The sequence below is a fragment of the Equus przewalskii genome, chromosome 26, assembly GCF_037783145.1.
Source record: "Equus przewalskii isolate Varuska chromosome 26, EquPr2, whole genome shotgun sequence".
NCBI classification, from domain to species: Eukaryota; Metazoa; Chordata; class Mammalia; order Perissodactyla; family Equidae; genus Equus; species Equus przewalskii.
The window spans coordinates 35,632,995-35,745,097 of record NC_091856.1 but is presented as its reverse complement, the minus strand read 5'-3'; the positions used below and the strand labels follow the sequence as shown (position 1 = coordinate 35,745,097).

The window sequence follows — 112,103 nt, the reverse complement described above, 5'->3', positions numbered from 1 at the left end:
GGCGGACCAACTTCAAACCAAGAATAAAAGACGATCCCCAAATAGTCCTGTGTTTAGACACTCTCTCCTCAGCCTGCTGTTCCCACTTTTGTCTCCTCTATTTCCCCACAGGCTCCAGCTGGTGCCACGGCTGCTCCAGAAGGAGTGGGTGCTCTGCGGGGGGCAGGGCCGATGACACTGGGTGCTCTGCTGGGGGGGCAGGCTGCAGGGGGCGTTTCTGGGGGCCTGGACTTCGGGGGGCGTTTCTGGGGAGCAGACTCTGCGATGCCTTGCTCCAGGCAGACCGCAGGGCACACTGCTGGGGGACAGACCTCGCGGAAAGTGGTGTGAGCGACAGGCCTGCTTTTCTGTCTCCAAACCTAACAACGTCCTCCAGGCTAGAGCAGACCTAGCCTGCATCTGCACACTCCCATGGCAGCCGGCCTGTTGCACAGTTTCTCCACACCTGCCACGAGGCCTTTGCACAGACCCGTTGGGATTCACAGCCCTGAGAGCCTCGTGCATCAGTCTCACTGCACCCCGGCTCACTGCCGTCCTTCTCTGTGCAGAGTGGACTCAACTCGTGGTCCCACCTCCAGGAAGTTCTCCCTGATTGCTCTCTCCACTCTGAGTTTGGCCCCCTACCCCTCAGGCACCTGACTTCCTTCCTTCCTACCTTCTTCCTCCTCCCATTCCTGCTTTCTTTGGAGAAACCAACAACCCAACCATAGGAGCACACTGGTGTCCCTAGCTGGAGCCTGACTTCAAGTCCTTGAGGATCTGTATAGGCCAGCCCTGAGCAGGCCACGCTGGGCTCTGGTTTTTCTCTGAGCATCATTCCTTAGGAAGGAATGACCGTCTCTGCATGAAGATCAAGTTTGCAGAAAGTTCCAGGCCTCCCCAGGCCCGCGAGGGAGGTTCTCTCTGCCTCACTGCGGCCATGCCCTCCCGCAAAGCTAGACTGGGCAGCAGAAAGAAAGATGCAACAGAAGGCCAGGGGACCCTCCTCCTCGGCTGCACGCAGAGCGGAGCCCTCACCCCGACCCGCAGGCCCAGGTGGGCGAGAGCCCAGTGCAGAAACCACTGGGTTATGAGCGTGCCACTCTGCTGGAACTGACACCAAAGTTGCTGTTCTCCGCAGGGCGTGGCTGTCTGCCCCGTCCCACACTGGGTCCCCTTTCCCAGACGGGCGGTACAGAGCGGGGGCGAGATAAAGGGGTGAATGAACTAATGAACGAGGGGGTGACGCCACAGGCACCCTCCTGGGCCTAAGGAAAGTTGATGGGCCGCAGAAGCAGGCCCTGTGGGGCCAGGAGGTCACAGCCACCAAGACCGGGGAGACGTGGGAGCCCAGGGAGGTCCTGCGGCCCACACCTCCCGGAGCACAGGGGGCACTTAGGGGGAAGCTGAGAGGACCGTGTTCCTGTGGTTCGGGGCACCAGGATGTCAGGCTTCAGCATCCATCCCAAGGCCCCTTAGGCAAGCCTGCCTTGCAGGATGACAGTGAGCACAGGCCAGGGACCATGTGAGACCAGGTTCTGAAGACCCCACCCCAGGGGGCACCGTCCACATCCTCCAAATTCTTTCCCACGCCCCTCATTTGTGCCACGTTAGCCGGCATCTGGCATTCGAGACCATGACATACCATGGACATTCACCCCCAGGGTCAGGGAGGGGCCACAGCGAGGGGCGAGATGGCTCCTTAGGCGGGCACCCGTTTTCCCCGTGTGTACGATGAGAAAAGTTAGCAGATTCAAAGTGGGGGTGATGGGCTCCAGGGCACGTCCAGCTCTGGGCAAGCCCCCAGGCATCCAGGCAGCTCCGCTGGGAGAGGGGAAGAACGAGCAGTGGGTGCCCCTCTGGGCAGGGGAGACCCCAAGGCCCTCATCGGGCACAGCCCAGGGTCAGAGTCTGTGTTTGAACCTGCCCCGCCCCTGCTGAGCCTGGCTGGGCATCCTTGTAGAAGCACTTTGCCCCCAGACCCCCGCCCCATCTGGAGAGTGACGAGTTGGGTGACAACAGGAATTTATCCCTCTGGCTCCCTTCAATCCAGCAGTTCTGGGGAGTGAGAGGAGGTGAGGCCTGGGAGCCAGGGCCCAGGATCGGGGTCCGGAGCCCCAGGACAGAGCGTCAGCCCTGACCGTGGGGTCAGGCGGCTCAGGGCACCTCCCGCCTCCGTTCCTCTCTGGATGCGGTAGGATGCGCAGTCTCTGGGAGTGCCCGGGGGGAAGGCCTGCACGGCTCTTCGTAAACAGCAGAGTGCACATACACGTGTTTATTTTTAACAGGCTTCAAAAGGCATCCTCTTTCTCCAGCTCAGAACTGGGCTGGAACGCCGGCCTTCCTATCACGTTTGACGAAACTGATTTGGCTGATTTCAGAAACACTAATTACCGAGAACTAGTAATTAAACGAAATAGGAAGTATGTTCACACCCTGCCCTTCACCTGCTTTGTTTCGTCACCCCCGCCAGCCTTGGGGGGGCAGGTCTGGGACCATCCTCAGTCTCAGAGAGGCAGTTAGGCAGTGCGCTGGAGGTGCTGGAGGTCAAGGCCCCTAAAGTGGGCTCTTAGCCGGGGTTGGGGGGGCGCCTGTGCTTGGAGGGAGCCAAGGTCAGGGAAATTCCACTGGAGTCAGGAGGAAGGGCCGGATGCTCCGATGAGAAATGCAACCAGGGAGAAAAGCTGGGGAGGCTCCGGCCGGGGGTGGGAGGGAGCCGGTCCAATCAGACGGCCTCAGCCGCGATGTGCCGCTCCTTGCATTAATGGATTTTTAAAAACAGGCAATCTGAGCCTGTGGTGAGGAAGCGGTGCTCGCTGTCCCTGCCCTGGCCGGGTCGGGGGAGACACCTGGCTGCTCCGGTGCCTTCTGGACACCACGGGTGCTGGGTTGGCCAGCCCTGGGAGGGGGAGGGGGGCGCTCGGCCCCTCTGCTCCACCCCCTGTCACCTGGTTCTGATCTGATGTTTCCAGTGCCATTTGCCCTCCCAAGATGGGAGGGGGCTGAGGGTGGCACCCGGATGTCCCTGCCACCCTGTCAGGAAATAACCACTGCTGGCTGCTCAGCGCCTGGCTCTCTTCCAAGGCGCTTCGACGGCTGACCTCATTTGGAACCAATTTCGGCGTTTTAATAAGCCCTTTGCTGTTCTGCATCTCTCTGACACTGTCATCCGTGCTCGCCGTAATCCCCCATCGCCTCTGCCGCGTGAGGCCGGCTCCGGCTGGCTCCCCAACGCCCGCAATGGAGCAAGTGGGGGCACTGAAGCTGGATTGGGGACCTGAGCCAGACAGGCCAGGCTGCTACCCGGGGAACACGGGGCGGCTGCAGCCAGTGCCCTTCGGCCTAGGGAGATGCTCGAGGCAGGAAAAATCTGGCAATCTGGCTGGTGGGATCACGGAAACCAGGCTGAGGAGGGCTGACTAAGGGCTGCTGGGAGACGGAGAGTCACCCCAGGGTGACGTATCTCCCTGGGGAGCTCGGGGCAGCTCCTTCCCGTCCCTCTGTCGTCCTGAGCAGGGTCGGCTGTAATGTGAGGTTTAAGAAGCACGCCCTCACCAGTAACCCCCTCACAGCGGGTCTCCCCTGAGGATGAGGCCTCGCCCACTCTCCCGTGTCTGCTCATAAACACAAGTGGTCCCGAGACTAGGGACACACACTCAAGGCTTGAGATGCCTGGGGCCCAGGAGCCAAGTGGGGCAGCCACAGCATGAGGGCCAGGGGCACACAGCCACCCAGAATACCCCAGGGCCATCTCAGCTCCTCCCCCTGCTGACTCCCTTCCTGGTGCTGGGTACCTGGCAGCCTGATCCTTCGGACTTGCCCCCTCCTCCGTAAGCCTCAGCCAAGGAAAGGTGGCTCGGGCCCCAAGGTCATAGTGGCCCCCGGCCCACCCCTACCCACTATGCCCACTTTGGGGCTGGGCAGATCTGGAGATCAGATCAGAGAGACACTGCAGGCCATGCCTGGCAGGCTCTGCGCAGCCCCCACCGGCCTCAGCACCAACGGCATCTGAAGCCTCGACTGGGGCGCAGGCTGTGCAGAGGGTACGGGCAGCACGGCCGGGGGAGCCTGTCCCTTGACGTTTAGATCATCGTCACTGTCAGGGACGTGGTTCCTGCCCCTGTGGGGGTGACAGAGGTGGAAAGAGGCAGGGGCCCACCCCCTCACCTCTCGGTGCCTGGTTTCCTCATCTTGCGGGGGGAGAGCGGGCGGGCTGGGCCACGGGCACAGCACCTGTGCTCAGTTGGGGCTCAGTCAGTGCCGCTCTGTTCTTATTATCACAGTGCAAACAGGAGCGAAATATGTGACACAGAGAGCGTAAGGCCTGGAATCTCGTGCTCAAAAAGTGACCACTACGAACAACTCGGTGCATAATCTTTAGGATTTCTTTTTACCATTTAGAAAATTTTTCTAAATTTTGTTCACTACTTAACATTTATTTGTCTATTACATAACACAAAATTGAGCATCTTAACCATTTTCCAGGGCACAGTTCAGCGGCGTGAAGCACATTTTCATTGTGGTGCAGCCGCCCCACCATCCGCTCCAGGACTTTCTCATCTTCCCAGACTGAAGCTCTGTCCCCATGAAACCCTGACCCCTGGCCCCTCCCCCAGCCCTGGCACCGCCATCCTATTTCCTATCTCTCTGGATCTGACTCCTCTAGGGCCTTCGCATGAGTGGGGTCACTTTGTCCTTCTGTCTGGCTTATTTCACTCATGTCCTCCAGCTTCATCTGTGTGGTTGTGTGCGTCAGGATTTCCTTCCTTTTTAAGGCTGAATAATATTCCACTGTGTGGATGGACCACATCTTGTTTACCCATCACCCACTGACGGACATTTGGCTCTTGTGAATATGCTACTATGAACGTCGACGTACAAATGTCTGTTCAAGTCTCTGTTTTCAGCTCTTTTCGGTCTACACCCAGGAGAGGAATCGCTGGCTCATAGGGCAATCGTGTTTAATTTCTTGAGGAGCCATCACTATTTTCTTAAATGGCCTACTCTCGGCTATTTTCCCACCAGCCTGTCCACTTCCATTTTGGACACGTCGACTGCCAGCACACCCAGGGCTGCCATGTTCCTTTGGATGACCCTCAGTTTTCCGTTGTATGACTTGTTCTAATTTACTTAACCAGCTCTCTGTTGGTAAATACTTGGGTTGTTGGCTTTTTAATTTAAACTAGTAGTAGCGGTGGGGCAACTAATGCTCATGGATGTACATACATGTCCACGCGTGTACACACCCTCGCACACCCGTGCCTGTGGTCCCTTAGGATAGATCCCTAGGAGTGGAGCCTTGGGGCCGAAGGCAGTCAGGCTTCCTGATTGAAGTCAGTGCCTGGGTTCACAGGCTTTCTTCAGGGAGAACGTTCAGCCACTGGCCACTCTGCCGCCCGCCGGAGGCCAGACCACCTCCGCGGAACAAACAGCTTCTTACAGGTAAGTGGGTTTCGACCTTGTTGACGGGCCAAATTCGCTATTGGATGAGGCAGCCGCCCTCCAGCTACAATCAAATGCATCACAAACATAAACGCAAATCCAATAAAGCCCAAGGCTCGCCATCTGCTTTCCAAAGATGAGACTTTGGAAACGAGCAGGTCTCCGTGCCCGGGGGCCTGTGACATTCACGTGGTAAGAAGGGGGACAGCGATCTGGACACCCTGATCCAATTGTCCCACCACTGATCGAGTTACAGAGAGACTTGCCCAACGACACGCTGGGGAAAAGGCGGATTAAGACGACCCGGACAGAGATGAGCTGCCGCACGTAGGAGGCGAGGAGGTGGCGTGAGCTGGAGCAGGTATGCATGGGGACATCTTTCTCCGCGGCACTTGGTCAACATCTAGAGGGACAGGATGTCTTGGTAGGGGTGGCTGTGGGATGAGTGTCACTGCCAAAGGGCCATTTTGTCCCTGGACAGCAGGTCCGCATTTGAAGTCCCCTAGCATGGCGGGACCACTGAGGTCATTGTGTGGTCCTCCCAGGGGACCGTCAAGGAGCACATCTCGTGAGTCCCTGGTGCTAACCTCCTGTCTAGTCTGCTCGGTTATCTCCCCGAGCCCGCCTCCTCTGTTGCCATTGGCACTGCTCCAGCACGGAGGGAGCCTTTTGAATCAAAACTTCAACCGCCTTCACCGCATTTGGACAAAGAGAAGCTTTGGGCAGCTTGGGGGGCAAAGGGGAACCCCAGGTAAACCGGCATCTCCGTCGGGGAGTAGATGTCACCGTCTCTGGCTCAGAGAAACGCCCCAAAAGTCACCAACGACTTTCGTCTGTAATTTTTATTATTTTGGTTGTGTGGTCTCAGGATGTAACAGATCCCAATTTTAGTCTCAGTCCAAGAGCATCATCCAGAACGAAAGGATGCTGCGGCCTCTCGGCAGCTGGTACTCAATGCACAGGACGTGCTGACGTGGCGCCTGCCCTGGACAGAGGGCTATTGGGCGTCCGGGGCAAACTGCCCGTCGGGGTGCGCTTAACAACATCCTGGGGCTTCAGTCAAATGGGAAACTAAGCATCTTCCCCCCAGAAAACCTACCAAGTGCCAGAAAGATGTTTTTAAAAGAAAAAAATTTGTCACAGAATTGGTTTAAAACAATGAAAAAGAGTCTTTTCAGGGGATCAGAATTCTGTAGGAATCACAGAAAGATGCAAAGAAACAAAATCAGGGGAAACCCACATCCCAAAAGCTGCTCCGAGAGGACGGGTACAGATGCAGCTCGAGGCCCCCACATCCAGAGCCATGAAGATAAGGGACAGGACAATGGTCAGCGCGGTTCCTTGAGATTAAGGCTGAGAGTGGCCACCACAGCAGGACAGTGACCAGGGAACCACTGACCCTCGGTGAAAGCTAGGGACCCCAATCCAAGGGAGCAACTCCCCGCCCACCTCGCCGGGACACACGGACCTCCCCGTCTTCCGTCAGAGGCTTGGAAGCAGACAGAGCAGCCGCAGACAGATGAATAGGGATTCTAAGCAGAAACAGGCCCGCTGCCCTCAGGACGGAGCATGGGAGGAAGAGAGGCCCCGGGAAAGAGAGCCGGCATCTCAGGAACAGAAACGCCAACATCCAGGGAAGCAGCATTGACTGAGTCAACAGAGGGAGACTTCAAGAGAAGTATAATGACTATCTTTAGAGAGATAAGAGGGGCTATCGTGTTCATGAAGCAAGAATGGGCTTTTGTATTAAAGAACTAATTAGAGATCTTAGAAATTTAAAATAGACAGGCTAAAAGCAGGAGGGAGACATCTGAGGAGCAAATCAGTGGGCTGGAAGATCAGGCCAGGCCCTGCCGGAGGAACTCATCTTAAAGGGCAAAGTGATGGGAGATACAGGCGAAGTGGGGGAGCTCGGGATGGCTCAGAGGCCCATGGCATCTAACGGATACTCTCAAAGCGGAGTAGGCAAGACCAAGGGAGGAAACGGCCAAATGGCGCAGAGCCACAGAAGGACATCCTCTTAGTCTCAAAGAACTCACCAGGGGCCGAGCAGAGCAAGTGACCACAGCCCATCCTAGACACATGGTGGGACGTTTCCAGATCTCCAGAAACAGTGAAGATCCTGACGCTCCCAGAGAGAGAGCAAGAGAGAATGAGAGAGCAAAAGCGAGAACAGAGTGGGGTGGGGGGGGGGCGGGGGATGACCTGCGGAGGAGTATGATCCACGTCAGTCATCTTCTTAATAACAACACAAAGTGAGAGGAGACACGGCTCTCTCCTTCAAAGTTCTGAGAGATGTTATGAAATCTTTCCTTCCAAACCCAGCATTCTGGTTTGTGAGCGAAATAGAAACATTCAAACATGAGAGAAGTTTTACCGCTACCCCTCTTTCTGAAAGAATCACCCAAGGGTATAGTCTAACAAAACAAAGATCTTAACCCAAGAGAGAGGAAGACAAAGGGGAGAAGAAGTGATGGGGAGATAAAATCTAGTAGGCTATAGGGTGAGGTCTGGGTGATTTTGTTGCTCTCAGGAACGGGATCTATTGTCCTATTGTGTCATGAAATAGTTCAAACATAAGAAAAATACAGAGAAAGAGTGACACTACAAATATTCGTGTGCTCACCACCCAGATCTTCTCTATGTTTATTGTGTCATATTTGCTTTAGTTTTAAAACATAAATAGATATCACAGGTTCAGTTAAGCCCCTTTGTACCTCTCCTCAAATTAAATTGATTTCTCATCATATATCTAATTGGGTTACGGTAATGAGGACAAAAACATTGATTTTTTAAAGTGTTTATTTTGTATCTGGCCAACTTGCTGAACTCGTAATTGTCCTAATAAATCTTCATTGGGTTCGCCTGAATCTGCAGAGCGGAATTTTCCGAGTGTCAGTGAGCAGCCCCGGTTCAGCCCTCTGCTTCAGGATCCGCGTCTCTGACGGCCGTTTCTGTCCTGCACACTCGCCAGGCCTCCCAGGCGGCGGGGGACGCGGGGCTGGGGGGCTGCACAGCTCGGCTCGTCCCTGAGCGCTGCCTGTGTCCCCGCCCGCAGGCCGCCTGCTGTAGACTGTCTCAGCACACTTTGATGGGCCAGCCAGGGTCTCTCCGTGTCTTTGCGGTCAGCAGTAGGTGTGGACTGACCAGCGGCCGCTGCAGCCCCCTCAGGACGCCCCTCAGCTCTCCCTGCCGTTCTGATCTACAGAGCCGTGGTTCCCACATTTTTTGGCTTGAGACCCCTTTAATCTCCTAAAAATTATTGAAGACCCTAAAGAGCTTATGTAAAGAACACTATAAAGTTTTCCTGAAGATAAATAAAGAAAACCTAAAGAAATACAGATAAAAACCAGGCTCCTTGATGGGAAGAAATCATAATGTTGTAAAGACTGTACTCTCTCCTATCGATTCTAATAAACGTACCTTTTGCGTTTGAACGTCTCTGAAACGAGATATACTTTACAATCAAGGGCATATCACAGCTTAACTGGCAGCATTTTTTTTCCTTTCTAGTAGTAAATGCAATCATGATTTTTCTTAAAAGAGATTTAATTTGTGCTTTACGTATCTCAGCTCCTTTATTTTTTACACCAACCCTATGAGTGGTATTGGTGTTAGTATTGCCCCATTTACAGGTGAAGAAGCAGAGGCACAGAGAAGTCACGCAACTTGTCCAAGGGCACACAGCTGAGGGAGTGACAGAGCTGGGATTTGAACCCAGGCCTCCTGGTCCTGAAGTCTCTGCCATGCGGCTCTACCTCTCCAAGTGTCAAGCTTCTTCAAATTACTCTATAATTCAATCCAGTCTTGATCGAAGCCCCCAAAGGATCCCCAACCTCACAAGTTCATTATACGGATCATTCAGAAGAGAAATGAGAACGTTTTGACGGCAAGATAAAAGAACGTTGAGAGGCGCCCTGCACGTCTGGGTGACAGTGGTTCCACGGAGCCGTGAAATTTGTATCTGCTAGATGCTGGTGAAGGAACAGGCGACAGATCAACAGACCAGCCAAAGGCCCAGACGGACCCCTGCATCTGTGGAACATGATTTGTATCTGTTACATGCTGGTGAAGGGATAGGCAACAGATCAACAGACCAGCCAAAGGCCCAGACGGACCTCTGCATCTATGGAACATGATTTGTGGCCGAATGTGATTTGCAGTTTAATAGGGAACAGGTGACAATTGGCCATTCAAGTGTCAAAACAAAATAAAAACAAAAATGGGTAAACTTCTAATTCATAGCCACAAAAAACCTAGATGGGTTAAAAACTACACATAGAAATCAAAATTGCACAAACAGTAAGGAAAATATCGTGGACCTTTATCAGCCTCGCAGAAGTCCCAAAGGAAAAGCCCAACAGCTGTACCCCCCATGAAAACCGTCAGCGTCAGCACGATGACAGAACCTGAACCAAGGTGAAGACAGACACCAGCCTGGAAGGAAATATTTGCAACCCATAAAACAGATGAAGAATTCATATCCTGAATATATAAAGAGCATCTACAGATCAATATGAAGCCACAAAGACTCAGGAATGGAAAACATGGGCAAATGCTGTGAGCAGATGTGTGAAAGGATTCTTAATCTCATCAGCAGGCAGGAAAAGTCAAGGTCAGCCTGCAAGGTATAGTTTTCTACCAACAAATCAGAAGAAATTGTACAGATTAATGACATCCAGTATTGGTGAGGATGCAGGGAGCTGGTCCTTGTCCAGTGTGGCTGGGAGGAGGGCACATCGGACTGGGTCCCAGAGGGAAAACGCCAGGTCACTGAGATTAGAACGCTCTAGGAGGGTTTAATAAAGGGGCTTTTCTGAAGAAGTGGGCAAGGTGAAGTGTGGTAACCAGGTGTGGTTCCCACTCGAAGGCCTGAAGGGATGGGGCCCAAGGAGAGAGCTCGGTCAGAGGAGGGGGACGTGACATGGAGAGATACAACCCCACTGACACAGCCCTGCAGAGAGGAGGCCAGGGGTCTACGCCCGACCTGACCTCTCTCCCCTTCGGCCTCCACTCACCTCCTGTGGGAGCCCCCATTGGCCAAGCCAGGACGGCACAGGAGACTGTCGCTGACGTCCATGCGGGAAGCAGCCACTGTTCGCTTTCTCGTCCACTCTCATGGGCTGCACGCCACCACATGTAAAGGGGGCCCTGGGTGGGGGGATCTCAGTGCCAGGTTTCAGGGGAGGGGACTGACATTCAGCCCAAGCACGGCCCGCCCTGGCCAGAGCCCCGACACCTGGCCCATGCTCTCAGGGGAGCCCCCTGAGAGCGTCCCCAATGGAGGCACAGGCTTGGGGGCTGCAGAATGCCGGTCCTGGCTCCTCCAAGGGAGAATTGGGCATCTTGCAAATGCCACAGGGTCTCAGAGCACGCGAAGGCCCCGTGTGAAACACAAGCCACTATTCTGTTTGTCTTGTGGCCACATAACTCCCCCAAACTCTCACCAAAACAGAACAGAGCAAAGCAAACGAGGTGGGTGCAGTGGAGAGGCTGGCAGGTGTCGGCAGCCTACGGTGCTGCGTGTGATTATAGTACCATGACGAGGACAGTGGCCAGGGAGTCGCTTCCCCTACGCGGGAGCCACCATACACCCTAGGCTTTGAGAAGGGGGGCGTGGAGGGTGTGGTGGGGCAGGAACCACCAACAGGGAGAGCTCTCTCCCCCTGACAAGGTCATCCCCCTCTATAACATGTGCCCCTCATTTCAGGGTGATGATGCATCAGTGAACGAGACCCAGGATGGTGGTGGAAGGCACAGGAGGGCAGGCTCCATGGCTGGCCCTTCCCCCATCACGTTTGCTGATGCTGCTGAGAGCAGATCGATAGCATGGAGACCGGCCTGGGCTGGGAGCTGCACACTGATTGGCCCTGGTTTGGAGGCGCAGGCAGGGCCGCCCCGTTTCTGCACCGCATGCTAACGAGCCTCCAGATGTTCTCCCCAGAGCCTCGGGCGCCACTGCTCCCCGCCCCCAGCCTCTGGAGCCAGAGCGTTGCCAAGGGGAAGACGGAGAATGCAAAGGCCTTTCCATAGCCCAGAGAAGGAGGGAGGGCCTGCGGGCAGGGCTGTGGAGGGGTGCACCCAAGGCTACAGGGTGGCCAGTGGGCAAGGCCATGGGCAGGGGGCCAAGGGGGAAATGCCAGCCCCCCTCCAGGCTCCATCAGAGGCAGAGAGGCCCTCTAGTCAAAGCCCCCCTATCCGCCCCCTCAGGATGCGTGAAGCCAGCAGGACTGGGCCCCCAGAGACCGGCACCCAGCCCCCAGGCCAGTCTCCCGGGAGGAAGAGGTGGGAGTTGGCGCGAGCACAGCCCTTGCTGCCAGGACGGCCCCAGCCTTGTCTTCCAGCTGTGTTCACGGAGCATCAGTGCTGGGTCGGCCTAACCTGGGGGAGCCAAGGATCACCTCACCCTTACCCGACGAGGTCAGCAGAATTGTGTAGCTCAGAACTGCACATGGGGAAACTGAGGCTTGGAGAGGCTGAGCAAAGGGCCTGTGTTCACCCACATAGTAAGCAGGGGCCAGGATCGAGCCCCGTTCTGTCCCCCTCCAAGCCCGTGTCTGCCCACCATGCTTCCCAGGGCACTGGGGGCTTTGCAGTGTGGCCACCACCAGATCTATATCCCCAGGTCCAAATTCTGGACCAGTGCAGCCCGCAGGCCGGACTCTGTCATAGGCACAGAGGAGGGGACAGCAAATCCATTCGATGGTCAATTCTGAGAGGGCAGGCTGGGCATGTCCTGTTTACCCCTGTATCCCAGCACACATCACTGGGCCTGCACACAGTAGGTGTTCAATGAATAAGTCAGTCTGACTCAGCCTCTGTACTTATGCTCAAATAGAGTTAAACAATTGCAGAAAAGACGATGTTAGAATTTTGATCAAAGTGTTAAGTGAGCACAGAAAGGATGAGGACCTTGACCCTCCTGGTGTCTTGGAGGCTGCAACATTCGAACTGGGCCTTGTAGGGTGCATAGGAGTTCGTCAGATGGGGTTGGGTAGAAGGAACATCTCTGGCAGAGGGACCTGCAAAGGCAGTGAGATGTGAAAGTAAACCATACACTGGGGAGGGCCAGTCCTGGGGTGTGGCTGACCTAAGGCCTGGAGAGGGGCAGGGGTCCAGCCTGCATTGACAGGTGAGGTTGCCCTCCATCCAGGAGGTGAAGTGGGGCAGCCAGCGGGGTTCGTGCCAGGGAGGGGCTCTCTGGCGTCTGTGGCTGTGAGAGAGCTCAGGACACGTGTGGGATGGACTAGGGAGAGAGCAGCTCCCCTTAGGGGTCTTGCAGGGGCCGAGCGTCCCCAGGACAGGGGGCTGAGACCGGCTCTGCCCTTCCTCTCTGGGGAGCCCGGTGAGGGGATAGGGGCTCTGGGCCAGGAGTCACCCCTGAGCTCATTGACCCGATACCCTGCCAGTCACGTGCCCCTTGCTGCCACATTTCCTCATCACCCCGCAGGAAGAATCACGATCCCAGCGTCTCAGAGTGGGCATCTGGGGCAGAGGGAAGCTCTGCCACCCCCGGGCCTGGGTGCTGAAAATCTAGGACCAGCGCAGAGCCTCAAGCAAATGCTTTCTCATGTGGAAGGTCTTTCCTTCATTCAACCAACAGCTGCTGTGGCTGGCAGGGGGAGGTGGTGAACCAGAGAGACATAGCTCTGCCCTCGTCTATCTCCCATCCCAGTGCAGGGGTCAGAGGGCAAACGAGTCAACAGTGAGATGGTGCCGGGAAGCAGGGCCATGAAGAAAATGCACGGGTGCTGGACAGAGAGGGACCGGGCGGGGAGGCTGAGGATGAAATTTGTCCTCCAGGCTTCTTTGGGGGACTACAAGGGGGTCATGCATCACTCCCCACTTTGCCATGCAGAGACTGACTCCGGGCAGTGGGAATATTCGCTGGAGCCCAGACCACAGCTGCTCTCTTTGGGCCCACCCAGGCCACCCGGAGGAGGGGTTCAGGCAGCGGTAAGGCCAGGGCAGGAGGGAGACTCGGCACCCACGCCTCACCCCTGTACCCCCCACCCCAGAACACTGGCCTCGGCCTTGGTCTGCCGTGCTCATCTCTGCTTGCCGGCTGTTCCGCCCCTTTCTCTCCTCCCACGCCCTCCCTCCTGCTCACCCCCGATCCAAATCTGCCATCGTCAGCCAGGGCACCGGGGGCTGGTGGCAGTGATGGATTCTGACAGGAGAGCAAGGCCGAGTCCATGTGTTCAGTCTTTGTGCCCAGAGAAGGTCGTAAGCTGTAGGGCCTTGGGCGGCAGAAGGGCACACGGCATCTTCTCAAAGACTGTCCCGAGGGGAGGAAGCGCTCTCTCTCTGCTGCAGTGAAAGGGCTCCAGCCTCACACGACATCTTGATGTTGGGTCATGATGTTTGCAAGTGTCAGTCACAGCGGGTATTCCATCTTCATCGTCTTATTGAGATGAGCAGTAGACAGCAACCTGCGCCAGTCTGTGCTAATAGAAGCAGACGGGTTATGGGGAGATCGTTTTAATTTTAGCTTTGCGTAGTCCAAACAGGCACTGCTTTACTTTTATCTCCTATTTTTTAGCAGGCCAGACGGAGGGGAGCAGAGGCCGTGCTCAGTGCGGACTCCGGAGTCAGACGGGTCCTGGCCACGGCGCAGCGTCGGCAGGCCATTCCCCTTCCGCACATCTCAGGTTCTCTACTGTAAAATGGGTAAAATAGAAGAATCGTTCTTGCCCCACAGGGCTGTCAGGAGAGCTAAAAGATAAACCCTCCGTAAATCGTGGTGACCACAGGACAGAGCTGGGTCTGGCTCCACCTGACTCGGGGGACCCTGTCTCGTCAACCACCGGCAACCTCTCCCGCCTCTGAGCTCCCAGATTACAGGGCCTTTCACCTTTGTCTCTGCAACCACAGTGGGTGGCACGTGAATGAGTGAATGAATGAATGAATGATTGAACAAATGCACTACCTGGATTCGCTCCAGCTGGGGGAAGCGGTTTGCCTGGAAAAGTAAAGATCAGATCATGAGAGCTCCAGTTGATGCCTCTCCAAAGGAGCAAACCCCTGAAATGGAGGAAACCACGCGTCACCCTCCCCCACCTTGTCAGGACTTGTCAGGACGAACTGTGATCCACGTAAGGAGCCCCGAGGGACCCTTGACTGATTCCGAGCACCTCACGCAGCACCGTCTCCTCCTCATCCATCATCCTTGAAGATTCTTAAAGAATGCACATATCAAGCTTGCTGTCACAACGTTTTAAAATGTTGCAGTAATTAAAAACCACCAGTAATTTCTGTTCAAACAGACGAGACTGTCTTTCCAAACCAGGGCAACGGGAACACCCACATGCCACGTGTGTGCCCGAACCCTCACATGCACACCCACACGCCCGCCCACTCTCGTCCCCCGGCACGCCTGGCTGTCTAACCCCGTCGTTCTCCCTCTCTCTTGCACACTTTGATGCCTCGTTATTCTCCTGGTCACGTCCAAAAGATGCCCAATCGCAGGCCCTTGATCTAGGACATGAGCACACTCTGCCTAGCCAACGTCACGCAGTAATCGCCGTGTCGGGGCTTTGCCCATCTCTCAAGATTGAAAAAAAATTCATCCATTCTCGAAATGGGCTTGACCTGGACAGACGATTTGGAATTGAGTAGACACAGGTTCATGGACATAAAAGGACCCACCACGGGGCCCCTTCAATCAGCGGCAACACCCCTCAGGAGTCCAGACTGGGAAAAGAAAATTCAGTGACCAAACAGAGGTTAATTTAGCAGTCGCCCCCAGGCACGGGCAGTTTCCATAAGTACACACTGGTGGAAACAGCAGCCCCTTCAGGCCTTTGGCCCAGTGCCTGTTGGGGAGAGGAAAACTTAGAAGACTCAACATGGGGCTCCTTTCGGCGCCCTGAGACCCACTGGGCAGCTGAACCAGAGGCCGGGGAATCGGGGTGCCCACTCTGAGTGGCCATCAGTAACTCCTTCTGAATTCTCATGGACATCCCAGGCTGGAAGGGACCCCCGGGGCCAGCTCAGCAAGCTCGTCTCTGACGTGAGTGGCTGGCCAGCCACTGCTTGGACTCGTCTGAGGATGGTGAACTCACCCCCTCCTGAAGGTTCCCAGAAAGAGAATTGGAAAGGCTGTCTGCTGTTACTCTCCAGATCCTGGCAGAAACTTTACTCTTCGAGTCCTTGGCTCATCCTTCTCCCAGCAGATGAGGCTCGGGGCAGAAACAGCAGCTGGGTGCATACCCTTCAGTCCCAAGAGCTTAATTCACTGCATCTGAATTTATGTGTGGCTGTGGTTAGAAGGTTGCGATCACTCATCACTACTATTGTTCTTCCCTCTAGGTCAGGTCGTCAAGCACGTGCATTTGCAGAGCCCTAGGGAGAAAAGATGCTGGTCGAGCCCCGGCCCCTCTCCTAGGGACTGCCCACATCTGTCCCCAAGACACGTATGGACGTGAAGATACAGCACCGGGCCCATCTTACAAAAGCCCCATTGGTGCTCAGTGGAAAACGAACCCCTATCAACTGCCACGCATGTTCCGGCATGTTGGGGTTTTTCAACCAACTTGGCCATCTGTTGGATTTGAGTTATGTCCATGAGGCTCCATATTGTGGAAAGATGCCGGTGATGGGGACATCGTAGCCACCGTACCCTGAAGTTGCCACGCAACTGAAAGCATATTGTAGTGGAAGGAACAGCAGTAGGGTGGCGTGAAACGGTTCCTCCCGCCCCCGGGCCTGTTTTGCCAACCTGAGAGAACTGTGTGTGGCTCCAGCCCTTTTTTGCATGCATCGGGAGAACGTGCTATTTAAGGAAACCTGGTGGTGAATTGTTTCTATAAAGTCAGACCAGTGACTCCTCATTTTCCCCTCTATTTTTTTATTTTTGGAAATGGGTTTTGCTTAAAATCAGGTCATGTTTTGGTCACACAAAGAACGAGTCTGGTGGTGACCATCGGGGCATCGTTATTCAAATGAAATCTGTTCAGTGCAGCCACCACTTTGCTGGCTGTGTGACTGTGGGTAAGCACTTCACCCCTCTGTTACCATCCGTAAAGTGAGGCTAAGAGAAGCACCCACCCTACATTGTGGGGAATATTCAGTCCTGGTTTAAATAAAATGGGCTCGGGCTACATCATCACAAGCACCAAGAGCCCAGCTCTCTGCACAGCACAGGAAAGAAACTAGCGCTTCACAAGGTCAGGAGCTCTGGAGCCTGAGCTGGCTCCGGAGGTCTGCAGCTGCCTGGACCCACAGGGACGACATCCTGCAGAGTGTGAATGAAAAGTAGAGGGGAGAAGTGGAGGGCCACGGAGCTGGACGGTGAAGAGAGCATTTGGCAGTGATGTGCCTCTTAAAATTCTTGGCACACATTTGCCAGGATCCAAGCAATCTTGAAATAAAAAAAACCTAGTTGCTCAGTTGTCATAATGGGGATTTTGACTGAAAATGTTGATTTAAAGGATTTTTGTCCCAACTCCTAGGGCGTGGATTGGCTGGCTGGTTTGTGTCTCTCTCCTGGCTTTCCCTCTCTCTCTCTCTCTCTCTCTGTCTCCTTATATGGAATTCCTATTAATGTTTCCATCATTTTTCCCAGGTTGGGGAGAACGTGGAAAATCTGGAAGGAGGGTATTGGGAGCACGTGTTGGGGAGTCAGTCCAACTCAACTCCAGTCTGCCGCTCTGAGGCCTAAACTCTTCGCCTGCAAACTTGGGGTGACAGCAGTGTCTGCCTCAGGGGCTGTGGAGAGAACCGAGACAATGCCGCCAAGGTGTTTAGCCTTGCGTCTGGAGACTATTAAGCACATAACGAGCGATGTTTATCATGCCTGGTGGAAGCAGGGACTGCCCACAGTTAATTAATGAATCAAGCACAGCCACCGGTCCCTTAGGAAATGAGGCAGGTGACGTTTAATTATCCTGCTTGGAAGGGACAGAGGTCCTCGGCAGGCACCGGCTCTTTCCATTAGTTAAGAAGAACGAGCTACTTGTCTGGTTTGTTATAAGGAAACTCTCCACCGTCAAAATGGCTGAATAGCTCTGGGCAACTGGGCAGTGAGCTTTGCTAGGAGACCCAGTGGGGGGTTGGAGGGGTGCAGGCTGGACGTTTGGATTCTGTCTGTTTGGTTTGTAGCACTCGCCCTCTTGGCTCTAAGCAAGTTCATACCCTTCTGTCCTCAGCTCGTCTGTAAGGTGAGATTGGACTCCGAGCAGGTCACTTTATCCCCCTCTGTCCGTCCTCAGCCTTCTCATCTCTAGAGTGGGGGTGAAGTAACAGGGTCTAGCTTCTCAAAGAGAACTTAAGTGTCAATAAAACAAACATTCACATAGCACTTTCAACGTGCCAGGCACGGTTCTTACGTTTTACGTATTCTAACTCAAAGCCTTTTAATTCCAGACCTCTCTTGGTCCCAGGTCCCTGTGGCTGCAGCCTGCTCTCGAGTATCTGCAGTAACAGAGGTCACTCACGGCCCCTTAGAGCATCTCTTCAGGTGGAGGGACATTTTGACGGAGAGTTCTCCCTGGTATCCAGCCCAGATCCGCCTCGCTTTCACACCTGGCCATTGGGCCTAACTGGGTGCTTTGGGGTCCCAAGGAAGAGGTGTGCTCCTTTCCACTATTGATGCCCCGAGAGATTCAAAGGCAGCTACTGAGCCCCAAACACCCCTAGCCCGGAGCAGAGCGAGCTCTGCCCTCCTCTCACTCGCTCTGTGGTTGCTAACCAAGGGAATGGAAACAGATCGTGATAAAGGGGAGCATTTATTAAGCGCTCATGGTGTGCCAGGCCCCCAGCCGTCGTTGAATGCCATTCTCAGACCAACCTCACAGGCGCTGCTGGGGCCCATTTTGAAGGTGAGGACCTGAGTCGCCCAGAGGAAGGGACTTGTCCCAAGGTCGCACTGTTGACAAGCAGCAGCAGCTTCGGCCTGACTCCAAATCCCAACGCTGTGGAAACGAGGAGCGCCAGGAAAGCAGGGGAAGAGCAACCGGAGCCTCGCAGGGCGCGGGGCAGGGGGTTGGGGGAGACGCTCCTCCCCCCCCCTCCCCGGCCGGGGAAGGAGGTCGCGCAGCCTCGGCCGGAGCGGACGAGCCGTCAGCACCAGGGACAGCTCCCGGGCCGCTCCCCGCCGCCCCCGACGACGGCGCGCGCGCTCCCCGCCGGCTCGGGTGCGCGCCCTCCCCGCCAGCGCGCGCCCCGCGCCCGGGACTGGGCTGGAGCCGCGCGCGTGCCGCTCGCACGGAGCCAGCCTGGTCGTCCGGAGCCGTGGCCGCAGCGGGAGCTGGCAGGGGGCTCCCGCCTGGGCACGCAGTCGCCTCCCGCGGACCTCCGGGGCCTCTCCAGCGCCCGCCTCGCCCGCCCGGCCCCAGCAGCGCCGCAGCCGTGGCCTGGGCATGAGCGGCCGCTACTAGCTGCGCCCTGCCCGGGACGGACGCCGGACCGCCCCGTCACGTGCGCCCAAGTCCTCGGCCGGCCGGGGCAGCGCCGTTCCCATGGTTCAAGGTAAGGGCCGAGCGGGCGCGCGGGTCACGAGGCTTGAGGGCAGAGGACGCAGGCGGGGAAGCCCCGGCTCAGTGCCCACCTAGTCTTGAGCGCCCGCTGCAGCCTGCCCCCGCCGCCTTGCGCCGGGTCCCTGCCCCACGCAGCTGCGGGGCCGGCGTCCCCCGTCCCGTCTCCGGCCGCCCTCAAAGAGCGCCTCTGTGGACGGAGACCGAAGTGGGCGGCGAGGGACGGAGGGAGAGGCCAGGGACCCACTGTGCCAAAGGAAGCCTCGTCTCTCTCCCAGCCCGGGCTTGAGGGAAATTGGGGAGGAAAGTTTCCCAGGGGAGGTGGCCCCCATTCTTTCTGCGGCCAGGAGCTGAGACTTTTCATTTACAGAGATTTGCCTTCTGTCAGACACTTTGCCCAGTGCTTGACCTTTGCATAATCATCCATTCCATGTGCCCAACACCCATGAGAAAGGGGGCATTGGCCCTATTGGACAGATGAGGAAACAGGCTCAGGGAATTTTGGTCACTTGTCCAAGCTCACATAGCCAATAAGTGGTAGAGCTGGCCTCAGCCATGCCAGCCTCTGTCACTGCCACCTGCCACCCACCCTTGTTTGAAATCTCGGCTTAAAGGGGGGAGGGGGAGCACCAGACTGGCATGTGGGTCTTCCAGCTGGGACTCTCCAAACATGAGAAATCCAGGAGAGACTTCCTGTCCACCTCCTGGCTCTGCCCTCTCGCCCCACTCAGTGTCCTGTGCTCCCAAGGTGGGGACTTCCTGGGCCCAATGGTCCTGCCAGTGTGTGTCTCCTGGCTGCTGCTCTGAGACAAGACTCTCGAGATGCAAGTTCACTGACCATTCTCGGGGATAAGGGGGTGTCCAGGAGCCTTTGCCCCTGCTTTCCCCCCTTGCAAGTTCCCCAGGAAGCTGGAGCTGAGGAGAGCCAGAGAGGCACCCTGCCAGCCTTCCCCAGTGTTCCTTTCTTCCCAGGCCGGGCCAGGCTCTTGGGGGTTCCAGGTACAGTGACAACTTCCCACCCCCAAAAGTTCGGGCTTGCTAGGGAAGCATGCGTGCATATTCCCACTCTCCCCCTCTTCCAGTGGCATTGAGGGTGGAGCCTGGGTGACCAGGGGCCTTCCTACCTACCTAGGTGGGTGCGAGCCCCTCCTGGACTGCGGGAGGGGTTGGCCTGAATCCTTTGTGCACTGACTACATGCTTTCTAAAGGGCTCCGGTGCTGGGAACTTGGGAAGCATCTGTCCCGCTCCTGAGGCTGGGGCTCGGGCCCTGTGGGGCTTTGTTTATTCCTTCTTTCCTTCACTTGGCAGTGGTTTGTTGAGCACCGCACGATGGGATAAAAAAGACGGAGAGGGCGATCACTGTGCCCCGGATCCTGCTGACTTCTTGTCTCCCATCCACTGAGTTTTGGGTGGGGCTGACTGGTCCAGATTCACCTGGAAAGCTGGGAAGTGGCCTCCTGAAGGCCTCTTGAGGTTTTCCCAGCCTCAGTGCCCCGGGGGATGCATGGGGATGGGGTGGGGATTCTGGGGAGCATCGGCTGGCCTCCCCGGAGCACACTGACACCCTCTGCTCAGAGCAGAGGCCCATGGAGGTGCTGCAGCTTCTCCACTACAGAGCCCCTCCCAGCCTCTGAGGCTTCCAGCCCCTAGACACATCGTCAAACATGAACAAGGCCACTCAGGGGAAAGGTGGGCACAGCTGGAGGTGCCAAGACTTATCTGCCCAGTTCTGTCCACCTTTCTGGGTGACCTTGGACAAGTCACTCCCCCCTCTAGACTCAGTTTCGTCTGAGAAATGCTGGAGTGGATCCCATTATGCCCCCCATGAACCGTTGCAGCTCTGTTCATCTAAGCCGCAAGCCGAGTGGGCGAGGCTGGGAGGAGCCGAGGTATTGGGGAGTGTAGAGGGGTATTGGAACCTCAGGGCTGACCTGAGCCCATGACCCCAGTCCCGTCGACCCCACTCCCCACTCAAGTGATCACCCAGTTTTGCATGATTGGGGGCCAGCTGTAAGTGGCTGACTCCTGGTGCTGGTTCTATGTGAGCCACACAGCCTTGCAGCCCAGGCTACATGATGCCAGGACTCACTCCCACGGAGAGGCCTCTGGGCTCCTGCCACGCGGGCCTGCGCTGCAGAGTGATGGCAGTGCGATCCCGCTAGGAATTATTGCAGGCTCAGGAGGGGGCGAGGAGTGGGCGGGGCTGCGGGAGAGATTACTTCGCAGTCAATTACCGGTTACTCCAGGCTCTCCAGGCAGGAGGCAAGGCAGAGGGCAGCGGGCCCTTGTCCCGTCCTCCGCACAGCTCCCAGCCCTGCCACTCTCTCCAAAGTAGCAAGTCCACGTCTGTGGGTCAGTAAAAGGCCATCTGTATGGCAGAGAGAGTGGATTTCAGGCTACCTCGGCCAAATCACTCAGCCTCCCCATGTGCGAAAGTGGAGATGCTTCTGCCTGCCCCACCAGCACACTGCGGGTGACCGGGAAACTGCCGGCCCGAGCTGAAAGGGGCCCAGAGTCTGTTCACCAGGTCAGCTCCCCCGGGCCCAGGTGGCCGGGGTGCTTCTCAGCCTGGCTCTGCTGCTCTTCTCGGCGCTGGTTTTCCCTGCATTGTCTCAGTCCCTTTGGATTTGCTCCAGGGGGGTTGATAAGCCCGGCATCTTAAGTGTTTGCCAGCTCCTCTCCTTCCTCTGTTGAGCAGAGAGACTCCTGGGTGCAGGGTGCGCTCATTTCTCCTTTCGAAGCTCTTTGTTCCTTTTGGAATTTGGTCCCCTCCCTGAGCAAGCTCAACTTGGTGAACCTCCCCAGGCCTTGGCCCAGCCCCAAGGATGGAAGGCGTACAGGGAGAACCCTCCAGCTTGTCCTGGGGGGAGGATGGGCGAACCCCCGAACTCAGACTGAGGCTTGGGTTCCAAGCCTGGCTTTGTTGCTTCCTGGCTGTGGGACCCTGGGCCTTAGGCTCCTGGGCTGTGAAAGGGGGATGTGGCCCCTGCTTCCCTGGGGACCTTGGAGGATCAACCCAACAGTCCTGGTGAGAGCCCCGAGGCTTTGGAAGTGGGGAGTGGGTGGGGGTCAGATCAGGCCAGGCTCCGAAGCCCTGCTCCGTGGTGGGCTTTCTCCCGAGGTTCACAGGAACCACAGACAGCGTGACCCCGGGAGGGACATGCCAGGTCTGGTCCTTAGAGGATGCTCTCAGGCTGTAGCGTGGAGGGGCCCTTGGAGAGGGCGAGGCTGGAGGCTCGGGCGGAGGCGGCTGCATCCAGCCGGGAGGGAAACGATGGAGGCCTGGACCGGGAGAGGAAGCAGACAGGAGCAATGCAACAGCCGAGGCAGGGGTGTTGGGATGTACGTGCTGGGGTGATGGGAGATGGCCAGGACTGAACAAATAGCGCTCCTATGACACTCCTCCACGTCGGGCCCAGGCAGACGCCAACCCCACCCGGAGACCCGGGCAGGGCTGGGTGTGCAGGATGGGCCAAGTGTAAGCAGTGAGGATGCAGCCCGCAGGCCTGGAGAAGGGCTTTCTGTTCCAGGAGCAACACGGCCTGGCTTGATGTTATTCCCTGTCCTGTGGACATGCTCCCAGCCACCTTGGGGTGGGGGGGCTTCCATGGGCGTGGCCCCAGCCGGGCTGAGCCAGTCACCTGTACCCCTGTGCTCAGCTTCCCCAGGTGGCAGAGATGGGGGAAAGTTGGGCCAGTTGGGAGGCCCAGGTAGAGGCAGGACAAGGGCCTGAACAATGGTCCCAGAACAAGTGAGGCTCCCAGAGCTGTGGCCTCATCCACCGCATTCCCTGGCTGCTGAGGACAGGTTGGCAGTGTGGCCAAGTGGATAAGAGCATAGCCTTGGAGGCTGAACAGAGCTGTGTTTGTGTCCAAGCTGTGTGTCCCTAGTGAAGTTACTTAGCCTCTCTGGGCCATGGGTTCTTCATTCATAAAATGGCAGTAATAATATCTACCTTGTAGGATGTGCCAGCTTATGTCTCAGTCAGCAGAGCGGGGAAGGGAGTCCATGCACAGCTGAGCCCTGGCACAAACCTCCCTTCCAGGCCAGGTCCATCCTGGAGCAGTCCCCACTGGTGCTCACTTCCTGGCTCAGCCACATGGTGGCCTCCGGGCAGACTGGCGTTGGGGCTGCCCCTGACGAGCAGGGAAAAGCCACATTGTGGGACCCTACTGGCTCCTGACTACCACGTGCATCTTGCTTCTTCCCAACCAGGTCCTCGGTTTCTGCACGTGGTGGCCGTGGCAGCGGTGGCCCTCGGGGCACTCCCAGGCTGGCCCTGATGGCTGCTAGGCCTGCGGTCAGGCCCTGGGTCCCTGGAGAATAGTCATGTCTCTTTTATTATTATTATTTGCTCTATTTCGTTGCACACAGCGTGTAAGCAAAACCTAGGACAGGTGTGCTCCAGGTGTGGTCCGCAAGCCCAGCATCCCTGGGAACTTGCTGGCAATGCAGATTCTCGAGCCCCCTCCAGGCCTTCTGCCTTAACAGGCTCCCCAGGTAGCTCTCATGCTCAGTGGAGTCTGAGACACAGCATCCTGGAAAACACCCCTACCCCACACAGAGCAACGGTTCCCCCTGCGCCAGGCCGTCGTTGGTGACTGTCTCCTTCATGCTTCTCGTGTTTTTAATTAATATACATTAAGTTTAATATATATTAAAGGGTTTTCTAAGTAACATAAATGCATGCTTGTTGTTAGAGAAAACCAACCAAAAAAAAAATCCAGCTTTGTTTGTTTGATTGTTTTGCACAAAGTCAAAGCCCCCATGCCCAGCGCTGTGCGTCGTTCGCGTGTCGCCGGGCATCGCCGAGGGCCTTCTCTGCCCGTGCTCCTCTCGTCCCTTTAGCAGCAGGTCTTGATCATCCTCCCACTTCGGCGCCCCGTCCTCTCCTTATTGACCTGGACCCATGTTGATAAACGGGTGAGCAGGCTGTCCGGGTTTCCGTGTTTGTTGTGTGGCTTTTGTAGATTCGTTCGGCGGTGTGATCAGCTCAGAGAAGGGTCTCGTGGCGGTGTGGGGGGCACACCCAGGTGCACAGAATGAGATGGCAGAGTGAGGGTAGTTCTCCACGGGGTGTAACGTGGGTGCGAGGCGGCAGGTGTCCCAGATTCAGAGGAAGGTGCCCCGTGGGCCGGAGCAGTCAGGGAAGGCTTCCTGGAGGTGGAACTTGAAGGATGAGTGTAGAGTGGGGAGGAGCAGGTGTGGTGGAGAGATGGGGCGTTTCTGCTGGGACGCAGGGCACCTGTCTGTTGACTTTGGCTGATATCAGTGGCCCAGTGAAGACGGCTGACTTTCCCCACCTATCTGCTCCCTTGAGGGTGGGGAGAGAACCCTCTGGGTGGCTTCCCGCTGTTCTCGTTGGCTTTGAGCCTCTAATCTGTGCTGCGGTTGAGGTCGGTTTTCCTGTGCATCACTGCACCCTCATCCTCTGGTCTCTCTGCCAGGCTTAAAACGGCTCGCTCCCCACCCCCTGGTGCTGCAGGGTTTTTCTGCCAACGAGTGAGGGACCCACTGCAGAGCCCCCGCCCCATCCCGTGGCCCGGCCTCGACTCCCCAGCGAGCCGCACAGTCTGCGGTTTGTACCGGTGCATCCCAGTAGCATCAGCTCAGAGTGTTTTGCCGAGAGTGACAAGAGGCAGGGAAGGCTGGGCTGCCGTGGCGCAGGGAGGGAGTCTGCCCCAGCAGCTGCAGGAGGGGGCGGCCCGGGACGCAGCAGGAGTTCACCCGGAGCCCAGGTCGAGGCCCTCACCTCGCAGTGTTGGGAATGTCGTGTTTACACTCCGTTTTCCAAATTCTTCCACTTGGCGATGGCAAATCCACTCCCACTTGATACATTTGGGAATTTTCCTGAGGCAAATAAAGATGCTCGTTTTCCTGGTTCAGAGACGAACGCCCAGTCCACACACCCGTCCTCCGAGGGGGGACCTCCCGAGTCAGCCCTGAGCCCGGCAGCCCCGGCTGGCTTAGGGAAGGACCCACAGCAAGAGCAGAAGCCACGTGTCCTTATCTGCCGGGGTCTCCCCTTAAAACATTGCAAAGCCAGCATCTCCTTTGAGAGGGCTCATCCTGGGATACAATGATCCAATCCTGGCTCGAAGGAAGACAGTGAAAAAAGTCTAATATTTCACCAGAAAAAGCAGCAGTCTCCTGGTAACATTGTCGACTTGCTGTCTCCTGGTATTTACGGGTGTGTAGAGTGTATACAGAAGGCTCCTGGCTCGGTAGGAACCCATTTACAAAATTAAAAACACAGTCAACTTTAATTTTACCTCCATGGATCTTCCCACACGAGAGATCCGTCAATTTACTAAACAGATTTCTATTTTTTAAAAAAAAAACATTTTGTTTTACAACGCAGTGTCTTGCATAATTTCTTCTGTGGTCAATTTTGTCGTCACTGGCCCGTGTCTTGTTTTTCGCCGTCTGCCCTTTACTCCCGGGGAACATCCTCGCCGGTGAACCTGAGACCTGAAGGCGAGGAGAGGCTCAGCCCAAACCCCGACGCAGGTCCTCCGGCTGGTGAGCTTAGGCGCATCGCTCAACCTCTCTGTGCCCTAGTTTCCTGGTGCGTACAAACCGGACCAGTTGTACGGCTCCTGCAGGGTGGTGGTGAGAATCCCTCATCACCCATGTAAGACCCCAGACCCCCAGTATGAGCACGTCAGAGGGAACCTGGTGCTAGGTTACGGGGTCTCTGGGTGTGGTGGGGGGTTCCGGGGTCTCTGGTGTGGTGGGCGGCAGGACCTGTGGAAGAGCCCCTGTGGTGGAACTCAGCTTCCCTATGGTCACACGCAGCTCGGGGGCCACACCCTGCTTAAACCTGTCCCAGCTGAGGACAGCACCCAGACCCCTGGTGCAGTGTGGGGGGCCCTGCATGGAACAGACCCTGCCAACCTCCCCCGGCCTCATCTCTTGCCTCTCTCGCCCACCGTGCTCCCATTGACCTACTTCCCATTCTGGAAGGCTCCAAGACCCTTCCTCCCTGGGGGTCCTCCCACCTACCCACCTCTCTACCTGAAAGGTCTCTCCTGGCTCGTGCTGGGTCTTGACTTCCACGTCAGCCCTTCAGGGCTGTGTCCCTGACTCCGTGCCACCTCCCCAGAGATCAGCCCCGTGACACGCTCTCTGGCCTCTGTTAACACCGGGCTCTGTGGCTCCTCCCACAGGTCTGCATCCACAGCCTGGGACCAGGAACCCCCGGCACAGGGCCCAGCACACGGGGACGGGCTCTTGCTAGGTCTTTGTCGGATGGCTGCATGTTTCTGTGCCGTTCTGAGGGCCAACGTCATCTGCCAGGATGTGCAGTGGCCCTGCCCGGCCTCTCCCTGGACTGAGACACCCCACGTTTAGAGGCACAAATGGCATCTGTTTTCCCATCAAGGTCTCCCCTCCAAACATTGAAAACCTGTTCAGGGAAGAAGGGGCCCAGAGTGTTCCAGAAAAGGGAAGTCAGCCAGCGTGGCGGGAGCAGGGCCATCGGTGAGGCCTCGAGGGTCAGCAGGGCCTGTTGCGCAGCGCCCGGCATTTTCGGGTGGTGGGAATTTCACGGTCAGAGGGCAGCTCCGGGGCTGGCGGGTGTCGCTCAGCCCAGCCTCAGCTCTCGGCGAGGCCTCGGGGTCAGTGCTGCTCTTCTTCAGTGACCGCCACCGCTGGTGTATAGAAAGTCATTTAATCTGCACACGGGCCCTTTCAACAACACGCCTACACTCACTTAAAAATGGCTGAGCCTAATTTTTTTAAAAAAGGAAAACTGATGTAAAACAAATGGCTTCAGGCAGGGTCTTTGCTGAAGCCTGGGCCACCTAAGACTGCTCAGGGCGGCTCGGTGGCCCGCGGAAGTTTCTAATGGAGCCACTGGGTCAGCTGCAGTGGCAGAGCCTTGCCAAGAGCATGGAGGTGAGGAAGAGGACCCCGGGGGGTTTGCAGCACCCCCCTCCCCACCCATTCCCAGGGAGGCCCGTGGGCGGTCGAGCCCCACGAACTGTGTCAGTTGAATGAATAAATGAGTGAGTGTGGGAAGTGTGAGGGTGGGACCAGGGGTTGACAGCTGCCCTCTGAGGCCTCTGCCCCCAGGACGTCATGTGCAACAGGCAGGTGGGTCGCTCCTCGGGGGTCCTCATAGCTCGTACTTGGGAGAGAACTTGGGGTGACTCCAGGAAGGAGAGAAAGCCTAGAACTTGGCCAGGAGCCGGAGGTGGTACTGCCCTCCTCGCTTCCTTGGGGGCAGTTGGAGATCCTGCTGCTGTGGTTGATTGTCCTGGATGAGTTATGGCTTCAAGAGGAAAAATGTTCCCTTCTGTTCACTGAACAGGTGACTAGACCGGGCAGCATCCAAAGTCCCTTCCAACTCTAAGAGAAAAATGTTCAGGGACCCTCAGATCTGAGCATCCGTGGTTCCAATGTCCTGATTTTCTAAGACGAAGACGTGTGGCTCTAAGATTCTGGGAGTCCACGATTCCCAGCCTTGGACTGACCTCTCCCCAGCAAGCTCCACGAGTTCTCTGCTGTGCATCTAGCCTGTACTCTCTGGTCGCTCCCCCATTGTAGACCCTGCTGAGAGCTCCAGGCAGAAGCTGAGCCTGCTGTAGATGAGCTGTGCTACTCTCAGAACAAGGCCCCGATGCAGGGGTCCAGGGGGTTTCCCATGGTTCCAGGTCCCCAGGGCACCTGAAGAGAAAGGGGAGTGCCTAGATGGGGCCATGTGGCCCACATCCCTCCCCAGCTGCTGGGTGGTCCAGCCAGTCTCTTTGGAACAATCAGGTTGCTTGACTCACCTTTGTTTTTGCTCATCATCTGCTTCTTGTTCACTATCAGCACCACACACACACACACACGCACATGCACATGCGTATACGCGTGCATACACGTACACACATACATGCACACGCATACACACATGCGTGTACATGTGCACACATGTACATACGTACATGCGCACACATACATGCACATGCGTATACACCTGCATACACGTGCATACACACACACACATCTCTTGGGGCAAAGTGGTGGCACTGCCTGAATGCGGCGGGGCAGGGCTAGCCCTGGTCCCCTCCATCTGCTCTGGGCTGTCTCCAGCTGGGGTGGGAATTTTAGGGCATCTCAATATGTGCTGGGCAGCCTGGAGTGGTGACATAGAAAGGAGTCATGGAGGTTGGACAAGCTAACCAGCTTCCCCAGTTTTCACTTCCCCGAACCCCTGTTTCCTGGGCGACTCAACTCCTGGTCCTCAGAGCCCACCTGTGGATAAGGATAAGGCTCCTGTCTTCCTAACTTGGAGGGCTGCTCTCTCCATGGAGATGCTGTACCTGAAAACTCAGCTTAAACTGGAGAGAGCTGTAAAGACACAGGTGTTATTCCAGTTAGCCAGCGAAAGCAGTCGTGGGCGAGAGTGTGGAGAGGCAGCCCACGTTTCTCGCTCCCTCCCTCCCTCCCTCCCTCCCTCCTTCCCACCCTCCCTCCAGTCCAGCAGCCAGGCACCTGGTTCCTGGGCAGAAATTGTCCAAGCGCCCTGACCTGTGGGGTAAGGAGAGCCTCACCTCCTCACCTGGCAAACGCAGTTTACAGCTGTAGCCATGGAAACTGCCTATACCTTGTGAACAGCTAAAATATATATTTTTTTGATTTGTTGTTTTTTTAAAACATTGCATGGATTTCGCTTTTGTTTTCACACTCCTGTGGGGATAGGGGAGGTGAATACAAGGCACAAGGTTGTCAGGCAGAACACGCCTCTCACCCCACCCCCGGTTATCACTCTGCACGGCCTAGGGCCAAGAACTTAGGGTCCCCAGTGGGGAGAGCCCCTGAAGGGCCCCCGTTCCCTCGTCCTGGGCTTCCCCCAAGACGAGCCAGACTCCACCCAGCCCCGCATGAGCAGAGAACTTCCCCCCTGCCCCGCAACCCACTGCTCAGGTTGGGCCACTGGGGACCCAAACCCAGTGAGAAAATGAGAACCCTCCAGCGACAGATCACCCTGGCAAGGTGCTGAGCTGTGGGCCCTGCCCTCCAGGACTTGATAATCAAAAAGGAGAGGCAATGCTAATGCTGCTTTCTATTTCACCTTAATTTTGGAAAAATTTTTAGCTGGATAGAAAATTCTAGGTTGATTTTTTTTTCTTTCAGTGTTTTAAAGATGCTCCCTCACTGTCTCCCGGCGTCCACTGTGTCCGACGCAAAGTCGGCCGTCATTCCTATCTTTGTTCCTCTCCTGTCACCGGCCTTTGTCTGTTTTTTTGATTTTCTCTTTATCACTGGTTTTAAGGAATTTGATTATAATGTTTCTTGGTGTTGTTTCCATCATGTTGCATTTGTGGTTTGTTGAGTGTTTAGATCTGTGGGTCTATAGTTTTGGGAAATTTCAGCCCGTATTTCTTCTAATCATTTTCCTGCATCCCCATTCCTTTGGGGGGGTTCCCATTACACATAAATTAGGCCACTTGTGGTGTCCCACCTCTCATGGAAGTTCTGTTTATTCCTTTGTGTTTTTCTTTTTTCGCTCTGTTTCATTTTGGATAGTTTCTGTTGCTGTCTTTTAAGTTCACTTATCTTTTCTTCTGCAGTGTCTAATTTGATGTTAATCTCATCCAGTGTATTTTTCATCTTAGACTTGGTAGCTTTTTTTAATCTCTAGAAATAGGGTTTTGTTCTTTTTAACGTATTCCGTGTTTTTCTACTTAATGTATCCAATTTTCCCTCTAGTGTTTTGAACACACAGGCAACAGTTACAGTAACTATTTAAGTGTCCTCGTCTCCTGATTCTATCATCTGTGCCATTTCTGGGTTAGTTTCAATGGGTCAGTTTTGCTCTTCATTTTGGGTTGTATTTTTCTGTGTCTGCATGCCAGGTAATTTTTTGCTGGATGCCAGACATGGTGAGCTTGACCTTGTTGGATGTAGACCCGTACGTATTGAGGAGGTCCGTTCTGGGATGCAGTCATAATGGAAACAGTTTGGTCCTTTCAGCTGTGGCTTTGATGCTTTGCTACGCAAGACCAGGGCGGCAGCTAGCCAGAGCCCTTCTGAGTGCTCTCCCTGTGCTCCGCGAGTTACAAAGTTCTCCTCTCTGGTAGGTGGGAGCAGGAACTGTTCCTGGACCTATGTGAGCTTCAAGTCATGTTCCCTAGAATCCTTTCAGGTGGTTCTTTCTCAGACCTCAGGTAAACTCAATGCACATCCAATGCAAGAATGATTGATCCCGAAAGTGTTTCAGGGAGGAAGGGGCACCAGGCTGCAGCAGGTGGGGGAACGAGGACCAGGGCTCCATGAGGACTGGATCAGATGTAGACAGACAGGAGGAGCTGACCTCCCCCATGCCATCTCCTCCTCCTGCTCTTATGCTCCAGCTCCTGGAGCCCACCTTGCTCTGCCTGCCTCTGGGCCTTTGCATGTGCTGTTTCCTCAATGAGTTTCCCTTTCCCATTGTCCTCCACTTGTCTGTCATGTCTCAGTGTCCAGGTCACTCTCTCAGGGCTGCCTGTCCTGGCTGCCCTCCACCCCATGAGCACCCTGCATGCTCCCTCCTTACACCCCATCTGTGTCCCCCTACAAGACTGAAAACTCCACAAAGGCGGGGACACAGCAGGAGCTGAATGAATATTTGCTGTTGAATTGTGGGTGAATTTTAAATGCCCCAGTGCATAGTGTAGCTGCTGAGTGCTATTAAACCATGGAAGAGGGAGCCATGTCCAGGGACTGAGGGTTAAAGATGGCTTGCTCCAGGAGCATGCTGACTGATGGCCGGGGGTTTCAATAAGCAGAGCTGGAAGGGAGTTCAAGGTCCATGGAAGGGCACCAGCAAAGACCCAGAGACAAGACAATGCAGAGTGCATGATTGGGAGGCCTGGGGAGCAAAGCTCTTAGCCAGACCCGTTTGAGGAGCATTGCAGGGATAGCAAGCGAAAGGCTGGAAAAGTAAATCAGGGACAAGCTCTGAGGGCCAGGAACACCAGATGTCCAGGGCCTGGACCAGGAGAGTCACACTCAGAGCTGCATCCCGGCGGGACACTTGGATGGACAGTGGGGGTGCCCCACGAAGGAGAACATGGTTCTGAATGTGCTGACGTGAAGAGGAAAATAAACCACAGCACAGTCCACATGGAATCATCTCATTGTCTTAAAAATTAGTCAAAATAATACCTGTTAGCATACTCATAGAGATACCCCAGCCCTCCAGACACCCCCCAATCCTGTAAGGTCCACCACTCATCTGAGAGGCGCTTGCAGAGCGCCCTTGGCTGGGGGCCGGGGGCTGGCGTGGCTGAGACAGGCCAGGCCCCAGAGCTCACAGCCTGAGAGAAGGGAAGTCACGGACTTCCGGACTTCCGAAAGGAAATACAAAGGAGAGGAGGTCAGTGAGGGCTCCGTTGAGGGCACCGGCATCTCCAGGCCAGGGGCCGCGTTTAAGTCTCTGGGCCAAGGATGTGCATCCGACCTGCTCAACAGTCCTGCTCCCTGAGGGCCAGGAGGAGGCAGGGACCCTGTCCCCATTTATCACTGTGTCCCCAGCACAGCACAGTGCTTGGCACACTGCCAGCATTCAATAGCTGTTTATAGACAGGAGGAAGAAGGGAGGGGGAAGGGAGGAGGGGGAGAGAGGGAGGAGGGGGAGAGAAGAAGGAAGAGGACAGGGAGGAGGGGGCAGGGAGGGGAGCTGGAGGCTAGCATTAACATCCTGGTGTAAAGATGAGGGGAACAATGCCCCTGGTGCCCCTGACACTAAGGAGGAGAGCCTGGATTCACACCCAAGTCCTTCTGACTCCCAGGCGGACCAGGGCTGGGAGGGAGAGGAGGCACCGACAGGCAGGGGCCCAGGCTGCCCGAAGGCGGAGGCATCGGAGCCAAGGGGGAGGACTCCACGGGGGGCTGCGGTGGGGGTTCCGCGAGAGAACACACGGAACAAACCATGGCTGCTCAGTGGCATTGTTGAGGGTGGCCTGGGCTAAGGGACGGCAAAGGGCGTGATTGACGCGGCCGATTCTGGGCCCCTCAGGAGACTCGTGGGCAGGATCGCTAGAGGCTGGCTGCAGAGGGGACATGGAGCTGATGGGGGTCTGCATGGACGCTGAGCAGGGCGACGCTGCGGTGGGGCTGGCTGCCCCCAGCCACACTCGGCAGGCTGCTTCCCCGCTGTTTTCTCAACTGCAAAATGGGGACAACCATCCTGGGCTCTGTGGACCGGTGAGGGCTATGCGGTGAAGGCTGTGTGGCCTGTGAGCACTCCCGAGACGGCTCTGCTCGGCCACCACCACTGCAGGGAGCTGCCACTGCTCTGAGTCCCTCTCTTGGTGGCCCCGGCCTGGGCTGCACAGTGGAGCCATCTGAAGAGCTTAAATGTCCTGGTTCCTGGGCCCACTCCTTAGAGTCTCTCACGAACTTGGCCTGGGGTGGGGCCCGGAGACGTTGCTGGGTGGTCCTGATGTGCAGCCTTGGGGGCAGCCTGTTGCTCACCTGGGGGGCTTGCTAAGGCACAGATTGCTGGGCCCACTGCCAGAGTTTCTGACTCAGTGGATCTGAGTGGGACCCAGGCTCTGCATGTCACCAAGTTCCCAGGTGACACTGAGGATGCTCTGAGTGAAGAGGTCACAGGCCAGGAGCAGGCTCAGGCAGGTGACTGGCAGCAAGGCTGCAAGGTGAGGAAGTGGAGGAAGTGGCAGAGGGTAGGCCTCCCTCGGGCGGGAGAGGCAGGTGTTCCTGCTCTAACCGGGGGGCCGGGCTCTGTGCCCTGAGTTCACTGCCCCCACCCCGGGCGTTAGGCCCTGCTGACTGCTCCCTGTCACTGAGGTCCTGCTTCCCCCAAAAGCCTGTGCTCACCCTCTGCCCTGAACTGCCCCGACCGTGCATGTCTGTTCCCCGGGCATGGGGCTGCCACCTGCATCTCCCCAGTCCTCTCCAGGCCCCAGAAGTGGGACTCAGCACTGAGACTGGCTGTCAGTGATCGAGTGGATGCTGTCCAGAGAAGTCAGGCGGAGCCCTGGGACTTGCCAGAGACAGCTGGCATTTCTGAAAAAGCCGCCTGACCTCTAGCCCAGCCCCAAGTGCTGCCTCTCACTGGCCGTGTGCCCTTGGGCAAGTGACATCATTTCCGTGAGCCTCAGTTTCCTCCTCTGTAAAATGGGGTTAATAATTCCAACTCCAAGGACGATGGTGATGGTAAAGGGGGTGACGCCTGCATTCTTGCCACAGCACAGCCAAGGCAGGCGTTGTCACCATCCTGATTTCACAGACAGGTAAACGAGTTGGCCAGTGACTCGATCCACAGGTGTTTTACAGGGTCTCCTGTTTGCCAGGGCCTGTGTTTCAAAGTGAGGCCGATGGTGCGGCCCTCATGGGGCTCCCAGTCTATCGGGACAGCTCGTGATGACACAGCAGGGTGGACAGGCCAGGTGCACAGAGGAGCAGGGAGGAGCAAGGACCTCCTGTGGAGGGCAGGGCGTGAGCACCATCGTAAAGGATCGGAAGGAGTTAGCCACTTGGAAGGAAGCGAACAGGGGCCCCAGGCCGAGAGACAGTGGAGCACGACAGCACTGAGGCCGGCACATGCCTCCTCAGCGCAGTCCCTGTCCTGAAGCAGAGGTGGGGGTCAGGGCTGGTCCGAGGAGTGTGGGCTGTTCATGGGCACTGGGAGCCCCTGCTAGGGCAGACTCACCTGGGGGTCCACCGTTTAGGACAGCAGCTCTCCAAGAGTGGTCCCTGGCCCCCCAGCCTCAGCATCCCCTGGAACCTGCGAGACATGCAGAGAACAAGCCAGGAATGGGCGGGCTGCAGTGCCGACACGTGTGGCACCAACTGTGATGGGGTCTCAGCTGCAGTTCCTGCCCCCCATCCGGATGGGCAGCATCCTGAGGATAGGCCTGGGCGTCTCCCAAACCTGAAGCGGGGCCTGGTATGTGCTAGGCACCCCATCCTACATGAATGCAAAGCCACTGTGGTGGGCTCTGGGTGGAGGGGGTTGGGGGGCAGGGGGCCAGTGCTGAGATACAGCAGACACCTGGAGCTGCTTGGGACCCTGCCCCAGCCTCACAGTGCTGGCCCCTTGTAGACGTGGGAGGAAGCACATACATGGATGGCCGTCACAGCAGAGTCAGGAGACCCCATGGGGTCGGCAAGGTCAGCGGGGCCCAGGCAGGTGGGGGCATTTGAACAGGCCTTGGGGGGCAGACCGGGACACTCCGGGAACTGGGCCCCACCCTTTTCGGAGCCCTGCCTGCTACGAGCCCAGGCCGAGTCCTTCTGCTGCACGGCAGGAGGCAGAGCAAGGCTATTTCAGAGCTGGTGCTTCTCTCAGGGTCCTGGAGAAAGGTGACAGGGTTCTCTCTAGACTTGGCCCCACAGGTCCCGTCTTCTGAACATGGATGCTGCTCTGTCGGTCCCGTGGACAGAGGAATCCATGCGAGTTGGAGTCAGAGTTCCTGGGCTGTGCTGCTGGCGGGGACCCGTGTCTCCCTGAGCCTGCAGAGCCCTCTGCCCTCCCCCTGGTGTCCCCGGTGTGTCTGGGCGTGGGGTCGGACTTCCACTCCGTATTCCCCCTTCTCTCTCCCACTCCTCATCTTGGGGTGGGCTGGAGCGTCCCTAGTCCGGGTGGGAATCAGCAGAGCTCTGGCCATCAGGAAGGGGGCCACTGGGAGGACATCCCCAGACCACACGGACGGAGCTCTCCTCTAGAAGAGCAGGGGAGACCCGGGCCTGTCGCCCGAGAGGCCCCAGAGAGCTGCGGCCCCTCCACTGGGCTCCAGCTGGCACCACAAGGCATCGGCCCCCTGGACTGGGAGCGGGGGTGGGCCGGGCCCTGCCTCATTGGCTGTTATTTCCAGCACCAGGCAAATAATAGACAGTGTGTCAAAGGAGTGAGCAGGCGGACAGCCGGATCAGGCCACGGGCCGGGGTCAGGCTCGGCAGTGGGAGCGTGTGGGAAGCAGGTGTGCAAGTGGCAGTAGCTGATCCACCTGGACGCCCAAGTGGGATCACTCTGGAGATGGTGAAGGTGCAGAACGGGCTATGGAGCCTTCAGTGGACCCCACACATGACTGTCATCCCTCAGGCCAGGGCAGAGGCCCGCACTCTGTGGGCACAGGACCTCCAGCAGGGAGGCCACCCGCCTTGGACCCACCTTCATGCTTCTCCCTGAAAGCCCTCTCTCTCCCACTCTGGGCAGCTGAGTGGCCGAGGGGTCCGGCGCTCAGCCCTGCACTGGCCAGCAGGCTTTGAGCCCCCTGGGATGGGGCACGTCCTGCTGAGTCTCCGAGCCTCTCTCTGCTCCTCTCTGCCAGGCTGAGTCACCGGGGTTTCACTGAACTGGAGGCGTGGACCACAGTGACGGGCAGGGGCCTGGATGGGGTCCTGACTGTGCATCCTCCTCGCGGCCAGGCCTGGACGGCCTCAGCGTCCTGTCTTTGCGCCTGTGCAGACAGTGCCTGTGAGGGTTAAGTGAAATCAGAGGGCAGAGCCCTTAGTCCCGCACCGGGATGTGGTGTGTGTTTAATAAATGGAAGCTCGGCTGGCTCCAGCGAATCCTGGCCCGGCACTCCCTCCTGTGCGCCGGCCAAGCCCTGAACTGGGACCAGGAGCTGCGCTCAGTTCTTGGAAGAGGAAGTTTAAAAGAAAAAAGCAAAAAAGTTAAGTCAAGCAGCAGAAAGGGTTTTGCAAACCCAACTTCTGCACATTGTTATTTTTAAGGGAGAGAAAAAGCCAGCACGGTCTGCCCCTGAGCTGGGGCTCACCAGGGTCACAATCTCCACCCCCCCCCACCCCTGTTTGCTGACATTCTGCCCACTGCCCCGTGGATAAGAACACCGCAGCCCCAGAAAGTTCTTGAATGGTACATCTCATCTGCTTTTCTCCTCCTGACCACCACCCCCCGCCCCCCGCCGCCCCCACCTGCCCGGGAAACACCAGGAGCATGCAGGTGCCGGAGGTGGGGGCCACGGGGCCAGACCCCGTCTCTTCTGCTCCCACCTCAGGACCTTTTCTCTTGCCAGTGGACCCCAACTCCATGCACATCCACCCACACTTTGGAGCCCCTGCTGTGTCCTTGTGCTGTACTGACCCCTGGTGGCGGGAGGACTCCAGAACGTGGCAGAAGGTTCTTGCCCTCATGGGGCTTACAGTCTGATGGGGGCAAAGGGGGGAGTGCACCACTGTCTCTCCCACCTGCAGGCAAGCTGGGAGGCTGGGAGAAGGAGGGAAAAGGCAAGATGCCGGCTTTGGGATGGCACACGCAAGTTCACTCCTGCTCCCCACCTCAACCCCAGGACCTGGTTAGTGTGCGTCTCTCTGGCTGTTTCCTTGTCTGTAAAACGGGGTGATGCCCACACCTGCTCAAACTCTCCTAGGGACTAAAGGAGATGTTGGCAAAGGGTGTCGCGCCCCAGCTGGTACAGGGCTGGTGCTCAGGACAGGATGACGGGGCACTGGGGAGCCACCCCAGTGTTTGAGGGAGGCGGTGACCTGTCCAGACTCAGGTTGAGGAACCCCAAGGGGGCAGCATGGGCAGGAGGGCGGGACAGGAATCCCAGGTCCTGGGATTACCGGGCAGCCTCTGTGCTAAAGAGCGGATTTCTCTACTGTGTTGGAGTCACCAACGTCAACAGTTGAGGGGCCTGCCAGAGGGCTGGGCGCAAGCCGCGAGCTGCTTCTCTATTTCAGACCACAAGGAGGTCAGACGGGAGAGGGCTGGGGGCTTCTGGGGCCCAGGGCCGGACACTGCAGCGCTCGATGTCCAGAAGCAGGTGTCTCGCCCTCCTCACACGTCCTCCCCCTCCCGCTACTCCCACCCAGGGCCCGGGGAGGCGGGGGGAGTTCAGGATGGCTGGCCTGTGCCCAGCCCTCACTCTGTGGCAGATGTCAAGGTGACCCTGGGCGAGGCTCCTTCTCTGGGGAGCACAGCGCCCATCTGCACAGTGAGGGGCAGCAGCATGCTCCCAGCCTTCTGCCCGCCTGGCCTGGCCCCCACAGAGCCAGAGGATCAGGGAGTTTGACCACACTCCCCAGTGCACCCCGAGTGTCCACTCCTCTGGGCAAGCAGAGCGGTGAGCAGAGGCGAGGACTCTGGGCCTGATGGCAGCAGTGACAACTCACACTTTAGTTTGGAGCAGGTTCCGAAGCCGTCAACAGCACAGTAGCCTGCCCGTGGCCTGGACCTCCCACCCGCAAGACTGGGCCTCTCCCGGCGCTGCGGCTGCCCCAAGGGACCAGGGAGGCCCGGTGGCTTCGGCACAGCTCCTCGATGGCCAGAAGAGGCTCCTGCTACTCCCTGTCCTTCCTGAAGGCTCCTGAGGCTGGGGACAGTCACTGCCTGGGGACCGTGCCACAGCGGGTGGGAAGGCCACTCAGCTGGGGGCGCCCTCTATCCCAGGCAGTGGGGAAGCGGAGCCCCCCCGGGCAAGCCCAGGTAGGGCGCAACCCCGCCTCCCTCCAGTGTCCTGGCCCTGGTCGGGGGCCTCCCGGTCACCCAGGCCCTGAGGTCGGCCCCAGACCCTCTCCCCTGGTCCAGAGCAGCCTGCTCCTTTCCCAGCTCCAGCACCCATGGAAGATGTCCATGGAGTTTCTGCTTGCTCCGTGGGTTGTTTCACTCTTCCAGCCTCAGTTTTGCCCCAGAAAACGTGGGGCGAAAATCTTGCAGGGAGGCCTCAGAGCGCTGCTTCCCACATGGCCTGGGGAATGTGGGTGGGCCCCGCAAGGAGCTGCCGGTCCCGCCCAGGGAAGTCATGCCGCCTTGGGGAGGCGTGGGGTGGAATGAAATCCACGCATCGGAAGCACCCAGCACTGTGCTGTGGCCGCCGCTGCTCTTTTTAACCCTGCCGTCATTGAACTGAGGCCCGCCCAGAGGAGGGAGGAGCCAGCGCTGCCCGTCGCACCTCAGCCTCCCTCCCCACCCTGCTCCTCGGCGCTGCCTGGGCTCATCTTGGAAGTTCTGGTTCATTCTTCAAGAGCTCAACGCCCCCCACAGATCATTCATTCACAATTGTTGCCGAGAACCTACTGTGCGCCCTGCTCTGGGAACCGAGTGGTGAACTGGCAAGGCCCTGCTCTCTCAGCTCTGACGCCCGGGGGGGGCTCTTCAGCAGGACTCTGGGGACCACGTCCGGAAGTCCATGAATCCTGGAAAGGGCTGGCAAACTGGCAGGGCACCTGCACTCTTTCTGAGGGTCCCTCAAGGAGTCCAGGCCACAGAGCGGGCCAACCTGGGCACGCACGGTGGCTCCTGAACACCCGCTCCCCGCCCAGCGGGCTGCGCCCCGCCTGGCAGCACCAGTCCCCATGCTGGGGCATCCTCTGGCCCGGCACCTGATGGGCCTACTGTCTGAGGAGCCAGGCGCTCTTGGGCTGAGCTGGGCTGGGCTGAGGATGGAGCTGGGAGGGGAGCTGCTCCAGGTGCCATGGGGAACTGCCTCTGCGGCCTGCTCCACCGCCCCGCCCCATGGGCCCTGGATAAGATCTCGAGACCAGCTGCAGCGCTCTGCTGAGTCTCTTTAGTACCAAACGCAGGAATCTGGGAGCCCGCGGAGCGTGAAATTAGGAACAAATGTGGAGGAGGTCTAGACAGGAACTCCGCGGCCGCTCGCTCGTGGATGGCGGGGCCCTTGGGCTTCCAGGTAGTGGGGGTACTTTGTAACCAGACAGATGTTTGTGGAGGAAAAGGCGTGCTGGCTCTCCATAAGCCCTCGACCAGACGCCAGGATGGGCAGAGGCCTGACAGGGAGGCTGCAAACCTGGGGCCTCAACCCGGCTGGGCCCAGGGACCCCAGGACCAGTCCTCTGCTCCCCCAGGCTCGGTTTCCTCATTTGGAAATGAGCGGCTTCATCATCACTCGGTTGGAAGGGCTGCTCGTTAGGCAAGCAGATCCGAGGGCCCCATTCAGACCTGCCAAGGCCTGGGTGTCTGCGTGTTTACCAGGTGCCCCACGTTCTGGTGCTTGGGGGCTTTGGAAGTTGCTAGACTAGATGAGCCAGGGGCCCAGCCAGAGTGGAGGTGAGGGCCGGGCTGCTCCTTGGCTCCTCTGAGGAGCACTGGGCATCTCAGCTGAAGGCGGTCTGCAGAGGTGGGCAGAGCCTTCCTTAAGCACTGCTGTGCTCCCTGCACCACATGAGGCACTGGGGGCGGGGGGCACACAATAAATAGACTACGGACACTCGGTCCTCGCAGTCTTCAAGGCAGGGAGGGGTGGGATGGAGCAAGAGGAACAGAGAAAACTGGAAGAGTCTGAAACGAAGTGCAGGACATGGGGTCCAGATGGCGGCCGCGCAGGGGTCTTCCGCCAGGGGAGGGGGCTCGGAGGGGGGAGGCAGGTGGAGGGCGGGCGTCTGGCTGCCAGGTGTTTCCTGCTCCCCACCCCCCCAGCACCGCTCCATTCCGTCTTCAGGCTGCAGGAGACAACTGGAGCTCTACCGACTGGAGCTCGTAAAGCAGCTGGCTCCCCTGCCCCCAGCACCGAGGAGACATGGGGCTATCGGAAGGGATCTGCCGCCTGCCCAGCCCCCCTCCACAGACTCTAGAGGTGGGGATGGGGGTGCACAGAGGGGCCCCGTCTCACAGCCTGTCCCTGTACAACTTGGGGGTGGGGACAGGGAAGCAAAGCCTTTTATAAAGCTTTAAAACCGTTTATGGTCCCAGGGGGCAGATTAACAATTCAGCGCGATCCTCGCCAAGGCGTCTTGGCTGGCAGCGCACGTCGGAGCCTTCAGGGAGAGCCGGAGGAGCGGCACAGCGGCCTCCACCGGGCCGCCCCTGGCCCTGCCAGCACCTCACTGCCTCCCAGCCTTTGCCTGTGCTGTCCCTCCACCCAGAGCCCAGCCAGTCTGTCCTTCCAGGAGGGCTCAGAAGCCTCCTCCTCCAGGAAGCCCCCCATGGCCCCCCAGTGCAGTACCACCGCCTCCAGCCCTGAGCCCCGAAGCCCTTTCTTGGTCTCTTGGGCACTCAGCATAGCCATTCTCAGGACACAAGTGTCCAGGGGACACTGGGTCAGTGCAATTTCCTCTAGGCTCCCAAGCAAGCATGCACCTAAGCATGTGCAACCCTCCCCTCTCTGCGCACTCTTGGGGTGCCATCTTGATTTCTTGCTTGGACCTGCAGCTGGCATGTTTTTGCATTTGTAATCCTCAAACTTTGTCATGCATCTCAGTCTAGCAGGCAGGGCTGGATCCCGCATGTCTGGAGCTGGCAGGAATGGATTGTCTAAACCCTGCTATACCTATGTCACAGATAAGGAAACTGAGGCCCAGGGAGACCCCTCTGGCCCTGGCTTACCAGCAAGTGTATGGCAGGATGTTCCCCCACCTGCCCCCCATATTGGGCAAGACAAAGGCCCCTCAGGCTGGTCATCTTGGTGTCCAGCTGGGCAGAGTCCCCCGGCACAGGAAGGTCTGAAAGGTGACAGTTCAGTGAGGATAGCAAGGTGTGGGAGTTGGGGAGATGGGCCTCTGGCCGCTGTTCTTCCACTAACTGTGTAAGGTCATGAATGAGTCACCTCCGCCCCCTGCACTGGCCTCAGCCTCCCCCACCGCCCACCATTAAATGGAAGAGTGGGACATGGTCCCTCCCAGCACTGGCATTTTGAGGTTAGAGAAGTCTGGGAAGGCTTCCTGGAGAAGGAGGCATGCTCTAGGCCCTGATGGTAGGGTAAGCCCTAGAGAGGCCGAGGGAAGGGCGTTCTGCGAGCAGGGCACAGCGAGGGCAGAGGGTTGGCAGGAGGGTGGGGCTGAGGGAGGCCATGTGCCCCTAGGGGCTGTTCGGAGTTAACTGTGGACTGATGTCAGGCTGGGGCGCGAGCGGAGCTGCCAGCGGCGTGCGCGTCTGCTGGCCTGGCCCGGCCCCGGGACCGGCGCCCGTCGTGGGCGTTGCTGCCCCTCGGCGTGCATGTATCTGCAGAGCGAGGCTGAGACGCTCCAGCTGGACAGGGCCTGGGTGTCGGAGCCGGGGCTGCTGACAGCCCTGGGCGCCTGGCCTGCCCCAGCCCCCCTCCCACCAGGCTGCCTGCCGTCGGAGGGGCCCCCCCGCAAGAGCCGGGCGGAGCAGGGGGCCGTCTGTATCTCAGACCTGGGAGAGAGGCCCTGCGGCCAGCGTGGCCACTCCCTGATGCCCTCGGGGACCTGGCGGGAGGGTTAGACCGAGAAAGGGACGCAAACGGACAACAGCAGTCGGCACAGCGCGCTCGCTGTCTGGCAGGATCCTGGATGTCCTCTCCGTGTTATGAGGAGGGAAGCGAGGTGCAGAGAAATGGAGGCGTTTGAAGCCCCGTTCCTACAACTAACCAGGGGCAGAGCTGGCATCTCCGGGGCTGCGACAGGGGTGTTGGGGTGTCGAGGGGCGCTGAACTTCCCGGCCCAGAAGTTAACTCCTCCTGCAGGACCTCTCTTGACTTCCCCCGAGCTCAGTGAGTCCCCTCATTGATGAGTGGGACCATAATTATCTTTTTGGGATGCAAGTAGCAGAAATGTGCTTGAGGTGACAGAGTTGCCCTGCGATGGAGGAGGGAGCTGGGCCCCTGGGAGGCAGGCCTGCGGCCTGGCTTCCTCTGGGCAGCTGTGTGCTTCCTCCCCCACCGTGGACCGGCCCCTCTGGCTCGCCACCCACATGGCTGAAAGTGCCGCCCTGGCTGTGGCCTGAGCACCCATGTCACGACCGGAGGTCAAGTCACCGGCAGGGACTGGCCAGTGTCCGGGTCCCAATTCCATTTTCTGGGAGAGAGAAGAGGGCTGGCCCAGCTGGGGCACACGCCCGCCCCGACCCCAGCAAACTGTAGCTCCTGTCGCAGCAGGGGTACAGGTGCACCCGCTGGCCGGCGTCTTAGGGGCAGGGCCCAGAGAGGAGGGCCGGGGCTGGGCAGGCACCCCGAAACCCGCCGGCTGCCGTAGTGCACCCCCACAAAGTCGCCATGGGGCACAGGCTTCACCCAGCGGAGACATGGGGCTCAGTGGTCAGGGGCGGCCGGGCCACATCTCTGCTCCAAGACGTCATGTAAAGGCAGATCCGGCCTTGACCTCAGCCCCCAAACTATTGGCGCTGGGACCTGAGCTCTTCTCCTCTCCCAGCCTCGCTTTGTCATCTTCAAAACTGGGACCACACCCCAAGGGGTCTCAGCGAGGGGGCTTGCCTGACCAGTGCTGTACGGGACATGGGGGATGCTGATGCCCTCTGGGCCTGGGAGGCCCTGGATTCCACGCGGCAGGCAGTGGGGGCGTACGTGGCTTTTGGCTGTGATGGGGTCCCGTCTGCAGAAGGACATGCATGGACCAGCCCTCCCCGACAGGGTGCTGGGGTTGGGCTGGATCCCTGAAAGCGGCCTGCCCTTCTCTGAGCCTGTCTCCCCATCTGCAGAGTCGGGGTCCCAGGGCCTGCTCTTCCCTCCCACGGCTGCTGTGAGGACTAGGGAGGGCTGCCTGGGGTCCCCTCTGCTGCCCCCTTTCTGGCTGCTCCAGGTTAAGGCTGAGGCGAGCCCGCAGTGTCCTCCTGAGTCCTCCAAAGGGAAGGGCGCAGGGAGTGAGGCCCAGCACTCCGCCAGCAGCTGCCTGCTTTGCTTTGCCTCACCTCAGCGAAATGCGTGAAATGCATCTGGACAGCAGGCCTGGCCCCCGCCCAGCATCCCCCCACCGGCTGCCTCTACACACCCAGCTCCCTGGATCCCGCCCCGGGTCGGCCTGCACCCTCGGCAGGGCCGGCGGGCCAGCTGGCCTCAGCTGCCCCCGGGGCCAAGGCAGGCTGGAGCTGCCCGGCAGGGCGCCCAGGAATGTGGGGGTCCCCGGGGCTCCTGCTCTGTCTGTCTGTGTGGCCTGCACTGTGTCTTCCTGACTCAGGCCCTGTCGGTCCTGCTGTCTGGATCTGCCTGTCTGCACCTCTGTCTGTCTGAATTTGGAGCTGTGAGTCTGTGTCTCATCCCTTTGGGTCTGTCTGGATCTGCCTTTCCGTCTGTCTTTCTGGGGTCTGGGTCTCATCCCAGCTTTGCCTGTGACACACAGCTTTGCCTGGGCAAGATTCTCCATGTCAGTACATGTCCACGTCCCCTCCATCTGTAGGTGAGGGTCCTGGTCGTCCCTGCCCAGCCAGGCCCCTTCCCAGCCCCTTGAACCACCCCCACCCCACCCCCGTTCTGGCTGTCGATCTGCAGGGGAACCACTGTGCCTCCGAGCTTGCCACGTGCCTTCCCAGCTCCCCCGCCCCGGCGAGGGGCTCAGCCCCTCACCCCCGACCCACCAACTGCCCAGATCTTGATTCTCCAGATAAAAGTCCCATCTGTCAGTGATTCTCACACGTTCCTGGAAGAGGAAAAATCGGCCCAATTCCAGCAGGTCTTTGGCAGGTTTACCAAAAACTTTAGAAACGTGCATACCACAAAGCTCTTCGTTGCTCAGTCCTGTAATTGCAAGGAGTAGGAGGTAAGGCCTGGCCGGGTGAGCTGGGCAGCCCCACGCGATGGCGCACGCTGCAACCGTGGGCAGGAGCGAGGCAAGGTCTGTGCGTGGCTCTGGGGGGATCCGTGGGGATCGGCCACGTATCCAGGGAATGGATTATACATGGAGAGATGGACTGCTGAGTGGGACAAGGGAAGGTGCAGAAAGTATATACAGAATGCCACTTTCGCTTCAAATGGGGAAGGAGATGTATATTTGCTTATATATTTAGAAAGAGGCAGTGGAAGGATAAACCCAGAACTAAGTTAACATTGTTACCTCTAGGCAGAGCCGGGAGGGGCAGGTGTGGAAACAAGACCTTGGAGCACAGCTGGTTGGGTAACCATGGGCCCTCTAGGACTGGTTCAACTCTGATCAACAGAGTCCTGAAGATGATTTTCAGGAACTGAGACCCCTTGTCCAGTTCAGGCCGGTTGAGACCACCACCAGCCCATCAGCTGGGCCTGTGCAGATGCCCAATAAGTGAACTTTTTGATGTCAAAGGTCTGAAAACTTGACCCCCGGATCGTGGTAAGGCCACCACTGTGTGAACACACATCCTGTGAAGAGGCATGGAGTCTGACTGCGCCGGCACAGACCATCAGTCACCTCCCCTCTCCTTGCCTCCGATCGCCTGTCCCCGCCCTTCAGACCCCCCGCCCTCCACCCCACAGATGGAGCCCCCGGCCCTGGATCGGGGAGACGGATCCGAGGGCACATGCCCGGCTCCTTGCAGATCCATCTAGCAATAAAGCTGATTTATTTTCCCAAAAGCTGAGCCACAATCATTGGCTTTTTTAATGCACATTGGGCAAGAAAACCCCAATTTTGCGCAGTAACAGTTTTATGCTTTTGACTTTGGAATCAAATGTTTTCTACAATTAGAAAGCAAAATTAAATCAATTTGAAAAAAAAAAAGGTAAGAACTAACTGGAATACATGAACCTGAGTATCAAGTTGGTGGAAAACACTACTAAGAATTATTTCCGATAACTTTGAAATGGTCTTTTTACTGTACATCCCGGAGGGGAGAAGAACAAAAAAAAATAACAAATATCAAATGACTTGTCGGTAAAAATATTGGTAATGTTATCTTAAAATTATATATAACGGGAAAGGTAAATAAGTATTGAAATGTATGACATTAGGAAACAAGATTTTCACTGTAAACGCCATACAGACATCAAATTTTAACAAGACCCTGTAATCTCTAACTTTAAGTGGAAATGGCAGTATAAACTCATGTTTTATTTTTCTTTTCATAAAAAATAAATACAAAAAGTATTCTCCAGCTCTCGTCACTGAAAATGCCTAGAACCACTGAAACCCAGGAGCACTTAGCACCTCTGGGGCCTAGACTGTGTTCTCTACAAACCGCTTCCCACTAAGAGAACCAGGGTGTCGCCAAGGAACGTCAGGTTCCCAGGTCCAGGACAAGATGAGCTGGGACGTCTTGTGCCAAAAAGCAAAATGCCATCAGGAATCAGTGGGGTCCCATCGAAATGACACAGGAGCCAATTCGGAGGGGCCCACAAACCCACAGTTCCGGTAGGATCATTTGAACATCCAAAAGGATGATGACTGTGGTGGATTGAAACACATCAAACGTATGGAAGTCAGTGAGATCACAATGATCGTGGCGTGCCAGCTTATTCTGAAAATGGTAAAGATAAGAGCTGAGCATCCGTGCCTTTCCTCTGCAGACGGTCTTTTAGGATGACCAATTTGGGAATAGGGAAAGTTCTTCAGAGAAGAACCAGAGCTGATAAGTGCAGAGGAAATGATAGCATTTGAGAAGCCGCTATTTGCAGCCCCTCAAGGGGTAATGGCTCTGGGTAACGATCCCTGACAGCTGCTGCAATGCTGAGGTGGCAGGCCGATGGGGACTTCACAGTGGAAGAATTAGGCTGACCCCAGTGGAAGCCACTAGTTAATCTCACCATCACGACAAGAGGGACAGCAGCCTGGGCCCCTGAAAGGGATGCGACAGGAATCCAGTTTAGATGACAAAACAGGGGTGGTGGAACGTGTTCAGTGCCGCCCGAGGAAACCCAGCCAGCTCTCGTACATGGAAAATTCTGTAAGATAAATGACCCAGTTTCGTCTATAAACAACATGGGCCAGGAGCGGGGAGGAGAGTGAATGGGAACTGAGCTGTTTGAGAGTCAACAATGCCAAACGCAACTCGATCCTCATTGGAACAAACCAACTGTAAAAAGACATTTCGGGGATGATGGGAGAAAGCTAAACACAGCCTGGGGATTTTTTTTTTTAAAGTCCTCATCTGTCAGATTTTACACTGAACTGTTTATGGGTTAACTAATATGCTCTGGGATTTCTTTTAAAATACTCTGATCGCCAACCCCCCCCCACCCCAACACCATGCCCTGCAAAATAAAATGAGGGGGACATTGAGGCAGGTGTGCTGGAGCCCGTGACTGCTGGTTTGGGAGAGCTGACTGTTCACCGCCCATGGATTCTTCAAGCCCGTCGGTAAACCTCGGTAACTTGAAACGGGCATCGTGAGACTGTTGACGCCACAAACATCAGCAAATGCTGCAAGTCAGGATGCTTTCATTCTGAGAACCGGTTCGTCAGCGCCGGCTGGACAGATGGAAAAGCCAACAAGCGCGCAGCTGGTGACAGCATTGGTCATTCTCTCGACTTCTGTTTGTTGAACATTTTCCATAATAAAAAGTTTACAAAGGGCATGTCCTTAGGCCTAGAAATCCCACTTCTAAGAATTTATCCTGGAAAAGTAACTGAAGTACGTCCTGTTCCACTGGCTCCGATCACTTAGCTGCAAAAACACTTATTAAAGCATCCACTTAAAATATTTTTTAATGTAAACAACCTAAATATCGAGAAAGAATTGGTTTTCAGTTTTGCAAGATGAAAGAGTCCTGGAGCTTGGTTGCACAACAGTGGGGACGTACTTAAGGCTACTGAGCTGGACGCTTAGAAATGTTTCCGATGGCAAACTTTATGTTATGTGTATTGTACTGCAATTAAAAATTTTACAGAAAAGGGATCAGTTATGTTATTCAACAGAATGTGGTTAGAAATTAAGTCACAGAAAAAAATTTAACAATTTGGAAAAATAACCATGATGTTAGTTGGAGAAGCGGGTTATGAAGCCACGTGCTCAGCTCGGGCATCTAGCTGAATTTATGGGTGCGTGAGCTCGCAGGGCCGGCGCCACTCACTGAGCGTGCTACGCTGGGCGCTGAAGAACAAGCTCACGAAACATACACACAGCCCTCGTGTGAGGGTGGAGGCCTGTTCTCAGCATCACCTTCTGCGGATGGGGAAACTGAGGCTGGGAGAGGGCGAGGCAGACAGCTTGGATGTCGTCCTGCCCACCCCCAGGCCCAGCCCCTGCCTCTTGCATGCATGCCCCCTGGGGTAGGTATTTTCCCCTTTCGCGCTGTTTTCTCAACATTCTAAACTAGAATGGGTTACTTTTGCAAGGAGGAAGCGATGACGCAGTAAAGCTAGTGGCGTGTGTTGCAGGCTGTTGATGGAGAAGGGGGCGGATGACAGCTGGGACGGTGGTCATCACCGGGGGCATCTTGGCGACTGTGATTCTGCTGTGCATCATCGCCGTACTGTGCTACTGCCGGCTCCAGGTACTCCCGGGGGGCTGGGGGAGGGGAGCCCCCGAGGCTGGCCCTGTGGCGGGAGGGCAGCCCCCCCCAGGGCCCGGGCCCAGGAAGGAGGGAAGAGTCAGGTCTGGAAGAAAGTGCATGGCAGACACCCTGGCCCAGACTCCACCTGAGGGCTCAGTGATGACGGCCACCTGGCTCACCTCCCCCAGGGCTTCCCAAACGCCCTGAGAGGTGAGGCCACTGAGGCTCAGAGTGGGTAAGGGATTTAGCCAATGGCACACAGCTGCCAAGTGGCAAGCAGGGGGGAGCACTTGGGCTATGCTAGTCCACCACCTGTGCCCTCCCCTCCCCACCCATGCTGTAGGGCCCACCGGGGCCCCCACGTCTTCCTGAGAGAGGAAGGGAAACCACACGTGCAGGGCAGGGCCACACAGCCCAGTGCCCATAAACTAGTCTGGGGACACACTGCCTGGGCTGGAACCCCAGCTCTGCCACTTTCTGGTTCCTCACCTGCAAACTGGAGATGACAATTACACCTGCCTCCCGTTGCCATGGGGATGAAATGAGCGGATCCCTCCTTACAGAGTGTTTAGCAGGGTGGGTGCCTGACCTGGGTGAGCCCCTCATAAGTGGTGGTTAAAAGGACACAGGTGTCTGACCCGGGCACATACCCCCTTTCCCTGCGTGCGGGTCGGGAGAGGTGGGTGGGGAGCCGGAGGTCACCCGCCCTCTGCCCACAGTACTACTGCTGCAAGAAGGACGAGTCCGAGGAGGACGAGGAGGAGCCCGACTTCGCAGTGCACGCGCACCTGCCGCCACTGCACGCCAACCGCAACCTCGTCCTGACCAACGGGCCGGGGCCGGCTCTCTACCCAGCTGCCTCCACCTCCTTCAGCCAGAAGTCCCCGCAGGCCCGCGCCCTCTGCCGCAGCTGCTCCCACTACGAGCCGCCCACCTTCTTCCTGCAGGAGCCCGAGGACGAGGGTGTGCGCAACGGCGGGGAGCGTGTGGCCTACAAGAGCATCAGCCAGGACGACGTGGAGCTGCCGCCCGGGAGCTTTGGGGGCCTGCAGGCGCTCAACCCCAACCGCCTCTCGGCCATGCGGGAGGCCTTCTCACGGAGCCGCAGCATCAGCACTGACGTCTGAGCTGCGCCCCCGCCCGCCCCGACAGGTCCTGAGACCATGGTGGGATCCCCAGGGAGGCCTGCCCAGCTTTTTTCAGGCCCAGATGGGGGCTTGGCCCAGCCTTCCTCGCATCCCTGTCTTCACGGGGCCTATCAGGGAGCTCCGCAACTCACAGCAAGGATAAGGCCCAGTGAACGCAAGCGTGGCTGCTGGGGGTAGGGTCTCTGGGGTTAGGGTCTGGGGGTAGGGTCTCCAGGGGTAGGGGTCTCGGGGGTAGGGGTTGCCGGGGGTGGGGGCTGGAGGGAGGTGCGTGCGATGCAGGCCCCGTGAGCAGTCACGTTCAGGTCGCCGACTGCAGAGCAGAGCGAGGCAGGGCTCTGGAGCGCGGACGCCAGGCTCCCGCGGCTGCCGGTTAGCAAAGGTGCAGTGGAGAGTGGCCCCCATCTCTGCTCCGGGGAGTTGGCCGTTGCTGGCTGGGTGGCCTAGCCGTGTCACTCCCTCCGTGGGTCTCAGCCTACTGCCTGTTCAAGGACGGGGTGGCAGCGGCAACACTAGGTGCCCGTGGCATGAGCCTTCCCTGGCGATTGCAGACTGAGTATTCCGTCCCTCCAGCCAGAGCGGGGGCCTCTGTCTCCCCTCACACTTGCCTCTACCCACCCCCGGCTTCAGGTGCCGGGCAGCTGAGGCACTGGTTGATCTGACCTCCGTGCAGATCCCCCTAGAAGGGGGAGTTCCAGGGGCTGCCAGGCCCTTGGGATTCTCAGCCATGACTGGTTTTTGCTGAAAGAGGGAGGACAAGGACAACCACCTGCTGCTGGAGTGTCCACCTGAGATGCACAGCCCAGTCCTGAGCCAGCCGTGGGAGGACAGACAGAGCCGTGGGCTGGGGGCTAAAAGACCCACTATGTCCCCGTGAGCGGTGGGCCAGGCCTCCAGGGGCCCTTCAAGCTGTGGTTCCCAGGGGAGACAGGCCCGAGCTCTCCCACCGGCCTCCATTTCTCAGGAGGATCAGGGAGCAAGGTCCCAGGCCAGCCCTCCTGTGCTCCGGCTCCGTGTGAAGACCTCGATGGAGCCCACTCTGCACCAAGCTCCCAGTGGCACCAGGGTCTCCCTGGGAACCCACTCTCCAGCTACCTCCATCCAGCTGGGGAAATGATGCCCAATGCAAACCCAGGGGCCAGCCACGGGGAATGCAGCCCCCCCCCGTCGTCAGAGGCAGTATTTCCTCTCTCCGCAACATGGCCCTAAGAGCCCGTGCCCTCCATGCGTCGAGCCCAGGGTAGGTAGTCCCTGTCTGCCCAGAAGACGGACCAAGCTCCCCAGCTAAGCCACTTTCCTGAAAGACAAACCGTGGAGGGTCCCTGAGCCGCGGGCAGCCTGAGCACCTCGCTTTTTGCTCTTACTAGAAAGCACCGAGGAGTTGAGACGTCTGGACCTGGGCGTGAGCGGAGTTAGGGAAGACTGACTATTTTTAGCACCCTCGATTATCTTCTTCTTCCTTTCTCCTCCTGCTTTGGTTGGGACATGCTAATGCATTCACACCCCCCTCCCCAACTCCCTGGGAAGCCCACCCTCCCCTCCCCTGTGGTACCCCACCCTCCCCTCCCCTGTGGTACCCGGTGAGTTTGTCTCTGATGCACTAGCTTGGGGGGTGGGCCCGGGGTGGGGGGTGAGGGACAGGAGGGGTACTTCCTGTGGCTGCTCTGTCCGGTTTCCTGTTTCCTTGCCGGTCTCTGTCCTCCGTGTAGATTCATAGATCAGTTTGAAGTGAAGGAAGCTCGCATCCGTGTGAGTTTGCTCAGCTCCACTGTGGGGACCTGCGGCGAGCTGCCTTCACCCTGGGAGAAGCGAAAGCCAATAAAACGCCTCACCCACACCCCACCCACTGTCTTCAGTCCGCCTGCAATTCCAGGCCAGACCGCTCTCGGGAACTTTCTGGGAGGGGCTGTGTCCCGCCCAGTGCGGCAGATGCCTTTCTTTTCCTGTCCAGCCGCGGGTCAGGGCTCTGCCCAGAGGCACCGGCCACAGCGAGCTCGTTCATTTCCTAGGTGGCTGTCGATCTTCCGAGACGGGGCCCAAGCTCCGAGCCCCTGGAGAGCAGGTTGGGGTGAGGGGCTGAGTGCCCTGAGACGCGTGACTGGTGTCTGTGGGCCTCGGTCTTAGCACCAACACAATGGGTTGATAATGACAGCGACTTCACAGGGCTCTTAGGAAGGTCGAATGAGGCCGTGCTGATAGAGCACAGAGCCTGGCATACAGGAAGCGCACTTTAAGTGTTGGTGGAAAGGAGGATGGGGGAAGAAGGCTATAGGAGAGAGGGAAACGGGGGCGGGGGGGGCGGAGGAGGGAGAAGAGCAGGAGGTGATGACGGGGCACGGTGGTGAGCACATCAGGGAGGCCCCGACTCCTGGGTTGTGGTGACTCACCTCTGCTGGAACCACGCCGGTGACCTCCAGCAAGCCCATCCCACAGGCCCCAGTGAACCTTAGTGTCACGCACCCAATCCCAGCCCCCTTGATGCAGTCCTCAACTCTGTGCGGTGGACCCTGCTCACATCCCACTTCGGGGAGCTGAGGAAGAGCCCAGCAGCCACGTGCCTCCCTGCCACCTGTTCCCAAAGCTGACATTCCCTGTGGCATCCTCGGCCCTGGGGAAGGCTCTCTCTCCCACTGCGCGTGGACACCGTGTCCTGCCTCCGCTGTGGCCGAACCAAGTTGCTTTCGGCATCCTGGACACGCCTGCTCTCTCCCTCGAGCCTCTGTGCGTGCTGTCTCCTCACTATCTGGGAGAGCCACTCCTGCTGCTGGACCAGCCCCAACATCACCTCCCCCAGGAAGCCCTCCTCTGTCCCTGCACCCACAGCTCCAGATTAAGCAGCCCTTCTATGAGGTCCAGAAACGGTAATGGTGGTGACACTTCCTGAGTGCTCTATGTGGGTCCCCCAGGGAGCCTCCCACCCACCTGCCTTATCTCCTCCGTTCTCCCCAGCATGCCCTGAGGGGGTGCTTTTCTCCCGAGGTTCAGGTTATGGAGTTCCCGCCAGGCCCCTCTTGTCCTGCCAGGTCCCACTAGGCACCCCCAGTCCCACTTGGTCAGTGCAAGGTTGACTCAGTTCTCACTCCAGCATCCGAGTCCCAGTGCCCCCCAAACCCCCATCCCTGCAGGCTCCCCTCTTTTTGTTGCCTTCTGTCTGCCGTCCCCTGACTGTCATTTCCTCAGGGAGATGCTGCAGCCCCACCAGGACCCGAGGCCTCAGCACATCCTCCTGAGCGTGTGAGCTGGATGGCCTCACCCTGGCTCTCAAAGCCCCATGGCCGGCCCGCCCCTCCTTCCAGAGCCACTGAGAGCCCACGATGCCGCCATAAATACGGCCACTTTATTGACATACAGAGGGGTGCTGACAGACGCTGCCACATCCACCGCGTCCCAGTGCACTGAGATGGAGGGCCTCGTCCCTCCCGGGCGTAATGTGCCCTGGGTCCCACCGTGTGTGAGAGCTCCGGACGAGGGGGCCACCGGGATGCTAAGCTGTGAAATGAAAGTTCCTCTGGAAGGAGTGCAGCTGAACCGGATAAGCTTCCCAGGCGACACCTGCATCTCCCTGGCTGCCCCATCCCTCTCTCCTCGGCCCCACAGCCCTGGAGGGAGAGGATGTTCCCTTGTGTGGGGCTGGGTGCAGGCCACCAGCACGTCATCCTCCCGGCTCTGTGATCAGCCTCCCATGGCAGGCAGCTCTGTCCTGGGAGGGCCGATGAGCGCTCAGCGGCTCTCCTTCTGGGGAGAGCAGAGGCTCGGTGTCACATCTTCACAGCCCGGGGCACCCTGCAGGAAGGGAGTCCGTGGGGGGCGCCCCAAAAGCTGCAGTGGCCCCGGGGACGGGGCACTCAGGTCTCTGAGGAGCGGCGGCTGCCAGGCCTAGGAGTGGGGGGGCCTGCAGGAGCGACAGCACGCCTTGCTGTAGTACCAGTGGCCGCAGAGGTTCACCTTGATGGCCAGGGCGCAGTTGGTGCCCGGCTGGTCCTGGCAGCTGTCATCTGAGGAGGGGAGAGGGCAGGGGGTGTAGGGCATCAAGAAGTGGCCACAGAGCCCAAACTTGACACCCAGGACCCCCACCCCACCCCACCCCACCCCATCCTCTCCTCAACTTCATGAGCTGGGTCTGTGCAAGGGCGGGTGTGGACAGAGCGCCTGTGGACAGATGACCCCTACATGCCCATTCCCAGGTGCAGGGGCAACCACCTCCCACCCCCACTGTGGGCATCCACACTCTATTTCTCTGCCACCCCTTCCTGCCCCCAGTCCCCCCCCCAGGGATGTCACGGATCCTGCCGAGTGGTTTGATCTCTGTGATGGGAAGGGTGATGCCCAGGGGCCAGGATTTGGAGGAGACTCTGATCTCACCCCCAGAGGCCTGAACATCCCTGGGAGGCCCACAGGTGTCCCCTCCACTCACTAGGTCCAAAGCAGAGTTCGTCACCTGCCCCTGGAGCTCTGCCCGGAGCCTGGCACCCTGGTCCGTGTTCCAGGTACCTGAGCCCCAGGCCCTGCTTCAGCCCTCGGCCTGTCTGCCCCTGTGTGCCCAGCACTGGGCTGCTTGGGCCAAGTCCTGCCAGATTCCTGACCCCCACCACACTCGCCCTCCCATCCTCTGAAACCAGATGCTCTTTCCAAAGCACAGGCCTCAGCACGGCTCCTGGGGATCCTGAGCCCCAGCCAGGCCTCACCTGCCGCCTTCCCACCCTCACCTCCCAGCCGGGCTCAGCTGTTCCAAGGGGAACCCTCGCTCCCTGACGTGGCTTGGTCTCTGCAGCCACTAGACCCTCGTGGTCCCCCAGGCTGACACCTGCTCGTCCTTCAGGCCCTGGCTCTGCCCACACCTCCTCAGGAAGCCCCCGCACTGCCCTGTCTCCCCTCCTCACCTGGTGGCTCCGTGGGGCAGGGCTGCAGGTCACAGGCCTGTCTGCCAACGGGCTTCACCAGTGGGTCGCAGCCACGCACGATGTCGGTCCCCTGGTAGCACTTCACGTCTCGCATCCGCACACCCACCCCGCAGGTCTTGGTGCACTGATGGGGGAGAGACGGCATGGCCGAAGCCCCCACCAGCCGGAGGAGGGGGACCCCCACCCATCTCTCCAGGCTGCTCAGGTTCAACTGACATGGGACACGGGGAAGGTGGAGGCAATGAGGGGAGGATGGCGTTGGCCAGCTGTCAGGAGATACTGATGCTCATCCCCACCCGGTGCTGCTCAGCTTCCCCATCCGCACAGTCAGGGGGCCCCTGCTCTCTCCACTGTCCCCTCGGGCAGGTCCTTTGGTTCCAGCTTTCCCGAGTCCCGGGATGCAGAATGCTCAGGACACATGGGGCCACGGCCACGGGAGAGCGCTGCTTTCCCGCTCCAGTCGAAAGCTGTTTGCTGCGGGCCAATTAAACGTATCTCCCGAAGCTCCCCCCCCACCCCCCACCGTGGCTCCCCAGTCCAGATGTTCCCCTTGGAAAACCCCGCTGAGCTACCCAGAACACCAGGGACATCTGCTGACCCCGGTTACCCCGCCGTCCTCCTGCCAAGATGCTGCAGGCGGTGGCTCCCTCTCGTCCCACCTCCCCCCCATGTGGGTGACCCTAGATCACCCAGGCATGTCTGGGACCTGAGCCCAGGGTTTCCTGAGCTGGGGGCGTGGGAGGCCCCAGCCCCGGCCCACGCTCCGGTTCTGTTTGCACAGGCGCAGGGAGAATCAATTAAGACTTAGCAGGCAGGGTGGGTCACGCCCCATGCTCGCTCCCCACTCGGAGGGGGCTGGCCCAGTCTGGAGGCAACAAGAGGCCAGCTCGGCACTGAGCACAGAGGACAACCAGCTTTGGGTGGACGCCCCAAGGAGCCTCTGGCTGTGCCCCCTCTGGAGGGAACACACACCCGGCCAGCCCTGGCACCCAGCCCTCTGCCCCTGGGGAGTGGATGGGACTGCGGGGGGAACCCTTACGAGCCGGCATCCTGGGGAGGGGCAGCCACAGGGGAAGGAGGTGCTGTAGGGACAAGAGGGCAGAGGCCCAAACACCCACTGTCCGGTGCCAGCCACCCTTCCCCACCCACTGTCATCAGGGCAGGACAGGGATGCCCTCCTGCAATGCTGTGCTTTTGGGGGTCCTCCCCTCTTCACAGCTGCCCTCCCTTCTGTAGCTCAGCACCCACACCCAGCAGGCCCTTGTCTCTGACCCTTCCTTGCCTTCCCACCTGCTGAAGTGATGTGCTTTCCAGGCCTGGAGCCCCGGGCAACCTTCACCCCCTCCAGCCCCACCTGACGCCCTTCCCACCCTCACCTCCCAGCCCGCCGTTCGAGGGAGCGACCTTCGCCCGAGATGCGCCTCCCTCTGCGAAGCCCCTAGAACCTCCCCCCGCTGACGCCTGCTCGTCCTTCACGCCCCATGCCTCCTGGGGAAGCCCCTGCCCCGCCTTCAGCCCCTCTTCTTCCCAGGGGCTCCTTTCTTGGGCAGCACGGAATGAATAAGTGTGTGTGGTCTCACTCTTGAACGCGTGAGTGCCAGAGTGGGAACAGAGGCCCCCTAAGGGCGGGTTTGAGCCCTGACGTCACCCTGTCTCTCTATGAGAAGCCTGGGCCTGGTAGGGGCGGGAGGTCCCAGCCCCTCCGCTCTGAGTCGGGGCTGCACCACGGAGCCCCCAGACTCACCGCATCTCACAGACTCTTAGAATCCTCGCCTTGAACTCTTAAGTTTGGGCATTTGGCACCCACCGTGGCCTCACAGTGACCACGGCCACAGAAGCCTTGGTGTGGGTGCCTGAGGCACTCTGTGACGCCACCCGTGGTGTCCGGGGCTCCCAGTCCCGTGTGACACCCCATGTCATCCCCTTAGTATTCAGAGTGGCCTTCAGGAAACAGAGGCCAGGGGCGCTGGAGAGTCCACTGCCTGGCTACAGCAGCACTGGCACTGGGGACCCCTGTCCCCACCCCTACCCGGTGATGCTCAGAGACCACTCTGGGCCCCTCCACCTGCCCCTCCTGAACGCTATGGTGTCGCTAGGTGGTGAGGGTGGGGACTGGGGGCACGGAGACAGTGAAGAGACGGTGCGAATCAACACAAACTGCCATCTGGACATGACCACCTGCGCTGTAAGAAAGGCTTGGGGGCACTCACAAGCCCCCAGGGACCTGGAATCACACCTGGGGGCCTCCATGGGAGGAGGCAGAAGAGAAAAACAACCAAAGTCAAGTGGACCCGCTTTGCTCTGCCAGAGAACCGGGGTGGGGGGATCTGCCCTCAGCCCCTCCGTGAGATGGCTGCTCCATCTCTGGCAGGTGGCCCACGTCCCTTGGGCCCCTGCCCTGTCCCACCAGGTTGGGCTGGGTCAGGGTCTCCCTTCCCTCTGTGGATTCCTCATCCCGCCGGCGACAGCAGACGGACTCTGGCTCCACTGTCAGGGACACCCACCCTCCCAGTGGCTGCAGGACCCGAGCAGGCCAGACATGGCTCTGAACTTCAGTTTCTTCCTCTGTCACATGGGAAGGAGAGCCCCCTCCTCACAGCCCCATTGGGAGGAGGAAAGGAAACCCCTCCCACAGAGAGCTGGGCCCAGGCTGCCCACCCAGGCCTCCAGGTCCAGGAGCCAAGGCTCTGCTCCCAGCTGTAGACAGAGGCGAGCTCTTGGTTCAGTGCACCCAGCACCTGAGGCCGAGGAGCCCACAGAACCGTGTGGTGGTGGGGGGGTGGCCAGGCCTGTGTCAGCAGAGTCATGCCCTTCCTTCCGGCTTCCCTCTGCCCCAGTGCCCATGTCCTGCCTTTCCTCAGCATCCCTAATACTGTATCCCTGCCTTGACTCCAGCTCCCAAGGCCAGGGCCCTGTCTGACTCAGCCCCGCATGCCCCTGATGCCCAGCTGAGGTCCATGTGCCCCGTGTGGGTGCCAGGCCTGTGCTGTCAAACCCATGACTGAAAGGCTACAATGGGAGGCTGGAAGTGACCCGGGCTGAGAAAGGCCCAGGACGAGCACTGCAGGGATCCCGGAAGTGAGATCTCAGAGGGCTTCCTGGAGGAGGGAGCTCTTACACCAGCTGACTCAGTAGACTTGAGCTTTCCAGGGACAGAAAGCCCTGGTGGAGGCTGAGGAGGGGGTGTGTGGGCCCTCAGGGCAGGAGGGGAGGTACCAACACAGGACCAGAACTCGGGCCTCGGGGCCCCCTCCAGGGGGCCTCTGGGTGCTCACCTCTGACCACGGGCTGGTGTACCACTTGAAGCAGGGCCTCTCGAAGCACGTGCTCTCCTCGGGGGGCTTCTTGGCCAGCCCGCACTCAGCGCCGTTGCGCGTCTGCGGCTTCCCGTTGGCCAGCTCCATGCACAGGACCAGCCTCTTCTTGACGCCTCGGCCACAGGTGGTGTTGCACTGAGGCCAGGGGACAGACGGGGCCGGGTCAGAGGCCAGAGGCCAGGAGGAGCAGAGCACAGAGCCCACGGCGACTCCGATGAGAATGGCTCGGTCAATAGCAATGGGGTGAAAATGTTTAGATCGAGAGCAAACTGGCTGAGAACTCTGGTCCATAACCATTTGGCCCAAAGTGGATTTGATCAAAGCAATTTAGCAGAAACCATCTGTTCTGAAACAAAATGGTTAATGACAATTTGGCCCCAAATGATGTGGCTAACAGTGATCTGCCTGAAACCAATCTGGTTGAGAACAATTCCCCCGAAACCACAAGCTGGTGACCGTGACGGGTGGCAGGGAAGGCGAGAGGGTCTCGAGAACAGACAGTTGCACAGGACCCGCAGGCCGAAAGCAAGGACAGCTGATCGGCCCTGCCCCCGGTTCTCCACACAGCAGGACGTGGGGACCGGAGGGCGGGGGGGCACACCAACCCTCCATGTATCGTTGAGCATTTGCCTGGTGAGATTCAGTATGTTTTAAGGGGTTTTCCAACCTTCTGGGCTTTTTCTGTTTCAAATTAATTTTTAGTAAATTGTGCCATCATAATTTGCAATTAATTCCTCATTTTCACCAATCTGTCCTTCCGGCCACTTGGCTCTCTCCACCAAATGCTCTCCCAGACAGAGGGAGCCCTGCACCTGGCTCGGGGCACTCACCCGCTCCCAGTCCTGGGCCAGCCAGTGGGCAGGGCAGTTCTTGTCCCCGCAGGGGTGGATGGCCAGAGGCTTGGTCTCCATCTGGCACTGAGACTCGGGCACCACCCGTCCGTCGCTGGTCTTGCAGTACACGTGTCTGATCATGCGGCCTTGCCCGCAGCTGCCACTGCACTGCAGGGGGACGCCTGGGGTCAGAGGCGGGGCCCTCTCCCACGTCCCCCTGAGGTCACTCCCAAGAGACAGGAACGACTCCCCCGGCAGCACGGAGGAGCAGTTGCCACGGTAACCACTTTTTAAATAACATCTTCTGTTCTAATTACAGAAACATTGCATGCTCAATGAAAACACACACAGAGAAAAACACACGTAAACACCCAAAAAAGGTCATCTGTGCACCCAGAACCCAGAGGGGACGCCAGTGAGCAGCTGCGTGTCTCTGCCCGACGGGAGACACAGAGAGGCGGACCCAGAGGTGATAAGAGGGGACCACACTGTAGCCACTTGTTTTGGATAAAGGTCTTGCTTCTTCATAATAACAGAGAAGACAGGCCACATCTTCCTCCACATCCTCGCTCCAGAAAAACGGGGAGACTGAGGCACAGCAAGGTGAAGCACCAGGACCCATTCTCACTGGCTTCACGCCCTGGCCGCCCCTATAAGCCCACACCCAGGGTTCTGCCCTCACCGGCCCCCAGTCGGAGACGGTCCACTGGCGATCGCAGGGGGGGCCTGTGCAGTCCTTCTCCCCGACGGGCCTGGTGTTGGGGTCACACAGCTTCTCATCCTCTGAGCAGCGGATGTCCCTGGTCACCACGCTGCGCTCCCCGCACTTGGCCGTGCACTGTGAGGAAGCCGGGTGAGGGCAGGGGTCAGGCCTGCCCCAGATGCATGTGGACCGTGAGCACTCCAGCCATGCCCCCTCCCCACCCGACCAGACTCACTCATGCATGCACATACTCACCTCGGACCACTCGGACATCTCCCACTGGGGCCCGCACGCTGGGTTCCGGCATGTCTTGCGCTCCTCTGGCCGCACGGCCTCGGCCGCCTCGCACAGGTCGCTGTACACGGAGCTGTCGAAACCGGGCGACAGCATCTTCCAGCAGCGCACGATGCGGAACTGGTAGCCCTCGCCGCAGGTGCGTGAGCACTCGCTCCAGCTGCTCGTCTCCCACCTGCCTCGGGAGGAGGGACAGCCTTCAGCGACCCTCACCTTCCTTCCCCATGCAAGCCCCCACTGCCCCCCCAGAGAATGTTCCCTGTCCTCCCCCTGTAGTCCAGTCACAACGGGCTAAGCTGGACAGCGGCCCAGAAGCTGGTGAGACCCCACAGTGGAGGCCGCTGCTGAGACCACCCCCAGCTCTCCAGGAAATACCCAAGTCGGGTGGTGGCTGGGTGCCAATGCCTTGTTGGCGCCCGGAGCCTGCGCTGGGCCTGCCTGCCCAGGAAGCCACGCCGGCCCCACCGTGCTCACCTCCAGACCCACTGCCAGCCTCTCTGGGAGCCAGGTCCCGGGGTGTGCCTTTGCTCCCACTGTTCCCTCCTTTGGAGTGCCCTCCCCTCTTGCCACTGCCCTCCCTCTTCCTCCTTAGGACACTTGGGATCACACCCCAGTGTCCCAGAGCCTGAACCCTACCCTGGGGTCTCTGAGGGGAAGGGCAGGTCCCCAGGGCCACACACCTACCTTCTTAGAAAGGAGCAAATGGGCAGGAAGCAGAACCCCCCACCATGGAGCAGAGGCCCCAGAAGGAGCTGAGCTCCCCCATGGAGCAGAGGCCTCCCTCCCTTAAGCAGAGGCCTCAGAAGGAGCAGAGGCCCCCCTGCATGGAGCAGAGGCCCCCCATCCAGACCAAAGCCCCTCCATGGAACAGAGCCCACACACACACCTTGAGCAGAGCTGGGAGGCAAAGCCATCACCATGATACAGAGTTATGTTCAGAATGGGCTCTCAGTCTGCAGGGAAAGGCATTGACTGGGCACCTACTGTGTGCGAGGCACAGTGACAGAGGATTCTGCCAAGTGTGGGAAGTCACAGAGGACTCTGACAGGCGAGGCCAGTACCTCACAAAGCCCCACAGGGCTAACTCCTGCTGCTCCCCTGGGCTGAGGCAAAGCAGAGCCCCAGACCCCACACACAGCCTCCCCAGGGCCCTGGGGGCAGGTACCTGGGCTGGCACTCTCTCCCAGCGCAGAACTCCTGGACGGGCTCCGGACGGGTCAGCGCGTCACAGTAGCTGTCATCCACCTCGATGCCATCATAGCGGACGCACATGGCATAGGTCGACATGACCCCTGGGTTCAGGACAGAGGAAGGGCCCATGAGCCACATGCGAGCACCTTGAAGACCGGCAGGCAGGCTGTGTGACCATGGGCAGGTCACCCAACCTATCAGAGCCCAGCTTCCTGGTTTACATCAGGGATGATGACAGGAACCAGCTCACAGAATTGTGGGCAGAGCTCAGGGAGGACAGATCGGAGGCTCTGAACTGTCTCCCTGCCCGTGTCCCATGGTCCAACCTCCTCTCGGTGCACCTTTAACCCCCCACCCCACCCGCACCCCATCCAGCCCAGGTTGGGCACACAGTTCACAAACCCTGGGCTTTGAATAAACTCAAATTGGCCCTTACAGAGGCACAGAGGCAAACACAGCTAGGTGTCACTAATTTTCACTCATTCAACAACTACCTGTCTATGGGGTTGGGTGGATGGATGGATGGTGGATGGATGGCTGGGTAGATGGATGGTGGATGGTGGATGGATGGATGGATGGATGGATGGGTGGATGGATGGATGGTGGATGGTGGATGGATGAATGGGTGGGTAGATGAATGGTGGATGGTGGATGGATGGATGGATGGATGGGTGGATGGATGGATGGTGGATGGTGGATGGATGAATGGGTGGATGGGTGGATGGTGGATGGATGGGTGGGTGGATGGGCAGATAGGTGGATAGGTGGGTGGGTAGATGAATGGATGGATGAGTGGGTGGGTGAAAGGGTGGATGGGTGGATAGGGGTGGGAAGTCTAATCTTTCCAGCCCTTTCCTGCCTCCCTAGATGTTATATGAGATCTTCAGACCCTCTCTGCCCTCCTGTGGCATGCCCCAGTCCTTTTCAAATGACCTCTTAAACTTTCTTTAATCATTATTTCGTGTGCTTCCCTTTCTCGCTCCCTAGTCCTCTATAAATCCCATCAGGGGACGTATATAAAGGGACAGCCCTTGCCTAGCATTGTTAATTCCTTGAGCCCACCTCCACCTTTGACTTTTCTTGTCTTCCTCCCCCTGCACCCCTGTGCCTGGCACTGAGCTGACACACAGGCCAAAGTTGCTAAACAGTGGGTGGGTCCCTGCCAAGGAGCCAGGATGACTCAGGGAGAGCTGTCAGCCTTGGTGAAGGCCCGGGCGGGGTTAGGGTTTGTTGTTGTTACTGTTGTGTGTATGCGCATGTGAGAGAGAGGGACCCAGCCTTCCAGAATGATGCAGATAATGGAACCCTCCTTGCGAGGGCTGCCGATCCCCAGGAGAAACTCAATTTCCCCCTAGTGAAGAGCCCCAGCCACCTCGCTCTCCCTCCCCAGTGGCGCATGTCTGAAAGCGGGCGGCTCCTGCCTCTCCAAGCCCCAGCCCTGGATGGAACGAAACAGCCTGGGAAGCAGCCCACACGGGGATTTTTCCTTTTTTCCGTAAAGGACCAGCCAGGCTGCAATCACTGGGTCCTCTCTGCCAGCTCCGGGCTGTGTAGTCTTCAGCCCTCTCTGAGGGGGAGGCTGGCTTCCTGGCCAGCTCTGCTGGGAATGTTCCAGGCCTCAGAGACACGAGCTCTGGGGCCCAGGGCGGTCCAGGGTCGGGGACTTGCAGACCCTCGCCGAGTGCCTGATTGCCCACGCGCTCCTCGTCACTGAGTGGGAACACAACAGGTCCTGATCAGAGAGCCTGGACTTCACTCTCAGCTCAGTTTCGGCCTGCTGGGGCGACGTGAATGTTGTCAGACCCCCCAGGCCTCAGCTTGCTCATCGCCCGAACGGGAGCCTCCTGGAGATGCTGGGGAGTCAAAATGCCGAGTCTCCGGACACCGTCTTGAGGGAGTCAGTCTTGAGCACAGTGCTTTTCAAAGCTTCTCAGACAGGGAGCCTTTCCCTTAAGGGAAAGGGAGCAGGGAGCCCCGCACATGAGACAGATGGGATCTGCTCGCTCCTGCGCGGGAGGGTGAGGCTCGGGGGCCCCTGGCTCCACTCCCCTCCCTTCTGTGCCCTGGAGGTGCGGAGGAATCGTTTCAAATCATTGCTGGAGACAAGCTGAGAGTCCAAACCAATTCACCTGCATTTCTACAGCTCCACAGAGTGTCTTCAAGGAACAGAAAGAAGACCCCTGCTCTGGCTGGAGCTGGAGGTCCTGAGATTGCCACATCATTTAACAGCCTCCACAGGAGTCCCTGGCAAGCCATGGGCAGGGAGGCGGCCCTGCTGTGTGCCGATGACCCGTTGGACGTTTGCACAGACACCACGTGCCACAGAAGGTTTGTATCCCCCACCACCACCCCGGACTGGCCTTGGTGCCCCGTAAAGTTGGATTTTGAGAGTAGCCAGCCAGTGGTGAGCATCAGAGGTGAGCACAGGGTGTGCAAAAGGTGGTGGCAGGGAACCATTCTGCAGGGGTCCGACTCTGCCATTTCTACCCAGTGCCACTTGGGCCCAGCTTGGTGCTTCTGTGGTGACAGGGAACTCGCTCTCCCTCAGGGCCTCTCATTCCATCCCTGGACAGCCTCGTCTGAAGGAGTGCTCTGCCTTTTAGCAGGGCCAAAGTCTGACTTTCTTACTTCCTTCCTTCTTTCTTCCTCCTTTGCACCTTGGGCCACACAGGACAGCTCCAGCCCACCCTGTGCCTGGCCACTCTCGTGGTGTCAAGACATGGTACTGGGTCCTCCCCAGGGACCGTCTTCCACCCTGGGCCAGGCATCAGGCCCCTCAGCACCGACACTGCCTCATGCTGGAGGTGTCTCAAGCAACATCACCTCCCCACGCAGCGATGTGTCAGAGAGGAGAGGAAGATGCTCCCAGCCACATGTTCTGTGGCAATCCCAGCACACAGGGAGTCCTGGATCACTTTGGGACTCTCGATTCAGAACAGGTCACTGCCTGCTGAGACAGGCTCTGGCAAAGCAGACTCCCCAACAGCCCACACCGCGCTCAGCCCCTGCGGGCCCAGCCCTGTGAGGTGGCTCACACGGTTCACCCCCGAGAGCAATGGCTCAGCCGCCCCTGGGCACCATGCAGGCCTCAGCCTGTGTTACGCGGTGGCAGCCGCCACTGTAGCAACAGCGCCCATCTGTTGAGCTCTGGCCCTGACAGCTAATTTCTCATTTCATGCCCACCCCCATGACCACCTGCAGATAGGTGCACGTCCCATTTCACAGGTAGAAAACTGACGCTTGGAGAGACCAAGCAGCTTGCCAAAGGCACATGGTGTGGTCGACCAGAGAGTGCATCTTCAGTGCTCACCACACACCCCACAAAGCTTGCCTTGTGCCCTCCAAGGGGGCAAATTCAGAGTGTCCCATACCCTGCTCAGGGGAGCTCTTGTAGCAGGAGGAGGGGCCCCAGATTCCTGCCTGAGAGGGAGAGCAGTGTGAGCAGAACATAAGAACCGGGGGTCCCTTCAGAGCTGGCAGGACCACCTCCCTCTCCTCCCTTGGGCCCCTCTTCTGAGATGCCAACCAGACCTCTTGCTGCCCAGGGTCCAGTCGGTGGCTTGCCTCATGCTCCTCACTGGTCAGACGCTTTGGATGCTTCCAGTTGCGTGTGGGGTGGGGGTGGGGGTGGCCAGGGCAGAGTGGGGAGCATCCTCCATCGGAGTGGTACCTCCCAGTACATCCAAACCAAAACACGAGGTCCCAAGTACAGACGAGGCCACCCTCAGGGTCTCCCTACAACATTTGCCCCTGGGTCCTGGTGCTGGGTCTGACATCTGAGCTGGTAGCGGCCCCCAGGGGCGGGAACCAGAGCTGGCAGCAGAAGGAGACCCAGCCAGTGTCTCAGTTCAGTGGTGGCCGGCCATGCGGACAGACAGACGTGGGTTCAAATCCTAGGTCAACCCTGACTGAGCACATGTGTCTGTCTGTCAGGCACGACCAAGGGGTCTCTGCTCCACTTCCTCCTCCTCCCCTGACCAGGTCCTAGAATCTGACGGTTCCCTCCGTCTCAGACCGTGTGCGTCGACTTCCCCTGCCTATGTTTGCTGTAAACACAAGTCAAGTCCTCCCCACCTGAGACTTCCTACTTTTAACTGAAAGGATATTTGCTCTGCGAGACATGACACAAATAGCAACAGATGAGGGGACGTTTGGGGGCCTGCAGAACACCCAGGAGGCTGGACTTTACATGGTCCAGCACGTCGTGAACACAAGGACCTCGACTAGCAGTCAGGAAGCACCAGCCAGGCCCCTGGAGGCAGAGTCAGCAGACGCTGCCCGTTGGCAGCCCGTGAGTGGTACCTGTGGTGCAGGTGGCGCTGCAGGGCTCGTGGGACGAGAGCTTCCACCGGTACATGTCTGCCGGACTCACACCTTGCTTGCGCGCCTTGGGCCTGGTCCTGAAAGCGAGCAGCAGAGAAGCAGGTCAGAAGCTTGGGCGCTCACCGCGGGGCGTGTTTTCGGCAGAGGGCGTGTCCTGTCGACGGAGGACGGGGTGCTTCCTGTCACAGCACACCTGTCCCAGGGCCAGCTGAAGCCCCCCCATTGGGGTCAGAGTGCCCACTGCCTGCAGTGGACAGAAGGGGAGGGGGCCCAGGAAGGCACGTGTTGGGAGGGAGCAGACATCTGCATTTTTCCCACCTCCACAACTTAGTCTGCATGCGGCACTGCAGCTGCCGAAGCTCCTTCTGGGGGGCAGGACAGTGAAGAATTTGGGGCTCACCAACATGGTCATTGCTCCCTCCACACACACAGGCTTCCCCGTGTTACCTTCTAGCATAGGCAGGTGGGCTCCTTCTCTCTGCCCCAGCCCTCCTCGGGAAGGGACCTCAGAAGGCACTTAGGGGCTGGGAACATGCCCGAGTTCCCTCCTGCTGCCTCCCTCAGCTGGGATTCAGATTGAATGGGGACACTCGCCATTCAGCCTCCAATTATCAAAACAGAAAGCTTCGCTGCAGACGGGGGCGTGGCTGCGTCCCCTCCAGACGCTCTGCCCAGGGCTGCGAGGGCTGCTGTGCAAGGGGAAAGGCATGCCGGGCCCCCGCCAGCGGCCGGCCAGGATTCTTGGCCGGAACCCGGGCAGCCAAAGCCAAGTATTGTTAGGACTGCTTGCTTCCCTGAACCAGTTGGTGCACCGGGGCCCGGCCTCCAGAGCCGGTGTGCAGGCTGGTTTGACTCAGCGGGGAGGAGGGAGGTGGCACAGGCCTCTGCTCCGGGAGGCAGGCTGTTCGAATGTGGCCCCCAGAGCCGGGGCAGCGGGCGAGCTGCGATGCCCCAGCTGACGGCATCTCTTTCGGGCCTTGACCACCCCCTTCCTCGGTCGCCCGGCTCCGCCTCCCTCCGGGCCTGGGGGTGCTGGCTGCAGACCCCTGGAGCTCACCCTCCCCCAGGGCTTAACTTTGGGCACAGCCACAGGTCCTTTCCTTGGGACCTTCCGTCCCCTCGTGGCCAACCTTAGATGAGGGCTGCGGGGCGCACGTTCTCAAAGGCTTTCCAGCCGATTCTGTGACGGAGACATTGGTTTGGATTCAAGAGGGAGTTTTCGGTTTGTGAGCTCGTGCGCCACGTGGGATTTCACCAGTGGGCGAGAACCGTCCTCGTGTTGACGGTGGCGTGGATGTTGTCCATCACGCTCTGAGAACCAGGAAATAACCGACCCATGGACTTGAAGCAATGAATTTACCGCCGTGACTACATAAACCCAGGGAGGGAGAGCGGGGGACGGGGGACAAAGAAGGAGGCCGGGCGGGTGGTGAGTTGGCAGCTGGTTTCACAGCTATTCAAAGCCTGCTGGGACCCCTCATGTGGTGGCTTCACAACCAGGAGCCCGCCCTGGATTTTCACAAGCTTTGGGGTGTGGAAGGAGAAGGTCTCCCCGCTCCTTAAAAATGAGAGAGAACTTTAACATGGGCCCCAAGACGCTGCCATCTCAAACTACGGCCCCGCAGAGACCTGGGTAAGCACCAGCTCCCGTGAGCAGGGCCTCAGGGGAGGAGGACAGATCCCGAAGGCTCGACTGGAAAACACAGAGCTCTGCTGATTGGGGCGCCACCCCTCCTTTCAACAGCTCTAAATTCCCCCCAAGAACAAAAAGAGATGAAAAGATCCAACCCGTTCCCACCCCCACCACCCCCCCCCATGGAGAAGCTGCACCATCTTTATCTAATTACACACTCCTCGCGCCAGCAGGCAGCGTGACTCACTCCTGACTCCAGGGAGAGCAGGCCCCGTTCAAAATAACCCTTCAGATTTTCAGCACAAAAGGTATTTCTGGAGGGGCTGCCTACACATCAGTCTGAGCACCAGCCCATATCGCGCACAGCATATGCGACGCTTGAAAAAACGCTGCCTATATTTGCACAACAATGCAACGCCTAACAGGTTCTGTTCTTAGAAGTAGCGCGGGAGAAAAACACCCAGGAAATCGCTGCACCACCAGCCCTTCACCCGCCTCCATCTGCAAGGAAGATAGAGCCCCTCTCAGCCAAGAGAGACAGAACTGCCAGACTGCTGACGGCTGGTGACAGCCACCAGGCACCAGGATGCCAAATCAAGTGTCACTGGGGCCCTCCACCCAGCGGCCTAGTGAGCGCAGGCTGACACAATCCTCTGCCGGCCGGCCGGCCAGGGAGGCTCTGCAATGACTGTGTTTGTTTATAAATGGGCCAGAAAGCCTCTTTGCTTTCCTTCCCCTCCGGGCTGGGAGAGGGACCCTCCGTCTCTGTGCCTCAGACGTTCCCGACATCGGCGTCTGGTGACGGGGCCTCCCTTGATTGTTTGAGTCTGTTCCGAGAAGATGAAAATAACCTTTCCTTTCTGGGCTGCCCCTTTGATTTCGCCGTCTCTCCAGCAGACATGACTTCCTGTGTTTGGACAGCTCACCGCGGGGACGGGCTATTTCGGCCCAGTGGCTTCCCCCGCGGCCTCCCCCAGCCCTTTATCGCAAAAGACCACCTTTGGTCTCTGCTTGGCAGCCTCCTTTGATGGCAGCCTGGTGGGGGAGCCGCCCCCTCTCCTCAAGTGGGGACTTCCGGAGTGTTGACAATCAATTGTATTGATTCCTGCTTCCCCGACAGGTGCTGGAAGCCCAGAAGGCCTATGGGGCAGAGCTGCTGGGCTACAATTAGACTGGGATGGGGCAGGAGAGACTCTTCAAAACATGGCTTAAGGACCCAAAAGCTTGTGCCAACTGGCCTGGGAATCCTTGAATACCTGAGCTGGGGGCCCTGAGGCCCTCCAACAAGCCCCCCACTTAGGGATGAGGAAACCGAGGCCCAGAGAGGGTCCCGGTGGGCAGAGTTGGGATGGTGACCCAGGTCTCCCCAGCCTCCCTCCTGCGCTTTCCACTGCACCACACAGCCGCTGGCATTTTCCATGGCTTAAGCCAAGTTAAACAGCAGGGCCTCTGTGCCACCCTGATAAATCTGTTCAGAGAGGGACTCTGAGCCTCAGAGAGCTGGCCTTCTTCACCACCTGGGTCGTGGGCCCTGGAAGGGTCCCTCCCCAACTCTGGAGGTCAGTGTCTTACTGACAGTTTCCGTGTACAGAGTCCTCACTAGGTGCTTCACGTACGGGATAGAACTGAATCCTCCGGACAGACCTGGGGCAATGAGAGTCCAGGCGGAAGATGCAGAAACCAGGCTGGGAGACTGAAGTAACCGGCCTGGGCCCCACAGACAAGTGCTGGCTGATTCTGAACGCTGGCCCTTTGCCCCTGAACTCTCGTCTCAGATTCAGTACTTGTACCCCAAAGCAAAGCCTGTCACCCCTCCCGCTGCTGGGTCCCACGCTCCCTGGCGGCCCCACTCCCTACAAGGTTTTGGGCCCCGGGGTCGGGGTGAACAGATGGCCCTGGTCGGCCCTGTAGGAGGAAGGGCAGCCACAGCAGCTCCAGAGCTCTCACTCTCTCCACCTTTGCAAAGAATTCCACCCAGAGACCATTGGAAACGCCCCAGCTGAGCCCCACAAGCCCTAAGGCCCAGGGACGCTCACGTGAGCTGGGGCATCAGAAAACAGCTTTAGCAAAGGGGGAGTCACCCTCCTATGGGCCTCGCGGCTCTGGCGGGCAGCTTCACTGCACTCGTCCCCTGGGGAAGGGTGAGAGGGTCGCCCCAACCTCGTCACCACGTCCCCTAAGAGTGACCCCAAAGTCTTCCCTCAACCTAGGCTCCCGAGCTCCCGAGGACCCCACCTCTGCATCCTCGGCCCTGGCTGGGGTTCCGTTTAGGTTTGTTGTCTAAAGCCAAGGGTTTGTGTGGGTCCCCAAAAACAAGACGAAACAAACCCCCAAGGGCCCCTTCCTGCCTCCAGTGCCCGCTCACCACCAGTGGCTGCAGAGCCTGGTCCCGTCATTCCAGTCAGCCTCACTGCCCAGGGAGCTTCTGGGGAACAGCACAGGGACCCTTCAGGGTGGGCATCCTCAGCCCAGGGGGCTTGTCACCGGGAATTGGGGCTGGAGGCTCCTGGCCTCAGGGCCCTCCGGGGTCGCCATGACTGCCCAGGCATCACCAGCTATTATCGTCCCCAGTTATTATTGTCCTGGTGTCCCCAGGGGTGGCTGTCCAGGTGTCCCCAGAGGTGACTGTCCAGATGTCTCCAGCTAGGACTGCCCAGGTGTCCCTAGCTGTGACTGCCCAGGTGTCCCCAGCTGTGACTGCCTAGCTGTCCCCAAGTGTGACTGCCCAGGTGTCCCCATGTGTGTCCTTGGTTCTGGGGGCCTGGCCCAGGCAGACCATCACACACCCATCTCAGAGGCAGCTCCAGTCCCCACAGATGGCCTTGTGCCTGATTCCAGGGTCTGGCCCCCAGCTAAGGAACCCACTGGCCCCTTCCCCAGTCTCACGCCTGGCCTAGGATGAAGGTTTGTACTGAGTCACCCCACATTCGGGGAACGGCCTGGAGTGTCCACCTCGTGTTCGTGGCCATGTGTGCAATGACTGTCCAGATTAAGAACCCAGGGACCCCACACCCTCAGGCTCTCCAAGCCCGAGTCCGTCAGTTTCCCTCTCTCAGCCCTAATAATCATCCCTGACACTACAGGTGGCTTGACAAGTCAACGTTTCTAAGCACATGGGATGCTCAGCCCTGCGCTGGGCTCATGCCGGGCACCTCCTCCTCCCCTGCGCCTGGGTCAGACCCACACACGGGCTCTGGCACCCAGGGGCCTAACCTTCAGGAAGGATACACTAAAACCCAGGCCTCTGCTTAGACCCATGGGGCAGGGACAGGAGCCCCTGGGCTGGGGTGGATCCCTCTCACTCCCCCTGGCCCTTCCGGTCAGACTCCCATAGCAAGGCCTCACCTACCGGACCCTGCCCCAGCGGCCCCCGGACAGGGCAGGGGAAGCGCGTCCTACCTGGCCTTGTGAGTCCTGTTCCCGGCCGTGGTGGGGAGGCTGGCACTGATGTTGGGAAAGGGGGCCTCAGAGGAGGTGTTGGCCACTCTGTCACTGCTCAGCTCCAGGTACGACCCGTTGAGCAGGTAAGCGCCGGCTCCCTCGTTCTCCTCATAGTCGACATAGAAGGTCTCGGCGGGAGAGCTCCTCGGGGCGCCCTGCGCGAAGATGCTGTTGACAGTCTCGTTGAGGGCGAGCTCCTTGGAGTCGGAGCCTGTACCCAGGAGCTGGCCAGAGATGGCATTGGCCGAGAGGAGCTCCTGGGAGGCGAAACGGACATCAGCCTCATGGTCATCCTGGTCCCCCGCGAGGGCTGTCCCAGTGGCGTTGCCATCTGCAAGGAAGACAGGTGGCTCAACGTCAAGCGGTCCCTCGAGTGGGGGGCAAGGGCTGCCCTGGGGTGGGGGGGCCCGGACCAGTGGGGCTGAAGCAAAGAGCTGACCCAGGAAGCTCCCAGAGGCAGGTTTCTGCCCAATGGAAGGACACGGATCATCAAGGGGAGGCGTGCAAGCTGGCCTGGACAATCTCTTATGGGGCAGTCTGCTTGACCTCTGCAGTGCATTGAATAGGGTCCCCCTAAAATTGTCCCTTCTGAACCTCAGAATGTAAGCTTATTTGAAAATAGGGTCCTCAACGATGTAATTAGTAAAGGGTCTTAAGATGAGCTCATCTTGGATTAGGGTGGGCCCTACGTCCTTTAAAGAAGAGGAGGGACACACAGACACAGAGGAGAGGCCATGTGAGGACGGAGCAGAGAATGAAGTGATGCTGCCGTAAGCCAAGGAGCGCCTGGAGCCACCAGGAGCTGGGAGATGCAGGAAGGACCCTCCCCTGGAGCCTCTGGAGGGAGTGTGGCCCTGTGACACCTTGATCTTGGACTTCCGGCTTCCAGAACAGGAGAGAACACATTTCTCTTATTCTAACCCCCTCGGTTTGTGGTCCTTTGTTATGGCAGCCCCAGGAAGCAAATATAACCTCCAACATGTCTTCTACTTGGAGATTCGGCGAGTCTTAGAAACGTGCCCTCAAGTGTGTGAGCGGATTCCTCCCAAGTCTGCCCTACTCTCTGCCCCTCAGCAGGAGCGATGGTGCAAACCCACCCCTATGAAGCACTCACAGCCCGGAGCGCGTGGTCTCGGGGCCCCGACTCTGGGTTCACTGCCTACAGCTCCAGCCACAGCTCCTGCCTCTTGCCCTGGAACGTGCCCCACCAGGCTGTCCCTCACTTGTCCTCTCTTCCCCCCACCCCTCTCCCACGGCCTCGCCAGCTAACCCTCACTCATTCCCGAGCCCTCAGGGCAGGGCTTACCCTCCCTGAGAACTCCAGGTCCTCCCCGTGCCCCCTCGGCTGCCCGTTAGTCCCTCCCTGTGCCTCTGCTATGCCTCATATGCTGTCTGCCTGTCTGTCCATCTCCATCGAATGGGCAAGGGCATGAGCTCTGGGATCACACTGTCCTCCAGCTCACCCATGGGGGACTACGTGACGTGGGCAGGTCCCCCCCTCTCTAAGCCTCAGTCTCTCCATCTGTCAAATGGGGATAACGGTGTCCACCCCAGAAAGGATGTAAAAGAAGACGTGTGTGAGGGGCCTGCCCCAGGACACCTGCGCGTAGCCGGCGCCTCCACGAAGCTCTTCTGCAGGCTGCGGGGACGGAGGACGCTTTACCCAAGGCCCCTCTCCCTGGGAAGCCCCGGCCCCACCCCGCCCCTCCTCCTGGTTACCTCGGAAGCCCTTGCCCCTGGGGGGCCCCTCGCAGGCCCCGCCGCTGGCCTGCTCGCACACCTCGTTGGTCTCCTGGCCCTTGGGCAGACCCAGCTCCATCCCTGGGCCCAGGTGGCCGAAGAGCCGGTTGTCCAGGCCCAGCCGCTCCGAGGAGGCCTGGCCGTAGAGGGAGCCATTGTGCTGCAGGAAGCCCACCAGGTCAGCCCCGTCCAGCTCCTGGCTCTCGGTGCTCTCCGGGGCAGGCTCAGAGAAGCTGTAGTAGAGGGGCTGGGGGCGGTGGGCGTGTGGCGGCTGCAGCAGCGTGTACTCGAAGGTGATGGAGGGGCTTTTGCCATTCTGGTTCCACACCTGGGGAGGAGAAGAAGTGGGAGCCTGCCCCTTCCTCACTCCAGCCCCGTCCCCATTAGCCCAGAACGGCTGCTGAGACCCATCACCCACAAGCCCCTTTACAACCAAAGCACTCTGGTCCCCGTGCAGGTAGGAGCCTTCCCTGCTGTGGCTCACAGCTGAGTCCCTCCTGGGCACTCACCCTTGATGGAAGAAGGCTGCCTCGCCAAGGCGACCCTCCACCCCAGGGGCAGCCCGCATCTAAAGACTGGCCAACAGGGGCACACCCATGGCGGAGGCAGAGGGAGTGGTCCCCCCGGGGTCCAGGGAGTAGTGGGTGCACTGTGTGTAGAGAATGTTTTAAAAGTAATAAAACCAATTACAATCCAACCTGCATTGTACCACCACCACGTGCCAGGAATCCCAAGTTATAATGGCGTACCACCCCCGCCGCCTTCCCTCCAGAGCCCCCGCTGCCAGGAAAGCGGCCCCTGGGGGCCATCCGGCTGCAGAGCTGGCTCTGGGACGGGCTGAGGCCTCTGCTGAGGCTGCATTGCAGCCCAACTTCTGCCCCTGTGAGGCCTGCTTCCCCCTCCCCAGGAGAGGTCTCAGGGTCTCCCCCAGGGACTCCAGCCGAAGTCACCGATGTCAGGAGAAGTCCTAGGAAGTGGACTCTCAAATGGGAGCTTGGAGCAGGATCATTCACCAGCAGGAGCCAGGGGAGCCCACCCTGGCAGTACGTAGAGCTCTGAGACCCCACAAGTGGCAAACTGGGATGGGCGACCCACAGAAGAACATGCGCCACCCACAGAAGAACATGCGCCAGTGGATGCCGTGTCTCAAGTGTTGGGGAGTTGGCTGGCAGCAGAGTGGGCACTGAGAATGGTAAGGGACTGTGGAGTCCTGTGCGGCAGAGAATGACAGTGAGAGGCTGAGGGAGACATCACCACCTCCTGTCCATTCTAAGGCCAAGCCAGAGGACCTCCTGGTATTACACAAGGACACTCTCGTGTCCTCTGGCCAGGTGGCCGAAAAAGTAGAAAGGTGCCAGAGAACTCGAGGAGGCCGGCTTCCCCATCCTGCCAGGAGCCCGACAAGAGAGGGCCTGAGACACAGGGCACAGGGGTCTGAGCCAATGTGCCGGAAAAATTTGAACTCTCAGATTCCCCCGAATCTTCTGGGCCTGAAAATTGGCTCCTCCCTGTTAAAGCACTTGGCCCCACCTGAGGATGGCACAGAGACTCCTGGCTTCAAGGCCCCTCAGGCCTCCCCCAGGACTTGCCCCACCTCGTCTCCCGGCCTCTCGACTGAAAGCTCGGGTTAAGTCCCATCCTCACCCAGTCATGGGGCCCTGGGGCTGCTCAGGGGTGAAGGGACAACGCACTGACGGACCTGAAGGACAAGCCCATGGGAATTGGCCGAGCCCGGGAGAGTGCCTGTGGGCCTGGAGGCGAGGGTCAGAGGGCAGGATCACAGACAGCAAAGGACGAACCTGGATGAGGAAGAGGTTCTCCGTGTGGGAGCTCTCTCTCATGACCAGGCACACACAGGAGAACTCTGGGAGAAAGTGCTAACACACCACTAGGATGGCTCTTGGAAACTTGGAGAAACTGAGGGCCAACACTCAGTGAAAGACAAATGCTAGCACTGCTAGCAGATGAGGAAAAGGGATGAGAAGTCTGGAAGATCCACCAGGAAACTCATTTCTGCAGAAGGACTCTGTTCCCCAGAGTGAAAAGAAATGTGACGGGAAGAGGCACGAACATCACTTAAAGGGACTGTGTGGGGAGTCCTCACAGGCCAGGGCTGATGGCAGGAGATGCTATTTCACAACCAGACTCCCCACAATAATCAGAACAAGGTGGGCACAAGTATTATAATAAGCAAGAAGGTTGTCCTGGTAGCCGGGAGGCCTGAGCCACAGAGACTTTTGGCCATGGTTGATTAGAACAAAGGACTCTCAGGGGACAAGTAGATCAGCCGAGAAAAGGTGCTTCTCAGTCTGTAAGATCAAAAGATATCAAGGCTGGGTGATCAGGAAGCGGAGAGCAGCTGTCCCGTGAAAGTCACAATCCCTACCCAATTTCGGGCCAGTTTCCAGACCCAGAATCCACTGAGAGACAGACCAGCCAGGTCCCGGGAACAGGGATCCACAACCAGTTTATATGGTAACGATTCTCCCAGTTCTTCCCCAAAGAGCCCACAGCCATTTACTTGGTTAACTGTTCACCAGAGAAATGGGTAGACGCTCTGGAACCAGGGTGGTCATTGTCAGCCAGGGACCCACAGCATCGTTATTGCCCCTCTGTTACTGTGAGAGCGTGTAGGGGACAAGTAATGGCCCGAGGACAGCCCCAGTCTGTCTCACAGTATGTCCACCGGAGGCCAGGCTCACTCAGTGCCCAAGAGCATAATAGGCAGGTGGCAGAAGCCTCATGTTGGCCCCTTGACCTGGGGAGAGGAGCTACCATAGCGGGGAGAGATGAGTAGATTCCTCTGAAAGAGTGAATCAGAAACACTACTGCGTCCTGGGAGAACACACAGAGACAGGTGCCATTCTCAAAGACCCAAAGGATGCAGTGGTAGTGATCTCATCCTCCATTCGATTCAACAGTCGAATCAACTGTTCTGTTGAAAGAGTTGTTTCAACAGAAGCAAGACAGACCCAGAAGGATGACAGTGAACCACTACAGACTCAGCTGAGCAGGAACTCTGCTCTGCGACGGATGCGGTCTTTCCTAGAACACACCAACATGGCCTCAGGTTGATCACATGTGGCCACGGATCCCGCAAATACGTTCTTTTCCACACCAATGGGGAAGGAGGAGCAGAAGCAGTTTTCATTCACGTGGGATGGACAACAACACACATTTACAGTTTGGACCCAGGGCTGTGCCAACTCTCCCACTGCCCATGATCGTACAGTCCAAAGGAGTCTGGACCATTCTACAGAACAGTACACTGCTCCTCCGTATTGGTGACATCATGTTAGCAGACCAGACGAGCGGGGAGTGGCATGGAGGCCTTGGTAAAGCATACACATTCCAGAGGATCAGAGATTAACTCCTGTGAAGGTTCAGCGCCACTCCACGTCAGAGAAAATTTCAGGGTCCGGCAGTCTAGGGTATACCAGGGTCTCCCTTTGAAAGTAAAGGGCAAATTATTGCATCTCATGCCCTCCATCATGAAGAAGAATTTCGAACACAGCATATCCCACATCCAGGAATGTGGATCCAATCCATATTCTGGGTAACATGAAAAGCTGCCAGCTCTGCGTGGGGTCCTGGGGAGAAAGGGCTCTTTGGCAGGTCCAGGCTGAGGTGAAAGCAGCCTGCCGCTGGAGCCGTGAACCTGGCCAACCCTACAGTAATAGAGACATCTGTGGTGGGGAAAGGTGTCGTGTGGAGTTTCTGGCAAGCCTTGATAGGAACATGATAAGGTAAACCCCTAGGGTTCTGGAGCAAGGTCATGTCACCTGCAACAAATAAATACACATTATTTGAGAAAGAGCTCTGGCATGCCGCCAGACCCTACCAGAGGTAGAACCCTCTGACCACAGGACATCAAGTGACCCACACAGCCAGAGCAGAACATGATAACATGAGTCCTGTCAACTCCACTCAGTGATGCAGTTGGGCAGGCCCAGCAGCGATCCATCATAAGATGGAAGTGTTACATCCAGGAATAGGCACCATCAGGGCCAGAGAACACTGAAAGCTGCACCAACAGGTGACAAACTCCCACCATCCAAGACTCTTACAGCAGCATCTGTCTCAGAGCCCACAGCTACAGCGGCCTGGGCACCCTCATGACGAAATCAGAGAGGAGAGAAATGGCCAAACTTGAGACGGGCCAGCTCAGTAAGGGGGCGCAAGCTGAAAATGGGATCTCGGTCACTAGAGCCCTGTTGAGGGGCAGTCCTGGAAAAGTGCAGTGAAAGAGACCCCTCCCAATAGGCTTCAGGCAGCCATCATCCAATCTGTATGGAAAACACAGTGTCCCAAGGTAAGAATCTGCACTGACTCATGGGCCACGGCTAACGACTTGGCTGGTTGGTCTGGAGCCTAGATGGGAAAGATTTTAAGATTGGGGATGAGGAGGTCTGGAGGAGATAAGTGTGGATGATCAATGGAGTGGATATGAAACATGACGGTCTTCGTGTCCCTTGTTAATGCATGCTGGGGAGCACCCACCATGGGAGGGCATGAAACAACAAGTAATAGAACAGCTTTGCCAGCAGACATAGGCCAGCCTCTCGCCTCAGTCACCCCACTGATGGCACACTGGGGGCATGAATGGAACAGCCACAGTAGCAGGGATAGAAACCATGCATAGGCCCAAGAGATGGGTTCTCACCCCACCAAGGCTGCTCTAGCTACTTCCAAGAGTGGAAGTCCAGCCTCCTGGCATCAACACTGAGCCTGGGGTACGGCACCTTCCCTCGAGGGGACCATCGGCTATATGATGGTGCATTGATTACACCAGACCCCTTCTATCCTGGAAGGGGAAGCGACTAACTTTATTCTGAATAGGAGCTTGACTTTCCTGCCCACAGTGCCTCAGCCAGGCCCAATAGCCAAGGGCTCTGAGAGTATTTATCCCACTGAGACAGGACACCATACAACATTGCATTGGACAAAGGGACCCGCTTTATCGCAAAGGAGATACCTCAGCTGGCACAGGACCATGAGATCCATGGGGCCTACATATGCTGCATCACCCAGAAACTGCCAGCCTGATAGAGTGAAGGCAGCTGAGACCAAGGTGCAGCTTAGAGACAACAGGACCCTGAAGGGCTGGGGTCTCGGGGCACCTTCCCTGAAGCAACGCACGCCCTCAATCTATCACCAGACCGTGGTGCTGTGCTCATTCCCGGTGGGCCTGGGAACCAAGAGGTGGCAGTAGCAGCAGCTGCCAGTCCCAGGGACCCACTTGGGGATTTGGGGGTTCGCGTCCCTGCAACTCTAGGGACTGTCGCTCTAGAGGTCCTGATTCCCGGTGGGGGACACTTCCTCCAGGAGACATCACATGAGCCTCATTAAACTGTAAGCTACGACTGCCACTTGGTCTGCTGGGGCACCTTGTGCTGAGACAGCAGCAGCAGGACGGGGTCACCATCCTGACAGTAGCTGACCTGCTCACCGGGGCAGGCAGGGACGATTTGACCTGGCGGCAGAGAAGATGTCTGGTTCCCTGCTGCTCCACTGGGCATCTCTTGGTACCCCCTGCCCAATTTTGATGGTAAGTGGACAAGTGAGCAGCCTTGGGTTGAAAAGGGCCTGGAGACTGGCAGCCCAGACCCCCCACGTAAGAGGGCCTGAGATACCTGGCCAGGTAAGCCACCTGGACTAGCAGAGGTGCTAGGCGGGGGTGAGAGGAATCTAGAATGGGTAGCGGAGGAGGGAAATGATGGGATTCAGTGGCAGCCCCCAGACCAGCTGCATTTCACCCCACCAGCCTTCGCGTCAGGCTCCCCAGGAAACAAACCAACCAGAATTCGAGAGGAGCTCTTCCTGACAAGGTAAACTCATTACACAAAGCAAACGGATGCGAGCAGTGCAAGGGATGGACTGGGGTGGAGGCTGTGGGGTGCCCCCAGGCCCCCCCCTTTAGTGAGCTGCCTGGGGGGCTGTGGCTGACAGTTCTCGGCTGAGTCCCTCCCCAGGAATTTCCCTCAGCCAGAGAGCTGCCTCTCCCAACGTCATGCCCCTCCGTGAGGGGCACCCAGGGACGGAGCCAAGCCCCCTGCCTCCACTTGAGATGACTCCAAGGGGTCACTGAAACCCCAGAACTCCCAGTGGGAGCAGCTCAGCATCTCCTTCTGTCCAGCGCTGACCCCTCATTCCATCACAGGTGCTGTTCCTGAGACCACGCCCCCAAATCTTCCCACACATAGACCTGCCTCTCAGAGTCTGTTTCCTGAGGACCATGGCCTACAGCACAGCTCCACTCCGGGGGGTGAAGCCAGGAGGCCAGACTGCCTCAAGGACAGCAGCAAGGGAAGATGTAGAAATACGTGACCCCCATTAGATTCTGGGGTCACCCAGGGAAGCTCTGCAGCCAAGAGGCAGTGTGGGGAGGTGGGGGCAGCAGCCCCAGTTGGAGACCCCTCCAGCACAGCAGTTCAACAGACAACTGGCCCTGGCACCTGACTGAGCTGGGTTTAAGACCACCTGTGCCACTTTCGATTCTGTGCCTGGGCGAGTCACTGATCTCTGTGCCCAGGTGCCTTCGTCTATAAAGTGAGGATGCGATACCCGCCATGGTGGGGTTTGGAAATCAAAACAGCCCAGGGGGGTGGGCTCTGTCCCCACTGTACCCCTCAGCCTCCACAAAAGCTGGTAGGCCTTGAAGAGCAACAGAACTGCCATCTGGACGTCACCTGATCTCGGTGACACGTCCTCTACATTTTTTCAGTGCTGGGGCACCAAGTTGCAATGCACTCGTTTCTAGACACTTGCCATGGGAAAACTCCAGCAAGCTGGGCATGATAGGCCCAAACTCCCTCCTGCCCTCTGCTTGTGCCTGTGCCCTTCCCTAGAAGCCGTGAGCATCCCGGGGGGCAGAGTCCAGGGAGGGCCACAACAGTGCCATGGTCCCTCAACATTGAGGATCCACAGGGTGGGGTGGGGAACCACACGGGGGGCATAAATCCCCAGCTGTGGAGCGGGGAGTGGGTCCCACATCCCTGCAGCCCCATCCAGCTGTCTGTCCTCCCCTCCCCCTGCAGATCCTGGTGACCTGCACAGAACGTCCCACTATGCTCATCCAGGAGGAGCACCAAAGCAGGAATGAAAGAATGAGGGAATGAAGGAATGAATGATTACCAAGTGAGAGGGTGAGAGAGTGGGTGGCTGGGTAAGCAAGGGAATGGAAAAATGAATAAATGAATGAATGAGTGAATGAGTAAATGAGAGTAAGTGATGGAATTAAAATCTGAGTGAATGAATGAATGAGGGCATGAATCAGTGAATGAATGAGTGAGTGAACAGATGAGACAACCCCCCAGCTGAGTTGAGACACTGCCACATGCACACACACTGTGGGGCCATCCCGTGGTGTCGCTGGCCCCAGAGGCCGCCCCTGCCGCCCGAAGCCCGCGGCCCACGCACCATGACGTTCAGGCCCTGGTTGGTGGGCCCCTGCGCCACGATGTACTCGATGCCGGTCTCATAGATGTCCATGGGCCGCCGGTACTTGACCACCGTGCCGGCGATGTTGAAGTTCTTGGGGCTGTCCACCTTGAAGTTGCCGTTGAAGAAGTAGTAGCCGGCTTCATCTGCAAGAGCTGAAAGGGCAAACCGCCGGGTCACGTGCGCTGGACGGGCCGGAGGGAGGACAGAGGGGCCAGCGAGAGCATCCTCACGTACTCAGGGAGCCATGGCCAGCCCGTCCCCACGACCCTCCCCAAATACTCTGAAGACAGGAAACTCCACATGGCGAGGAGCAGATGCCCTGTCTGTGTCCCGCCTGGGGCCCCGGCCCCTGAGTGCTGAGGAGGTGTGAGCGAACTTTCCTATCAGCCTAAACTAAATAAGGACTCGTCTGGACGACTGCAGATAGCTGGCTCGGGGCCCACTTCGTCCCGTCACTCTGGCTGCCTCTGAAGGGGCTGGGGGCTTCGAGGTGATGACCTGGCATCAGGTCCAAGCGGCCAGGTCTGGATCAGGAGGGTCAGCACCCAGGAAAGACACACACTAGGGGCAGGTGTCAGCAGGTCCAGGCTGGGCCATCCAGATGGCTCTGCTGTGGACTCACCGTGTGACGCTGGGTGAGTAGCCGCCCCCAGCTTCACACCCAGATGATGGGGAGGGGACCTCAGTGCCCCTTCCAGGGTCCACATTGAGCGACACTGCAGCCCTGACCGGGCTAGCCTGGAAGGCAGTCCCAGCAGCCCCAGCGGGCCCTTTCAGACCACTGTGAGCTGACCAGCTCCGTACTCCCCCTGGGAACCATGACATTCTGCTGCCATGCTGGGGTGACCCAGGCACGGCTGAGGGCAGCCAGGGGACATTCCCAGTAGCCTTTTCTCTGAGGCGAGGAGCGGGTGGACACTTGGAACAGAGGCTGTCAGAAGGACGGCCACTCCCAGGGCCTGACTGGAGCCTGATGACGCCCAGACAGAAAGAATGTGCATGCAACCCCCAGCAGCCCGTCTCACGCCGGCCCTGGAGGCTGGAACAACGGCCCAGCGCTGGTGCGACTGTTGGGGGCCGCCGGCCCTCCCGGGGGCTGAGGGTAGAGGGTGAACAACCGCTCTCAGAGCCTTGGGGCCGGGGGATGGGGTGAGGAGGCGGGCTCCACAGCAGGGACAGTGTGTCTTCCAGAGGGTGTCCTTAGAGTCAGTTCCAGGAACTGGCCCCGGGGAGGCAAGAGTTCAGCGTCCAAAGCTCCTGATGCAACGCGAGCAGAGGAGCCGGGCGATTAATTTATTATCAGACAGACGCAACAAGCAGGACGCGTCTGCTGGAAAAATACCCTCGACGAGTCAAAAAATGACGTGAGCAATAGTCCAAGCTGCGCGCGGCGGAGCGTGTGCCGGGGCCGGGTCGTCTCCACCAAGCCTGCAGGTCTGTGCACGGGGTTCAGTCCTGGCCCAGGTCCAAAACTTGCTTCCCGACCGTAAGGACCTCCCTTCCCGCGGCTCCCCCGTGCTCGAGGCCGCCCCTGGTATTTCCAAGCGTCTGCCTCAGCAGCAACTGCTCTGCGGCCAGCTCTGGGAACACCGCGTTTCCTGGCCTCACCGCCCTCCCAGCGGGCGACAGAGCAACCGGCCTGGCAGGGGCCTGGCTCCCGCACTCAGCCGCGGCGCCTGGGGCCTGCCATGTGCAGACCTGCCAGGGTGGAGGCTGGAGCTCAGGGTCCATAGTGCTCGGACCCCCGTGGCCTCAAGGGCTGAGAGCCTGGGCTGAGCTCTCCCTGGAGGACTTTTAGCAAAGGTTGACGCCTCCCAGCGTCCCCCCAGAAGGGTGGCGTCCTCCTACCTGTCTTGGCTCTCGCGCAGCTGCCCTGAGATGCTAGGAGGTCAGCAAGCCACTGGGAGCAGCTTCTTCCCTGGGTCCCCACCTGTCCCGTACAGGGCAGCTCCCAGGTTCAGCACCTACTTGCCTCGGCCAGCAGGGCCTCAGGCCATCTGCTGGGGGTGCAGACAAGGCACACTGCCAGGCCAAGGCTCCAACTACACAGGGACACTTTCTAGAAATTGTCACCAACTTGGGGCCTCACTGTCTCGGCCACTATGCAAATAACTCCAGAACCCTCAAGTTGGAGGACCCCTCCTGTGGTCCAGCTGCCCACCAGAGACCATCTAGTGGCAAGAACATCAACTTGAGAGCCCCTAGACCTGAGTTTGAATCCTCCTGTGCTTCTCGTCACCCCTGGCCTCCGACTGGCCACCTACTTCCTCTCGCCGGACATCGACTTTCTCACCAACTGAGTCTTAGTCTTCGTACCCTGGGGGGCAGGGGTCCCAAACTCAGCACGTCCATCTTTTGCCCGTGCCAGGCTCTCCAGGGACAAGGAACTCACTACCTGATGTCACGACCCGCCATTGTCAAGCAGCTCTGAGTACAATGTCCTTCTGCACATGGGGGTGAGGTCAACATCCCTGTGATCCCCACATACATGCACATACCCAGCTTGAGTTCTGGCTTCTGGGGCCCATCCATCTCCCACAGGAAGGGATCCAGGGTCAAGTGTCCCTTCTACACCCACACATCTTGCTCCGTGCCTGCAAAACCACGAGCTGCCCAGGCCGCACATACGTACCCAGGACGTCAGCAGACTTCTTCCGCTCCACGATCTGGATGTCTCGGGCACCAGCTGGGATGTGGGTCACCAGAGAGTAACCTGGGGGAGATGAGACGATGGTGAGCAACAGGTCTAGCTGTGGCCACTGGCTCTTGATTGTAAAGGAACCTGGATGGGGGTCACCACCCTCCCGCGCTCCTGGCAGGTGAGGGGCACTGTGTAAGGGCAGCCGCACCCGCATAGCCACACCGCAGCCAAGAGGCCAGTCGGGGATCCTCCGAAACGCTCCGGGCAGTTGGAGGGCTGACCCACCGCCCAGGCAGGGGCCCAGGTTTACCTGACACTCATGGTACCTGTCCTAGCCCCTCCCGAGGGACATCACAGGCCACAGGGAGCTTAAATCTGCCACAGTCAAATGCACTTGGGTCCTACTCTGCCACGTACCACCAGGGTGACCCTGAGCAAGTTGCTGGAGCTCTCGGGCCTCAGTTTCCTCATCTGTACACAGGGATAAAGTTTCCCACTCTAAGTGGTATTGGGAGACTGCATAGCACAGAGCCTGGCCCCGAGAGCATCATCACTTTTAGTATTTTAAAAACCCATCTTGTCACAACATCATGTGATTTTTAAAGGCTTGCCACATTCCAAGATGTGGATGAGAAAGTACAGGGCCCCAGGTCAAGGTCAGCTCAGAGCCTGTCATGGAAGCCCCCAGTCAGGTGGCGGGCAGCCACAGAGACCTCCACGAGGCCCCCAACAAAGGGACCGAGGGTCTTGGGGGCAGGAGTCTGAGGAAGGGAGAAATGCTGCCAGCAGGTGACAGAGAGTGGGCTGGGGACAAAGTTCTAAGACAAGAGTCTCGGGGAGGAGATGAGAGGGGATCTCAGAGACCAGGTTTGCCAGGCTGTTGCTCATGTCACAGGTTCCCGGACGAGAAGCATTAGCGTCCCCGTGCGCCTGGTGCTGGCTGAGCTGCTCCCGCAGGCCAGCACCACCCATCATTCCTCTCTGCTGCCTGCCCACCTTCTCCAGGTCCCTGGAGCCCCTGAGCCCGTCCCTCCCGGCCCACAGCGGCTGGGGATGTTTAGCAAGAGGCTCTTCTAGTGGGAGGGTGGGAGGAGCTCTGATGCACCACATTGGCCAATGTCCGTGGTGCAACCACTCCTGCTGTGGCCAATTTCAAGCTCCCACGTGCTGTCGCCAGGAGCAGAGGTGGGAGGAGGTGCCCAGTGGTTCACCTGCTGCTATAGCGTTTCCACCGCAGGGATGCAATCATTACAGAGGTGACACCGTTAGGAAGTGATGACTTAATTTAAATATGATTTATTTAAATGTAGGTTTATATTCGTTAATTTTTTAATTAGCAACCAGCTCACAAGATTCCAGAGCCTTTAATAATCATCTCCCACACCCTGCAGGGCCCTCCCACATGCATTTGTCAGGGAAGAGTGTGGTTCAGTGGTTAGGACCACAGATCCAGGAGCTAGGCTGTCTGGGTTCAGACCCAGCTCTGCCACCTCTGGCTGTGCGCCCTCAGACTAGCTTCTTAACCTCTCTCTGCCTGCTTCTGCATCTGTAAAATGGCGACAGGGGTAGGACCTGCCTTCTTGTGGGACATGCCTGACGGGGCTCAGGGCACAATATGCACTCGGTAGAGTGGTCAGTATGTTTGCTGTCAGCCCCCAGGCCCCACACCGAGATTTCCGTGAGGGCACGACCTTGACAATGGGGCCTCACTGCCACCTGCAGCGCCTGGCACGGAGAGAGCCCGAGTGCTGCCCCTGCTGTCCCCGTGCCCTGGGCTCTGGCGCAAGGCCCCCGGGCAGCTACAAAAGGAAGGGAAGAAATGGAGCCACCAGCTCATGCTGCCTCCCACAGCGAGGCCCCCAAAGAAAGCAGCCATGCTCGCCGTGCGTGATGCAGTTCTAGTCTGCGCTCTGCCCAGGGCCCCCATTAAAGACACCCCCCCTTCCTTTACCCTAACCCTCCTCGGTCCAACACGCCCATCCCTGGCTCCCAAGTCCAAGCCCTAACACCAACTCCGAAATTGTCGCTCGTGTTGGGCGGGAGGCAATTCCTGCCTGTTCTGGGACACGGCCCACGGAGGGGTCCATGGTGGCTCTAATGGGGCTGGTTCTAATCCAGACTGGCCCGGCTCACCTTGTGTAGACAATTCCCACTCTGGGCCTCAGTTTCCCCATCTGCTAAGTGGGTTTCAAGCTGCCCGGCCTCCCCTGATCTGGAGGCTATGACAACCCCCTCTATCCGCACCAGCATTCACTGAGCCCAAGAAATGCATTCAGTTCAACGCCAAGTGTCATTATAAGTGACATCTTTCCAAAAGTATAAGGTTCTGTCACCTGCACAGACCCCCTACCCCTACCCCAGCCCCCAAGAGGCCAGATGGGCGAGGCTGGGAGAACCGACTGCCCAGGGAGGGGAGGGGCTGTCCCTGAGCTGAAGCCCACCTGGAGCTGGTGGGAGCCTCTGCTTCCCTTCGGCCCTCCGAAACTCGGCTTTGAGACCTTAGGCCCCAGAATCTGCCTGCCCAGACACGGATCTCATACCAGCTGTGAGGATGGGACTCGTGCCTCAGTTTCCCTCTTGTAAGTGTGGTATTAACACCTCCCTGAAGGCTGCTGCAAAGGTCCAACATGATCACCAAGCCAGGTGCACACTTTGGCCCCAGGTATTCAGTAGGTGCTCAACAGAGAGCTGCTCGTAATTCCTAGCCAAAGGGGGCCTTCCAGAGCACCTGGCCACCTGGGCTGGGCGGAGGCTCTGGTGGCCCAGGAGGGGAGGCTCTCACTCCGTGGCACTCCGCGGGTTGGGGCAGATTGCCGGGCCCGGCCGCTGGGTGGGAGCTCTTACCAAGGTGGGTGTTCCCCTTGCGGTAATTGCCCGTCACATGGGTGCAGCTGCTACCGTCCCCCTGGCAGACGCCGCACTTGTCCAGCGTGTGGGTGGAGAAGAGCACCCCGTCACAGCCGATGGGCTGCAGGAAGGGAGGCGAGAGGGCTGCTGGGAGGGCGCCGAGGCCCCGGGCCGCCACCGCCGCGGGGGCACAGCTGGGCGGTCAGCGCAACGAGACCAGTGGTACTTTTGCTACAATGTTTAACAACCTCACATTTTCCAGACACGCAAACCCCTCGCAGGTCGGTGAGCTTGCAGGATGTGCCGTCGCGGGCAGGGACCATGAGCTGCCGCTGGCCGTCCACGGTGGTGCAGTGCAGGTCACACGGCTTGCTGGAGATGTGGACATAGTCATCTGGGGGGACACAGAGGGTCTCAGGGTGCGGAGGGGGCCGGATTCAGGGACTTCCCCTCTTCCTCCCACTGAGACAACACCCACCCCCCATTGCACTGATGGGGAAACTGAGGCCTGGAGAGTGGAAGGGACTTGCCCGTGATCTCAGTGGCAGAAATGGACCAAGATGTAGGTGGTCTGGCCCAGTCTAGGCTCCAGAGGTTCCAGCCTCTGCCTCTGGGGAGTGGGGGCCATTTCCCCCCCTGCAGGAGGCCTGAACCCATTGATGGCTCTGGGCTGCTGGCCCAGGATGCCCAGCGCTTACCTCGTGAGCGGGAGAGGCCGACTCAGTTACACTGGTGCCTGGACTACCTGTGACCTTTGACCAGTCCCCGCCCTCTGGGCCTCAGTTTCCCCACCTGCCCAGGCACTGGACAAGGATATTCCCTCCCCTTGTCTCCAGGAGGTGACCCCTAGGGTGTGGGTCCTTACAGGATGTGGAAGTGCTGCCCCCGCATCCCGCTCCCCTCCGGGTGTCCCCGGGCCTCAGTACCCGGGTACAGGGGCTTCCACTGGTGCGTCCGCCCGTTGTACACGTGGGAGTTGAAGGAGACACACTGCTCCTCGCGGAAGCTCCTCCCGTCCGGCGGACACTCCTGGGAAGCGAGAAGACGGGGAGGGAGGCTCCAGGAGGAACTCGGCCCGACAAAGGTATTTTTGTCCCGGCTGAGCAGGAAGTGGCTGCAGCCGGGACAGCCGCGCCAGGGCCATGGCCCGTGGGATGGCCTCTCCTCTCTCTCCATCTCGCTCGCCCTCCGGAAGGAGCGAGGACAAGCGGAAGGGCAGCGACCGTCCCTCAAACACCCACGTGGTCTGGCCCTCCTTGTGCTCTGGGCCGGATCTCTTCATCTCCTTGCCACCCGGCCTTCTCCCCAGCCACACGGTGAAGGGGAAGTGACACCGGTCCCTGGCCATGCTCCTGCTGGCTCCCCACTCATGCTGCGTCCTCGGGCAGAGGCCCGGTGCATGTCCACGGCTGTAGCCGCAATGCCTGGAACACAGCACCCTGACTGAAGGTGGACCTGACTTCACAGAAGAGGCGCCACCAGGCAGAGGGAGAGGCCTGTGCAGGGGGGCCCCGCTGGTCATGCTGGTGCCACAATGTGGACTGGGGGGGGATCTCCTTCTGGAGCTCAGGAGAGTCCAGGAGGGCAGCTGACCAATGATGCCAAGATGGGAACTATAGCCACTTGCCTCCCTTCAGCCCCTAACTCCCTGCACCTGTGCACACACGCAGACATGCAGACACCAGGACAGGGCGACACGTGCAGACCCCAGCAGCTTGCTGTCTCTCTGCCCCACGCCCCAGAGTCTGTGTTCAGACTGGCTGTGGCCCCACTGAGAGCTGCCCGGAGGCTGGACCAGAGTAGGCGCCTCCTGTCCAGCCCCGGCCGTGTCAGCACCTGCTCACGGTTACTCAAGCAGCCACAGAGGCCAAGGGTGCCCTTGCACAGGGACAAGCTCCCGGGGGCTGGAGCTGGGCCGCAGTGGGACTATCTCACAGGTGGGGACAGGGATGCCTGATGACTGTCGGTCTCCCAGCGAGCACCTGGTGCAGGACTTGTGAGCAAAGGGGGCTGCAGCCAGAGACCCTGAACCTTGAGGCCACACTTCAGGCTCCACCAGCAGAAGCGAGTCCTTCTGGTCCCTCCACGTGCCCGAGCACACGGTGGGCACCGCAGATTTGATTTAATGAATGAAGGGGGAGCTCTGAGCCCGGGCCCCTCACCATCCTTCTCTTCAGAGGACGTGAGGGGCAGGCCGAGGACGGAGTATCCGGGAGGGCCCAGAGGCCACCAAGAAGACGCCCGAGACCTGCCTAAGGAGGGGCGGGGCCTCACCTGCACGCGGCACAGCTGGTACCGCTTGGACGTGCCCGTGCAGGTCCTGTTCCCGGTGCCCGTGACAGACGTCCTCCTGGCGGGAAGATGCGGGCTCTGAGCCAGGGCCGCGAGCTGCAGGCCCCGCCCGACCCTGCTCCTGCCCTGGATGGCCTCTGGGCTGGCCCCTTGAGGCCGCCCCTGATCCCTCTGGGCAAGGAGTCCTTCCCCCCCACGTCCCCACCAACCCCCCACCACTGCACCAGAGCCCCTCCTTATCTCACACATGTTCAGGTAATGGGGTGCTTCTCAGCCCCTGCCTGGGGGACGGCCAAATCTGAGTCAGCTCTCTATCCCCAGCACGTCGCATGGGGTCTTAGCACAGAGAATTAATAACACTAACAACATTCACCATGTACTCAGCCCTGTGCGACAGTGCATAAACACACGGTCTACTGCCGTCTCAGAATGTCAGTGGGCTCTAGCATGATCTTCACGCCACAGATGAAGAAACTGATGCTCAGAGTAGTTAAGTGACTCGCCCAAGGTCACACAGCCAGGAAATGACAGAGGCGAAATTTGAACCCAGGTCTGTCTGACAGTAACCACTGCACCATATGCTTTTCCATGTTTATTCAACACAGTCTTCAGAAGAGAAGCCAGAGTGGGACTCACCCCTCGCTGAGAGAGCCCTAGAAATGGATGCTGCTTTCTCACAAAAGGGCTGTCCCCAGTGACCCAGAGCAGGATGAACCTTGGGACACCACGGCCCGGGACCCATCAGGAGGCCAATGAAAAGACGAAGTTGTTGACCTGGCCTGTGCTGCCTCAGATTGAAGACCCCTCCCAGGCTGAGACCCCCACCATCACCCGCTGCCCCAGGCAGAAGGCCAGGCTGCCCACCTCCCAGCCCTCCCTTTCCTGTCCAGGCTGCCCCACCTTCACATCAGCCCCTCGGGGCCCTCTGCTCAACCCCATACCTCTGCTGCAGGCAGTGCCGCTCCTGGGACGTCACCCCGGCCCCACAGCTGCGGGAACACGCCGTCCACTTGGTCCACTCCCCCCACCAGTAGGCGGTGGCGTCGGTGCCCCCCTCCAGGCTATTGGACGTCGGGCTGTTGTCCTGGGTGAGAGGGCCCACAGAGGTTTGGAAGAAGGCTGGAGCACCGGGCAGGACAGGCCTGCCATCCCCAGGCCCTAGACGGGAGGATACAGCCCCCTGGATGGCCTCTGACTGAGCGGTTCGGCAGCCCGGGCTCAGATCTCCAGGGAGTCTTGGAGGGAACTCCCAGGAGGTCGTGGGCCGTGGGTCCTCTCGATCTTGCCGTCTGGAGACTCCTGGGAGCTCAGGGGAAGGCTGAGGCGGCACCTAACCGTCCTCTTGTCTTTCTCCCGCGAGCCTGGGGCCCGGCCCTGGTTCTGCAGGACACGAGCCCACCTGTCACAGGCCTCACTCCAGGCCTTTACCTGGAAGGGAAGCTCTCGGCCCCCAGCCCCATCCTGCCAAACCTGCAAGGGCTCCAGGGTGCCAGAGGCCCCTGCACAGCGGCTTCTCTGATTGGCTCAGACATGCTGCTGGGAGCTGAGAGGGGATCTGGGAAGGTGTCCCAGGACCCCAAGTCACATGCCCTGCACCTGCCACCTAGCCCCTCCCATGTCAGCCCATCCGGGGTAAGGGCACACTCCCCACTCACCGTGGCCCCAGTGGATGCCGCACTCCCAGCCACCAGTAGCACAGCCAGCAGGGACCAGACCCAGTGTGAAGGCCACTGTCTGCCGTCCATCCTAGGAAGCAAGGCCACTGTCACCACCAGGCCAGGCCCAGCTCCTCTGTCAGCTGCCCAGGGTCCACTGCAGGGAAGAGCCCTGGGGCCCACCCAGCGCTGAGACCCTGAGGTTATCTGGGATCAGTTGGTAGTGGGTGCAGGATGGCCGTGTTGAAAGGGCTCAGTGAGTGATTGGAGATGCCTGCCACGGGCTTGAGATCCAAGGGTGGCGGTGTGTGTGCCACCCCGACCTGCGAGCACATAGGGATGTGCACCATGCTTCGCCTCAGAATACCTGAGCTCCCGGGAGAATGCCTGTGGGGAAAACCAGGGACAGGTGGGGAGGCCGTGGGCCCAGGCTGTGTCCGCTGGATAAAGGAGCCAAGGGCCAGGACTCAGGCCATCACTTGGCCTAGAACTGGCCCAAGCAGGAGCTCCTTGGGGCTTTTACCTGGTCAGTGCTTGCTGACCACGTGGGAGAATGACCCTGCCCGCTGGCCTTGTGGGTGCTGGACGGGTCCAGGGATGCCACTGGCTCTGCCTGACCTCTCCCCTCCCTGGCCACCGCCTCTGCCCTGCCCCTGGGGGGCTGGGCCTGGGGCCCTCAGGGAACTCAGGCTGGTCAGAGCCCAGGTGTCTGTGCCCCTGCCCTCCAGAGAGAAAATGCACAGCTGGTGCCCCCAGAGCATGGCGTTCCGGCAGCCTAGGGCCACAGACAAGTCAGCACCCTGGTCAAATCGAGGGTAGCCGCTAGCCTCCTGGGCCCTCAGCCTCCCCCAACTGATTCCTCTGTGTGGACCCTGCTCCCCAAGAGGGAGAAACAGGGGCCTTCAGTGGGCTCTGTCCAGGGTTTATCTCAGATTCTGAGTGTCACTTGACAGTGAGTCAAAGAAGGGATCTCAGAAACTACCAAGCCTGTCCCCCTATAGCCTGCAACCCAGAGAGGGAAATCAACTTGCCCAAAGCCACACAGCAAGTTGGCTAACCAGCCCCAGACCCCAGAGCAAACCTGACTAATTGCAGGGAAAGAAGGTGTGAGACCTCCCCCACCCCCCACCAGCCCCCACATGGACCCCAGAGCTGCCCCTCTCTCTCCTCCATCAAACCCGCCTATTTTTGCAGCTCAAGCACCTGCAGATTTTCAGGAGCTACACCAACAACACCCTTGCACCCTAAGAACGTCTCTGCCCGGACAAGACAACGGTACCCCTGGAGTTTGGAGCCCCCGTCTCCCCAGCTGCCTACCTGCCACCTCCCCGCCCAGTCCACTGCCCCTCCCCCGCAGGCCTCCATCTGCATCCCCCCCAGCCTCACACAAGCACAGAGCCCCCCTCGGCGATCCCATTGGCTAATTGGTGCCCCCGCTCCTGCCTGCGGCTGAAGACAGGTGCTGAGCCGGCCTCACACTTGGTTTTCATTAAGGCTCCCAGACACCGCTGGCTACAGGCCAGGCCCGGCTCACACGGGATGCATCCCTCCCTGGGGTCCGAAAACAGCCACCGGCCAAGGGGAGAGGCTTGCCCAGCCAAGAAGAACTTCAGGCGCCCGAGGCTGGGAGGTGAGGGGCCACCCTCTCTGCATTCTGAGGGTCCGGACCCCTCCCCAGGAGCCCTCCTCCTGTTACATAACAGCTCCCTGACGGGGCTGGGGGATGCTCTGCCCCCCGCCCCCTTGGGGCTGCACCTCGTGTCCTGAGAGGGCTGCAGGGGGAAGCAGGATGGGTAGAGGTGGCCTACCTGGCCCAGGGTCAGCAGGTTGTCCTTCTGGAGAAAGGGGCCGAGCGGCTGCGGGCAGGCGGCGCCAGGTGCACGAACAGGGAGGCTGGGAGCACAGAGAGCTGTGGGCTCGGCCTCTCTCTGCCTCCTCCTCCCTCTTGCCGGCTCCTCACTTCAAAGAGCACCCACGAGAGGGGGTTCCCAGGGAGGCGCACAGCCCAGTGGCGGCTCCGCGGCGCGGCCGCCTTTATAGCTGTCAGGCAGACAGGGAGGAACTCACACTTCCCACCAGGCTGCTCCCCCGCCCGCCGCCGGCCGGCCTGGCGCACACTTTAACCCGCTCCGCGCCTCTGGAGCCCGGCCAGGCAGGCCCAGCTGCCTGCTGACTGCCGCCGGCAGCGGCCCAGGAGCAACGAGCGGGGAGGCCGCCTTCCCGAGTCCAGAAGTCAGGACCGTGTGTCGGGGTGTCCAGACGGAGCAGCCAGTAGCCTGGGGTCACGGGGGAGGTTGATGGTGGTGACGCCGAGCCCTGGCCCCCGCCTGTCCAATTTCTGCCTCCAGAGGGAAGAAGGGGACCCAGTCTCTGACACTGTCCGGAATGGAGTCTGGGATGTATAAGGTGTCCAGGCCGATAGCTCCATTTTACAGATGGGAGATGCGAGGTCCAGAGGGGAGACTGTGCTCTGAGGTCACCCAGCCAGTCTCCCAAAGCTTCTCCTGAGAAGCAGAGGCCTCTGCAGGAGGAAGGACTGAGGGGGGGTCCAGTGAGGGCTCCACCAAGGGCTCCAGGGAAGGGACGGAAGTGCCCATGGCCTGCTGACGAGACAGCCAGAATGGCCGGGGCCGGGGGGAGGCACGGGGAACTCTGTGCAGATGTTCAGCACCAGCTTGGCAGGGCGTAGCGGCCTGGCTGGGCCGGGGCCAGCTGGGCAGCTCCTGGCAGACCAGGCACGGAGCTCCAGGCCTGTGTTGCTGCTGAGTCAGAGCGTGGAGCCGAGCACGGAGCGAGCAGCACAAGCTCCAGCCCCGGGGAACGCAGGCGGACCCCAGAGCGCGGAGTGAGCTGCACCGGAAGCAAGGCCAGGCTCCTGCCCGTTGCAGGCCAGGCTCCCCGAGCCCACCTGCCTGGAACACAGAGACACCTCCAGACAGTGGAGTGGAAGCAGGCTACACTTTGTAAGGTCATGCGAGCCATTTCATCCATCCCCCTGCCTCTGAGCCACAGATGTTGCAGGGCACCTGCAAAACCCTCCTGTTCCATTCCAATCTTCTTGCCAGAAGGGGCCACGGTGAGCTCCCTCAGTTGCCCCCATGACGAGCTGAGAACTGTTCCACCCATGGGCGAGTTCTGCCCTGTGTCTAGCCACCAAGAGGAATGATTGGGGAGGAATAACAGTAGTAGAAACGGCATGCCCACTACCGTGTGTTGAGTTCTTCCTACGCACCAAGCCGTGAGGGCAGCATCTTTGCTATCCCCATTTTACAGATGGAGGAACTGAGGCTCCAAGCCTGTAGTGACACCCAAGATCACATATCTGGTAAACGGCACATCAGGGACCCAGTGCTTTTATTGATCGTATCCTCTCCGTCTGCCCGGTCCTGACGTGGGGTTCATCCTCCCCAGAACCCTCGGGGAGGGAGGTCTTACTCACCTCATTTTCCCCCTGGGGCCCCTGGGATCTTCAGTGGAATCGACTCGAACCCAGGTCCACACTGCCCCCTGGGGTCGGTGTGCTGAAGCGCAGTCATGATGGAACCTGTCACCCAGCACTGTGGCGTGCACACACGTACACACATGCACACACATGCACATACACACATTTGCACGCACACGAATGCACATACACACTCACCAGCCTCTCACAGACACGTGACAGGTAGAGTGATAGCGCTCACTCTGGGAGCCTCTGCCACCATCCCCTCCCCTCCACCCGGGCGCCAGGGCCCTGCACTCCCGGCACAGTCCCCAGCTCTCTCGGCCTTTCTGGCTCCACATCCAGCCAGCACCAGGGTGACTAAGTGTTTCCCTTGGGAGGGACCCCACAGCCAACCCACACAAATACCCCCAGTGCCTTCTCTTAGCTCTGCAGGACGGTGCCTGGGAGACAGCCCTGCCACTCTATGGCTTTGTGACCTCCAGCAGTATGTGACCCAGGGCCTGCCATGCTTCTGCCCCACCCCACCCCCACCTCCAGGAGCCGGCCAGGATGCCTCCGAATGACACCAGTGAGCTCCATCTCCCAACCCACCAGGAGCTGCAACTGCCGCCTGAGCTGCTGGTGGCCTGAGGGTTTTGGGGGGGACACCAGGAGCCAGGGAAGGCGTGAAACAGCAGATAAAAAGTACCTTGATGGGTCAGGAGAGGCCACGGAGGAAAGAGAAAGCTTCGTCCTGCTTTTTGAACAAGGGGTCCCCGTTTTGCACTGCGCTCTGCTAATGACCTAGCGGAGTCGCTGCCTCCTGGCCCCATCCCTCCTGTAATTCAAACTGTGCCCAGGCCCCGTGAAGGGTCACTGAAACGAATGATTCTGAGCATCCCCGTCTTGGTTCCAGCTGTCCCCTCTCTGGAGCTCTTCTTTTGCACCCATCTGCACGTGCTCAGCCGCCAAATGATCCTCCAAAGCCACCTCCTCCAGGAAAGCCCCCAGGGGCCCCAGCACTGTGTTTTGGCCTCTCACGTTGGGCCAGAATGTCTTCCCCGACCTGTAACTGGGACCCCACAGGGCAGGGCCATGTCCTGGATCTCACAGCCAGCCCAGGTGGTCGGGCTAAGCCTGCTGTACAGAAGGCAGCTCTGGCAGGGCCAGAAGAGGTTGGTGTTTTCCCAGCAAACCTCCAGAAGCCAGCTAGGAGGGTCTTCTGCCCACAAGGGCTCACCGATCGGTTTCTCCTCCAGCCCCTCCCTGCCACAGGGCCTGTCACCAAGGACGGGCCGGGTCCTCAGGAGCTCCGTTCTCTCTTTGCCTCACTCTCCCCTCCACAGTCACAGGAGGTGGGTTCAGGGAATGGTAGCACCCCTCGGCCGCGATGGGGAACCAGGTGATGGCTTGGCTGTGCAATGCAGGCAAGCCTGGCTTCCAGTCCCAGACCTGCCCCAAGTTCCTCGGTCCCTGGGGCAGCCACTTTCCTGTGAATAGATGAGGAGGCCCCCCCCTCCAGAGGGTGAGAATCCCCCTGTGTGTTTGCTCTTTATGCGTTTACTGAACGGACACTTGGAGAGTGCTTCCCAGGCCAGCCCCACTCAGAGCTCCGTGGGCCACTCATCAGTGCTCACAGTGACCCAACGAGGCAGGGATGGGGGCTCCATGTTGCAGATGAGGAAACTGAGGCTCACAGGGGCAAAGGGCACACCAAAGCCCCAGGGCTAGGAAGGAGTGGAGCCCCCCCACCTCACTCACCCGACAGGTGTTCAGGAGCAGGGGGTGGCTCAAAGTGCTCATTTTCAGCCAGCGGCTGAAGACAACACCTGAGTGCTGTCACAAGCCAGGTTGCAGATACATACCGACACACACGACTCGTGCACAGAGCCGAGGCCCTGGATGGCGGTCCAGGCCGGGGACCCCAAGGAAGGAGTCAGGGGCATCCAAGCTCAGATCCCCTCCCACCAGGTGCAAGGGAGCCTCCGCGGACCCCTCCATGGAGAGCAAGGGCCACCATGCTCCAGGGTGCCCAGAGCTGTGGGTTGGCGTTCAGCGCCTCGAGGACGTGAATGCGGCAGCTGGCCCAGCTCTCCGGGGCCGGGCAGAGCAGACAGACAGCTGTCCGGGAGGCGGGAGCTGTGTGGCATTCCAGGCACATCAGCACCTCTATAAAACCGCCTGCTCCACGGCTTGCCAGGGGGTGAGGGGAGGGGGCGCAGGCGGTGGGCTCCCTTTCCCCCGCCCCCCACCCCGCCCCTCCCGGGCCTGGCCCCCGCTGAGTCCTATTGGGCCCGGCGCCATCTGCTGGGCAGAGGAGGGATGCTGCCCCGGGCTGGGCGGCCAGTCAGAGTCCGCTCCCTCTGAACGGGCGCCCGTGCCAGCAGCCAGTCTCTGCTCCTCCCTGGGCCTCAGTCTCCTCCCCTGGAAAAGGGGGAGAGCAGAGGCATCTCCCCAGACGCCCGACTGCTGACAGGGCCCAACAGGACAAAGTAGGAAGAGTGCTGAGCACAGAGCCCCACACGTGGCCAGCACTGAGTCCCCATCAGCTGTGTGAGTGCCTTTCAAGACACGCAATGTAGCGGGGGTTTGAAGGGAGACACCGCACCCCGCTGGGGGTCAGGAAAGGCTGAGGGCCACAGTGTGACCAGGGGAGGCAGGCACAGTGAGGGCGTCCTGGCAGAGGAGGGCATGTGGCTGGTGGGGTCTGGTTTGGCCAAAGCATGAGCAGGGGAGGGGTGGAGTGGGGGTGGGGAGGACTGGTGGCCAGCTGACCAATGGAGGTCAGAGGAGGACGGGAAGGACAGGGGGTGCCAGGGCACGTCTCGGCTGGCTCAGAGCCTGCCCAGGTTGACTGGCTCCCAACGAGAGCGGTCCTGGCCCCTCATACCCCTGGGGCAGCAACACCCCAAAGCAGCCAGGCCATCTCTTCCACTCTGCCTCCCCCTCTCCTAGCTCGCCAGGACGATTGCTTCCCCTGCTCCAGGGAAAACCGAGGGTCATTTCAGTCCTGTTCAGAGCTGGACGCCTTCCCCCGAGCCAGCTGGTCTGTCTCCAGGCAGCTAGGTCTCGGACGGCAGCCACACGCAGCCCCCCCCCCCCCCCCCATCCTGTACTCGGGCTCGAGGGCAGCTCAGGCCCAGCCTTTCTGCAGAGGGCTGCTCCGGCTGCCCAGGCCCAGTCACCTGTCTCCTCGCTTCAGGGCAGTCCCGCCTCGGCCCCTTCCGCCCTAATCGGTGCAACACGTGTGTGAGTCGGCTCTTGCCTTCCTCCATCCCCACCCCGTCCCCAAGCTACAGCCCTAGCCCTTGAGTTTACAGCTGCAGAGAAAGTGCACACACACTCATGCACCGAACCAACTGTGGAATGTCTTCCTGCTGCTGAGCGGATTTACAGCTCCAGAGAGCTCCCTCCTCGCACCTGACGGCTAATCGCATTTCCTCAACACACGTGTTCTGCTCCTCCCAGATGCTGGGGCCGGGGGCTGGAGCTGAGCAGGAGCGGAGGGGCGGAGAGGCTGCACGGCCAGTCGGGCCCCCCAGGGGTTGCCTGCCTCTTACCCAGAGCCGCCCACACAGCAGGATCTGGTTTTCCCATTTGGAGAGGGACAGGCTCCTCGGTGCCAGACTGAAACGTGCAGCGGCCCTGCCTCCTCAGACTTTCATTCATTCTGTTAACAGAGTCATTCATTCAGCCAGTGTTTGCTGAACACACCCCGCGGCAGGCTCAGGCCCAGCGCAGGAGCACCTCAGCGTGCCCCGGAGGTCGGCGGGCAGTCAGCGGGGGGAGCCTTTCCGCAGGCCCGTGCTGTTTAAGCAGCAACGGGAGTGAGCCCAGCCCGGCGTTGACCAGAACAGAAAAGGAGGCAGCATGTTCTTGCAGGGCAGGTGGGGAGCCCAGGAGGAGAGGCAGCGTCTGGGAGAATGGAGGAGACAAGGTGGGCGTAGATGGCCCGTGGTCTCCTCGGGAGCCTGGACTTCACCCTGAGGGCTGTGGGTGCCTTGAAGGTGCTTAGTCAGAAGAATGGCGTGGCCAGATGTGTCACTGCAAACAGTGGAAATGGGCTCCGGCCAACTTAAGACAAAAAAGAGATTTCTGGAAAAGTACAACGGAGCTTCCAGGTGGAAAGGAAGGTGGGTCAGCCAGGCCTCAGAAGGCCAGAACCAGCCAGCAGCCTCTCTTCGAGGTGCTGAGAGGCATCAGCACCCCTGGGTCTCACACCTGCTGTCCCCATACTCTGGATTCCAAATCCCGGGAGAAGAAAAGTGTGGCGTATCCATCAATGGAATACCCCCTGCCCAGCGACCAAAGGAACCAGCCGCCCGACACAACGTGGACAAATCTCGGGGCCTTTCCGCTATTGAAGCGAAAGAAACAGCACCCAAAAGAATGCAGGATTCCTTTGTATGGAGTTCCAGAAAAGGCAAAGTCAGGGATGTGGCAGAAGTCAGAACAGTGGCTGCCTCTGCTGGGGGACTCCCTACGAGGGGCACAAGGGAACATCCTGGAATGATGAGGATGCTGAGGCGGTCACACAGATGCACTTGCCAAAACTCATCACACTGTACTTTAAAATTTGTGCATTTTGTCATACATGAATTACATCATGATGAAAAAATAAAACGGAAGTAAAGACTGTTCTTTTCGCTGACAACAAATCAATCAGTCACTCAATTAATCAAGCCATCAGTTCAGGGAGAGTCTGCGTGGGTAGCTCGCACACCCCCATCATTCCTTGGCCAGAGGATAAGGGGGCACCCTGCCAGACAGTTTCCCCAAGACCTCTTGCAACAAGGGAAGGTAATTTCCCGAAGGCCAGCCAAGGAATGCTGAGAAGGCAAGCACCAGCCTTGTGCTGGGAGCACTAACAGAGATCCTCCTGCTCTGTTCCCTTCTGGTGTGAAACAATGTAACCAAGTAGAAAAGAAGGTTAGTTTCATTAGTCTAGTCACCAAGGAAACCATATGGGGCTAAAGCTGGCAAATGAGAGGCACATGTGGGCTGGTAACTTACCTACAAGGTCCTTTTAGTGACTAGCATTGGCTAATTTTTGCCACTCATGGACACGTGACTCAAGCAGCAGAGTCCACTGGTCTCATTCTGGGCTCCTGAGCACCCTGGGGAGACAGCCAGGCTGAAAGTGGCTAGAAGTTGGGGATTATACTCACAGGGACTTTTCTCCGTGGTTGCTGCCTCAGAGAAGTATGGTCTCCTTGAATCAACAACTCTGGCCTCTCAAAAAAAAATCAGAGACAAGTGCTGGTCATGTGGTGCATCAGCTGTTGGGCCCTCTCCATATGCTGCTCAACATATGCGCTCATAGCCCTGCCTCCCTTCGGGGCATTTAAACCCCAGCTGCCATTGGAACCCCCGCTGAAGAGAGCAGGCCTTCTCCCTTTCGTTTTCCCTGCCCAGGGGACCCAGGAGGTCTGCACCCGCCTCTCCTCCCCAGCCACTGCCTTCCTCCCCAGCCCATGGGGACGCTCATGGCCAAACTGCTCCTGCCCACCCTCAGCAGCCTAGCCTTCCTCCCCACTGTCAGCATCGCTGCCAAAAGGCGGTTCCACATGGAGGCCATGGTCTACCTGTTCACCATGTTCTTTGTGGCGGTAAGTCTGGGGCGTGGCGGGAAGGCGCACACCGGGCGCTCTCCCAGAAACAGAGGAGAGGGGCCCTCTTGCCACCACTCTCCTGCATTGGGTGATGAAGAAAAGTGATTTCGGAGTGAAAGAAATAGCCCAGAGGCCAGGAGGAAGGGTTGGAGGTCCCCTCTTCCTCTGGCCCTTGCTTCCCCATCTGTGCCAGGAAGTCATTCTGGGGTTAGTGTGCGTGAGACCGAGCTCATAGTGGGCCAGGGATAGTCAGTTGAGGACACGCCCTTCTAAAGTGCCACTTTTCTTGCCACTGGCTGACCACCAAAGGCCACCGGTATCTCCAGCTTCCCCTCCCCCATCCCCCACCACTCTCCCAGCTAGACGCATAGGGCAGCTCAGCAGGGTGGAACGGGGCAAGCCAGGCCCAGGAGGGGGTTGGTGGGATTTAGGGAATGTGTAGGGCCCAGTTAAATCTGATTCCAGAATTCTGGAGCTGGCCTCAATTCAGGAGGTCCTGCTCACGTTTTCTTGTCTCTCCTTCTTGGAGCCTAGGTCTCGTCTCTGTCTCCGGCTCCTTCTCTCTCTTTCTATTTATATGTCTGGATGACTGTCCCTTGGCTCTCTCTCTTTGTCCCTCTCTCTCGGTCTCTCTGGGTCTCATTCCCTCTCTGTGTCTCTGTTGGTTCTTTCTGCATCTGTCTTTTTCTTCTTTCTCTGTATCTGTGTCTGCTTCTCTCTTGATCTTTGGAACTAGATCCCCGTGGAATTTGCTCTCTTTCTAAATCTCTTGGTCTCTCCCTCTCTAACCTTAACCCCCTGACCCTCCGTGTCACTCCGTCTCCATCTATCCATCCCTCTAGCTTCTGTCTGTCTATCTACCTACCTATCTATCTAATCAATCATCTATCTACCTACCTAGTCATCCCTCCATCTACCATCCATCTATGTCACAGTGCCTTCCTGCCTCCCTGTCTCTGCATCCCTCTTGCCCCCCGACCCACCCTCACTGCTGGACTCCCAAAGTGGCCCTACTCTCTTTCTCGATCATCTTCCATCAAACTCATCCTTCCTTTAAGCTTCTCACAGGGATGAGAAGCACCCACTGGGGAGGTGAGCATTCCCCCATACCCCTCACGTGGCAGTACCAGACATAGGAAAAATCACATACCTCCTGCCCCGGGCCAGCCCCGTTCCCTGGCAGCAGGGCCTCGGGAGCGAGCGTCAGGATGCATGGGGCAGCCCTGGTTGGTGAGATCTGTAAGCATACATGTATTGCAGACTCGTGTCCATGTGTCCCACCTGCATCCGGGCTGGCCAAGCCCAAGCTTGCCTGCGATCGGAAAAGCCGCATGTCGCGTGGGCTGGCACTCCCGTAGGCAGCAGGGACCTGGGGCAGGCTGGATCCTTTGAGGAACTGGATTCCCCGGGGCTTCAGTCTCCATCTCTGGGTGGGAGACATCTTAGCCACAATGGTGCTGGCCGCGAGCCCCTGTCCAGGCTGGGCACTAGCCGGGGACTCTACAAACACTGTCTTATTTAGTGTTTTCAGCTCCCCATGAGCCTGGCATTGTGATTCCCATTTGATGGATGAGGAAACTGAGTCACATGCGTCACTGTAGGCCCCAGACACACTCTGGGGCTCCTGGCTCACTCAATGCGTTGTGTCGAAGGTCATTTCATCGTGGGACCCTTGATGGGGAAGGCCAGGAAGTCTGCTTGACAGATGAGAAACGAGGCCCAGAGCGGACATGCAACTTCCCTGTGGGTACAACACTTCAGGGCCGGGGAGAGGAGCCAGGGGTCTTGTCCCCCAAGCCCACGTTAGGCTCAGCCCAGGAAACCACAGACACCACCAAGCCACCCCTCCCTGCCGGGGCTGGGCTGGTCCCACAGCTGCCTCTGCGCCCGGCCTCAGAGGCCCACCCAGCCCTGCCCCGCCCTGCCCAGAGTGGCAGGGGCAGCTGCCTGCTCTGACAAATGTCCTCCGGCCTCAAAGCCACACCCCTCCCCTTTGTCCCAGAGCCCCCAGAGGCACCATCACAACTTCTGCCTCCCACATGCCTTATGTGTTCCCACCAGGGCCCTCCTGTGACAACTGCTGTTTCTGTGCCAGACACCGTGCTATGTGCTCTGTCACATGGAGTCCCCCGGCCCACCCCACAGAGCGAGTGTTCTCGTCCTCACTTGACAGAGGTTCCAGGCGGTCCCCTGCTTGCCTGAGCTCACAAGGCAGGACCTGTTAGGTCGGCCTCCAGAGGCTGTGCTCGCTCCTGCCAGCCCCCCAGCTGTACCCCACCCCGGCCAGCACCCTCGCCGGGCCAGGTCTGCCCCCTGCATTGGAAGACGGAGGCAGGCCTCGCAGGCACAGAGGCCAGGTGCCAACGCCGCTCTGCCCCAACTCCTCGGCAGGTGGTGTTCCTCAGAATCTCACCTTCCTCCCCACTGTCCAACAGAGATGACCTGAGGACCTGGTGGGAGAAGCCCCTCCTGGACCAGCTCTCCTTCAAACAGCTCCACACCCTGCCTCCTTGACCCTGCATTCACGCGGCAAAGAGTTATTGAGCACCGACTGTGAGACAGCTCTACTCTGCGAGCTGGGGTCACAGCCAGGACCAGACAGAGATTATTGCTGCTTTTGGTGGGGGCAGGGCACAGACAGCGCCCGGCACCTCAGAGGGATTAAGTCTGTAATCACACATGGTGATCTGTGCTACAAAGGAGAGCCGTGGGGTGCAGAGACAGCAGATGGCGGGGCTCAAGTGGGGGTGAGGGAGACATAAGTTCTAGAAGGAGCCAGAGGCAGGAGAAGAACATCTGTGTCGTTCATAGGGCCTGGCTCAGCCTGCCAGAGCTGTAGGGAGCAAGTGTCCTCCTCTCTCCTCTATCTCACAGAGGTTTGAGTACCTTGATCAGGCCCCACCTGAAGCTTCTCTTTCTCGAGCTAAACATATCCACAGTATCCACCATGTCCACCACCTGGTTGCTCTCTTCTAGCTTCTTCTTTGCCATTTTCACTTCAAAGCCTGCAGCATCCAAAGCTAGTTCCCTAGGTGGGTCTGACCAGAACAGACAGAAGCAAGGTCATGTCTTCCCTGGTTCTGGACGCTGTACCTCTATGAATGCCTCCTGGGTGCACCTTGGCTTTAGGTCACGTACAGTTGTAACCAGTAGGAGCTCTAAATGGATCCCAACTTGCTGGACTTGCCAGGTGACCCCAGGCTCGGGTTCCCCCGGCAGCGGCCCTGGCGCCTCCAGCTGCGGGCTGCTCTCCCGCCCACCTCCTCCCCCTGCTGAGCCGGGCTCACCAAGAGGCGATTGTGCGGGTTCCCAAGCTTGTTTATGCCTGTTGAACTTGTCAAAATAATTATGTCATGGAATTAAATATTACTTAAGATGACGAAATGTGTGAGCGAAAGGAGGGAGTTGTTGTTGCTTTCTGTAAGAAATGAGTTGACTGCTTTGAAAATACAGGCATTTTGCTTTAAAAATTGAAATTAAACTGGGTATCCTGGAGCCAAGGGTGGAAGAGTGGGGGAGAAACGGGTGAACCTCGGACGGCGCACAGCACGGCCTGGGGCCTGCCATCCTCCCGCGCTTTAGAGAAACAGGAAGTAAACGCTGGTGTTTCTCAAAGTGTGTTCCCAAGAACCTCTTAAAAATGCACATCTCCCACCCCAGCCCAGAGCCACTGGGTCAACGACTCTCAGGGTGGACTCAGTAACCTGAGTCTGCATGAGCCCCCAGGGTTCTGAGGCCCAGTGGTCATAGGGGCAGACTGTGGCAGAGAAGGCCCCACGGCCCCTTAAGAGCAACTGGCACCCAAAGAGAAGGCTCTGACCTGGCAGCCTACAGCTGGCAAATGAGGCAAGGACGAGGCTTCAGGAAGCCCAGGCGTGGAGAGAATGCGTCCATCACATTTTTGGGTTCCCCACCTCTCAGGCTTGGTCTGAGTGACTCCCAGCCTTCATCTACAAGACCCAATGAGGGGAGTAGTCTGCAGTGTCCCCTTTGTTCAGATGGGGAAACTGAGGCATGGAGCCACTAAGTGACTTGCCCCAGGCCTCGCAGCTAGCGAGCGGCCAGGCTGGCCAGGGGCGTGGCTCCAGCGCTCTCCTATCTACCTGCTGACCGCCTGTGGGTCCTCGGCAGCTCTACCACGCCTGCGACGGGCCCGGCCTGGCGGTGCTCTGCTTCATGAGGCACGACCTACTGGAGTACTTCAGCGTCTATGGCACGGCACTGAGCATGTGGGTCTCGCTGATGGGTGAGTGGCCGCCCCCAGGAGCTCAGCCCTGCAGGCATGCACCCACCCGCCCCAGGAGAAGCCGAGCCACTGACTCTGCACCTCCCACCTCCTCTGAGGACCTCCTCCCCTCTCCCAGGGTTCAGAGTTGAGCCTAATCTAAGCAAAAGAGTACGTAGTTCTTGGATGTCCTGATTCCCATTTTTTGTATCCTTTTTACACTGCACGTTTAATGACGGCTTGCTATGACGATTTTCCCAGCAGAGACATACAGAGGGAACTGTGGGCGTGCCCTGCCCTCTCTCTTTCCCTGGAGAGCCACTGCTGACAGTTCAGAGTGTGCCCCCCGGGCCCTTTCTTCAGGCTTATACCAACATTCACACATAATTTTTTTTTTTTTTTGAGGAAAGTTAGCCTTGAGCTAACATCCACTGCCAATCCTCGTCTTTTTTGCTGAGGAAGACTGGCCCTGAGCTAACATCCGTGCCCATCTTCCTCTGCTTTATATGTGGAACACCTGTCACAGCATGGCTTGATAAGCGGTGCGTAGGTCCACGCCTGGGATCCAAACTGGCAAACCCCAGGCCTCCAAAGCAGAACGTGGGAACCTAACCACTGCACCACCGGGCCAGCCCCCACCCCTCCTCTGACTTTTCAGCCCAGGTTTTTGTGATGATGAGATCACTTAAAGGCATCTTAGTCGGCCACTTTGTTTCACTTGCCCTTGTCTCATGGCAACGTCAGGACACACTGTCCCCCTCACACGGGGCTTGCTGTGCTTTGCCCAGGCCCCGCTGAGGACCCAGATCTGTCTCACTTCCCGTTGGTGTGCCTTCGTGTCTTTGTCCCAGTGGTCCTGTGGAGCGGTCCTTCCTTGTCCCTCGCATGCTGATGGCTGTTTGAGGCAGCCCCCTGCTGGAGGAGCCAGGCTGCACCGTCCCTGGGAGAGGAGCAGCCCGCCTTCTCTTTAAAGCCAGCTGGAACTCAGACCTCTCCGTGACCGGGCAGGGCCTTGGGGTCCCGCTGGCTAAGGGGCCGCCACACCTGGGCCCCTGGGGGATGCTTCCTGGGGGTAACAGTGGCCAGGACGGGCAGGAGACGCCACTCACCTCTCCCGGTTTCTCTCCCGGGCCCGCAGCGCTAGCCGATTTCGACGAACCCAAGAGGTCGACTTTTGTGATGTTCGGCGTCCTGACCATCGCCGTGCGGATCTACCATGACCGCTGGGGCTACGGGGTGTACTCCGGCCCCATCGGCACGGCCGTCCTCATCATCGCTGCAAAGTGGGTGCGTACCGTGCAAGCCTCGACGGTCGGGGCAGCCCTCCCCTGACTGTGACTCCAATTGCTTCCCGCCTCGTGTGTGGCCAGGCTGGACAAGGCTTCAGCTAAAACACATAGAAAATGACCACTGGCAGCCCCAGCCAGGCACACCCAGTTTATATCCTGTTTGTACCCACTAGCTGTGCTGCTAATCCAGGTTACTGAACCTCTGCGCCTGTTTCCATAGCTCTGAAGTGGGTAATACAATACCAGTCCAGGATCTGTGCCCTAGGACTGGCCCAAAGATTAATTAAGATAATGCCTCTTAAGTCCTGGCACAGAACATGGTTACTAATGTGCTCAACAAATAGGAGATATTTTATTTTTACTATTATTATTGTTATTGTTGTTATTATTGGAGAGAATGGCTGCTTTAGAGATGCAGTATCAGCTGGGAATGGCCTGGGTTAATCTGGGAAGACTTCCTGGAGGGGGTGAACCTTGAATTTAGTTCTAATGGGGAGGGAGGATGTGGTGTGAGGTGGATGGGAAGATGGAACTGCTCGTGAGCACTGAAGCAGCCTGAGCAGAGGTTTCCAACCCTGATGGTCCTTTGCTGGCTGCTCAGGGACCTGGAATCCACAAGGCCCTGTACGTGTGGTCCCCAGGCCTCCCTGCACCCTCTGTCACACTGAAGCCCTCCTGACTGCAAGGACCGAAACCCACTCAGACCGGCCCAAGCGAAAGAGGGGTGCTGCAGCAGGATGGAGCCAGGGGTGTTTCCTGGGACCCCAGAGCAGGGAAGGGACCGGGCCTGGCAGGGACCAGAACAGAGACGTGGAAAGCAAGGGACAGTTCTCAGGGAAGAGTGATCCGGCTGGGCAGGTGGTCTGGAAGGCACCCACCAACCCATTTTAGAGGCTCAGGAGGGAAAATAAAGTTCTGGTGGTGAGCTTACAAAACACACTCCACTCCTCTCTACACCCAGGGAATAGAGGATTTACTTTGCCATTTGGTTAATGAAGAAACTAAGGCTCAGAGAGGTCAGCAACTTAACAAGAAGTCACAGCAGGACAGCGCCGGGTCAGGCCTCGACTTTTCAAGCAAGATGAGGACAGGAGCCTCTTTTTCACTCCAGCTGGGGAAAGCGAAGCTGCCCCGGACTCACCCGGGAGGCCCCTCAGAGCCGCCCGGGAGAGGAGAGGAAGTGTGTGGGTCTGTCTCGTTGTCTTGTCTGGACCCCGGAAGGCCCCCGTTAATTAACACGCTGGAATGCATAAACACAGGGTGCGCTCCGGTCCTGATAACTCGCTCCTCCCGGCAGGAAGTGGGACGGAGGCTCCTTGCTCTGCCCAAGGCCGCTCCTCCTGCAGATCTTGGCCACGTCTGAAGCTGGGCTGGATTTTAATTAGCCAGAGTAGCAGTCGCTCACTGACGTCCCCATGAAGCGCCACGGGGCCTTCCACGGCCCTCAGGCTGTGCATCCGGCCACAGGGACCAAGAGGGCTGCCTGGCTCCCTACATCTGGGGTTCAAATTGTGTTTTCTAGACCATTTAACATGGAGTTTATTTTGGATTTTCAAGGGCAGTTGTTTCCTGGAATGAGGGTGGATTTTTCTCCCGGAGGCTCTTCCCTCCTCGAGACAGGGCTGGGACGGGCAACCCCCAGGGAGAGAGGTGGATGAGGGGGCTACGGGGCAGGGTCAGGCCACCTGGGGCAGGAGTCTCCTTCCAAAAGTGCAGGATTGGCCAGAGGAGGGCTTCCGGGCAGCAGCCACCACGCCCAGGGTCACACTGGCCGTACCACACACCACCAGCACTGTCGCCAGTCCTGACTCCTCATCAGCAGTGGCAAATGCCAGAAAACTGAAAAATGGACCTCATTTCATCCTTCCTTCGGTGGCCAAACCTGCTCTGCCCAGCACGAGGCTGTCCCTGGTCTTCGTGGGCTCCCCCTGGGTGGCTTGTGCAATTAGGGGGGCTGCCCCAGCCGGAGGGCTTCTGCCGTGCGTACATCGCGCGTGGGACTGTTGACCTTGCTGAGCCCGACCGCCCTGCGCTCTGAAACCCCTCAGCCCTGAGAGTTCGCGTTCTCGGGATGTGGACCCGCATGGACTTCATCCTTTTGTGCACATGAACCCAGTTTTTTTTACACATAAATACCTCCTTGAACCTGACTCTAAGCATCAGTATCTGAGACATCACAGCTCAGCAGGCTGGTCAGGTGTGTCTGGTAAACACCAGGATGAGCGCATTACCTATCAAATTGACTAACGGAGCCCACAGACCGCCACGCGGGCATCCCGTGGGCCACTCCAGTGGGCGGGTGCGGCTCTCCAACGCTCCTTTGCTGTAAATAATCACCATGTCCAGTCTCTCTGGGGCTCCCCTCTGCCTGGGAGAGGACACATGGCCTCGTGACATCCCAAAGAGGCGGGCAGGGGCAGGATGTCCTCACGGGGCAGACTGGCTCAAGGGGTCTCCAGCCCCGTCACCCAGGCTGGGGTCTCTCTTGGGTCCTGCAGCCTCAAAGCCAGGCATGTCGGAGCATCTCCCCGAGCCCCATCTCCCGCCTGCGGATGACCGGGGCGCCAGTGCCCAGGGCCAGCTGGAGCCAGCTCAGGGTGGCCATTCCCGAGGCTGTGACCTCAGAGCTGTCCCGTCAACACTCTCCCCACAGCTGCAGCAGATGAAGGAGAAGAAGGGTCTGTACCCCGACAGGAGCGTCTACACCCAGCAGATCGGCCCTGGGCTCTGCTTCGGCGCTCTGGCCCTCATGCTGCACTTCTTCTTTGAGGTACCAGGTCCAGGGGGCGGGGAAGCAGCCTGTCCACAAGGGCCCACTTCAGCCCCAGCCTGTTCATCTGAGGGTGACAGGACGCCCTCTCGGGGGGGCTCCAGCAGCATCACACTCCTATGGGTGTCAGGGTGCCTCCCTCCAATCACCGTGTGGTCCATCCCAGCGCCCCCGGCATCGCTGCCTGTGTGGAGCTGGGGGGATACAGAGAGCTTGCATCTGAGATGAGGTGCACAACCTGAGGGGCCTGGGGCTGGAACCCGCACCTGGAGGAGGGAGGAAGGGAGGGAAGGAGGAGGGAGAGGAGCAGGGAGAGGATGGAGGAAGTCGGGGAGGGGGGAGGGAGCGGAGGAGGGAGGAAGGGAAGGAGTGAGGAGAAAGGGAGGAGGGATGGGGAGGGAGGGAGGTAGGCATGGAGGAAGGAGCTCCAGCCTCATCGTCAAAGCCCCAGTGAGTGGCGTAGACTTTCGATGCTCTAAGTACTCCGTGGCGGGAAGGGCCCCTGCAGGCTGGGCAGTGAGGGGAGGCTTCTTGGAGGAGGCACTTGGCCAGATTCCTGAGGACAAGTCGGGGTGCCGGGAGGTGGCCCACGGAACTGGCAAGTGCCTTGGCATGCCAGGCACGCAGCAGAAGAAGACAGCAGCGGGGGCGGTGGGGGGAAGGGCTTGCTGGGAGAGGAGAGGAGAGGAGCTTGGAGAGGAGGGGAGGGGGCTGAGGCCGCAGACCAATCCCCCCCCTGCAGGATTGGGATTACACCTACGTCCACAGCTTCTACCACTGTGCCCTGGCCATGTCCTTCATCCTGCTGCTGCCCAAGGTCAACAAGAAGGCCGGAAGTGCGGGGCCCCCGGCCAAGCTGGACTGCTCCACACTCTGTTGTGCTTGTATCTGACTCTGCAGACCCTGCCCCCTCCAAGCCCCGGGCCCCCCACACCCCATGCCTGCCGAGAGCCCTCAGGTCCTACCCCACCTGGAGCACCCAGGAGAAACGTTCCTGCTCAGACCTCGAGAGGTCCCCAGGGACTTGGGGAGCACCTCCCTGAGTGCTCCCTGAGAACCCGCTTATTAGACTTTTCCCGGATGCTAAGCTGGAAAGAAGAGAACCTTCTCCCCTCTCCTGGGCCATGGCCATGACAGATCTGTGTGTCCACAGAACCCGGGAGCCAGCGTCCGTCCTCACCCAAAAGTCCCAGCCCCTTCCCAGCCACAGAGGGGTCTGCCTATAGCCTGGTCCCGTGTCCACCCTAGGCCATCTGTGTTCTCCTGGAAACTGCTATCCCCACTCCTGTCCCAGGCCCTCAGGCTCTGAGCGCACCCATTTAGGGAGCCAGGCCAGCAGGGCCAGCTCTGTGCCTGGCCCAGGACTGCCTCCCTCTTGGCCGTCGCTTCCTGGATTCAGCCGGTCCCTGAATCAAGCTGTTTCAATAACAAGAGCCAATAAGAAACTCCTCCATTTGTTGACCTTACTTTGTGCTCAAACACTTTACACTTGTCATGTCATCTAATTCTTAAAACAAAGCACAGTCATTCGCATTCTGCAGACCGAACTGAGGCTCAGGGTAGATCACTTGTTCAAGGCCCAGAGCTGGTGGATGCACAGCTAGGCTACAGCCACTGTCTACCAGTCCCAGGGCCACGCTGGGCCTCCTCGCTCTGGAGCTGACGGTGCACAAGGCGTGAGTGCCCACGTCGGTGCTTTGAGCCCTCTGCCTGGCTCCAGCCCTGCCCGCAGCTCCTCAGCCCCAGAAGGTGGGTCTGGAGCAGGGCCTCGAGCAGAGGCCATGGACCTGGGAAGGTGGGTCTGGAGCGAGGCCTAAAGCAGAGGCCATGGACCTGGGAAGCTGGGGCTGGTGCAGGGCCTGGGGCAGAGGCCGCAGGCCCACAAGCTAGGCTCCTGGGCGGTGCTGCAGGAGGTCAGCCTGTCCCCGTCCAGAGCCTGTCTGCTCTGGGCCCCGGGGGGTGGCGGGAGCAGGCCTCCCAGACATCACCTCACAAACCCGAGCCTCCCCCGCAGCCCAGCCCAGCCCAGCTTCCGGAATGATCCGGCACATCTGTCAGGCAGGAAGTTACCTACACCTGTCTGGGCCTGTTTGTGTTTCCATACCCTGCAGTGACCCACGACCATGCCCACTGCATGGGGTGGCCCGTTATTTGTCCTAAAGTCACCCCGTGCATGATTCAGGGGCTTGGAAAGGGCTGGCTCCAGCACCCAGGGCTGGGGACAACGTGGACCCTTGGCCAGGCCTTCCCCCGTCTGTCGGCCCCGCTGATTGCCCAGAGGTCCTGAGTCTCGGGGCCTGGACATCCCACATCCTCACCCTGGCTCGGCCTCTTTCTGTCCCCACAGCCTGTAGAAGACAGAGCAGCCCACTGGGCTCTTCACACGGGTGGGCGCTCAGGGTCCTCGCCAAGCCCTGGGGGCGGGAGCGCGTCACCGCTCCGCTTTCCAGATGAGGAAGCGGAGGCTCCGTAGCTTCAGGGCCATCCTCCCAGCGTGTCCCCATCGTAGGGTGAGGGGCACAGATGCAGAGGGGCCTCTCCCCAACCCAGCTCTGTGCCCTGGCGGAGGGGAAGGCCAAGTATGTCCTCCACTGGATGCCAGTCTGGTTGATGGGGCGCAAGCACAGACATGCACGCGTGCACATGCAGGGACACACACGTGCTCACATATGCGCACACACACCACGTGTACACGCACGCACCATGAAGAGACGAGGCCTCCTGGAACCAGTGTCTTCCCTTCTGGCCCCGTCACCCATCTCCACAAGAGGAGACTCATAAGTCTCGACACCAGGCAGTAAGGAGAGGGGCAGACTCAGGGAACCACTCGGGGTGGCCTGGTGGAGGCATCACTCCAGAAATAGGCATCTGCAAGGTGGCTGGCCCCCACCCAACCCCTCCCCCATCCCCTCCCTCTACCCATCCCCTCCCTCCACCCATCTCCTCCCCCGCCCCTCCTTCCACCCATCCCCTCCCCCATCGCCCCCCCACACAGCAAGCACGCCCCCCTCCCAGCTCTGCGGCAGCCCATGGAAAATTGGAGGCCGCGGGATGCTCCTGAGCAGGGAGGAGGTGAGGGGCCTGCCAAACGCATAAGGGCGGCACTAACAGGCTCCTTACTGTGGCCACACTGATTTATGAGGCTGTCTGGGAGCCCCGCCAAGTCTGTAAGTCATGGACAATTAGGAGGCGCGCTCCAGCCCTCAGCCCCGTCCACCTCTTGGCTCCAGGGCCAGCTCCCCGTCCCAAGCAGGACCAGCCGCCACAGGGACCCCTTGGAGGGCCCCAGGGTGTCGGTCTTGAACCCACTGTGCAGATGAGGACACTGAGGGCCAGGACGTCTTGGACGTTGGCCACTGAGTTGGTGGCAGTGCCAGGGGTCTTGCCTGTCATCTCAGCAGCATCTTCCTCTGGCTCAAAAGCCCACTTTGACATCTTGGGAGCTCTACCCAAGGACCAGGAGGGGAGTGCCCAGGAAGGGGACCGAAAGGGAGGAGGCCGCTCAGAACAGCCAGCCGGATACCTCAAGACTGACAAGGAAGAGGTGTCATGGCCTTCATACCAAACACCTCCGAATCCCAGTATCATCGAGCCCCGGAGTCTTCATGCCCCTGGAATCTGGGAGTCATGGTACCTGGTGCCAGGAAGAGCTTCCAAGGCTGTGCACCATGCCTCGGGCTCCGACAGGACACCCGCCCACCCAGCCCTGATGGAGTTCTAGGGAACCATGAGTCCTGAGATGTCCTGTGCGTGCCTGGAACATAGTCCCAGATGTTCCTAGAAGTCCGAGACCAGCGCTGTGCAACAGAACTTGCTTTGAGGAAGGAGATGCTCGGTCGTCCCGTACGGCCCTGCTCACCACACGTGGCCCCGAGCATCTGAAATGTGGTTGGTGCAATGGAGGAGCTCAACCTTTAAATGTCAGTTGATTTTAATTAATTTACCCACATATGTAAGGTTGCAGATAAGAGACAGGGTGCCCAGTTACATTTGAATTTCAGATAAACCATGGACCGTTGATTCACCTACGTATGTCTCATGCAGCATTTGGGACACCCTTGCGTGAGACATACTTACCCTAAGAAATGATTCACTGCTCATCTGAGGCTCGGCTTTGAGCGGGCCCCCTGTGTTTTATCAGGAAGTCCTGCCCCTGTGCTGGCAGCTCCTGCATGAGACGGCACATCTATAAGAAACAAGCGATGGGCAGCTCCCTCGACATATAGGGTTGGGGATCCTGGGTTAAACCAAACGACACAGGTGGAGGGGCTTCGGGGTCCCAGACACAGGGACAGGATGGGGTCCTCCCTCTGCTGGATTCCTCCTGAACCTGGGGTGGGGGGCACAGGAACTGAAATAAGCTCCTTGGGCCTGGGCCGGCCTTCCAGACCCTGGAGGGTAAGGAGCAGAAGCAGCTGATGCCGTCTGCCTGACCACCCACGCACCCCGCGCCCAGGCGCATGCCCCTCCCCACACACTCTCCCGGAGCCCAGCGCGGGGGAGGGCGCCACACACCTCCAGCAGCCCAAACGGAGAAGTATTATAAACATTTACAACAACGTAGACAAAACAGTCTATTGTAGCAGCCCCCCACCCCCGCCCCCGGAGCCGGGTGAGGTTGGCACGGCGCAGGGAGCGCGTGGGTCCCCGCCAGGACGCCCTCTGTTTGCGCAGCCGAGGTGGTTTCGTCTAAGGGCAGTCTGCGTGCTGTGGCCTTTGTCGTGTCTGCTACTGAAATTTCCTGTCTCTGTTATTCTCTTCTCCAGTAAGACCATCTGAAACCCAAAACTTTTATTGCCCCTTTTAAAAAGGTTTTCCAGCTCCCATCTCCCTCCCCTGCTGTCCCGCTCTGGGGCTGCGACTGCAGTGCAGTCAGGAGCAGCCGCTGCCGCAGGACCTCACCAGGCTCGGCCGCAGCGTCTTGGCGGGAGGACCTGAGGGAGGAGGGCCAGGTATGTGGGCAAGACCAATTCTGCAGAGTCGGCAAGACGCCCCGGGGCGTACAATCTCGGCTCGCTGGTTAGCTGGTTAGCTGGTTAACAAAGCTAGCTGAGCAACATGGTTAGCGGCCACACAGGGCACCACCAGGCCACCAGGGGACCTGCTGCCATCCTGCTCCCCCACCCCCACCCCCGGCTCACTGCGCTGCGGCCCGGCTCTTCCCATCCCTGCACCTGATGTCCTCACCTCTGACCCAGAGCAGCAGCCTCGCCCCGCCGGCCACTCAGGCCTGTTCAGGTGACCTGAGTCAGAGGCTGGCTGGACTGAAAAGTTCTCGGGAAAGTAAAAAAGGCAGAAAGAGGAGGCGGGAGGGCAGGGGCGTCGGGGGCAAAGGCAAGGAAACAAACCAGCCTGGGTCCAGCTCTTTCTCTACGGCCGCAGGCAAGCTCCTTGCCTTCTCCCAGGTCTCTCGGCCTCGGTTTCCCCATTTGTCATAGTGCCTACTTACATGAGTGTTGCCAAGATTAAATGAGATAACTAAATACAAAGCACTTAGCACCATATGGCTTTATTTTTTTTATGGCATCGTTATTATTTTCATTATCAGTGGTTGTGGGCAAGCAAGGGGGTCCCTAGAATGTAGAGGGGTCCTTACTGTCAGGGGACATTCACCCCAGTGATGGAACCAAATACCCCCATTTGCCAAGGAAATAAAATGCTTCAAACCAAGTGTTTATTATGGATTAAGGAAGTAGGCAAGGAAGGCTGCCTAGAAGAGGCAGGCTTGAAACTGAAACTGGAAAAGCAACGTGGACCGAACCATGTGAGCCTGCAGATGCCTGGCTCTTGGGCCTCATCTGTGATGGCTTCCCAGCTCCATGGTCCTGAGTCTGACCATCCCCCTGTGCCCTGAACCTCCCCAGGGCTCCTGCTTGCTTCCAGTCGGAGCCTCAAGAAAGCCACAGCTGCTCCGATGGAGAGAACGCCACCAACAGCTGGACTGTCCTTGCTTCCATCACTGGCATGTGTTCCAGGACAGGAGAGAGATGGGCTACGCCTGGTGTGTGTCTGTCCGTGCTCACGGCCGCCAGAGGCGAGAGCTGGCCGTGCTGGGCCTTTCTCCTGCCCGCAGCGGACTTGGTGGGGGCAGGCTCACGGCTCCTTGAGGAACCCACACTCCACAGAGGACTAGGCGGTGACCTCAGAAGCCTTAGCCTTGACTCCTTGCTGACCTGTCCACCAGGAGAGGATGGAGGGGCCCACGCTCTGGGAAAATAACTGGCTCGGGATTGCCCACTCCCAGGGGCCTCGCGACCTTGGACGACCTTCAGCTCCCAACACCTCCACAAGCAGGGACTGCTCTTCATCCTGCTGGGGCCATCCAATGGGACAATGGGGTCACAGCAACCTCCCCTCTGCAGACAACCTGTCTGGCTCAGGAAGGCCGGTCGAGGTACACGGTACACCCCCGTCACGCACACACGGGCGCCGTATCGTTAAGCTGCCATCTTGCCCCGAGTGAGCAGGAGCATGAACTCCACGTCACCCACCCACATGTACTGTGGAGAAACGGAGGGACGACAGCTCCATCCTGCCCTCAGGGGAGCCCCTCTGGTGAGGGAGACAGAGCTCCTCCAGGAGGCAGCCAGCAGATGCCCCAAGTTCAGGGTCAGGCTGAGTGGGCCTAGCTCTCTGGCGCAGGTCGCAGCGGAGGAAGAGGCCTGCCCGGCCTGGAGCTGAGCATCCAGCCCCATTACTTTCTTCCCTTCCCTTCCGAGAAGCTGGGCCTCTCATGCCTTCACTGGGGTTTGTTTTCCTAACAGCTCAGCTAACGGGAGCCTGCTGGCCGAGGGCCCCCGCTGGAGCCAGGCTATCGGGTAGCTGTGGCCACATCTGGAAGACGTTTGGCAGAGCCCCGGCCCCCCGCGCCGCGGCAGCGGGCCTCAAAGCCGCAGCTGATAAGCGCCTGCTGCCGGCTTGGGCTCCGGGAAGCTGCCGGCCTCAGACCAACAGCCCCGACTTCCAGGGCCGGGAGGGGAGGGGCCGACGGAACGGGGCGTTCTCTGGCCTCAGGCCTCCAGCCAGTTCCAGAAATCACATAATGGCAGAACCCAGGATGTCAGCACAAAAGGCCACCTCAGAGGCAGCGAGGGCTGGCTTGTCCCTCCTGCAGACGCCTGCTCTTCTCCGCTGGCCCATGTCCCACGATTTCTTGTCTTCTCCACCATGTCAGACTTGACGGCTTGGAAGCGGCTCTCACACCTGCCACCCCTTCCTCATCCTAGTGTGTGTTGTCCATCTCACCTGTCCCCATTCCGTAGGCTGGAAAACTGAGGATGAACGAAGTGTCGGTGTGCCTGAGACTCACACTGATAGAGCCGAGACTTGACCTCATTTGGCTTGGGGATTCGCAGTCCTGCGTGCTGTCCGCCGCCCCTCACAGCCTCCCTTGTCCTGCTACCTGATGGCACATCTTCCCAGTGGACCATCCGCTGGGCGCTGCACCCTTCTCTGAGTGCTCGGGGGCTGGGCT

The 112,103-nt window shown here is 58.9% G+C and overlaps 3 protein-coding genes and 1 long non-coding RNA gene across 7 annotated transcripts; 2 read left to right on the top strand and 2 right to left on the bottom strand.

Moving 5' to 3' along the window:
• Positions 1-18,458: 18,458 nt before the first annotated feature.
• Positions 18,459-49,892, top strand: FAM163B (family with sequence similarity 163 member B). 2 transcript variants are annotated; one of them, XM_008539561.2, is made up of 3 exons: positions 18,459-18,891; positions 46,795-46,910; positions 47,630-49,892. In XM_008539561.2, exons 2-3 carry the CDS (start codon positions 46,818-46,820, stop codon positions 48,035-48,037), a joined length of 501 nt encoding a protein of 166 aa, XP_008537783.2. In that variant the 5' UTR covers positions 18,459-18,891; positions 46,795-46,817; the 3' UTR covers positions 48,038-49,892. The 2 variants fall into 2 exon arrangements, with proteins under 2 accessions (XP_008537783.2, XP_070451546.1); XM_070595445.1 differs by having other exon boundaries at positions 18,570-18,891; positions 46,780-46,910.
• Positions 46,097-46,851, bottom strand: LOC139079616 (uncharacterized). The gene is made up of 2 exons (XR_011533375.1): positions 46,744-46,851; positions 46,097-46,283 (listed from the first exon to the last, which is right to left on the bottom strand). It is a non-coding gene; the product is annotated as an uncharacterized lncRNA (long non-coding RNA).
• A 1,478-nt stretch (positions 49,893-51,370) lies between the features above and the next one.
• ADAMTSL2 (ADAMTS like 2) lies at positions 51,371-89,557 on the bottom strand. Of its 3 annotated transcripts, none has more exons than XR_011533374.1 (19): positions 89,118-89,374; positions 87,310-87,400; positions 86,596-86,738; positions 85,637-85,712; positions 84,289-84,391; positions 83,611-83,756; positions 83,360-83,483; positions 80,507-80,587; positions 77,851-78,026; positions 70,411-70,759; positions 68,650-69,022; positions 63,597-63,694; positions 59,269-59,395; positions 58,065-58,278; positions 57,789-57,944; positions 57,104-57,274; positions 56,232-56,614; positions 52,936-53,080; positions 51,371-52,050 (listed from the first exon to the last, which is right to left on the bottom strand). XR_011533374.1 is itself a non-coding variant. In XM_070595443.1 (19 exons), the coding sequence occupies exons 2-19, from the start codon at positions 87,397-87,399 to the stop codon at positions 51,932-51,934; spliced, it is 2,868 nt and encodes a 955-aa protein (XP_070451544.1). In that variant the 5' UTR covers position 87,400; positions 89,118-89,557; the 3' UTR covers positions 51,371-51,931. The 3 variants fall into 3 exon arrangements, 2 of the variants coding, with proteins under 2 accessions (XP_070451544.1, XP_070451545.1); XM_070595443.1 differs by having other exon boundaries at positions 56,232-56,408; positions 89,118-89,557; XM_070595444.1 differs by having other exon boundaries at positions 56,232-56,408; positions 83,616-83,756; positions 89,118-89,557.
• Positions 89,558-96,153: 6,596 nt separating this feature from the next.
• On the top strand, positions 96,154-106,077 carry MYMK (myomaker, myoblast fusion factor). The gene is made up of 5 exons (XM_008508295.2): positions 96,154-96,342; positions 100,477-100,591; positions 101,709-101,857; positions 104,513-104,629; positions 105,372-106,077. The coding sequence occupies exons 1-5, from the start codon at positions 96,208-96,210 to the stop codon at positions 105,519-105,521; spliced, it is 666 nt and encodes a 221-aa protein (XP_008506517.2). The 5' UTR covers positions 96,154-96,207; the 3' UTR covers positions 105,522-106,077.
• Positions 106,078-112,103: the final 6,026 nt, after the last annotated feature.

Coding starts and splice junctions, on each gene's coding strand:
- FAM163B (XM_008539561.2), top strand. CDS start 46,818: ATGACAGCTGGGACGGTGGTCATCACCGGGGGCATCTTGGCGACTGTG. Junction 46,911..47,629: donor TGTGCTACTGCCGGCTCCAG/GTACTCCCGGGG, acceptor CTCTGCCCACAG/TACTACTGCTGCAAGAAGGA.
- MYMK (XM_008508295.2), top strand. CDS start 96,208: ATGGGGACGCTCATGGCCAAACTGCTCCTGCCCACCCTCAGCAGCCTA. Junction 101,858..104,512: donor TCATCATCGCTGCAAAGTGG/GTGCGTACCGTG, acceptor CTCTCCCCACAG/CTGCAGCAGATGAAGGAGAA. Junction 104,630..105,371: donor TGCTGCACTTCTTCTTTGAG/GTACCAGGTCCA, acceptor CCCCCCCTGCAG/GATTGGGATTACACCTACGT.
- ADAMTSL2 (XM_070595443.1), bottom strand. CDS start 87,399: ATGGACGGCAGACAGTGGCCTTCACACTGGGTCTGGTCCCTGCTGGCT. Junction 70,760..77,850: donor ACCAGGGCCTGAACGTCATG/GTGCGTGGGCCG, acceptor TCTCCTCCCCAG/GTGTGGAACCAGAATGGCAA. Junction 69,023..70,410: donor CAGGGGCAAGGGCTTCCGAG/GTAACCAGGAGG, acceptor TCTTCCTTGCAG/ATGGCAACGCCACTGGGACA.